Source organism: Motacilla alba, chromosome 7, assembly GCF_015832195.1.
Source record: "Motacilla alba alba isolate MOTALB_02 chromosome 7, Motacilla_alba_V1.0_pri, whole genome shotgun sequence".
In the NCBI taxonomy this organism is placed as follows: Eukaryota; Metazoa; Chordata; class Aves; order Passeriformes; family Motacillidae; genus Motacilla; species Motacilla alba.
The window spans coordinates 36,144,177-36,282,171 of NC_052022.1; the positions used below are offsets into that span (position 1 = coordinate 36,144,177).

The 137,995-nt window shown below is 55.4% G+C and overlaps 5 protein-coding genes and 2 long non-coding RNA genes across 9 annotated transcripts; 4 read left to right on the forward strand and 3 right to left on the reverse strand.

Annotated features, from left to right (window-relative positions):
* Positions 1-21,183: 21,183 nt before the first annotated feature.
* LOC119702962 lies at positions 21,184-105,411 on the reverse strand. Its single transcript, XM_038141774.1, has 6 exons — positions 105,307-105,411; positions 105,019-105,174; positions 104,758-104,859; positions 104,294-104,681; positions 21,980-22,045; positions 21,184-21,704 (listed from the first exon to the last, which is right to left on the reverse strand). Exons 1-6 carry the CDS (start codon positions 105,409-105,411, stop codon positions 21,562-21,564), a joined length of 960 nt encoding a protein of 319 aa, XP_037997702.1. The 3' UTR covers positions 21,184-21,561.
* Positions 38,109-39,595, forward strand: LOC119703441. Its single transcript, XM_038143361.1, has 3 exons — positions 38,109-38,688; positions 38,941-39,006; positions 39,282-39,595. Exons 1-3 carry the CDS (start codon positions 38,241-38,243, stop codon positions 39,422-39,424), a joined length of 657 nt encoding a protein of 218 aa, XP_037999289.1. The 5' UTR covers positions 38,109-38,240; the 3' UTR covers positions 39,425-39,595.
* Positions 48,091-50,605, forward strand: LOC119703443. Its single transcript, XR_005257633.1, has 3 exons — positions 48,091-48,222; positions 48,474-48,530; positions 49,971-50,605. It is a non-coding gene; the product is annotated as an uncharacterized LOC119703443 (long non-coding RNA).
* On the reverse strand, positions 56,551-67,320 carry LOC119703438. Of its 2 annotated transcripts, none has more exons than XM_038143357.1 (3): positions 66,864-67,320; positions 57,111-57,167; positions 56,551-56,800 (listed from the first exon to the last, which is right to left on the reverse strand). In XM_038143357.1, the coding sequence occupies exons 1-3, from the start codon at positions 67,309-67,311 to the stop codon at positions 56,598-56,600; spliced, it is 708 nt and encodes a 235-aa protein (XP_037999285.1). In that variant the 5' UTR covers positions 67,312-67,320; the 3' UTR covers positions 56,551-56,597. The 2 variants fall into 2 exon arrangements, with proteins under 2 accessions (XP_037999285.1, XP_037999286.1); XM_038143358.1 differs by lacking the exons at positions 56,551-56,800; positions 57,111-57,167 and adding exons at positions 65,925-66,283; positions 66,558-66,611.
* Positions 94,435-97,484, forward strand: LOC119703440. 2 transcript variants are annotated; one of them, XM_038143360.1, is made up of 3 exons: positions 94,435-94,909; positions 95,161-95,217; positions 96,651-97,484. In XM_038143360.1, exons 1-3 carry the CDS (start codon positions 94,462-94,464, stop codon positions 96,656-96,658), a joined length of 513 nt encoding a protein of 170 aa, XP_037999288.1. In that variant the 5' UTR covers positions 94,435-94,461; the 3' UTR covers positions 96,659-97,484. The 2 variants fall into 2 exon arrangements, 1 of the variants encoding a protein (XP_037999288.1); XR_005257631.1 differs by having other exon boundaries at positions 94,435-95,217.
* A 7,319-nt stretch (positions 105,412-112,730) lies between the features above and the next one.
* On the reverse strand, positions 112,731-113,903 carry LOC119703442. The gene is made up of 3 exons (XR_005257632.1): positions 113,777-113,903; positions 113,470-113,523; positions 112,731-113,195 (listed from the first exon to the last, which is right to left on the reverse strand). It is a non-coding gene; the product is annotated as an uncharacterized LOC119703442 (long non-coding RNA).
* Positions 113,904-130,949: 17,046 nt separating this feature from the next.
* LOC119703439 lies at positions 130,950-132,423 on the forward strand. The gene is made up of 3 exons (XM_038143359.1): positions 130,950-131,458; positions 131,711-131,767; positions 132,078-132,423. Exons 1-3 carry the CDS (start codon positions 131,011-131,013, stop codon positions 132,278-132,280), a joined length of 708 nt encoding a protein of 235 aa, XP_037999287.1. The 5' UTR covers positions 130,950-131,010; the 3' UTR covers positions 132,281-132,423.
* Positions 132,424-137,995: the final 5,572 nt, after the last annotated feature.

Below are 137,995 nucleotides of genomic sequence, written 5' to 3' on the forward strand. Positions count from 1 at the left end.
TGGCAGGGGGTGGATTGAGATGAGCTTTAAGGCCCCTTCCAACCCAGATGATTCTGGGATTCTGCGATGTTGCTGTCCTTACGCAGAGTAAATCCATGGATACTGCCTGGCCATACACCCACCGTGGTGTCACCTGAGGTGGCAGAACCAGGCCCAGATGCAAGGGGAACCCACAGACCTTCTGTGCTGCCCTGACTTCGAAATGTTTGAGGGACATCAGTCACACCAACAGCTGCGAGAGGCTCGAGCACACCTCAGGCTGCCACAGAGAGTGTTCAGAAAGCAGGGGCAGAGAGCAGATCTGGAAGCAAACCAGCAGAGTAGCAGCCCACAAGGAAAGAAACCAGAGAGGACTATCAGGAAGGCTCTCAGGAAGCCCCGTTTTACAGGCAGGACCACAAGCACCCAACAGAGGAAAGCTTTTGAAAGAAATGTTGCGTGGGCTTAGACCAGAAACTGTAAAGCACAGCTGCCCTGATCATCTTACACTGTTAAGAGAGATGTTTGTTGGGAATCCTGCTCCTTCCCACTGCCCAGAGGATGCAGGCTGTATGGATGATCCTCCCCTCCTACTCAGCCCACAAGGCAGCAATCCCTCCAGTTAAGCCAAGAGAGTCTTCCCAAGAGCAAGCAACCAGGAAACCATTCCCAAACATTACTCAGGTTATGTCAGCTACTCACAGATCTCTCTGTGCACATCTTGCTCTGTGTCAAACCCCTGGTACACCTGTCCCCTGCTCCCTGTGCCAGTCAAAAGCTTCATGAGGGGAAGATCACAATGTCATGTCAAATCCTCATGGCTGCTTCTTGGCAAGGAGGCCAGTGTTAAAGGATTTGGATCCTTATCCCTCTTCAGCTTGGATGCTCGCACTCTTTTCTAAGTAGCTTTGAATCTCCTTTGTTTTCTCTGCGGTCCTTTTTGTGAGCACAAGTTAACAGATTAACTAAGTTTAAGCAGCAGATTCTAGTTAAACCTGAAATTGATTTCTAGTCTGAGTTAAATTTCTAACCCCTTGTCTCACTGCCTCCCAGCTCCTCTGGGTGCAGGAGTTATAACAGCATGGAAAGTTCTACTTCTGAGGTGAGGCAGCTCCTGAGCAGGAGGACTTGATGGAGATCTCAGTTTTGTATTCAGTCACTGCTGGCTGCTCTCTGGGGAACACTGTGCTCCTGTGAATGCCAACTCCTCCACGCCTGGAGGTGTATTTTCCAGGGATTTGTGGGAGCTGCACCTCTCAGGTGTCACAGGACACTCTGAAGTGCTGAGAGGACTGTGCGTTGTCACGGGTTCCAGAGATGGCAGGAAGAGAGTGGGGAGCACTAACAGAGAGCAAATCCCATTTATTCCCTTTCCCAGGCTCCCACTGAGCTGTCCAGTGCCACACGTGAGATAGGTGCTTCATTCAGCAGAGCAGAGCTCAGCTCCTTGACTTCCTCAAGCCAGAGGATTTTAACTGCAGCTGGATTGCAAAGGCTGAGGGCAAGGAGCATGTGGCCCTCGGGGACAATCTGCATGAGATGCAAGCAAGAGAGACACCAGCAAGGCCTCTGCCTCCCAAACCTCAGAAAAGATGCACTTGCATCATGTAAAATCCCTTTAAAGACATTCCCAATTTTCCTTCACAGTGACAGCAAGGAGGGAGGAACTGGCAGAGCCCCCTCTCCCAGCTGCACACAACTAATCCAGCTGAAGTTTTTTTTCCATCCTGATTCACGGAAACATTTGCTGTGGAAGAAGCCAAACCTTTTACTGCTTCCAGCTCCAAAGATGCTTCCTCTGCATCATCCATTTTCTACCAGCTGTCTGAGCTCACGGCCCAAGTCAGACCAGAGCCGCAGGAGCAAGCCTGGTCCCTTCCAGAGATGGAGCACAGGCTGCCTCCTCCATCCCAGGCACTGTGGCCTTGCCCTCCCTCTTCCCCACACTGATCGATCCCTGCCTTTCTCTTGTGGGCACCTCCATCCACAAACATCTGCCAAACTGCTCTGAGCTCCCCAGGAAAGCCCTGGTTTCCCTAAAAAGCCTGTATCCAGCTTAGATATGCAGTCCCCTCACACAGCATTATGAGGAGCATCATCTCATACCAGCTCATCTCACCCCCTGCCATGGGCAAGGACACCTTCCACCAGAGCTGGTTGCTCCAAGCCCCGTCCAACCTGGCTTTGGACACTTCCAGGGATGGGGCAACCACAGCTTCTCAGGGCACCCTGTTCCAGGGCTTTACAGGGAAGAATTTCTTCCATGTATCAACTTACATCAGGCTAAACAGCACCAACTTCCTCAGCCTGTCTCCGTAGGGAAGGTGCTCCAGTTCTCTTATCAACTCTGTGGTCTCCTCTGGACTCCTACTGCGACAGTTCCATGTCCTTCAGGCGTTGGAGGCACCAGAACTGGTCACTGTATTCCAGGTGGGGTCTCAGGAGAGAAGAGCAGAGCAGGAGATTCTGCTCCCTGTGCCTGCTGCCTACCCTGCTGGGGATGCAGACATCCAGTGACTTGAGGGAGCTGTCCTCCCACCTCTTTCCAAGGAAAGGTGGCACAGGAGAGAGAACTGCTCCTCAGGCACTGATATATCCAGTCTAGCCTATGGAGAGCCCGCTCTGGCATAGCCCAGGTGTTCCCAACCTGCTGACGTTCCCCTCACCAGGAAACAGCACTACTTACTTTGGAGTAGGAGCTGGAGCTGCTGGGAGGGACACAATGCCAGGAATCAGTGACCTCCCAGCAGCAAAGCAAAGCAAAGCCAAGCAAGTAACCTCTGCTGTCACCTTGTCGGGTCAGTGCCCGGTACAGCAACACCTTCACACCTCCCAGGACATGACAGGCAAACCCCTACCTACATGATCCAAAACCCAGGAAAACACAGCAGCTCCCCTGAATCTCAGCTCTTCACCCCATTTGCCACAGGAAACCTTAAGTGCCAAGTCATATTTTCCAGCTCCACAACCATTTCCCCCTAACTACCAAAACCAAGTAATAACAGTATGAATTATTTTTCTCCTCCCTCCTTCTCCCCCCTCCTGAATTCCCACTCACAGCCCCTCATTAAGCCTGGTGTTAATTAGAACAGGCTGCGAGGTTCACTACATCTGTGCAAAAGAGCAGGGGTGGACAGACACATGACATGAGCTCTTGCGAAACCAGGTCCAAACAAAAATTACCCATATGATGGTGACAGCTTCTTCAATCACTTCTTTTGGTATTCAGCTTCCCAAAAAGCTTAGTAAAAAGAAAAATAAAGAGGAGGCTGCAAAAAAAATAACCTCAGGCATTTGGAGGGAGAAGGAGTTATTTTGCTCGAAGGCCTTTCATTAATAATCCCCTTAATAACAAATTTTATTAGTTTGTAAATGTTCCCTTTCACTTAGCCATTTGATGGCATCCTTGGCAGCGACAGCCCATAATTCTTCATTGCATGTGTGTCTGTCTGCTGTTTAAAATTTAAATTAAAGCAAGGCTTGTGGTTGAGGCTCCGGAGCACAAAAAGGACAGGAAGGCATCAGCCTTTAAAGCAACAGTGTTGCTATAAGCATGTCAGCCCAAGATACAGAAAAACCCTGCAAAATTGTATCACCCTTCTGAGAACGGCATTCAAACTCTGGCCCAAACCAACCCGGCCCGGAGCACTTGCAGGGACGGGGCAGGCACAGCTTCTCTGGGCAACCTGTGCCAGGGTCTCACCACCCTCACAAGGAAGGATTTCCACCCCCCAATCTCTGATCGAAAGCCACTCTTTTTCAGTTTGATGCACTGAAACTCATGAGCCGTGTCTTACACACTGCTCAGTTTGGTGGTGTGACTCTCTCTGGTCTTCCAAAGCCACTTCATGGTGCAAACAAGGGTGGAAGCTGTAGGGCTTTGGCTCATCTCCTGCTGTCCTTCCTACTCTCTCCTGGTTTGCTTATGTGGAGGCTTCTGGAGAGGAAGCCTGGATTAATATTCTCAGGATAAAAATGAGTAGGAGGCCTGGCAAGCAAGTTTTCCCTCTCCCCATGATTCATGAGGAAGTCAGACAAGGAATGTCTCCATCAGGAGACAAATGGGCTAGGTTTAATGGCATCTTTCATGGTGACATATTTCTTTAGGAACTGCCAGTTAGTTACTGGAACAGCCTCAGTACGGAACAAGAGTGACTTCTAGCGCAGTCCAGGGATATGGCAAGAGTTACTGCTTGGCATTGTCTCCCTGCATGTGCTTGAGCTCATCAGCCCATGCTGCCTGATGCAAATTAGACTTGGTCTGAGCTGCAAAGTGCCTGTAAAAGTGATGGGGATGTGGCTGCCCTGGTGGGAGCAAAAGCCTTGTCACGCTCCATCCGACAGACGCACAAAGCCAGGGCATCCAAGGTGAATCCTTGAGGAGACAGCACACACATGGCTGCTCGTGGCAGCAAACTGGGCTTCCTAACTCAAGAGCTCGTTCAGCCTCTGCAGAATTTCCAATTCCAGTCACAGATAGACACAGTTACCTCAGAGAGCAGTGTAAGAGCTGGGAGAAGTCAGACAGCTGACAGCAGCCTGGTTGGTCTAAAACTCCAAGAACCACAATCCCACTGTTTCTATCACTCCCTTTCAGAGTCTCTTTCTGCCTGCATTTTTATAGCTTTACACTATCCTCAACCTATGGCAAGTAAAAACAAGCCTCCTCCCCACTTCTACCCCAAGTGTTTTAGACAAAATAGTAGACAGGAACAGAAAAGGATAAAATAGGAGTATCAGAGGGGGGTAAAAAACTAAATTGTTAATGCAGTTAATACTTGGTGCAGCCTTCGTGCAAACATGTCAGCTGGAAAGTGCTGGCAAGCAAAACCAAGAGGGATGCATGTCAGCTGAGCAGCATATATATTCCCTGGGAAAGGGGAAGGGAACAGGGAATTGCCTGTGACTGCACGTGGCTGTCCTGTTTGTACAGGATCAAATTCTTCCCTGTGCACGTAGCAGCCGTCCAGGAATCGCAGCCCACGGCGTCACGCAGCAGGCACAGTGCCAAGCGTGCTCCCCGTGGCTGTGCTTCCAACAGACAGAGACACCAGAACGACCTCATGGACTCAACAGGTCATGTGCAGCCTCTGCAGGTGAAGCCCTGCGTGCACGGGGGTCACAGAATCCCAGAGTGGTGTGGGTTGGAAGTGACTTCAAAGCCCATCTCGTTCCACCCCTGTCACGGGCAGGGGCACTTTTCACTATCCCAGCCAAGCCCCATCCAGCCTGACCTTGGGCACTTCCAGGGATCCAGGGGCAGCCACAGCTTCTCTGGGCAACCTGTGCCAGGGCCTGCCCACCCTCACAGAGAAGAATTCCCTTCCAATATCTGATCTAAACATTCTCTCTTTGAGTTTTGAACCATTCCCTCTTTTTCTATCACTCTGTGCCTTTCAAAAATTCTCTCTCCATCTTCCAGCACCACCCAGCTGGTCAGAATGACTGAAGGTATCTTTGTACTTCAGGCTCTCCCTATTGCAAACACACCTTGACACATCTCCTCCCTTCGTTGAAAAGGTTTTTTGAACAACAGTGGGTTTGAATGCAGGGAAGAGACACTTTTTTTACGGGCATACATTATTTAGGAATATTTCACTAGAGCACTGGAGCAAAGAGAGACCTCGTTGAAAATTAAAATATTCATAGGAAAGAGTGACTCCATATGAGTTTTAAGTTTCAAATTTCACAAAATGTTTCGCTGTAACATTTTTCAAGGGAAAAGTTCCAAGTTTAGAACTTGAAGTGGTTTTATTTAAAACAATGTTTCTTTCTTCTACTAATCTGCTTTTCCAAGCTCAGCTGTTGAAGCCGAAGTGAAATATAAGACATTTTTGTGTCCTCAACAGGTCAAATAAAATTCTTCTCACTTTTTTTTTTTAGAGGTGTGATTTTTTTTTTTACCCCCTCAGATTCCAAACAGAAAAAGTTACAGCTCATCTTCTTTTCATTCTTGTTAAAAAAAACTCTTCCCCACCCTAACACAGTGAAGAAGAAAAAAAATAAAATTTGCGGCTCCTTCTCCCATACATAAAAAAACCAAAGAACAACAGAGTGCCTCAGGCTTTCTAATTCAAGAGCATGGCTTTTCCTGGAGCAGTGGAGCACGTTCAGCTTGGGAAGAAGAGCTTTAAGGCTAATAAGCAGCTGGTTTGGTTTACAGAAATGCTGCAGCATTCCCCCATGGCACCCATTCCCCATTTCCCAGGAAAACTCCAAGAACCACTGGAAGACAGTCTCAAAGATTTCCCTGCAATGGCCATAAGAAGAGGCTTTAACCCCACACCCAACATAAGAACTTGGTGTACGTTCCAGGCTGCTGCCAAGGCCCTGGCTCTTTTTCCTGCATCTTTAGTTCCTGGGCAAAGCTACGTTTCTAATCTGTACATAATGTTCAGCTTCATCTCTTGCAGTTTATGGGCTTGAACACAAAGGCAGTTCTCACTGCCACTGGAAGGAATCCCTTCCCCTCATTCCCTGGAAAAGGAAAAGCAGTGCCTGCCAAGGCAGACACTCCAGCCTAACCTTCTTTTCATATAACACAAGGGAAAAGCACCTCCAACTCCCTGGTAGTGATGAGATCAAGTCTTTGGAGACATGGGGTTTATTTCTAGCTCTGACACAGATACCTGGTGTGAACCTGAAGATGCTTGAAGACCCACCTCTGGCTGAGCCAGCTCTCTGAAATCTTATCACATTAGACAAAGCTGTGAGGAAAGCAAAATGCTTAAGAAAAAGTCAGAACCACATCCTGAAATTCTCGGCAGCTCAGCTGTGAATGAAATAAGCATCTTGACTCTTTGTTGCCTAAGGCCAAATTTCTTTCCAAAGCGAATGGTCCCAACCCTCAGTGCCAGCCTGAGTGGAGAGTGGTTCATCACTGAGCTGGGGAGAACCTGCTTCCCACCACAGCCAAGACTCAGCCCAGCTGATGGAAGGCACTGAGCTCCACTCCCCGTCTGCCCAAGGTGGTTAATGAAGACAGACAACGTTGTAAGGCAGCTCAGATGTTGATAGAGCTGAGTCACCCCCTCTCTGTAACCTGAACACCCCAGACATGACTATAAAGACAGTAATAATCACCATTTTGGGGGACAAGGCAAACTTTTCATCCATCAGTCACTACCCAGACTGTGACCTCACTGGGGGTTACTCCCTGCTGTGTTTTTTTAAAGACCTGAACAGCACAAATGAAAGCCTGCCTCAACGCCTGGAGCCTCAACCAGAGCCAATGGTAGCTAAATTTTCCATGGAAAGCTTTAGCTGGAGGACGGGGAGCAGGGTGGAGCTAAGAATATCAGTTACACAGTGACAAACTCCTGCCTGGCATTTCCTCCTCAAACCATGAGCCAGCTGCAGCCACTCCTGCCAACCTTCAGCATCCTCAACCAGCTCAAGGGGCTCTGTTCATTTTGAAATTCTTATTTTATGAAGCAGACTCAGCTCTGGGGATCTCTTTGAGGACAAGATAAGCCTAATGGGATTTGGCTTCTTCATGCCTATCCGTTTCACTGGGTATCCAAACACCAACTCAAAGAGTATGGGATTAATATCCTTGCGTTACATCTAGGAGGTAAACAGGCAAGAGACCATCCTTATTTCATGGATATGGGAAAAGAAAGAGGAGGAGAAGAACACAACTACCAGCCCAACATATGGTAGAATAGATGCCTGTACCTTCAAGATTAATGTTCCAGCAACAGGGTGGTTTGCTTTCACCACTCCTCACCAGCAAGAAAATCCCTATGTTTTCCCTTCCAGGCACTGCTAATATCCCAAAAGCACAAAAGCTTTGGGTGTTGCCTGATACCCATCCAGGTCCTCCAAACCAAGCCATTTTAGAGTGTCCTACACCACTCAGCACATGTTTTTAGGTGCTTCAAACAGTCCACACTGCAGGAAATCCCTGCCACTAGCTAAAGACCCAGAAGACCCATATCCTCCGTGGCCTACTATCAAATACACATCCCATGAAAAATGAGCAGAGTCCCTCTGGAAGCTCTCAGAGCTGAGAAAGCTTCTCAAGGCACCCACTTCAAAATTGAGAGTGCTTCTTGTCCAGCTGCAAGATATTCCTACAGCATGGACTGGGAAATCCATCCTCTCCCTGCTGTCACCTGTGTTGGAGATGGCAGTGGCAGCAGGAATAGGGGATATCGGGGGACACTGGATGCTGGCACACACATTTATTGCTTCAAGTCAGCTCCCCGTCTTTTCAGAGAAGCCCTGGATTCTCTCATCTCCCTTTTGCACGGCAGACTGCAGGACAGATGGAAAAGATTCTGGAGTAAAGGTGGGATCTGGTGTGAATAAGGGTGGAAGTATTTTGGCTGGGAAGTCGTGGGTATGCAAAGGCGTGGGAGCTGTGATTCATGAAATGCTTCCCTCCCGCAGCAGTTCCCCACCTTGCAAGGAGCCAGGTCTTGGTGCTGGGAAGCAGGGACTCAGTGGCCAGGCATTTGGCAGAAACGGCTCTGGAGCAGGCTCCAAGGCTGGAGCTGAGTGTCAGCCAGAGTATCTCCACAGAGCAGCTCTGATGGAGCATCACCAGGAACAAAACAACATTTCCTGAAACTACTGCAGGGGAAGATAGAAAATGCATCCAGCCCTTGAGCCAAGAGGGCGTAGAATGCACTAGGAGTGTTTTCTCTCCAGTTCCAAATAAAATCCCCAATATGGATGTGTTGAATGATCCCAAGGAGCAAATTCAGCAGTAGCTGTGCCTGGAGAGATCAGAACCAAAAAGACTGGAGTGCAAACTGAGCTGCAGCAGCGCAGGATTTCTCCCTCCCTGACATCAGGGACTCTTGTCTCTGTGTATGGCCTCAGTCCAACACTGAGAATGATCTTTCCCAACCACACTGGTGCTTGTTCTGACCTCAGTTCCTCTGTTAGGGAATGCATAAGCAAGAAAGATGCTCCGTGTGCTCCACAGAGAGCCTAGTTTTTAATCCATCTGCCTCAAATCCAGCCCAGGTACTTCCCTCTTGCACAGACAACCTGAGGATGAGCACATCAAAATTTTAATCAGAGTCTCAGCAATATCCAACACCACTGAAATGTTTAAAATCAGCACAGGGAACAAGCCAATAACACTCTGCACAATCAATGCTGTCAACTCTCAGATTACCCAATATCTTGTTCAAAATGCTGCCCTGGGAGTAATTTTGTGAGAAAAAGCACTTCAGCAGCTACAGCTCAGCAAGGCCTGGGGAATAGGAACTAATAAGCCTTAAAAGATTTAGGAACAGAAGATGTGGAAAAAAGTAATTTTGATTTCATTTTTCAGTCTTTGAGGTTCTGATTTACTGTTTCTAAACCACTAGGGACCAACAATACTTACTTAAGACCTTGTTAGGAAAGTATCAAAGGCCATCAAAAGTATGAGGGAGTCAGCCTGAATTGTTCCTAAGGGGAAACTTCAGGACCAGGAAGAAAAAAAATCAGTTTCCTTATTAACTGAGGGAGTTAACCCATTAAGCATCAACAACTTTGCAGAGCAGAACATGAAGCAGTGAAACCAAACAGTTTGGATTGTGCAGATGAACTACTGAGCATGATCTGAGAGGCAATCAGATCTCAAAGTCTACAAAAACACAGGCAAATCCTGAGTGAAAAGGTCTTGCATGCCTTCGGAAGGAAATGTGTGTCTGCTGCCTTATAAAGAAACAAGATCCCTGCAAAACCAGACTTCACATCCATGCACAAAAACCAGTTCTCCATTCTCCTGAGCAAAGGGATGAACCTTCCATGCTCAAATTAATATTTCCACTCTCCCAGTCCAGCACATAAGTGGGAAGGCCATGGACTCTTGGTCCAAAACCAGAACCAACCACCGTGGAAATTACAGCTCCAGCCACCATGAAATTATCTGGGAACCAACTGATCCTTGGCATTCCATTCTCCACTCTCTCCTGAGCTAGGGAGGCAATCTTCCTTCCTAGTACTCTGGGAAAGCAAGTGCAAGAGCAATCCCAGCTGTCCTGAGCACAGGGCACTGCTCTCAGCCAAAATATTATTAATGCAAGTGTGCTGAGCAACCACAGGCCTTTGTGGGGATGGGTTCAAGGGAGGGCAGATGCTGAAGGAAACATTCATCTCTGTGGAGTGGAAAGAGCAACAAAAATGTCCTAAGAGCAGGGAAGATCAAACAGGAGGAAAAGTACTCATTCACTGCTTCTCTTTTCTTTGCCTCCATTTGTAGCTGAGCTGCTGAAGAAAAAAGGATCTCAGAAAAAGAACCTTTTCTTTCCTCCCAACCACTAGCAAAAGGGTTTGCTGAATAATGAAGTATTATGTATAAAATGGAGTTAAAATACCATTATATCATTGGTGGCACAAATGCAGCAGATGGAACTTGAGGCCAGTTGAGAGACAAGAGAGGGGATGGAAGTGGAGCCCTCTCTTCCCCTAGTGATGAGCAAGTCTGTGTGCCATGGGAGATCTCCAGAAAGCAAACTCCTCCTCAACCTGACATAAAAGTAAACCTCAGGCTGGATCTTGTGTGCCCTAGAAGGGCTGCTCACACATCTGAGATGCTGTTCTGGCCTCTTTCTACAGATTTGGAAGCTCCCTGGATTATATTTTAAAAATAGGATAAAGAAAGCAGTGCTTTACTGAATCATGGGCTTTGTGTTTTTAGCTGAATATGCTCCCAAAATGGCTAAGTGATCCATTTGAGCTGTTATGGGAAGAATTTAGTTCAGTTCAGTCAACACACAAAACTCCACTAGTCACCACTACCTGCTCCTCATGACTGTGAGCAAACCTGCTGGTCAAAAGCCAGTTCACAGTTTATTGGTCCAGAACAGGAACAGAAATAGAAGCATTAAATAAATGTCTTTGCCCTGCCCTGTTCCCTCTGCTGTTGTTGCAGCACAGAAAGGCTCCAAGAAGCTTGTCGGTGAATTCATCATAGTGTCCATGAAATTGCTAGGACACGGCAGCACTCCTTGGCAATCAGCCTGGGGGGGGGGTAGAAGGTTTTATTCCTCTCTCCTCTGAAGCCACTGACTACATGACTCACAGCAGATTGGTGTTGCAAGGTTCCCAGGTTCTCTTCAAATGGAGAGGTGGAGCTTCCCACTGCTCCAGAAGCAAAGCCAAACACCACACATTAATGGATTTTTTCCACATGCTGAGACCCGAGAGCTTGAAGGAGCTCCTAGAAATGGAAAGCTTCCTTACCTGCCTTGGAAAACTTTGCTCGGTACTCTACAGCACAGTCCTGCCCGTGTTTGTGAGGACACCTGAGGTCGTGAGTAAAAAACATCCCTGCCCGTTTCTGTTCCATTCTGTGAGGAAGGAAACAGTGTTCAAAGCAGATTTGTAACCGGATTTGTAACCAGAATGTCCCACAACCCCTGTGACCACGCAGGGCAGCATCCCTTCCCAAGGAGTGAAGGTGGGCAGAACACATTCAGGATATGAAGAGCCTCAGCAAAGGATCGCCACACTCAGGGGCTGCAGAATCTCCCTCTCCAAATTAGTGCCTCATGCTGTAAGTTTTAAGTGGTAGCAGATGTTGGCAGTGAGCTCCAGACCTTTGTTTCCCAGATTCCCAGATAACTGCTGCTTTTGTGCAAGCCCTTCTCTAGCAATAACAATAATTAAGTGTCATTTATACAAGGTCTTTCATTCAGCAGTCCCAAAGGGCTCAATAAATTTAACTAACCATTAATACTCAACAGATTTACTGGTTTGCAATTCTAAAAAGGCTGCATTCTTCTCCAGGATCCTCCACATTCCCACAAATGGCAGGTACCCTGATTACCATAATTACCATAATCACCATCATCATCTATCAGTTTGCAGAGAAGCAGAATTAGGGGATGCCAAAGGCCACAGTACGTTCTGCTAATAACAAAAGGATTTAAGCAGAGTTCCTGGCCTTTAACTTTGTTCCCACTGCGAGCAGGAAACCACCCTGCCTCCAGAAATTCACATGCACTGATAACTTCATCTAGCCAGAGCACTGAGCTGAAAGGCAAGGATGCATTCCCAGGCCACATGAAAAACCCACTGGTCAAAGAAAAGCCAGGAAAAATCCAAGTCCAATCCAAGCAACAAGAATTTCTTTACTAGGATGTGTTAAGCTCACAAAAATTGAATTTAGAGGCCCAAGCAGGACATTGAGAGAGATGCAGTAGTCACCAAGAAACTGTAATCTTTCTCACATGTCCCTCTGGATTCCCCCCAAAAAATAAATCACGGAAGGTGGTGCTTGAGAGGACAAGTCTTGCCACAACAACAGTGCCATCTCTTTGCACCACCTAGATCAGACACACGACTGTGGCCTTACAGTTCCTGAAGGAACCTGCAGGAAAGATGGAGAGAGACTATTTCCAAGGGCCTGGGGTGACAGAACAAAGGAGAACGGATTCAACCTGACAGAAGGCAGGTTACACTCTCCCAACAACTCACCTCCCCACCTAGCAAAACCACAGGAGCTGAGCATCCAAGCCTGGGCTGCACAAAAAATGAGGAATAGGTTTTGGCTAAGGCACAACTCACACAGTTATCAGCTGTGAGGGTGTGGGCAAGCAGCAGTGGTTCCTTGAGCTGTGTCTGAGGTTCAACCTCAGTGCAAAGCAAAAGACTTTTTTCTTTCTTAATAATAGAATATTTTGAGTTGGAAGGGACCCACAAGGATCATTGATCCAACTCCAGACTTGACACAGTCTGCTTAACTTCTACATTTATTACGCTGCTGCTACCAAAGGCAGTTCAAGACCTGTCACAACATTTGAATTATGTTGCATTTGTTCCTATTTTAGGCAACATAAAGAGGCATTTGCAGAAATCTCAGGTAGTTTGAGACCATGGCTCAACAGTCACAGCAATATAAACTGCAATTTAGCTGTGTATCTCAGTTCATCGTTGCAATAATTAGAGGTTCAAGGGGTTTTTTTTGCCTAAACTTTATCTACTTATAATGAAGACTGTACAAGGTCTAACAGCACTTCACAATCATTTTGTAACACATCATGCAATAAAATCCAGTGTTCACTTGCTGTACCTCGTCCTGGATACAGTGAGAATACTCTCACCCTCTTCAAAGCTTCCTTGCCTCTGATTATCTGATCTACTTCTCCTGCTGGTCTCACGCTGCGTGCTTGGAACAGGAATCAGAAGTGGGAACCATGGCCATGGGAAGGGCTTATTTCTCTATTTTCTACCAAGCATACCTTGGGTAACTGATCAGCAACCAGCTGACAGCACAACCCAAGGGAGACACGGCCAAACTCTTCTCAGCTGAATTAAAATAACAGCAAATAAATAATCTGGATTGTGTTTAGAAAGTCACAAGACCAGTGCTTGGCCCTGGCTAGGGGTGAGGAGAAAGCCCATCCAAGGTGACACCCAATTCTTTTCAGCTGAAATAAATTTAATTCCTACCAAGGGAAGCCAGGTTTCACAAGCTCTAACAGGGAAAGCGTTCACTGGACAGAGACTGTGTGAATGCAGGAGAGGGGCTAGACTAGGGCCCGTTTTTTTCATCACGCAGAAATGTAACAGCTCTTTATTCCGTTTTATGAGTCAGTGCTCCCGATGGAAAGAGCACACACATCATGGCTCTGGCACTGCACACTGCTGCATTTCCTACCAGCCCCAGCCCGCCATGGATCCCATCCATTTGGTTAACCTCTTCAAGGAGGGCTTTGTGCCAGCTGTGCTCTCCAGGAGCAGGAGGGGGCAAGGCAAGGATGTATCAGAGGAGGGATGAATGCCCTCTCCTTGCAGTCCCTGCAGCACAAACCACCCCTGCAAGAAAAACAAATGAGCACAGAAAGCAGCCGGGAAATTGCTGAGAGAAAGGTCCCCTCCTGGCATGAGTCAAGCTCCAAAACAGTTCAAGGAACTGCTCTGGCTTGCCATGGGGACAAATTGTCCAGCAGAACCTCTGACAGCTTTTCTCCCCACCAAATCACTCCTCAGTATGCCACTGGGCTGACAGACACAAGGATGCCCAGGTGATCACGCAGGACACAGGGGTTTTGACAGGCCTGCCATGGTCCTTCGGCATCACAAACACTGCAAAGTGTTTGAGAGAACCCTTGAGAGTGTTTGAGAGATCCCTGAGCTGCCAGGCTCTAGAGGGTTTCTGTTTCGGCCACAGAGTATGTCTGCGAGAGCTGCAAAACTGCCAAGGTGCTCAAGAGCTAACTAAAAAATAAAAAAAAAAAAAAACCAGAATCAAAGAATCCAGCTCTAAACCCAGCCTCAAACCAAGGACAAGCCTTTGGTGAGTTAATGAACTTGCCAAGAGGTCTCTGAGTCCACAGTGCCTTATCTTCCTTCTAATTCTAAGCTCCTTCCCCAGGATCTTGGGGCTAAATCCATCTCCCCAGTCATCTCAGAGGGTCCAGAGTGCTTAGGCACACAAAAACATCACATACCACATGTGGGGGAAATGCTCCAAATTATGGTAATTCTTATAATTTCCTTTTCTGACTCTGTCCCCCAGTCACACTCATGTTGTGAATACACTACTAAATATCACAGATCATCCTCAAAGTCCCTTTGTCTGCAACAATTATTACATTTCAAGAGTTTTAGCTAATTTGGACTGTCTGAATAAGCAATTAGCCAGGCCAAAACATTAAAATGAACATGCTTTCAGTGCAGTAACTTGAATTTCCCCAAATTATTCCTCCTGCTGACTGGTTTTGCTGCTGTAGAGCTGACCACTCACACGTGACAACACACACACTGTGGAGGCAAGGGCTGATACCAGCTCCACCAACAAACACAGAACACAAACAGCTAAAAACCCAATAGGTTTCAAACATGAATGTTGAAGGATGCCAAAATCTGTAACAAATTCTACAGGGACAAGAAGCTAAGAAGGGTTGTTTCGAGTTTTCCAGCTGCACCTGTGACATACAAGAAAAGTCCTCCAGTAATTCTGATTAAGACCTCTTTTGGAGTCAAAACTTTGGTTTTTGAGTCTACCCTCCCATTGCATGACTTGTGTCCAAGGCAACTGTTACAGGGAAAAGCATCATTTGCCATTGTGTGGGATACAACACAACCTGAAGAAAGTGCTCCTGTGGGGTGCTGTTAAGGTGATCAGAGCAGATATGCTGGTATTTCTGGAGTTCAGCCTCCCCCACTCAATAATTTTGGCGCCATAAGTGGTAAATTTACTGCTTTACTAGAATCTAAGGTCTGTACTGTGTGCCTAGAGACAGCATCAAGCTTAGAGGTAGAGGGAAAAGCAGAGCTGCCTTCTCCCTCACCTAAAAGACACTGAAAAGCAGAAATAAACTTGAATTTAGGTCCGTATTTGTTTATTATTCCTTCTCCCTCTGCCGTTTCCTATGCTTTAGGCAGTCTTGTTTTCAGCAGCTTCCTAACAGAGCCTACAAAATTCCTTATCACAGTTGTCCTCTTCCCACTGGCCAGGTGTGTTCTCTAGAGGTGGTGCTAGATGTGAGATGGGATCCTCGTCCTCTCTGAACTCACTGGAAGGTTTTCCATGGGCTTCTGTGGGAGCAGCACTGCAGCAATCTGACTTAAACTCTGCCTACAAGGAACAGGATTTGGTTTATATCCATACATAAACCAGCACATGGCCTTGACTGACTAACCTTGACTGTTTAAATTTTATTTGTTTTAAAAGGCTTTCAGCTTAGGATTCCTGACTTTTATTTATGATAGCTTAGATCCTTGTAAAAAATTCTGGAGTAAATCCATGCTTTCAACAGGACGTATCCTACAAAAGTCTGGGAACTCTTAACCACAGGAAAAATGACCAGGCTTCAGGATGACTCATCGTTGCTGTTTTGCAAAGATGTTGGAAGAAACTGGGAAGCAAAGACTAATTAACGTACTTCCCACTCCTTTTGTAGATTCCCATCTGCTCTGCCTCACTTTCAGAAGGCCCCAACACACACAGAAGCCTTGCTCTGCCTGCAGACACACGGCAAGGACCGGGGCCACTCTCAGACTGTTGACAAAGCGTGGGGTGACAGGACACAGGGAATGGCTTCCCACTGACAGAGGGCAGGGTTAGATAAGAAATTGGGAAGAAATCCTTCCCTGTGAGGGTGGTGAGGCCCAGTGTGCCCAGAGAAGCTGTGGCTGCCCCTGGATCCCTGGAAATGTCCAAGGCTGGGCTGAACATGGCTTGGAGCACGAGGTGTCCCTGCCTATGGCAGGGGATGGAACAAGATGGGCTTTCAGGCCCATTCCAACCCAAAGCACTCCAGGATTCCTGTGAAATTCTTCCTAAATGGCTTTTTGTTGAGACTCCAGGAACATTTTTGCAAATGCCAGAAAGAGTCATGTTCTGGTGAAGAATACTTCATGAAAAGCTCTTCAGATACCACGAAAGACCCGAAAATTGGATATGTACAAGTTACAGTAAGAATTTTCTAAAAGGGGAAAGAACGTCTCTCTCAACTGGACCAGAGCCCCACATCCTTCCCAGCAGTGTCTCACAGGGAGGACATCCCACTCACACTGGAATGTTATTTTTACTAATGAAAGTTAAGCAGTGAAGTTGCTTATGAAAAAAGAAAAAGAAAAATAAAAACAAAACCAAAAAACAATGCAACAAACCGTGCCCTTCTATGGAAAAAAACAAAACAAAACAACCAAACCCTCTTCTGTCACTTCTCATGATAAAAAAATGCCAGCATTGAAACTTATCATTTCACAGTTAATATTCCTGCTCATCTTTGGAGGAGATAAAGGAAAAAATCCAAGTCATTTGCAGCAGGGCCTTGTTTGGAGGTGTTACCCAGTTCTCCTAAATTCCTCCACTGTTAAAATCATGTGTCTTGACCCAAATCAATTTGCTGTTAAGTTAGAAGACTTGTAACTGACTAGAGTGGGAATTGGATGGAACTCAGAAGAGATAAACTGAATGGGAAACGGGTTTTAAAGAGAGACCTCTCGCCCCCAAGGAGAGACAACACTAGGAAACTACAGAAACATATTGTTCTTGTTCAGCTTTTTGCTAAGGCCAAAAGATTTAAAACAAACATGGCTCTAAAACAGCAAAGGCAAAGACTTCCAATCCTCCCCCAGACAGTCACAATATCCTACTGACATTTTGCTATCACTGCAGAGTATTTTCAGCTTCAGCAAATAGCACAGAAGAAATGAAAACTTGCATTTTGCAGCTTGTCTGGAAATTAAATCCCTGATGCTTTATGTGAATTAGTTATTCACAAGAAAAAAAGGTTCAGACCTCTCAAACATCCTCTTGGCTTCTTGCAGTGCATTGAATTATCTTCAGAAAAAATGGAAAGACTTCTAAGTTCTTCATGACAACAAAAAAGGGAGGGTTTCTACCAACATAGAGACAATAAAATCTCCAAGTAAATATTAAAGGTTCTCTGAAAACAGACGTGAAAGCCATGCCGATTTGACAGCACAAATATTTCCCATGTCTCAAGAAAAACAAGTGTTCAACACACTAACTGTGGACAAGACAAGCTGTGAAGGTGCTCTCCAAAGAAGTCTGGAAATAGCGAATATTCATTCTCCTAGCATGAATCTCACAAAGCATAATAAAAAATTCTCACGGGACCCTGCCTTCCTATCCACACAGGAACAGGGAGAATGTGAGCAAATGACATTTCCCTATGCTAGGGAATCAAGTCTAGGTCTTGTTTCTAAAAATTAACAGCATTCCCAGAGCCACACTTTAATATCCTGATTAGCTGTTCAGTCTTTTTCTACTCCACAGCATATTTTCATTTCTCATTCAAGCCCAGATCTCTCTCTGCTCCCCCAAGTTGGGCCTGGTTTTCTTTTAAATCAACATATCTTCTTGTGGTGGGAGTGCCCAGGCTGAAGGACAGATGAGGACTCAAAGATCTCCCTGGCCTTTAGACTTTTCGCAGGAAAAAAGAGAGGAAGTCAGGTCCTTGTTGCAAACTCATCCCCAGACAAATACCTGTTCTTCACTGAGCTAGCATAAGTGCTGCAAAAAAAAAAAAAGGCTGCTTGAGGGAACAGGCAAGACAGCTGAAATTCTCTCCTTCCCTAGAAGCACACACTCTCCTGTTTTCCCTTTTTAGGTTCACAAGCTGCATCACGACTTTTTTCCTTCAGCAACATCCAGATGGGAACTATTAACTATCTATCAGCATTAAATTTCTTCTTCTGATTCTAATCTTGCTATCTTGGCTTTTTTACACGACCACTCAGCATGTTCACAGGAAAGGAGGAGTCCAAGAAAGAAGAGCAATACTTCCTGACAGCTTGTCTACAGAGATATTTAGCAAGAGAGACTGCTAACAAGCCTCTCAGTCCACACAAAAATCACTGCATTTGGGACAAAAAGCCACCACAAAACCTTCTCCTGCTTGTATATTAAACATACCAAAACCAGAACCTTAACTATAAATCTACTGACTGCAACAATCAAAAAAACTTTTAATCATCACCAGGGGGGGAAATTGAGTATGGAATGTACATTCTCACTTCCACGAGGACATGGATAAACATATGCTGAAACTACACTTGGAAGCATCCAGTATAAGCGAGTACCTGAGGAAATCAAAGTTAGAGTGGATCTTATGAACAGTAATTTTAGAGATACAGGGGTGTGTTCACATTATCACCCAAAGATACTTTTCTTGATACTGGAACACTCAGTTACATTAAATCTCTAGCCTGCTTCCACCGATGAGGTCTGTTTGTTCCCTTGGCTACTCAGCAAAGCCAAACAAGAATTTCCTGATCTCCTCTCCAGGTAAACACTCAAACCCCATAGTCTGGGGTTTTGTTTAAAAAGCCAACTTAGTAATCAATCACTGAACTACACCAAACATAGCGAGGGCGTAGATCCCACATCTTACAAGCAGCCCTCCAACAGAAATTGAGCTGCTCCCCAAGCTTCCCTTCCTTTATTCTGTTGCTTGCAAGGAAGAACATATAATAGCAATCTCTGTGATGCTCAGATCTCTGCCCCATCATGAGGATCTACAGTTCAACAGTTTCCAGAGAAAGTAAACGTACTCCACTTCTCCTCCTGCCAACCTTCACCACCATTTTGAAAACAAAAGAGGTGGTAATAAATAACCTTGACAAGAGCAAAATTTTTCCTTTCCTCATATTTTGCAGTTACAGGCATCACCCATCTAACAAGACAATTTGAAGGATATCATTGAGTGAAACCCTACCAGGTTTGCGGGTCAAGCAAGGAAAACTTCATCTTCTCCAGTCTTTTGCAAAAAGTTCTGAAGATCTCCATCTTTCAGATTCACAAATTCAAACTCAAGTTTAAATTTATATATTGAGCATATATTGACAGAACCAGGGGGAATGGTTTTATACGAAAGGAGTAGGCTTATCTTGGATATTAGGAAGAAATTTTTTCCGGTGAGGGCAATGGGGGCCCTAAAATATGTTGAACAAAAAACCTGTCTGCACCATTCCTGGAAGTGTTCAAGACCAGGTTGGAAGCAACGTTATCTAGTGGAAGGCATCCCTGACCATGGCAGGTAGCGGAAGCAGATGGTACTTAAGGTCCATTGGAACATAAACTATTCCTAGATTCTATAATGATTCAATCTCCGCAGGTCTAGGTGGGTGCCAAACCTGCTCTTCACTGCCTTCTCCCATCGCCTGCCCCTTTGCCAAGTGCAGAGAGCCTCAAGGACTGAAAGGAGCACAGAGAGCCAAAGGGGGACACTTGCACCTGCCTCCCTGGGAGCTCCCTGGGAAGCACTTTCCTTGAGCAGCAAGCCCTTTCCTCCAAAGGTGCTTCCCCAAACGTGTGGCTTTCCTGGGGAACACCAACTCAGCCTTAAGGAATGCTGGCAAGGCTGAATTACTTCAGGCCCTTTCAGCACAGGCACTCCAGCTCTAGCTCGCATTCAAACAAGTGTGTTTCCAGGGGGAGGTTCAGACGTGCAGCCCCAGGCCCTGTACAAACACAAGCTGCCCGCTGCCTCTTCACCTGCCTCAACTCCTGCCTGCGCTGACGGCACCAAAACCAGGCTGCTCCCGGCCAGGGACCAGAGCCCTGTTCCCGCAGGACGCTCTTGCCAGCACCTTCCAGGACTCTCTGCTGTGCACACAGCGCTTCCCATGCCCGCTCCCAACAGGCTTTGGGACGCAGAGCACAGCCTGGCTGGCTCTGCCAGCAGCACAGCCCAAACACGGGCGGAGGAAGAAGCAGCAGGGGCTGTTTTGCGGCCATGCCCAAGAGAGACTGGAAGGGTGCCCTCCCTCTGCTCTCCCTTGCTTGCCTTTCTGACTGCCTCTGAGCCTGGCGCTGCCATTCCTCACTTGTGGGCACCAGAACCACACCCGGGATCCCGGCACTGCCTGACAGCGCTCCGGGCACCGGCACGGTCGCGTGTCCGAGTCTCGGGCACCGTGCTGCTGCTCCTTCTGCCCTTAGGCACACCCAAAGCTGCCTGTTAAGCCCGGATGTTCTCTGGTTCTGCCCTCTTCCTCATCCTGTGCAGGGATGGAGCACTGCTGTGCTTTCAGGAAGCTATTCTTGAAAATTTCAGCATTCCAAGCTCCTTTGCCCTCCGTGGATGCTTGTAGGAAAGCCATCCTGTGCTGTTCTTGTGAGCCAGCCAAGGCTTCCTAAAGATAAGGAAAGCCCCATATCTCTCCTGAGGAAGACACCGAGGTTGTCACCCTGGCGACGTGATGAAGGAGAGAAAGTTAAGAGATACGGACTCCAGCTGGCTCACAGAATGTCGTGTCTCCTTGTCCACCTACTGAGAACTTTGCTTCTCACTTACGACTAATGGGCAACGTATGTATTTGTTGAGTAAATGTAAATATCTTGGAGAACTATAAAAGCAATATGTTACTCTAATAAGCTCTCTCATACACCCTTCTGATGGAGTCGTGGTGCTTTTTGCCAGGTCGCCCTGTATAGCGACAGGTGCTTGCCATGGAATCCCTCACAGCTGGGCTCAGAGCATCCTCAGCTTGACTCTTCCAAAACCCAGGGGCTCCACGGTGCTCTGCAAGGCCTGGAACTGCACAGTGCTGTGGAACTGCACCTTCAGCACAGGGACCTTTCCAGCCTGAGCTGCCCTCCTTCCTCTGTGCCTGTGCACAAAGCACGGCGTGCGAGGGAACGGCAGCAGGGGCCTGTGTGTCCCAGGGCCCTGGATTTGCGCCGCTTCCGCTCCACAGAGATGCAGGCAAAGTGAAAAAGCCAAACTGTTTATTAATGGAAGGCAAAGCAAAGGGATGATCTGGGAGGGAAAAAAGGGGATGGGCAGGATCTGAGGGCTGGATGGAGGGAGTGTGGAGGGAAAAAAGGTGATGGACAGGCTGAGGGCTGGTGGGGCAGAGCTATCAAAAGGGAGGAATAGTGAAGAGGAAAAAAGGGGATGGGCAGTGGATGAGGTTTGGAGGAGGGGAGCATGGAGGGGAAAAAAGGTGATGAACAGTCTGGGGTCTGGTGGGGCAGAGCTATCTATCAAAAGGGAGGAATAGTGAAGAGGAAAAAAGGGGATGGGCAGTATATGAGGGCTGGAGGGAGGGAGCTATCTACAGGACAGGCAGGGAGAGGGCTGAAGCCATGAGAATTGTGCCCAGCGTCAGCTGTGCCTGGAGCACCAGCAGCGCTGGGAGATGGGGTCCTCTTCAGTATCTCCTGCTGTGTTCTTGGGACACTGGTTCACTGGATTCAGAAGATGTCCCTAATTCTTTAGCTCCTGGGGGAAACGCGGCTTGATTTTCCAGGTTGGAGCATGATGGGCTGGCATCTTGCCTCCGGGCTTGAAGGGCTGAAAGAGAGAGGAACAGAGCCATGGCAACAGCCCACATCTGTGGGAATCCAAGAAGACTTTCTGAACTAGGCAATCCCACCCAGAAGGGAGTAGGAGACATTGGAATCAGCTGGGAGGTACTTGCCATGACTCCCCCACGTGCCCCTGAAACCTCTGTGTGCTTGGCTCACACCACCCCTCGTCCGCACACGGAGCGAAGCCCTCCAAAGCCACAGCAGGGCTCGCAGCTCTCCCTCGCCAGCCCCCACTGTCAGTCCGCTGCCCTCACTCACCATTCCAGATCAGCTGGAGCTGCGGCTGCTGCTGCTGCTGTCCCTTCAGGTGCCGCCCGGCCATCTCTGCGAACACAGAGCCTGTCACGGCGCCAGCGGCACAGCTCCCTGCCGGCGGCGCTGCCGGCGCTGTGGCCACACGCCCTGCTGGCCCGGCAGGGCTCAGCCCGGGCCCTTGCCGCACGCTGCCGCCCCAGGGCACGGCTGCCAGAGGGCGGCAGCAGCGCCGAGCCCGGGCGGGGCTCCACGGCGCCGGGCCCGGCCGGCGCTGCCGGGGCTGCAGGCGGGGCCGGGGCCGCGCTGCGGCCCGGCGGGGAGGGAGCCCGGGCTCGGGGCTCACCGATGATCCTGATGGTCGCCTCTCGCAGGGGCTCCCGTGGGCTCTGCAGGTAGCGCAGGGCCCGGCGCAGGTGCTCGGCCGCTCGGCTCCTGTCCTCTGCCAGCTGCAGAGAGCGGCAGCAGGGGAGGCTTGGCGCGGGCTCAGCCCCCGGGCCGGGCGCTCGCTGCGCGCAGCCCCGGCCTCCCCTGCCCGCGCAGCCCTGAGGCGCGGCCAGCAGCCGCTGGCGCCGGGCTCCGGAGGGGGCAGAGCGCCGGCTGCTGCCCGGGGAGCCGCGGGGCCGCCCCGCAGCGCCGCCGGGCCGGGGCTCCGTGGGCAGCCGGCTCGGGCCCGCAGGAGCCTGGAGAAGAGCCCGCGCGGCCTCTGGGTGCAGCAGCGGGCAGCGGCACAGCTGCCAGCCCCGCACGCTGAGCACCGCGCTCAGGGCCTTCTCCAGGCTGAGCCTGGGCATTCCCGGCCGTCCTTACCAGTCCCTCATCGATCTTCAGTGGCTGCTGCTTCTTCAGCAGCTGTTCGAGATCCCTCCTCTTCAGGAACTTAGCCACGCAAAGCAGCGTTTCCCGAGAGGCCTGGAGAGCAGCAGAGAGCCAGAGATAGCCCCACAGCCCTGGGCACAGGACCCACATCCCTGTGCCAAGGCCTGGAGGAGGCAGCTGAGCCCACAAGGTGCCAGGGCAGGAGGCGGCCGAGCCCCCTCGCAGAGATCCTGCAGCATCACACAGAACCTCACCTCTGCCACGTGCTCGTTCTCATCGTGGCAGTAAATTAAAAGTGCATACAGGCTCTTGTCCACAATTGTCTTCAGGGGCTTTTTCCCCTCATCCACTACCAGTTCCATCACCTTGTGGAAGAGCTGAATGGAGAGCAATTGTACGTGGCTGTTTTCCTAGAGGAAAGGAAAAGCCCTACATCAACGACTCCAGGCCCACCTGGGCAAAGGCCTAAAAATCCCCAGGGCACAAAGTTTCTGGGAAGCACCCGATGCCTGTAGCTCAGGATGCAGAAATTTACATGGTCAAAGAGCAGCAGGAGTGCCTCAGCCAGCTTCGGAGCAGTGGTGCTGGATATCAGGATATCTTTGTGTTGGAGCACATTTGTGAGCACAGAGAGGCTCATGCTGACCACCTCTCCATCTGCATCATCCAGCAGCTCCAGGAGGCTTGGAGACAGACGGCACATTCTTCTGGCCTGTGTGCAACACAAGGCTGTGCTGGGAAGCCATGGACGGCTGCAGCGCCAGCAGCGCCCTGGCACTGCAAGCCCAGCCTGCTGCTGCAGGGCCCACAGGCCAAAGGCCTGTCCCAAAGCACGGGGGCAGGTGAGGCAGGAGCGCTGGGAGCAGCTGCCTCAGCTCCTGCAGCCCTGCCAGCCCAAGGGGCTGCTTTGCCCAGCGCAGCTTCAGCCGCTGCCCCCTTCTCACCATCAGGGGATCCTTGCTGAGCACCACGAGGCCTCTGAGCGCCAGGCGACGCTGCTTCCTGCACTTGCTGTGCAGGAACCTCGACAAGACCTCCACAACACTGCCACCGTGTTCACTCAAGTCCAGGCACTCGAGGACCTGAAAGGCACAGGGCAGTGACAGGGGACCTGGCTGGCAGGAGCCCGGAACCGCACAGGGCTGGGCCCAGGCAGCAGCACAGGGCGTGGGCACCGTCCCAGGCAGCTATGGTATGAGAGGGCAGAGAGCTGGGAGGCAGCTGAGTGAGGCAGTACTGGCCACCAGACTCACCTCCACAAGGAATGCCAGGAAGGGCAGATCCCAGTATGGGTCCTCCCTGCTGAGCAGCCGGAGCAAGTGGAGTGCAATACGAGAACAGAAAGGGATCAAGACACGGCGCATCTCCCTGGCAGGAGGAAAAATGCACCAAGACCCTGAGGGGGGGAGGCTAAATCTGTCCCAGGACTGACTCACAGGCATCTGGTCTTTCCCCAGCATGCCTGGAGGGCATGTGAGCGCTTTTTTCAGGCAGCCACTTCTGGGCACCCTCCTCTCCCAGCCTTTCCCAGTCTCCTTGGCCGTCCCTCAGTGACAAGGCCCTCTGGCCCATGACCACAGGGACTGTGTGGGGCACAGGGCACAAATGCCGGGGGCAGTGGGGAGAAGGGGTCTCACCTGGCCAGCAGACCCACGGCATAGTGCTGGGTGTGAGCACACAGCAGCGTGTCCCAGCCACGCTTGCGCTCCATAGCCACCACCTCATTGTCACACCACAGTCGGCAGAGCAGAGCCTTCATGGCCTGCACTGCAAACCTGTGTGCAGAGCAAAGCCCAGGTCACACTGGCAGCACTGGCGCTGGCCACAAGGGCTTGGGAAGGACAGGAGGACTGGGACCTGTTGAGCTTGCTGGGAAGGCGGTGTTCCTCCTGGCATGCTTTCCAGAAGTTACTGGCTTCCTCTGGTGGCATCTTGTGTGTGGTGATGACAACTTGGGAGAGCAGAGCCACAAACAGGCGGGAGGAATACAGGATCATGGCCTCATGGCACTCAGGCACCTGGACAATCACCCAGGCCACCAGGGTTGCCTGCAAAAGAAGCAGCCCAAGACAGCGCTCAGTGCCGAGGTGTCCATGGGGCAGGGCCCGAGGGCAGATGCAGGAGGAGCAGCGGGCCTGGTGCCCCCTGAGCCTGGCCCTAGCCAGGTTTCAGCCCAGTGCCTGAAGCAGAGAGAGGAAAGAGAGCAGCTGGCGGGGAAACCGGGGCTCAGCATCAGCCCAGAAACTCACAGCCAGGGCAGAAACGTCCCTGTTGTCCCCATCAGAGGTGCATGCACTGTGCAGAGGCCAATCCTCCATCACGCAGAGCAGTGTTGGCAGCACTTTCTCCACTGCTGATCCCACTGATCCTATGGTTCTCCACATCATTGCAGCAGCTCTGTGGGATCAGAGCTCTGTGTCAGGGGCGTCTTAGTCACAGTACCATGCCCTGTGCAGCTGTGGGGGCCCAGGTGCCAGAGCCCCAGTGCCTTGAGGGGCAGGGAGGGAGCATTGGCAGCAGGCTCAGGAAACACAGGGGCCCGAGGCTCCTGGACCTCTCTGCCTGTCTGGCAGACCCCACAGCACAGGCTGTGCAGGGCCACGGGCCCTAAAGGCCGGTGAGCCCTGAGCTCTCCAGACACGTGGGCCCCGTACCTGTCACATGTTGGGGCACAGCGCAGGAGGGTCAGCACCACGTCAGCTGGGTGTTCTTCAGCCAGCCTCACAATGTCAATTTGCAGCCTGGCATCCAGAGTGGCTTGGGACACCAGCCTCTGGTGGATGTTCTTTACAATGGCTGGCACCTGGAGGAGGCATGGGGGAGACTTGGAGCACTGTCCAGCGGGTGCAAATTCACCAGCTTCCCCCCAGAAGTGCTTCCCTTCTCACCACACTGTGCTGGCCTCAAAGGCTGAGGCAGCCAAGTGGCCATGGCTTGAGGGCACACACGATCCTGGGAGGCCTCCAGGCCTAGCCTGAGGCTGCTTACCTGCTGCTGAGAAGACATAGCACTCTCCTCGAAAGAATCCAGAGAGGGAGCACAAATCACAGTGGGAGTGGGCGTGCTGCCAGTATTTGTGTTGGCCTGAGTCATTCGGGTGTCAGTGTTTGTGATCGCCATGCTCTCAGTCATTGCCATGTGGACAGCCTTCACCCTTTCATAATTCGTTGCATTGCTTCCTGAGTGTGCTGTTGATTCGGGGCTGACAGGAGGCTTTGCCTGGAACTTGGTTGGCCTGGAGTCAGGCTGGGCTGGGCCCTCAGCTGCTGCAATTCCGGTCTTTCTATGCTGAATGGGCAGGAATTTTGTGAACATCAGCAGGAGAACAAAGGACAGGGAAGCAGGGACGCTCCATGGCATGCTGCAGGCATGGTGCTCGGCTGAGCAGGGGCAGCAGGCCCAGCCCAGGGGGGGATGGCTGCAGGTACCTTCAGGGTTTTGCGGAAGCGGCCACGGCCGGGTTCCTGCTCCTGTGTGCGCTGCAGGGCTGCATCTGGCAAAGAGCGAGCGCAGCCAGAGCTGAGGGGCTGCGGGAGAGGCCGGAGAACACAGCCCAGCCCTGCGCTCCCCAGGCAGGGAGAGCCCCGGCATGCCCCAGGGGGATGGAGCACGGCCACTGCGGGGTGTCTGCCCGGCCCCTCTTCCATCCAGTCCCTGGGCATGTCCCCAGGGGACAGGACAGGACGGGATGGGATGGGGCCAAGCTGGCTGCAGCTATCAGCCCAGTGCCCCAGCTCTGCCACTCACCATCCTGCTGTGGCTGGAACTGCTCCAGTTTTTCAGGCTGTTGTGCTGGGCCAGCTTCAGGGCTTTTCTTTTTTTTCCATCTGAAGACTTTGAAGAGGTTGACGAATCTACCCGCCATTCCAGAGTCTGGCATCAGGGGCACCTTCTAAAGAGATGGCTTGGGAAACCTGCAAGTCAACAAGTCCTCAAGGGCACCTACAAAGGAGAAGCCTCGGGAAGGCCACGGGCCACCAAGTCCTGCAGCCTTGCCACGAGGTCACCTGTAGGAGTAACGCCTCGGAAAAGCTCCGGGTAGGACACGAACGAGCGCGCTGTGCGGGGGCTCCTCACAGCACCGCTCTGTCCCGTCCTGTCCCGTCACTGTGCTCCGAGCACTGTGGCTGCTCTTGTCACCTCCAGCTCCTATGTCACCACGTGTCACAAAGGACACCCTGTGCCATTCCATGTCACAATGACCCGTGCTGCACCGTGTCACAAAGGGCCCTTGCACACTCTGCCACCGGCCCTGGGGCCATCCCCAGCCCACCCAAAGTGTCCCAGGTTGGAAGGAATCCCTGGCCCCAAGTGTCTAAGACAGCCCGACAGGATCTTTAGGAAGGGCTCAGAGCAGCAGCAAACGCTGCCCTGCTCTGCGGGCTCGGGGCAGCAGAAGGAGCCCCCAGGGCTGCCGACGCAGCCGCGCTGGCAAGGGCACGGGGCCTTCCAGGGAAGCTGGCACGGCCTCCTTGGGACACGTCCCGGCTGCTGCCATCCTAAACCCGCGGGTGCCACACGCACAAGGAGCGGGTGGGCCAGGGCACGAATGCTGCTCTGAGCCCTGGGGCCCGGGCAGCGCTGGCATCAGCAGGTGTGGCAGAGTCCCCGCCCAAGCAGAGCTGCCACCCCCCGAGCCCTGGCAGCGCTGGTGCCCCTCTCCTGCCCCAGAGACCTGTGCCCCCGGGGGGCTCCTGTGCCAAAGCCTGCGTGCACTGGGGGCTCTGCTCCTTCCTGCAGGGGCTGATGGCAGCAGCACCTGGAGCAACTGCTGGCAACACTTGGTCTCTCTCAGAAGCTCTTACTCCATGCTGGAATTATTTTCTCACTGAAGTCATTTCCTGCAGCATAAAAACATTACCGTGAAGACACAGAAGAATCAGGCATTAAAGAATCCTCAATTCAGGAAAGCTTTTCTTTCCCATTTCTCAACTCAAGTACTTCCAAAATTTGCAAACTTCTCAATTTAATAACGATGGCCGGAGAATGTGAATGGTTTGGAAGTTTGCTCCTATCTCAAAGCCGCACCTCATTTGCCCTAACATCATCCACTGGAAGTCACTGTACAGAACATACCACTACACAGAGGAACAAAGAAGGCCATTCAATGATTTTCTAACAGTTTCCGATGAAGGGATGATAATCTCCGAATTCTCTTAAGGAATAAAAGCTCTCAAAGAATCACAGTCCACTCAGTGTTAAAAGAGGAACCCAAACAAATGAGTCGATGGCAAAAGGGCTAATCCTCCCCCTGCTACAGATATCTAAATGGCCAATAAAGTTCAGCTCACCCCTCTTGTTCCCAGCAGGAGAATCAGGACCACGAACGGAAATAGTCACAGATATTCCTGCCCTCCATAACCAAAACTGTGCCAAACCTCAGATGCTGCCTCTAAACTGACTCACATTCCAGCCTAGACCTCTCACCTTCCAGACAACTCCTTCTCCAACTCACCCCCCCCCAACATCAACCCCCCAAACACCCCCACAGAAGCCCTCCACACCCGCCAGGACCCCCAGCTGTCCCCGTCCCTCTGCAGAGCTTTCCCAGCCTCCAGCAGCCCCCCTGGTTCCCTGCACGTGCCGTGGGATGGCCCTCAGGAGGATCTGCTCCAAGGCCTTTCCCGGCAGCAAGCTCAGGCGGCCAGGCCTGTGCTTCCTGGATCATCCTTGCCACCGAGCCTTCCTGTGCACGGCTGTTCCACTGGCACATCTGCCCTCAGCTCCGACTTCTCTACTCAACCAGGGCTGCTGCTAAAGGATCAAGAGCAGCCTGGCAAGCTCTTTCTCCAGCTCCCTCTTTACTCTTGGGGGAGGTAGAGCATGGCACAGGAAAGCAGCTGGTGCCACAAGGAGTGGGTGGCATCAGGCAGCTCTGGGGAGGCGCCTCAGGACTGCTGTATCCTGAGTGTTGGAACAGCACTGGCCGTCCCCTGTGCGTATCTGCAAAAGCTTCAAATCAGCTGCCTCAGCTGCCAGGGCCTCTCCTGGCCAGCATCCTGGCGTGGATGCAGGACGGCTGCCAGGCACTGCTGGGACCCAGCGGGACAGGACCGGCTGTCTCGTGTCCACGTAGCACCCCTCACACAGCCAGGGCCATCCCGAAAGCAGACAAAGGCTCACGTGTCAGCAGAGAGGAGCAAGGAGCACTGGGCTCCTCTCAGGGTGTCTCAGCTGGGCTCGCTCCTCAGCACGCCCCCATTTGAAGGCCGGCTGATGCCCAGCTGCCAGAAATGCCGACCTGCTTCTCCCCAAGGTGCACAGGGAGAGCCAGTGAGCAGGACGCCTTGGGAGGCAAACCTTCCAAGCCTTTTCTGAGGCCAGGCACACACCAAGATCAGCCAAGACTCTCCACGCTGCCTGGCCCACCCAGCCCAGCTCTGTGCTGGCCCTGGGCCACAGCAGCTCCCACCAAGCAGGAGGCAAATGCCTATTGCCCAGAGTTGAAACACAGCCCAAGGGGAAGATGTGAAAAGCGTGTGTGTGAAGGCCTTTTAATTCACAGCTCCCACAGAGAGCTTTGGGGCTCACAGCTGGACAGAGGTGGGTCTGCTCACACCTCTGTCCAAAGGGGGTGACATCCTGCTGCAGGTGCTTGGCTTGGTGTCCGCAGGTCCAGGCAGATGCCAAACCCGCTCTTCACTGCCTTCTCCCTTCCTCTGCCCCTCTGCCAAGTGCAGAGGGCCTCAAGGACTGAAAGGAGCACAGAGAGCCAAAGGGGGACACTTGCACCTGCTTCCCTGGGAGCTCCGTGGGAAGCACTTTCCTTGAGAAGCAAGCCCTTTCCTCCAAAGGTGCTTCCCCAAATGTGTGGCTTTCCTGGGGAACACCAACACAGCCTTAAGGAATGCTGGCAAGGCTGAATTACTTCAGGCCCTTTCAGCACAGGCACTCCAGCTCTAGCTCGTATTCAAACAAGTGTGTTTCCAGGTGGAGGTTCAGACGTGCAGCCCCAGGCCCTGTCCAAACACAAGCTGCCCGCTGCCTCTTCACCTGCCTCAACTCCTGCCTGCGCTGACGGCACCAAAACCAGGCTGCTCCCGGCCAGGGACCAGAGTCCTGTTCCCGCAGGACGCTCTTGCCAGCACCTTCCAGGACTCTCTGCTGTGCACACAGCGCTTTCCATGCCCGCTCCCAACAGGCTTTGGGACGCAGAGCACAGCCTGGCTGGCTCTGCCAGCAGCACAGCCCAAACACGGCCGGAGGAAGAAACAGCAGGGGCTGTTTTGCGGCCATGCCCAAGAGAGACTGGAAGGGTGCCCTCCCTCTGCTCTCCCTTGCTTGCCTTTCTGACTGGCTCTGAGCCTGGCGCTGCCATTCCTCACTTGTGGGCACCAGAACCACACCCGGGATCCCGGCACTGCCTGACAGCGCTCCGGGCACTGGCAGGGTTGCAGTGAGGGTGGTTGTATAAAACCTTGGTTCCCCTGACTCTGGGTGAACGTGGTGCAAAACAGGGGAGAAGCAGAGGGAACAATGGAGTGCCTGACAAGGAAATTACTTTTAACGAGAAATAAAAATGGGAACTATGTTCAGGAACAGAACACAATATCGGGACAAGCTCCAAAGACCAGAAACAAGGGAGAGGTAACAATATGTAGTCTTGGAGGTGGAACATTCTAGAAACAATACCATATACGGAATACATGTAACCAATTGGGGCGTAGAACTTGGACTAATTAACATAACTACTCCAAAGGCTCTTGGGAGGAGATGTCAGGTTTGCCGTGGTTTAGGTGAATCTTTCCCAGAGCTTGGAGATCAGGCTTGGTTTGTTAGGTTTGAAGTCCAGCTGACTCTGTCTTAGTTGGGTTAACTCACACATCTTCCTCTTTCCTTTTAAAGGTAGAAATAAAAGTGAGGGAATCTTGTAGAACTCCACAGAGACTGCATTTCTTGCAGTGTTAGGAGAATAAATGCAACTTTATGGTCTCAGTTTTCAATGGAACACTTCTTAGGCAGATCCTTTGTTAATCACACAGTGGGTTTTTCTTCCCTATAGGTCTCCAAAAACAATTTTTACGACCATGGAGATGACAGCTGAAATCATAATTAGAGCCAGAACAAGACTGCTAACTATGGCAGGCCAAGATTTTGTAATTATCTGTTTACCTGTGAAAAAGTTTGATTGGGCTTTGCAAAATTCAGAAGACTTGCAAATTGCATTGTTAAATTATTCAGGTTTGTTCTATTCATTACCCAGGTCACAAATTGCCAAATTTTTAAAGATGCTTAGTGAAGAGCCTTTAAGTGCTATAACTCTCTTCCCTGATGGAGCCGGGAAAACACACAAATCAGTATGGCAAAATCAAACAACCAAAACATGGGAGTCAGATGTTCAGACAATAGAGGGCTCTCCTCAGATTGTTGAACTGGCTGCAGTAGTTAGGGCGTTTCAGCTCTTTCCAGAACTTTTTGATGGATTTACAGATTCCTCTTCTGTTGCTAGTATTGGTAAGAGAATAGAAGTGTTAAAGGGTGTTACAAATGTTATCGTTATCGCTGGCTTTCATGTCTTTATACGGTTTTGCAACTCAGAACTAACCAATATTTTGTCTCTCCTATCAGGGCTCATTCCTCGTTTCCAGGATTCACGGCGGAAGGAAATGCGAGAGCAGACAAACTGACAATGGTTATTTCAAACACTTTGCCAAACATTTTAAAGAAGCAAAACCGAGTCATGCTTTTTTCCATCAAAATTCCTAAGCACAAGCACTTGTGCCAATGTTTCACACAAGCACAATCAGCACAGATCAAAACCGCACCTTTTGGCAGCTGCAAAGGCACGAGAGGCACGGACATCAGCAATTTTCAATCCTCTCATTTACCTTCCAAATTCTCATGGAATAATGGCATTCCAGGTGTCAGGAATTTTAATGCTCCAGCTGCTCTCCCAAATTCCCATCAAATTCCCGTGGAATCGGAAATTCCCAGCAAATTCCCATGGATTTCTCACCCTGGTGTGCTCTTGCTACTATGAATCCAGAAAAGGTATCAATAGAAACATGGACATATTTAAAAGTCCCAAAGCTCGACATGTGTGTTAAATCTGCTTGCCAGATGTCGTTAGGTTTCAACCCTTGTGGGTTTGTACCTGACATTTGTGGCAAACAAAGAGTCTGCTGACACTGTGAGCAAGGATTCACTACACCCCATGCTTGTGGCAAAGTCAGATTGAATTGTTTTCCCAGTGTTTGGGCGTTTTGATGGCAGAAATTATGAGAAAATTTGGCTTGCCCTAACTTTTGTGGTATAGTGACTGTCACGGCGAGGGCATCCACTCCAGGTCCAGGCAGAGTGGTGTGTGCTCTAAAGTGCAGGATTTGTGAGAGCTGTGAAGTAAAAATTTGTAGAGAGTGGTTAGGAACAGAAAAAGAACTGTTAGAGACTTCCTTCAGGAATGAGTGCTGAATTCTCTCAATGGTTCCTGTAACATAAAGACAATCACAAACAATGTTAATAGATTCCTGTGAGAAAAGGCAAAATGCTTCCAGCACAGCCACCAGATTCACTAGCTGGGTAGATTCAGCTGGAAAGGTTATAGAATGTTTCCACTGTCCCTTATCATTTCTCCAAAGGGCCACAGCTTTATGCGTCTTTCCCGATCCGTCAGTGATAACAATTTTTGCATCAGGGATTGGAGTTTTCTTTTATAGTCGCTGTTGTTGAAAGGGGAAATCCTTGAAGGATTGTAGCAGGGCATGCTGAGGCATCGTGTGAAAACATTGTCCAGTATAGTCTGCAAGAGCATTTTGAAATGACAGTGAATCCCTGAACGGATTCTCTAATTCTGCTGCAGTAATGAGGAGATGTATTGCTGCTGGGTCATATCCTGTCAGGCTCTGGCCTTGGAGTCGTCCCATCAACAGCAGCTGAATAAGCATCTCAGGTTGAATGGTTATGGTTTTGAAAAGGTGTGTGGCAGAAAAACCCACTCTACTAACCAGAGAGGATGTTCCTGTACATCACATTGACCCAGAAGAGCACAGAGTTGGAGAGATTGCAGAATCATGAACAGTTGCAAAGGCAAATCTGGGTTTCGACGTGTGCCAAAGAAGTGGCTGATTTTATCACTTACAGTCTCGAAAGCCTTTTGGGCAGTTTTTGTCAACTGCCATGGGAAGGGAGATCTGGGTTTCATTTGAACAGTTGAAAGAAGGGGGATAATTCCTTTGTGGTGATTCCCAATCAAGCGAGGATCTAATTAATAGTGCCTAACAACTTTCCAAACCATTCAATGTGTGCATATTGGTTTTTAGGGTCACCAGCTGTGGGGTGACTGTTGTCTCCAATAATTTGAAACCCAGATATTTCCAGGGAGGTTCAGCCTGGATTTTTTCTGTGGCTATGCACAAGCCTCCGCTGCCAAGCATGACATTTAAAGCAGCAAGAGAGTCGCCCAATAATGGAGAATCGTCAGAAGCAATTAAAATGCTGTCCATGTAGTGATACATGGAAACAGAGAGCTATTTTTGCCTTACTGGTTGTATCGCCAAGTGAACGACGAACTGAACAATAACAAGACTGCTCGTCATAGCCTGGGGTAGCACAACCCAGCGATACCCATGGGGGTCTCAGGAGAGACAGAAGGCAAAGAAAAGGCAAATTTAGGTGCATTATCAAGACACAAAGGAATTGTGAAAAAGCAGACTTTAAAGTGAATTATCACTAATTGCTGGAGCAGGACAGCATTTGCTGATGGTCTGAGCCATTCCTACAGATCCTGTCGGGCTGTCTTAGACACTTGGGGCCCCTTTGCGTGGGCCGGGGGCGGCCCCAGGGCCAGGGGCAGTGTGTGCAAGGGCCCTTTGTGACACGGTGCAGCACGGTCACCTTGGCATGGAAGGGAACTGGCTGTCCAAGGGCCCTTTGTGACACGTGGTGACATGGGAGCTGGCGGTGACAAGAGCATGCCACTGTGCTCGGAGCACGCGACGGGACAGGACGGGACAGAGCGGTGCCGTGAGGAGCCCCCGCACAGCGCGCTCGTTCGTGTCCTACCCGGAGCTTTTCCGAGGCATTGTTACTCCTACAGGTGACCTCGCGGCCAGGCTGTGGGACTTGGTGTCCCCTGGCCTTCCCGAGGCTTCTCTTTTGCAGGTGTCTGCGAGGCCAGACTGCGGGACTTGGTGACTCGGAGCTTTTCCGAGACATCTCCCATCCCTGCAGCCGCTGCCCTCGAGGCAAATCCATGGGATCTGGTAACCACAATTGTTTATGAGGAGTCTCCTGTCCTTGTGACGGGAGCCCCCAAGACCAGAGTGCAGGACCTTGAGTCCTCCACCCTTCCCGAGGCTTCTGTCTCACGTGCCTTCAAGGCACAACTGCATGACTTGTTGACTTGCAGTCGTCCTGACACATCTCTCTTTAAGATGCCCTCAAGGCCAGACTCTGGCATGGCGGGCAGATTTCTCCGCCTGTTCAAAGTGTTCAGGGGGAAAAACAGGAAAGACCATGGAGCCGCCCAAACACAAGAGCCTGAAGAGCCGGAGCAGATCCAGACACTGCACGATGGTGAGTGGCAGAGCTCAGACATAGGGCTGAGGGATGCAACCAGCTTGGCCCCATCCCATCCCATCCCATCCCATCCCATCCCATCCCATCCCATCCCATCCCATCCCATCCCATCCCATCCCATCCCATCCCATCCCATCCCATCCCATCCCATGCCATGCCCTGGGGACATGCCCATGCTCAGGACAGAAGAGGGGCCGGGCAGACACCCCGCAGTGGCCGTGCTCCATCCCCCTGGGGCATGCCGGGGCTCTCCCTGCCTGGGGAGCGCAGGGCTGGGCTGTGTTCTCCGGCCTCTCCCGCAGCCCCTCAGCTCTGGCTGCGCTCGCTCTTTGCCAGATGCAGCCCTGCAGCGCACACAGGAGCAGGAACCCGGCCGTGGCCGCTTCCGCAAAACCCTGAAGGTACCTGCAGCCATCCCCCCCTGGGCTGGGCCTGCTGCCCCTGCTCAGCCGAGCACCATGCCTGCAGCATGCCATGGAGCGTCCCTGCTTCCCTGTCCTTTGTTCTCCTGCAGATGTTCCAGAAGTTTCTGCGCATTCGACGTAGAAAGAGCGGCACTGCAGCAGCTGAGGGCTCAGCCCAGCCTGACTCGGGGCTGACCGAGCTCCAGGCAGAGCCTGATGTCAGCCCAGATTTGACAGCATCTGAGGGCCCATCCCAGTCTGACTCGGATCTAGCCGAGCTCGAGGCAGAGCCTCCTGTCAACCCCGAATCAACAGCACACTCAGGAAGCAATGCAATGAATTATGAAAGGGTGAAGGCTCTCCACATGGCAATGACTGAGAGCATGGCCATCACAAACACTGACACCCGAATGACTCAGGCCAACACAAATACTGGCACCATGCTCACTCCCACTGTGATTTCTGCTCCCACTGTGGATTCTTTCAAAGAGAGTGCTATGTCTTCTCAGCAGCAGTTAGCAGCCTGGGGCCAGGCCCGGAGGCCTCCCAGGACCGTGTGTCCCCTCAAGCCATGGCCATTGGCTGCCTCAGCCTTTGAGGCCAGCACAGTGTGGTGGGAAGGGAAGCACTTCTTGGGGAAGCTGGTGAATTTGCACCTGCTGGACAGTGCTCCAAGTCTCCCCAATGCCTCCTCCAGGTGCCAGCCATTGTAAAGAACATCCACCAGAGGCTGGTGTCCCAAGCCACTCTGGATGCCAGGCTGCAAATTGACATTGTGAGGCTGGCTGAAGAACACCCAGCTGACGTGGTGCTGACCCTCCTGCGCTGTGCCCCAACATGTGACAGGTACGGGGCCCACGTGTCTGGAGAGCTCAGGGCTCACCGGCCTTTAGGGCCCGTGGCCCTGCACAGCCTGTGCTGTGGGGTCTGCCAGACAGGCAGAGAGGTCCAGGAGCCTCGGGCCCCTGTGTTTCCTCAGCCTGCTGCCAATGCTCCCTCCCTGCCCCTCAGGGCACTGGGGCTCTGGCACCTGGGCCCCCACAGCTGCACAGGGCATGGTACTGTGACTGAGACGCCCCTGACACAGAACTCTGATCCCACAGAGCTGCTGCAATGATGTGGAGAACCATAGGATCAGTGGGATCAGCAGTGGAGAAAGTGCTGCCAACACTGCTCTGCGTGATGGAGGATTGGCCTCTGCACAGTGCATGCACCTCTGATGGGGACAACAGGGACGTTTCTGCCCTGGCTGTGAGTTTCTGGGCTGATGCTGAGCCCCGGTTTCCCCGCCAGCTGCTCTCTTTCCTCTCTCTGCTTCAGGCACTGGGCTGAAACCTGGCTAGGGCCAGGCTCAGGGGGCACCAGGCCCGCTGCTCCTCCTGCATCTGCCCTCGGGCCCTGCTCCATGGACACCTCGGCACTGAGCGCTGTCTTGGGCTGCTTCTTTTGCAGGCAACCCTGGTGCTCTGGGTGATTGTCCAGGTGCCTGAGTGCCACGAGGCCATGATCCTGTATTCCTCCCGCCTGTTTGTGGCTCTGCTCTCCCAAGTTGTCATCACTACACACAAGATGCCACCAGAGGAAGCCAGTAACTTCTGGACAGCGTGCCAGGAGGAACACCGCCTTCCCAGCAAGCCCAACAGGTCCCATTCCTCCTGTCCTTCCCAAGCCCTTGTGGCCAGCGCCAGTGCTGCCAGTGTGACCTGGGCTTTGCTCTGCACACAGGTTTGCAGTGCAGGCCATGAAGGCTCTGCTCTGCCGACTGTGGTGTGACAATGAGGTGGTGGCTATGGAGCGCAAGCGTGGCTGGGACACGCTGCTGTGTGCTCACACCCAGCACTATGCCGTGGGTCTGCTGGCCAGGTGAGACCCCTTCTCCCCACTGCCCCCGGCTTTTGTGCCCTGTGCCCCACACAGTCCCTGTGGTCATGGGCCAGAGGGCCTTGTCACTGAGGGATGGCCATGGTGAAAGGCTGGGAAAGGCTGGGAGAGGAGGTTGCCCATACGGAGCTGCCTCCTGAAGCACCTACATCCCCTCCAAGGGTGCTGGGAAAAGACCAGACGACTGCCAGTCATTCGTGGGACAGATTTAGCCTCCCCCCATCAGGGTCTTGGTGCATTTTTCCTCCTGCCAGGGAGATGCGCCGTGTCTTGATCCCTTTGTGTTCTCGCATCGCACTCCACTTGCTCCGGCTGCTCAGCAGGGAGGACCCATACTGGGATCTGCCCTTCCTGGCATTCCTTGTGGAGGTGAGTCTGGTGGCCAGTGCTGCCTCACTCAGCTGCCTCCCAGCTCTCTGCCCTCTCATACCCATAGCTGCCTGGGACGGTGCCCACGCCCTGTGCTGCTGCCTGGGCCCAGCCCTGTGCGGTTCCGGGCTGCTGCTGGCTGGGTCCCCTGTCACTGCCCTGTGCCTTTCAGGTCCTCGAGTGCCTGGACTTGAGTGAACATGGTGGCAGTGTTGTGGAGGTCTTGTCGAGGTTCCTGCACAGCAAGGGCAGGAAGCAGCGTCGCCTGGCGCTCAGAGGCCTCGTGGTGCTCTGCAAGGATCCCTTGATGGTGAGAAGGGGGCAGCGGCTGAAGCTGCGCTGTGCAAAGCGGCCCCTTGGGCTGGCAGGGCTTCAGGAGCTGAGGCAGCTGCTCCCAGCGCTCCTGCCTCACCTGCCCCCGTGCTTTGGGACAGGCCTTTGGCCTGTGGGCCCTGCAGCAGCAGGCTGGGCTTGCAGTGCCAGGGCGCTGCTGGCGCTGCAGCCGTCCATGGCTTCCCAGCACAGCCTCGTGTTGCACACAGGCCAGAAGAATGTGCCGTCTGTCTCCAAGCCTCCTGGAGCTGCTGGATGATGCAGATGGAGAGGTGGTCAGCATGAGCCTCTCTGTGCTCACAAATGTGCTCCAGCACAAAGAGATCCTGGTATCCAGCACCACTGCTCCGAAGCTGGCTGAGGCACTCCTGCTGCTCTTTGACCATGTAAATTTCTGCATCCTGAGCTACAGGCATCGGGTGCTTCCCAGAAACTTTGTGCCCTGGGGATTTTTAGGCCTTTGCCCAGGTGGGCCTGGAGTCATTGATGTAGGGCTTTTCCTTTCCTCTAGGAAAACATCCACGTACAATTGCTCTCCATTCAGCTCTTCCGCAAGATGATGGAACTGGTAGTGGATGAGGGGAAAAAGCCCCTGAAGACAATGGTGGACAAGAGCCTGTATGCACTTTTAATTTACTGCCACGATGAGAACGAGCACGTGGCAGAGGTGAGGTTCTGTGTGATGCTGGTGCATCTCTGCGAAGGGGCTCTGCCGTCGCCTGCCCTGGCGCCTGACGAGCTGCAGCCTCCTCCAGGCCTTGGCACAGGGATGTGGGTCCTGTGCCCTGGGCTCTGGGGCCATCTCTGGCTCTCTGCTGCTCGCCAGGCCTCTCGGGAAACGCTGCTTTGCGTGGCTAAGTTCCTGAAGAGGAGGGATCTCGAACAGCTGCTGAAGAAGCAGCAGCCACTGAAGATCGATGAGGGCCTGGTAAGGACGGCTGGGAATGCCCAGGCTCAGCCTGGAGAAGGCCCTGAGCGCGGTGCTCAGCGTGCGGGGCTGGCAGCTGTGCCGCTGCCCGCTGCTGCACGCAGAGGCCGCGCGGGCTCTTCTCCAGGCTCCTGCGGGCCCGAGCCGGGTGCCCACGGAGCCCCGGCCCGGCGGCGCTGCGGGGCGGCCCCGCGGCTCCCCGGGCAGCAGCCGGCGCTCTGCCCCCTCCGGAGCCCGGCGCCAGCGGCTGCTGGCCGCGCCTCAGGGCTGCGCGGGCAGGGGAGGCCGGGGCTGCGCGCAGCGAGCGCCCGGCCCGGGGGCTGAGCCCGCGCCAAGCCTCCCCTGCTGCCGCTCTCTGCAGCTGGCAGAGGACAGGAGCCGAGCGGCCGAGCACCTGCGCCGGGCCCTGCGCTACCTGCAGAGCCCACGGGAGCCCCTGCGAGAGGCGACCATCAGGATCATCGGTGAGCCCCGAGCCCGGGCTCCCTCCCCGCCCCGCCTGCAGCCCCGGCAGCGCCGGCCGGGCCCCGCGCCGTGGAGCCCCGCCCGGGCTCGGCGCTGCTGCCGCCCTCTGGCAGCCGTGCCCTGGGGCGGCAGCGTGCGGCAAGGGCCCGGGCTGAGCCCTGCCGGGCCAGCAGGGCGTGTGGCCACAGCGCCGGCAGCGCCGCCGGCAGGGAGCTGTGCCGCCGGCGCCGTGACAGGCTCTGTGTTCGCAGAGATGGCCGGGCGGCACCTGAAGGGACAGCAGCAGCAGCAGCCGCAGCTCCAGCTGATCTGGAATGGTGAGTGAGGGCAGCGCGCTGGCAGCAGGGGCTGGCGAGGGAGAGCTGCGAGCCCTGCCGTGGCTTTGGAGGGCTTCGCTCCGTGTGCGGACGAGGGGTGGTGTGAGCCGAGCACACAGAGGTTTCAGGGGCACGTGGGGGAGTCATGACAAGTACCTCCCAGCTGATTCCAATGTCTCCTACTCCTTCCTGGGTGGGATGGCCCAGTTCAGAAGGTCTATTTGGATTCCCACAGATCCGGACAGTTGCCATGGTTCTGTTCCTCTCTCTTTCAGCCCTTCAAGCCCGGAGGCAAGATGCCAGCCCATCATGCTCCAACCTGGAAAAGCAAGCCGCGTTTCCCCCAGGAGCTAAAGAATTAGGGACATCTTCTGGATCCAGTGAACCAGTGTCCCAAGAACACAGCAGGAGACACTGAAGAGGACCCCATCTCCCAGCGCTGCTGGTGCTCCCGGCACAGCTGACGCTGGGCACAATTCTCATGGCTTCAGCCCTCTCCCTGCCTGTCCTGTAGATAGCTCCCTCCCTCCAGCCCTCATACACTGCCCATCCCCTTTTTTCCTCTTCACCATTCCTCCCTTTTGATAGATAGCTCTGCCCCACCAGCCCCCGCCTGTTCATCACCTTTTTTTCCCCTCCACGTTCCCTCCATCCAGCCCTCAGACCCTGCCCTTCCCCATTTCCCCCCCCCCCCCCAGTTCATCCCTTTGTTTCACCTTCCATTAATAAACAGTTTGGCTTTTTCACTTTGCCTGCATCTCTGTGGAGCTGAAGCGGCAAAATCCGGGGCCCTGGGACACACAGGCCCCTGCTGCCGTTCCCTCCCACGCCGTGCTTTGTGCACAGGCACAGAGGAAGGAGGGCAGCTCAGGCTGGAAAGGTCCCTGTGCTGAAAGTGCAGTTCCACAGCACTGTGCAGTTCCAGGCCTTGCAGAGCACCGTGGAGCCCCTGGGCTTTGGAAGAGCCAAGCTGAGGATGCTCTGAGCCCAGCTGGGAGGGATTCCATGGCAAGCACCTGTCGCTATACAGGACGACACGGCAAAAAGCACCACGATTCCACCAGAAGGGTGTATGAGAGAGCTTATTAGAGTAACATATTGCTTTTATAGTTCTCCAAGATATTTACATTTACTCAACAAATACATATGTTGCCCATTAGTCGTAAGTGAGAAGCAAAGTTCTCAATAGGTGGACAAGGAGACACGACATTCTGTGAGCCAGCTGGAGTCCGTATCTTTTAACTTTCTCTCCTTCATCACGTCGCCATGGTGACAACCTCGGTGTCTTCCTCAGGAGAGATATGGGGCTTTACTTATCTTTAGGAAGCCTTTGCTGGCTCACATGAACAGCACAGGATGGCTTTCCTACAAGCATCCACGGAGGGCAAAGGAGCTTGGAATGCTGGAAATTTTCAAGAACAGCTTCCTGAAAGCACAGCAGTGCTCCATCCCTGCACAGGATGAGGAAGATGGCACAACCAGAGACCATCCGGGCTTAACAGGCAGCTTTGGGTGTGCCTAAGGGCAGAAGGAGCAGCAGCACGGTGCCCGAGACTCGGACAGGCGACCGTGCCGGTGCCCGGAGCGCTGTCAGGCAGTGCCGGGATCCCGGGTGTGGTTCTGGTGCCCACAAGTGAGGAATGGCAGCGCCAGGCTCAGAGCCAGTCAGAAAGGCAAGCAAGGGAGAGCAGAGGGAGGGCACCCTTCCAGTCTCTCTTGGGCATGGCCACAAAACAGCCCCTGCTGCTTCTTCCTCCGCCCGTGTTTGGGCTGTGCTGCTGGCAGAGCCAGCCAGGCTGTGCTCTGCGTCCCAAAGCCTGTTGGGAGCGGGCATGGGAAGCGCTGTGTGCACAGCAGAGAGTCCTGGAAGGTGCTGGCAAGAGCGTCCTGCGGGAACAGGGCTCTGGTCCCTGGCCGGGAGCAGCCTGGTTTTGGTGCCGTCAGCGCAGGCAGGAGTTGAGGCAGGTGAAGAGGCAGCGGGCAGCTTGTGTTTGTACAGGGCCTGGGGCTGCACGTCTGAACCTCCCCCTGGAAACACACTTGTTTGAATGCGAGCTAGAGCTGGAGTGCCTGTCCTGAAAGGGCCTGAAGTAATTCAGCCTTGCCAGCGTTCCTTAAGGCTGTGTTGGTGTTCCCCAGGAAAGCCACACGTTTGGGGAGCACCTTTGGAGGAAAGGGCTTGCTTCTCAAGGAAAGTGCTTCCCAGGGAGCTCCCAGGGAGGCAGGTGCAAGTGTCCCCTTTTGGCTCTCTGTGCTCCTTTCAGTCCTTGAGGCCCTCTGCACTTGGCAGAGGGGCAGAGGAAGGGAGAAGGCAGTGAAGAGCGGGTTTGGCATCTGCCTGGACCTGCGGACACCAACCCAAGCACCTGCAGCAGGATGTCACCCCCTTTGGACAGAGATGTGAGCAGACCCACCTCTGTCCAGCTGTGAGCCCCAAAGCTCTCTGTGGGAGCTGTGAATTAAAAGGCCTTCACACACACGCTTTTCACATCTTCCCCTTGGGCTGTGTTTCAACTCTGGGCAATAGGCATTTGCCTCCTGCTTGGTGGGAGCTGCTGTGGCCCAGGGCCAGCACAGAGCTGGGCTGGGTGGGCCAGGCAGCGTGGAGAGTCTTGGCTGATCTTGGTGTGTGCCTGGCCTCAGAAAAGGCTTGGAAGTTTTGCCTCCCAAGGCGTCCTGCTCACTGGCTCTCCCTGTGAACCTTGGGGAGAATCAGGGCAGCATTTCTGGCAGCTGGGCATCAGCCGGCCTTCAAATGGGGGCGTGCTGAGGAGCGAGCCCAGCTGAGACACCCTGAGAGGAGCCCAGTGCTCCTTGCTCCTCTCTGCTGACACGTGAGCCTTTGTCTGCTTTCGGGATGGCCCTGGCTGTGTGAGGGGTGCTACGTGGACACGAGACAGCTGGTCCTGTCCCGCTGGGTCCCAGCAGTGCCTGGCAGCCGTCCTGCATCCACGCCAGGATGCTGGCCAGGAGAGGCCCTGGCAGCTGAGGCAGCTGATTTGAAGCTTTTGCAGATACGCACAGGGGACGGCCAGTGCTGTTCCAACACTCAGGATACAGCAGTCCTGAGGCGCCTCCCCAGAGCTGCCTGATGCCACCCACTCCTTGTGGCACCAGCTGCTTTCCTGTGCAATGCTCTACTTCCCCCAAGAGTAAAGAGGGAGCTGGAGAAAGAGCTTGCCAGGCTGCTCTCGATCCTTCACCAGCAGCCCTGGTTGAGTGGAGAAGTCGGAGCTGAGGGCAGATGTGCCAGTGGAACAGCCGTGCACAGGAAGGCTCGGTGGCAAGGATGATCCAGGAAGCACAGGCCTGGCCGCCTGAGCTTGCTGCCGGGGAAGGCCTTGGAGCAGATCCTCCTGAGGGCCATCCCACGGCACGTGCAGGGAACCAGGGGGGCTGCTGGAGGCTGGGAAAGCTCTGCAGAGGGATGGGGACAGCTGGGGTCCTGGCGAGTGTTGAGGGCTTCTGTGCGAGTGTTTGGCGGGTGGGTGTTGGGGGTGTGTTGGAGAAGGAGTTGTCTGGAAGGTGTGAGGTCTAGGCTGGAATGTGAGTCAGTTTGGAGGCAGCATCTGTGGTTTGACACAGTTTTGGTTATGGAGGGCAGAAGGAATATCTGTGACTATTTCCGTTCGTGGTTCTGATTCTCCTGCTGGGAACAAGAGGGGAGAGCTGCACTTTATTGGCCATTTAGAGATCTGTAGCAGGGGGAGGATTAGCCCTTTTGCCATCGACTCATTTGTTTGGGTTCCTCTTGGAACACTGAGCGGACTGTGATTCTTTGAGAGCTTTTATTCCTTATGAGAATTAGGAGATTATCATCCCTTCATCGAGATCCATTTGCAAACCAAAGAATGGCCTTCTTTTTGCCTCTTTGTAGAGCTATGTCCTGTACAGTGACTTCCAGTGGATGATGTTAAGGCAAATGAGGTGCTGCTTTGAGATGGGAGCAAATTTCCAAACCATTCACATTCTCAAGCCATCCCTATAAATTTGAGAAGTTTGCAATTTTTGGAAGTACTTGAGTTGAGCACTGGGGAAGAAAAGCTTTCCTGAATTGAGGATTCTTAAATGCTCTGAGCCCGCAGAGCAGGGCAGCGTTTGCTGCTGCTCTGAGCCATTCCTACAGATCCTGTCGGGCTGTCTTAGACACTTGGGGCCAGGGATTCCTTCCAACCTGGGCCACTTTGGGTGGGCTGGGGCTGGCCCAGGGCCGGAGGCAGTGTGTGCAAGGGCCCTTGCTGACACGGTGCAGCACAGTCACCATGGAATGGAACGGAACCCGGTGTCCAAGGGCCCTTTGTGACACGTGGTGCCATAGAAGCTGGCGGTGACAAGAGCAGACACAGTGCTCGGAGCACAGTGACGGGACAGGACGGGGCAGAGCGGTGCCGTGAGGAGCCCCTGCACGGCACGCTCCTTCGTGTCCTACCCGGAGCTTTTCTGAGGCATTGCTCCTGCAGCTGACCTCGCGGCCAGGCTGTGGGACTTTGTGACCCAAATCTTTTCCAAGGAGTCTCCTGTCATTGTGGCAGGAGCCTTCAAGACCAGAGTGCAGGACTTGCTGTCCTGCAGCCTTCCTGAGGCTTTCACTGTTGCAGGTGCCTTGAAGGCACAACTGCAATTGTTGACTTGGTGATACCTGAGGCATCTCTCTACAAGGTGCCATCAAAGCTGGCCGGTGGAATGGCGGGCAGATTTCCCCGCCTGTTCAAAGTGTTCAAGAGGAAAAATAAGGAAAGCCCTGAAGCTGCCCCAGCACAACAGCCTGAAGAGCCAGAGCAGATCGAGACACTGCAAGATGGTGAGTGGCAGAGCTGGGCCACAGGGATGATGGCTGCAGTCAGCTTGGCCCCATCCCATCTTATCCCATCCCATCCCATCCCATCCCATGCCATGCCATGCCATGCCATGCCATGCCATGCCATGCCATGCCATGCCATGCCATGCCATGCCATGCCATGCCATGCCATGCCATGCCATGCCATCCCATCCCATCCCATCCCATCCCATCCCATCCCATCCCATCCCATCCCATCCCATCCCATGCCATGCCCTGGGGACATGCCCATGCTCAGGACAGAAGAGGGGCCGGGCAGACACCCCGCAGTGGCCGTGCTCCATCCCCCTGGGGCATGCCGGGGCTCTCCCTGCCTGGGGAGCGCAGGGCTGGGCTGTGTTCTCCGGCCTCTCCCGCAGCCCCTCAGCTCTGGCTGCGCTCGCTCTTTGCCAGATGCAGCCCTGCAGCGCACACAGGAGCAGGAACCCGGCCGTGGCCGCTTCCGCAAAACCCTGAAGGTACCTGCAGCCATCCCCCCCTGGGCTGGGCCTGCTGCCCCTGCTCAGCCGAGCACCATGCCTGCAGCATGCCATGGAGCGTCCCTGCTTCCCTGTCCTTTGTTCTCCTGCAGATGTTCCAGAAGTTTCTGCGCATTCGACGTAGAAAGAGCGGCACTGCAGCAGCTGAGGGCCCAGCCCAGCCTGACTCGGGGCTGACCGAGCTCCAGGCAGAGCCTGATGTCAGCCCAGATTCGGCTGAGCGCTCACAAGACTCTGAGGAAGCAATGAATGAGGACAGGGCAAAGGCAGACCAAGCAGTGACTGAGGACATGGCTATCAAAAACACCAAGACCAGAGAGACTCAGGCCATCACAAATACTGGCACCATGCCCACTCCCACAGTGATTTGTGCTTCCACTATGGATTTTTTTGGGGAGAGTGCTGTTCCCTCTCAGCAGCAGGTTAGCAGCCTGGGGCCAGGCCCGGAGGCCTCCCAGGATCGTGTGTCCCCTCAAGCCATGGCCACTTGGCTGCCTCAGCCTTTGAGCCCAGCACAGTGTGGTGGGAAGGGAAGCACTTCTTGGGGGAAGCTGGTGAATTTGCACCCGCTGGACAGTGCTCCAAGTCTCCCCCATGCCTCCTCCAGGTGCCAGCCATTGTAAAGAACATCCACCAGAGGCTGGTGTCCTGTGTCACTGTGGAGGCCCGTCTGCGCAGTAACATTCTGACATTGGCTGAAGAACACCCAGCTGACGTGGCGCTGACCCTCCTGCGCTGTGCCCCAACGTGTGACAGGTACGGGGCCCACGTGTCTGGAGAGCTCAGGGCTCAGCGGCCTTTAGGGCCCGTGGCCCTGCACAGCCTGTGCTGTGGGGTCTGCCAGACAGGCAGAGAGGTCCAGGAGCCTCGGGCCCCTGTGTTTCCTCAGCCTGCTGCCAATGCTCCCTCCCTGCCCCTCAGGGCACTGGGGCTCTGGCACCTGGGCCCCCACAGCTGCACAGGGCATGGTACTGTGACTGAGACGCCCCTGACACAGAGCTCTGATCCCACAGAGCTGCTGCAATGATGTGGAGAACTATAGGCTCGTCACGACTAACAACAGAGAAAGTGCTGCCAACACTGGTCGATGTCATGGAGGATTGGCCTCGGAGCAGAATGTGCACCTCTGATGGGGACGACAAGGACGTTTTTGCCCTGGCTGTGAGTTTCTGGGCACATGCTCGTCCCTCAGTCACCTCTCCAGTAGTTCTCCGTGCTCTCAGTGCCTCAGGCAATGGGCTGACACCTGGGCTAGGGCCAGGCTCAGGGGGCACCAGGCCCGCTGCTCCTCCTGCATCTGCCCTCAGGCCCTGCCCCATGGACACCTCGGCACTGAGCGCTGTCTTGGGCTGCTTCTTTTGCAGGCAACTCTGGTGGCCTGGGTGATTGTCCAGGTGCCTCAGTACCACGAGACAACGATTCATTCTTTCTACCCTCTGTTTACGGCTCTGCTCTTCCAAGTTGTAATCACCACACAGGAGTTGCCACCAGAGGAAGTTGAAAACTTCTGGACAGCGTGCCGGGAGGAACACCGCCTTCCCAGCAAGCTCAACAGGTCCCAGTCCTCCTGTCCTTCCCAAGCCCTTGTGGCCAGCGCCAGTGCTGCCAGTGTGACCTGGGCTTTGCTCTGCACACAGGTTTGCAGTGCAGGCCATGAAGGCTCTGCTCTACCGACTGCAGTGTTACCATGTGGTGATGTCTATGGAGCGCAAGTGTAGCTGGGACACGCTGCTGTGTGCTCACACCCAGCACTATGCCGTGGGTCTGCTGGCCAGGTGAGACCCCCTCATCCCCACTGCCCCCGGCATTTGTGCCCTGTGTCCGGGTGCCCCACAGAGTCCCTGTGCCTTTGGGCTAGAGGGCCTCGTCACTGAGGGCGGGCCGAGCAGACGAGAAAATGCTGGAGAGGGTAGGGTGCCTCGAAGGGGCCTCCTCCCACAGTGCTCACATCCCTTTCAGGGATGCTGGGGAAAGACCAAACCACTGTGCCTCATTCTTTGGAGATGTTTAACCTCCCCACCTCAGGGTCTTAGCACCTTTTTTCCTCGTGCTAGGGAGATGCGCTGTGACTTGACCCAAATGTGTTCCCATGCCGCATACCGCCTTCTCCTGCTGCTCAGCAGTGAAAAGCCACGGTCGAATCTTCCCTTCCTGGCATTTCTAGTGGAGGTGAGTCTGGTGGCCAGCGCTGCCTGGCTGAGCGGCCTCCCAGCTCTCTGCCCTCTCGTAGCTGCAGCTGCCTGGGACGGTGCCCACGCCCTGTGCTGCTGCCTGGGCCCAGCCCTGTGCGGTTCCGGGCTCCTGCCGGCCAGGTCCCCTGTCACTGCCCTGTGCCTTTCAGGTCCTCAAGTGCCTGGACTTGAGTAAATGTTCTCACACTGTCCTGAAGATCATGTCAAGTTGCCTGCAGAGCAAGCGCAGGGAGCGGCGTCGCCTGGCGCTCAGGGGCCTCATGGTGCTCAGCAAGGATCCCTCGATGGTGAGAAGGGGGCAGCGGCTGAAGCTGCGCTGGGCAAAGCAGCCCCTTGGGCTGGCAGGGCTTCAGGAGCTGAGGCAGCTGCTCCCAGCGCTCCTGCCTCACCTGCCCCCGTGCTTTGGGACAGGCCTTTGGCCTGTGGGCCCTGCAGCAGCAGGCTGGGCTTGCAGTGCCAGGGCGCTGCTGGCGCTGCAGCCGTCCATGGCTTCCCAGCACAGCCTTGTGCTCCACACAGGCCAGACCTATACGCAGCGTGTCTCGAAGCCTTCTGAAGCTGCTGGGTGATGCAGATGAAGAGGTGGTCAGCTTGTCCCTCTCTCTGTTCATGAAGATGCTCCAGAAAAAACACCTTGTGATCTCCAGCACTTCTGCCCCAAAGCTAGCTGTGGCACTCCTGCCGCTCTTTGACAATGTAAGGCTCTGTGGCCCCAGCCATGGGCACTTGCTGCTGACCAGAAATTTTGTGCTCTCTGGATTTTTATGCCTTCTCCCAGGAGTACTGGATATTTGATGCTTAGGTCTTTTCCTCCTCCTTTTCTCCAGGACCACAGCAATCTGCAGCTGCTCTCCATTCAACTTTTTCGTAAGGTGATGGAGTTGGTAGTGGAGGAGGGGAAAAAGCCCCTGAAGAGAATTGTGAGCCAGAGCCTGCTCCCACTCTTCTTGTACTGCCATGAGGAGAACCAGCGCGTGGCAGAGGTGAGGTTCTGTGTGATGCTGGTGCATCTCTGCGAGAGGGCTCGGCTGCCTCCTGCCCTGGTGCCTGACGAGCTGCAGCCTCCTCCAGGCCTTGGCACAGGGATGTGGGTCCTGTACCCTGGGCTGTGGGGCCATCTCTGGCTCTCTGCTGCTCTCCAGGCCTCTCGGGAAACGCTGTATTTTGCGGCCGGCTTCTTGGAGAAGACGGACCTCCAGGAGGCGCTGAAGACGAAGCAGCCATTAAAAATTGATGAGTGCCTGGTAAGGACAGCCGAGAATGCCCAGGCTCAGCCTGGAGAAGGCCCTGAGCGCGGTGCTCAGCGTGCGGGGCTGGCAGCTGTGCCGCTGCCCGCTGCTGCACGCAGAGGCCGCGCGGGCTCTTCTCCAGGCTCCTGCGGGCCCGAGCCGGGTGCCCACGGAGCCCCGGCCCGGCGGCGCTGCGGGGCGGCCCCGCGGCTCCCCGGGCAGCAGCCGGCGCTCTGCCCCCTCCGGAGCCCGGCGCCAGCGGCTGCTGGCCGCGCCTCAGGGCTGCGCGGGCAGGGGAGGCCGGGGCTGCGCGCAGCGAGCGCCCGGCCCGGGGACTGAGCCCGCGCCAAGCCTCCCCTGCTGCCGCTCTCTGCAGCTGGCAGAGGACAGGAGCCGAGCGGCCGACCACATGCACTGGGCCCTGCGGTTCCTGGAGAGCCCACACGAACCCCTGCGAGAGGCGGCCATCAGGATCATGGGTGAGCCCCGAGCCCGGGCTCCCTCCCCGCCCCGCCTGCAGCCCCGGCAGCGCCGGCCGGGCCCGGCGCCGTGGAGCCCCGGCCGGGCTCGGCGCTGCTGCCGCCCTCTGGCAGCCGTGCCCTGGGCCGGCAGCGTGCGGCAAGGGCCCGGGCTGAGCCCTGCCGGGCCAGCAGGGCGTGTGGCCACAGCGCCGGCAGCGCCGCCGGCAGGGAGCTGTGCCGCTGGGCAGTGACAGGCTCTGTGTTCGCAGGGATGGCCGGGCGGCACCTGAGGTGCAAGAGGGAAGAGCCCCAGGACCACAGTCAGGGTGAGTGCGGGCAGCGGGCTGACAGCCGGGGCTGGCGGGTGGAGCTGCAACCCCTTTCCCGTGGCTGTGGCGGACTTCACTCTATGTATGGATGAAGCGAGGCACGAGCAGAGCACAGAGCGATTTCAGGGACACGTGGCGGGGGTGGATTCATTTGCAGCGTCTTGCGGCTAATCCCCTTGGCAATTCCTCTCTTCTGGGCAATGCAAGAGCTGAGTGGGGCACCCTTATGTAGTGGTTTTGGTTCGCCAGTTCATGATTTCCTTGCCAATGTGCCATTTAGTGTGGTAGCTTCAGTGCCATTTAGTGTGGTAGGTTCAGTGCTGGTTAACCAACACTTGACTCACTAGAATATATTTACTCATGTCCTGTTTGAGAGAGAATTAGGAGGAAGGCAAAGCAGTCTCAAATCTTTAAGAGGGTATGAAGGAAAATTCATTAACAATAACTAAAAGAAAGAGTCATAAGAATCAGAAGAAAACCTTCAGAACACTTCTCCTCCCCCTACAACCTTTTCCTTCCCACTGACAATGTAGAGACAAAACCAAATTTTGAGTACGTTTGCTACCTCTAGAATAGTCTTTCTTCTGTTCACTTAAGGAGAGAAGTCCCTCTTGTTAATGGTATGGAGACTTTTCCACAAGAAAACAGTTCTCTCATGGCTCTCAATTTCCATGAATAGCAGCCACCTGGCATAATCTACAATTCGGAAATCACTCCCATTTTCCAGAAGCTTTTCCCAAAGCTGTGTTTATGTGCCATGTCAATTGATGGGGTACTGTTGTAAAGATGAGCTGTTCAAAGGCAAAGTTCTTATGATCTATCTCTAAAATCATCTTCATCTCTAGCAAGAGAGACCTTCTTCTGTTCCTGGGGGCACCGGATCTTCATCACTCTTCTCTCCGTCTCTGTTCAAACTTCTCAGGGAGTCACAGCTACTTAAACATCTGCTGACTTTCGCATGGAGGTCTTTGCTCAATACCTACAATTTAAACACTTTCATCTCCCCATATCTTCATGCGGTATAGGGGGAAAAAAAGTGTCGTTCTCCATATATTTACAAGAGGATTTCAGCCTAAAACTAAAGGCATCTCCCCATGCCTCCCATCTGGGACTTGACTTCTTCTTCACTGACCTCAGCCAGGCCTCAGCCGGGCCAGCCGTGTTACCTCTTTGTCGGCCAGAAAGGAAAAGAGAAAGTTCCCGAGTTTCTTTTGTTTTTGACTTGTGTTTTTCACAGAGGCACGGGCAGATTTCCAGATTATCAATTCCCAAAGCCAACCATTGATTGGTTTCCTATCAGATACGGAGGAACCTGCCAGCAGCCTCTCCCAAAACATCACGTCCGTGATGCACAAACCAGCACACCTTGGTAGGAGCGTCTCCTAGGATTCCTGCAGATGCGGGTGCTGATTGTGGCTCTCTTCCTCTCTGTTCCAGCCATTTAAGTCCCAAGGAAAGACACTAGTCCATCCCACTGCAACCTGAATATTCACGCCCAATTTGCCAGAAGAGCTGAAGAATTAGGTGCATCTTCAGGATCCAGTGCATCAGTGACCTAAGAACAGGACCAGCAGACACTGAAGAAGACGCCATCTCCCAGTGCCACTGGAGCTCCAGGCACAGCTGATGATTGGCACAGCTGAGCCAGAAGGAACCTCCCATAGCTCCTGCCTTCGCCCTGCCTGTAGATAGCTCTTTCCCTCCAGCCCTCAGACCCTGCCCATGCCCGTTTCTTACCTCCCGGCTGATCCCTTTGTTTCACCTTCCATTAATAAACAGTTTGGCTTCTTCACTTTGCCTGCATCTCTGTGGAGCTGAAGCGGCGCAAATCCGGGGCCCTGGGACACACAGGCCCCTGCTGCCGTTCCCTCCCACGCCGTGCTTTGTGCACAGACACAGAGGAAGGAGGGCAGCTCAGGCTGGAAAGGTCCCTGTGCTGAAGGTGCAGTTCCACAGCACTGTGCAGTTCCAGGCCTTGCAGAGCACACTGAAGGCCAGCAGTGGGACAAGGAGCCTGGGTGTCAGGGCTGAAGTCGTGTCTAAGGCCCTGCCAGATTTGCTCCGCTGTTGTGCACAAGATAATGAATTCAACAAGATTATGAATAAAACCAGGTTCAAAAACTCTCCCGGAAAGGGAAGGTCCCGATTTTAGCAGCTTTTTCCACCTCCACATTGCAGGAATTCACAGGTCTGTTAGATTGGGAATGTTCATCCCAAAGTTTCTGCCCGTTTCTGCCCATTCTGCCAGTCTAGGAACACTCTAATGACAGTGCTGATGTGGAGATTCAGTTCTTCTGAGGTTTTTTAGGATATTTTTTGGGGATTTTGGGGGGCTGGGAGAGGGAGAGAGAGCGGGACACAATCCAGATCTGGAAAAATCTCATATAGCACTGGAAATGAGAACACAGTGGAAACAAGCACAAAGGAACTGGGAAAAAAAAGAATTTTTATGAAGGAAAAATGTGGAAAAATAAGGATAAATTTCCAGATGAATCCACTGGTAAAGAATAACCTGGAGGCACAATAGGACACATTCCAGCACAACAGGCTACCAAGGCCTGGGAAGGCCTAATTTTTTTGTTTTATTTAGGAACATTTCAGAGGTGTTTTTCACATGTTACTGGATTTTTTTTTTGAAGAAAATCCTACTTTTCTTTTCTAAATGGACTGGAAGTTGCCTCCTGTTCATGCTGTGCTGGTTTTGCCCATCTTCATTCCTGAATTAAAAATTAAAGAATAAAAAACAGAAAAAGGATTTTTAAAAAGAAGGAATATTAATAACATTTATACTAATAATGATAATATTAACAAAACTAGCAATAATAACTGTAATAAATATGTTGTCAAGATCCTGAATATTTCTTCTTTGTAGATTTTTTGGGGAGTAACAGTTTAGTGTTTTATTTTACTCTTTAAAAGATGTTTTCTTGCCCTGTGTTATCCTGGATATAAAAACTGTTTTGGTTTCTTGGGTTGTTCAGGTTTCTTCCCTTGAGTTGCTGGGAATTTTTCTGGTTGAAAATTAAAAGGTGTTGAAAATTTTTAAAAAAGTTGGGGAAAAGCAAAAAGGGGGGAAAAGCGGGATAAAAGCAAAAAACAAGGGGAAAATCTCTTAAAGTATCAAAAGCAAGCAAAAAAAGAACAGTTACACTTTCTTCCCAATGTGTGCCTGAGGGCCTTGATTTTTCCATGTGTTTTGGTGTTGTCCTGAGTTGTAGAGTTCTCCAGACAGGATGCTGAGCTTGGTGGAGATTCCGGAGCCGCTGGAGCCATCCCCAGTTTTCCTTCCCACCTGTAGTATCCCGATGCCGTCACACAGGTGTCCGTTTTGGAGCACCAAATGTGCCATTTTTATAAATTCCCGACGCCCAGAAGGACATGATTCCATGGGAATTTGTGTGGGGACTGGAGGATTCAAAATTTCCTGATGCCTGGAAATTTCCTGTTATTCCATGGATTGCCCGTGTTGATGGGAAGTTGTGAGGGGAACCAGATGATTCTAAACTCCCAACTCCTAGAATGCCGTTATTCCATGGTATCCCAGTGTTGCCCACCAAGTGCAACCCTGGACCATCAATCCAAATTTTGACCATCAAATCTAACTTTTGACCCATAAATCCCACTGTTCACACCCAAATCCAACCTTGGACCCTCAAGTCCAAACTCTGACTATCAAATTCAACCTTTGACCACCTGGGATAGGAAGGGATGGGATGGGATGGGATGGGATGGGATGGGATGGGATGGGATGGGATGGGATGGGATGGGATGGGATGGGATGGGATGGGATGGGATGGGATGGGGCCAAGCTGGCTGCAGGCTCCAGCCCTGTGGTCCAGCTCTGCCACTCACCCTCCTGTGGTGGATGGAACGGCGCCACGTCTTCCGTCTCCTCTGCTGGGGCAGCTCCAAGCTCTTCTTCCTCCTCCTCCACCCAGGCAAGCTTGAACACTTGTGGAGGTCTCTGCTCCATGTGTTTTCCATATCTCTTTCATTCTGTTCATGGGCACATCCCCAGGGATGGGATGGGAGGGATGGGATGGGATGGGGCCAAGCTGGATGCAGGCACCAGCCCTGTAGCCCAGCTCTGCCACTCACCCTCCTGCAGCAGCTGGATAGACACAACCTCCTCAGTCTCCACTGCTGGGTCAGGTTCAGGCTCTTCTTCCTCCTCCTCCACCCAGGCCAGCTTGGGCACTCTTGGGGGTCTCTGCTCAATGATCTTGCCATCCCTGTTCTGTTCTGTCCATGGGAATGTCCCTAGTGGGATAGGAAGGGATGGGATGGGATGGGATGGGATGGGATGGGATGGGATGGGATGGGATGGGATGGGATGGGATGGGATGGGGCCAAGCTGGATGCAGGCACCAGCCCTGTAGCCCAGATCTGCCACTCACCCTCCTGCAGCAGCTGGATCGGCAACACCTCCTCGGTCTGCAGTTCTAGGTCAGGTTCAGTGTATTCTTCCTCCTCCTCCAGCCACGCCAGATTGGGCACTCTTGGCAGTCTCTGCTCCATATCACTGATCGGAATGATGGCTAATTCCAAGACAAATGCCTCTGGAGGGCTACGGGATGCCAAGTCCCACAGTCTGGCCCTGAGGTCATTCGCTGCAGGAATAACACCTCGGAAAAGCTCCGGGTAGGACACGAACGAGCGCGCTGTGCGGGGGCTCCTCACGGCACCACTCTGTCCCGTCCTGTCCCGTCGCGTGCTCTGAGCACTGTGGCGTGCTCTTGTCACCACCAGCTCCTATGTCACCACGTGTCACAAAGAGCACTTGGACACCATGTCCCATTCCATGCCACGGTGACCGTGCTGCACCGTGTCACAAAGGGCCCTTGCACACACTGCCCCTGGCCCTGGGACTGCCCCCGGCCCACGCAAAGAGGCCCAGGTTGGAAGGAATTCCCGGAATCCTGCACCGTGCAGAATTTCAGCAGGCAGTCGGGCACTCAAGGCCACAGGCTCCTGAACAAAAATGCCGGCATTTTCCCTAGGAAACAAAGCTCACCAGACCATGTTGCTGCTGTCAGTTTGCAGGAGGTGATTGGCACTCTCAAAGCAGCCAGACTTGGCGGTGGTGGCAGCTGGGGTCTGGGAGGCATCTTGATCAATACAGAATTTCAGCAGGCGGCCGGGCACTCCGGGTCTCAGGCCCATGGGCTTCCAGAAAGAGCCCCCAGGGCTGCCGACGCAGCCGCGCTGGCAAGGGCACGGGGCCTTCCAGGAAAGCTGGCACGGCCTCCTTGGGACACGTCCCGGCTGCTGGCCATCCTAAACCCGCGGGTGCCACACGCACAAGGAGCGGGTGGGCCAGGGCACGAATGCTGCTCTGAGCCCTGGGGCCCGGGCAGCGCTGGCATCAGCAGGTGTGGCAGAGTCCCCGCCCAAGCAGAGCTGCCACCCCCCGAGCCCTGGCAGCGCTGGTGCCCCTCTCCTGCCCCAGAGACCTGTGCCCCCGGGGGGCTCCTGTGCCAAAGCCTGCGTGCACTGGGGGCTCTGCTCCTTCCTGCAGGGGCTGATGGCAGCAGCACCTGGAGCAACTGCTGGCAGCACTTGGTCTCTCTCCAAAGCTCTTACTCCATGCTGGAATTATTTTCTCATTGAAGTAATTTCCTGCAGCACAACAACATCTTTCCCATGAAGACACAGAAGAATCAGGCATTAAAGAATCCTCAGTTGAGGAAAGTTTTACCTCCCATTGCTCAACTCAAGTACTTCCAAAAATTGCAAACTTCCCCAATTAATTGGGATGGCCTGAGAATGTGAGAGTTAGAAATTTGCTTCCCATCTCACAGCAGCATCTCATTTGCATTAACATCATTAACTGAGAGTCACTTTACAAAACATAACATTACAGAGAGGCACAAAGAAGGCCATTCGTTGATTTCCAAACAGTTTCCGAGGAAGGGATGATAATCTCTGAATTCTCTTAAGGAATAAAAGCTCTCAAGGAATCACAGTCCGCTCAGTGTTCCAAGAGGAACCCAAACAAATGAGTCGATGGCAAAAGGGCTAATCCTCCCCTGCTACAGATATCTAAATGGCCAATAAAGTGCAGCTCTCCCCTCTTGTTCCCGGCAGGAGAATCAGGACCACGAACAGAAATAGTCACCGATATTCCTGCCCTCCATAACCAAAGCTGTGCCAAACCACAGATGCTGCCTGTGCAACGCTCACGTGTCAGCAGAGAGGAGCAAGGAGCACTGGGCTCCTCTCAGGGTGTCTCAGCTGGGCTCGCTCCTCAGCACGCCCCCATTTGAAGGCCGGCTGATGCCCAGCTGCCAGAAATGCCAACCTGCTTCTCTCCAAGGTGCACAGGGAGAGCCAGGGAGCAGGCCGCCTTGGGAGGCAAACCTTCCAAGCCTTTTCTGAGGCCAGGCACACACCAAGATCAGCCAAGACTCTCCATGCTGCCGGGCCCACCCAGCCCAGCTCTGTGCTGGCCCTGGGCCACAGCAGCTCCCACCAAGCAGGAGGCAAATGCCTATTGCCCAGAGTTGAAACACAGCCCAAGGGGAAGATGTGAAAAGCGTGTGTTTGAAAGCCTTTTAATTCACAGCTCTCAAAGAGAGCTTTGGGCCTCACAGCTGGACAGAGGTGGGTCTGCTCACACCTCTGTCCAAAGGGGGTGACATCCTGCTGCAGGTGCTTGGGTTGGTGTCCGCAGGTCCAGGCAGATGCCAAACCCGCTCTTCACTGCCTTCTCCCTTCCTCTGCCCCTCTGCCAAGTGCAGAGGGCCTCAAGGACTGAAAGGAGCACAGAGAGCCAAAGGGGGACACTTGCACCTGCCCCCCTGGGAGCTCCCTGGGAAGCGCTTTCCTTGAGCAGCAAGCCCTTTCCTCCAAAGGTGCTCCCCAAACGTGTGGCTTTCCTGGGGAACACCAACACAGCCTTAAGGAACGCTGGCAAGGCTGAATTACTTCAGGCCCTTTCAGCACAGGCACTCCAGCTCTAGCTCGTATTCAAACAAGTGTGTTTCCAGGGGGAGGTTGAGACGTGCAGCCCCAGGCCCTGTCCAAACACAAGCTGCCCGCTGCCTCTTCACCTGCCTCAACTCCTGCCTGCGCTGACGGCACCAAAACCAGGCTGCTCCCGGCCAGGGACCAGAGCCCTGTTCCCGCAGGATGCTCTTGCCAGCACCTTCCAGGACTCTCTGCTGTGCACACAGTGCTTCCCATGCCCGCTCCCAACAGGCTTTGGGACGCAGAGCACAGCCTGGCTGGCTCTGCCAGCAGCACAGCCCAAACACGGGCGGAGGAAGAAGCAGCAGGGGCTGTTTTGCGGCCATGCCCAAGAGAGACTGGAAGGGTGCCCTCCCTCTGCTCTCCCTTGCTTGCCTTTCTGACTGGCTCTGAGCCTGGCGCTGCCATTCCTCACTTGTGGGCACCAGAACCACACCCGGGATCCCGGCACTGCCTGACAGCGCTCCGGGCACCGGCACAGTCGCGTGTCCGAGTCTCGGGCACCGTGCTGCTGCTCCTTCTGCCCTTAGGCACACCCAAAGCTGCCTGTTAAGCCCGCATGGTCTCTGGTTGTGCCCTCTTCCTGATCTTCTACAGGGATGGAGCACTGCTGGGCTTTCAGGAAGCTATTCTTGAAAACTTCACGCATTCCAAGCTCCTTTGACCTCCGTGGATGCTTGCCATGGAATCCCTCCCAGCTGGGCTCAGAGCATTCTCAGCTTGGCTCTTCCAAAGCCCAGGGGCTCCACGGTGCTCTGCAAGGCCTGGAACTGCACAGTGCTGTGGAACTGCACCTTCAGCACAGGGACCTTTCCAGCCTGAGCTGCCCTCCTTCCTCTGTGCCTGTGCACAAAGCACGGCGTGGGAGGGAACGGCAGCAGGGGCCTGTGTGTCCCAGGGCCCCGGATTTGCGCCGCTTCAGCTACACAGAGATGCAGGTAAGGGGGAAAAACCAAACTGTTTATTAATGGAAGGGAAAGTGAAGGGTTTAGATGGGGGCAAAAAAAAAAAGGGGTGGGGAGGGTTTGAGGGCTGGAGGGAGGGAACTGTCAACAGGGAAGGACAAGGCAAGAGCTATGGGAGGCTCCCACAGGCTCAGCTGTCGCCAGCATCAGCTGTGCCTGGAGCTACAGAGACATTGAGTGGTGGTCTCTTCACAGTCTCCTGGTACTGTTCTTGGGACCCTGGTTCTCTGAGTCCAGCAGATGACCGTAGTTCTGCAGATCTTTGTCCAAAAATGGCCTGAATTTCTAGGTTAGTGGAGGATGGGCTGTCATCTTTGCTCATGGCTTCAAGGGCTGGAACACAGATGAACTACCAGGGTCAGAGCCCAGACAGACACCCGGAGATAGTTCTGCTAAGCCCATCCCTCCCAGCTCTCACCATGGCCACAAAAGAGGCTGAGCCTTGAGGGATCAGCCGCAAGACACGGCCACGAATCCGCTCCCGCCCGTGTCCCTGAAATCGCTCTGTGTGCTCTGCCCGTGCCACCCTTCATCCACAAAAGGAGCGAAGCCTGCCGCAGCCGGGGCAGAGATTGCAGCTCCCTGCCCGGGCATTGCAGCGCTCCTGGCCAGACCCGGCTGTCAGCCCGCTGCCCGCACTCACCCTCACGGAGAACGTGAAGCTCTGCTGGCTGTCCCTTCAGGTACCGCCCGGCGATCCCTGCGAACACAGAGCCTGTCACTGCCCAGCGGCACAGCTCCCTGCCGGCGGCGCTGCCGGCGCTGTGGCCACACGCCCTGCTGGCCCGGCAGGGCTCAGCCCGGGCCCTTGCCGCACGCTGCCGGCCCAGGGCACGGCTGCCAGAGGGCGGCAGCAGCGCCGAGCCCGGGCGGGGCTCCACGGCGCCGGGCCCGGCCGGCGCTGCCGGGGCTGCAGGCGGGGCGGGGAGGGAGCCTGGGCTCGGGGCTCACCGATGATCCTGATGGCCGCCTCTCGCAGGGGTTCGTGTGGGCTCTCCAGGAACCGCAGGGCCCGGCGCAGGTGCTCGGCCGCTCGGCTCCTGTCCTCTGCCAGCTGCAGAGAGCGGCAGCAGGGGAGGCTTGGCGCGGGCTCAGCCCCCGGGCCGGGCGCTCGCTGCGCGCAGCCCCGGCCTCCCCTGCCCGCGCAGCCCTGAGGCGCGGCCAGCAGCCGCTGGCGCCGGGCTCCGCAGGGGGCAGAGCGCCGGCTGCTGCCCGGGGAGCCGCGGGGCCGCCCCGCAGCGCCGCCGGGCCGGGGCTCCGTGGGCACCCGGCTCGGGCCCGCAGGAGCCTGGAGAAGAGCCCGCGCGGCCTCTGCGTGCAGCAGCGGGCAGCGGCACAGCTGCCAGCCCCGCACGCTGAGCACCGCGCTCAGGGCCTTCTCCACGCTGAGCCTGGGCATTCTCGGCTGTCCTTACCAGGCACTCATCAATTTTTAATGGCTGCTTCGTCTTCAGCGCCTCCTGGAGGTCCGTCTTCCCCAAGAAGCCGGCCGCGCAATGCAGCGTTTCCCGAGAAGCCTGGCGAGCAGCAGAGAGCCAGAGATGGCCCCACAGCCCAGGGCACAGGACCCACATCCCTGTGCCAAGGCCTGGAGGAGGCTGCAGCTCGTCAGGCACCAGGGCAGGAGGCAGCCGAGCCCCCTTGCAGAGATGCACCAGCATCACACAGAACCTCACCTCTGCCACGCGCTGGTTCTCCTCATGGCAGTACAAGAAGAGTGGGTGCAGGCTCTGGCTCACAATTCTCTTCAGGGGCTTTTTACCCTCCTCCACCACCAATTCCATCACCTTACGGAAAAGTTGAATGGAGAGCAACTGCAGATTGCTGTGGTCCTGGAGGAAAGAAGGAGGAAAAGTCCTAAGCATCAAATATCCAGTACTCCTGGGAGAAGGCATAAAAATCCAGAGAGCACAAAATTTCTGGTCAGCAGCAAGTGCCCATGGCTGGGGCCACAGAGCCTTACATTGTCAAAGAGCGGCAGGAATGCCACAGCTAGCTTTGGGGCAGAAGTGCTGGAGATCACAAGGTGTTTTTTCTCGAGCATCTTCATGAACAGAGAGAGGGACAAGCTGACCACCTCTTCATCTGCATCACCCAGCAGCTTCAGAAGGCTTCGAGACACGCTGCGTATAGGTCTGGCCTGTGTGGAGCACAAGGCTGTGCTGGGAAGCCATGGACGGCTGCAGCGCCAGCAGCGCTCTGGCACTGCAAGCCCAGCCTGCTGCTGCAGGGCCCACAGGCCAAAGGCCTGTCCCAAAGCACGGGGGCAGGTGAGGCAGGAGCGCTGGGAGCAGCTGCCTCAGCTCCTGAAGCCCTGCCAGCCCAAGGGGCTGCTTTGCACAGCGCAGCTTCAGCCGCTGCCCCCTTCTCACCATCGAGGGATCCTTGCTGAGCACCACGAGGCCTCTGAGCGCCAGGCGACGCCGCTCCCTGCGCTTGCTCTGCAGGCAACTTGACATGATCTTCAGGACAGTGTGAGAACATTTACTCAAGTCCAGGCACTGGAGGACCTGAAAGGCACAGGGCAGTGACAGGGGACCCGGCTGGCAGGAGCCCGGAACCGCACAGGGCCGGGCCCAGGCAGCAGCACAGGGCGTGGGCACCGTCCCAGGCAGCTGCAGCTACGAGAGGGCAGAGAGCTGGGAGGCAGCTCAGCCAGGCAGCGCTGGCCACCAGACTCACCTCCACAAGGAATGCCAGGAAGGGCAGATCCCAGCGATGCGTTTCCCTGCTGAGCAGGCCAAGCAGGTGGAGTGCAATACGAGAACACAAAGGGATCAAGACACGGCGCATCTCCCTGGCAGGAGGAAAAGTGCACCAACCGCCTGAGCATGAGTGACAATCATCTCCCAGAACTGGCTCACAAAGATTCAATCTTTCCCCACCACCCTGGAGGGGATGTGGGCCCTCTAAAAGGCAGCTCCGTCTGGGCACCCTCCTCTCCCAGCCTTTTCCAGTCTCCTTGGTCCTCCCTCCCCGAGTGACGAGGCCCTCTGGCCCATGACTACAGGGACTGTGTGGGGCACCCAGGCACATGGCACAAAAGCTGGGGGCAGTGGGGAGAAAGGGGTCTCACCTGGCCAGCAGACCCACAGCATAGTGCTGGGTGTCAGCATACAGCAGAGTGTCCCAGCCATTTTTGCGTCCCATTTCCAGGACCACATTGTCACACCGCAGTCGGCAGAGCAGAGCCTTCATGGTCTGCACTGCAAACCTGTGTGCAGAGCAAAGCCCAGGTCATACTGTGATCTCTGGCTCCTGCCATGGGGACATGGGAGGCATGGGAGAAGTGGGATGGAGCACCTGCTGGGGTTTGTGTTAAGGTGGTGTTCGTCCTGGCAGTGCTTCCAAAAGGTGTCAACCTCTTCAGAAGGATGCGCTGTGCTGTCGCAAATTTGAACTACCAGAGCCACGAGCAGGTGGGGGGCATAATTGTGCATTGCCTCTTGGCATTTGGACACCTGGATAATCACCCAGGCCACCAGAGTTGCCTGCAAAAGAAGCAGCCCAAGACAGCGCTCAGTGCCGAGGTGTCCATGGGGCAGGGCCCAAGGGCAGATGCAGGAGGAGCAGCGGGCCTGGTGCCCCCTGAGCCTGGCCCTAGTCCAGGTGTCAGCCCAGCAACTGAGGCACTGAGAGGATGGAGAGCCCTGGAGAGGCAACCAGGAGGCTACAGAGGCCAGTTCCAGAAACTCACAGCCAGGGCAAAGACATCTGTGTCATCCCCATCAGAGGTGAACATGCTGTGCACAGGCCAGTCCTCCATCACGCAGATCAGTGCTGGCAGCACTTTCTCTGTTGTTAGTCGTGACGAGCCTATAGTTCTCCACATCATTGCAGCAGCTCTGTGGGATCAGAGTTCTGTGTCAGGGGCGTCTCAGTCACAGTACCATGCCCTGTGCAGCTGTGGGGGCCCAGGTGCCAGAGCCCCAGTGCCCTGAGGGGCAGGGAGGGAGCATTGGCAGCAGGCTCAGGAAACACAGGGGCCCGAGGCTCCTGGACCTCTCTGCCTGTCTGGCAGACCCCACAGCACAGGCTGTGCAGGGCCACGGGCCCTAAAGGCCGGTGAGCCCTGAGCTCTCCAGACACGTGGGCCCCGTACCTGTCACACGTTGGGGCACAGCGCAGGAGGGTCAGCGCCACGTCAGCTGGGTGTTCTTCAGCTATCCTCAGAATGTTCATGAATAGCCTGACATCGGCAGGCTCAGGGGACGAAAGTCTCTGGTGCATAATCCTCACCATTTCTGGCACCTGGAAGAGGTGTGGAGAAAATTTAGGGTGCTTTCTGAGGGAGGAGATTCCCCAGTTTCCCAAAAGTGCTTTCCCTCCCCCCACATTGTGGTGGCATCAAAGGTTGAGGCAGGCAAGTGGACATGGCCAGAGGGGACACATGATCCTGGTAGGCCTCCAGCCATGGGCACTGGCTGCTTATTATTTCTGATAAAAAGCAGGATTACCCATTAATAATAAATTGTGAGCATAAATGACAGTTAAAGTGGGGGTAATATCAGTGTTTTTTATGACCTCAGTCATTCAGGTATCTGAATTGGCCTCATTTGTTACCTGGTCAGCCTTCACTATGTAATTACTCATTTCTGCGCATTCAATTGATGGGGTGCTAACATCAGTTGGCCTGTAGCCAAATTTGTTTGCATCCTCCTTATCTGTGGTCTTTCCACACATAGTGAAGTTCTGCAGAAGAGCAGGGAAGAGAGGGACGTTCCATGGAGTGTTCCAAACACAGTGATCAGCTGAGCAGGGGCAGCAGGCCCAGCCCAGGTGAGGATGGCTGCAGCTACCTTCAGGGTTTTGCTGAAGCTACCACGAGCAGGGTCCTGCTTCTTCCCTGCATCTGGCAAAGAGCGAGTGCAGCCAGAGCTGAGGGGCTGCGGGAGAGGCCGGAGAACACAGCCCAGCCCTGCGCTGCCCAGGCAGGGAGAGCCCCGGCATGCCCCAGGGGGATGGAGCACGGCCACTGCGGGGTGTCTGCCTGGCCCCTCTGCTGTCCTGAGCATGGGCATGTCCCCAGGGCATGGCATGGGATGGGATGGGATGGGATGGGATGGGATGGGATGGGATGGGATGGGATGGGATGGGATGGGATGGGATGGGATGGGATGGGATGGGATGGGATGGGGCCAGGCTGACTGCAGCCATCATCCCTGTGGCTCAGCTCTGTCACTCACTGTCCGGCAGTGGCTGGAACCGTGGCGCCGCATTACGCTGCTTTGCTGGGGCAGCTGAAGAGCCTTGGTTCTTCTTCCCTCTGAACAGGCCTTGGCGTTTGTCTGCCATTCTCCCAAAATCAGGTGTCGAGGGCACCTGCAAGAGAGAGGCCTTGGAAGAGCTCTGAGTTGACAAGTCCAACGGTCTGGCCTCAAGGGCACTGGTCGCAAAGATGGGAGTTGCCTCGGAAAAGCTCCGAGTCACCAAGTGCCACCGTCTGCCCTTGAGGGGTTCTGCAGAAGAGAAGTCTCGAGAAGGCCACGGGTCACCAAGTCCTGTGGTCTGGACTCGAGGTCACCTGCAGCAGTAAGGTCAAGGAAAAATTCCACGTCAGCAATGAACGAGCGCGCTGTGCAGGGGTTCCTCACGGCACCGCTCTGTCCCGTCCTGTCCCGTCGCTGTGCTCCGAGCACTGTGGCTGCTCTTGTCACCTCCAGCTCCTATGTCACCACGTGTCACAAAGGACACCCTGTGCCATTCCATGCCACAATGACCGTGCTGCACCGTGTCACAAAGGGCCCTTGCACACTCTGCCACCGGCCCTGGGGCCATCCCCGGCCCACCCAAAGTGTCCCAGGTTGGAAGGAATCGCTGGCCCCAAGTGTCTAAGACAGCCCGACAGGATCTTTAGGAAGGGCTCAGAGCAGCAGCAAACGCTGCCCTGCTCTGCCGGCTCGGGGCAGCAGAAGGAGCCCCCAGGGCTGCCGACGCAGCCGCGCTGGCAAGGGCACGGGGCCTTCCAGGGAAGCTGGCACGGCCTCCTTGGGACACGTGCCGGCTGCTGGCCATCCTAAACCCGCGGGTGCCACACGCACAAGGAGCGGGTGGGGCAGGGCGCGAATGCTGCTCTGAGCCCTGGGGCCCGGGCAGCGCTGGCATCAGCAGGTGTGGCAGAGTCCCCGCCCAAGCAGAGCTGCCACCCCCCGAGCCCTGGCAGCGCTGGTGCCCCTCTCCTGCCCCAGAGACCTGTGCCCCCGGGGGGCTCCTGTGCCAAAGCCTGCGTGCACTGGGGGCTCTGCTCCTTCCTGCAGGGGCTGATGGCAGCAGCACCTGGAGCAACTGCTGGCAACACTTGCTCTCTCTCAGAAGCTCTTATTCCATGCTGGAATTATTTTCTCATTGAAGTCATTTCCTGCAGCACAAAAATATAACCATGAAGACACAAAAGAATCAGGCATTAAAGAATCTCCATTTTAGGAAAGCTTTTTTTCCCCATTGCTCAACTCAAGTATTTCCAAACTTTGCAGACTTCTCAAATTAACTGGGATGGCCAGAAAATGCGAATGGTTTGGAAGTTTGCTCCCATCTCAAAGCAGAACCTCATTTGCCCTAACATCATCCACTGGAAGTCACTGTACAGGACGTACCACTACAAAGAGGCAAAAAGAAGGCCATTCTTTGGTTTGCAAATGGATCTCGATGAAGGGATGATAATCTCCTAATTCTCTTAAGGAATAAAAGCTCTCAAGGAATCACAGTCCGCTCAGTGTTCCAAGAGGAACCCAAACAAATGAGTCGATGGCAAAAGGGCTAATCCTCCCCCTGCTACAGATATCTAAATGGCCAATAAAGTGCAGCTCTCCCCTCTTGTGCCCGGCAGGAGAATCAGGACCACGAACGGAAATAGTCACCGATAATCCTGCCCTCCATAACCAAAACTGTGCCAAACCACAGATGCTGCCTCCAAACTGACTCACATTCCAGCTTAGACCTCTCACCTTCCAGACAACTCCTTCTCCAACGTACCCCCCAACACCAACGCCCCAAACACTCGCACAGAAGCCCTCCACACCCGCCAGGACCCCCGGCTGTCCCCGTCCCTCCGCAGAGCTTTCCCAGCCTCCAGCAGCCCCCCTGGTTCCCTGCACGTGCCGTGGGACTGCCCTCAGGAGGATCTGCTCCAAGGCCTTCCCTGGCAGCAAGCTCAGGCGGCCAGGCCTGTGCTTCCTGGATCATCCTTGCCACCGAGCCTTCCTGTGCACGGCTGTTCCACTGGCACATCTGCCCTCAGCTCCGACTTCTGCACTCAACCAGGGCTGCTGGTGAAGGATCGAGAGCAGCCTGGCAAGCTCTTTCTCCAGCTCCCTCTTTACTCTTGGGGGAGGTAGAGCATGGCACAGGAAAGCAGCTGGTGCCACAAGGAGTGGGTGGCATCAGGCAGCTCTGGGGAGGCGCCTCAGGACTGCTGTATCCTGAGTGTTGGAACAGCACTGGCCGTCCCCTGTGCGTATCTGCAAAAGCTTCAAATCAGCTGCCTCAGCTGCCAGGGCCTCTCCTGGCCAGCATCCTGGCATGGATGCAGGACGGCTGCCAGGCACTGCTGGGACCCAGCGGGACAGGACCGGCTGTCTCGTGGCCACGTAGCACCCCTCACACAGCCAGGGCCATCCCGAAAGCAGACAAAGGCTCACATGTCAGCAGAGAGGAGCAAGGAGCACTGGGCTCCTCTCAGGGTGTCTCAGCGGGGCTCGCTCCTCAGCACGCCCCCATTTGAAGGCCGGCTGATGCCCAGCTGCCAGAAATGCCAACCTGCTTCTCTCCAAGGTGCACAGGGAGAGCCAGGGAGCAGGCCACCTTGGGAGGCAAACCTTCCAAGCCTTTTCTGAGGCCAGGCACACACCAAGATCAGCCAAGACTCTCCACGCTGCCTAAGCGAGAGACCAAAGGGGGACACTTGGACCTGCCTCCCTGGGATCTTCCTGGGAAACACTTTCCTTGAGCAGCAAGCCCTTTCCTCCAAAGGTGCTCCCCAAACGTGTGGCTTTCCTGGGGAACACCAACACACCCTTAAGGAATGCTGGCAAGGCTGAATTACTTCAGGCCCTTTCAGGAAAGGCACTCCAGCTCTAGCTCGCATTCAAACAAGTGTGTTTCCAGGGGGAGGTTCAGATGTGCAGCCCCAGGCCCTGTACAAACACAAGCTGCCCGCTGCCTCTTCACCTGCCTCAACTCCTGCCTGCGCTGACGGCACCAAAACCAGGCTGCTCCCGGCCAGGGACTAGAGCCCTGTTCCCGCAGGACGCTCTTGCCAGCACCTTCCAGGACTCTCTGCTGTGCACACAGCGCTTCCCATGCCCGCTCCCAACAGGCTTTGGGACGCAGAGCACAGCCTGGCTGGCTCTGCCAGCAGCACAGCCCAAACACGGGCGGAGGAAGAAGCAGCAGGGGCTGTTTTGCGGCCATGCCCAAGAGAGACTGGAAGGGTGCCCTCCCTCTGCTCTCCCTTGGTTGCCTTTCTGACTGCCTCTGAGCCTGGCGCTGCCATTCCTCACTTGTGGGCACCAGAACCACACCCGGGATCCCGGCACTGCCTGACAGCGCTCCGGGCACCGACACGGTTGCGTGTCCGAGTCTCGGGCACCGTGCTGCTGCTCCTTCTGCCCTTAGGCACACCCAAAGCTGCCTGTTAAGCCCGCATGGTCTCTGGTTGTGCCATCTTCCTCATCCTGTGCAGGGATGGAGCACTGCTGTGCTTTCAGGAAGCTGTTCTTGAAAATTTCCAGCATTCCAAGCTCCTTTGCCCTCCGTGGATGCTTGTAGGAAAGCCATCCTGTGCTGTTCTTGTGAGCCAGCCAAGGCTTCCTAAAGATAAGGAAAGCCCCATATCTCTCCTGAGGAAGACACCGAGGTTGTCACCATGGCAACGTGATGAAGGAGAGAAAGTTAAAAGATACGGACTCCAGCTGGCTCACAGAATGTCGTGTCTCCTTGTCCACCTATTGAGAACTTTGCTTCTCACTTACGACTAATGGGCAACGTATGTATTTGTTGAGTAAATGTAAAGATCTTGGAGAACTATAAAAGCAATATGTTACTCTAATAAGCTCTCTCATACACCCTTCTGGTGGAATCGTGGTGCTTTTTGCCATGTCGCCCTGTATAGCGACAGGTGCTTGCCATGGAATCCCTCCCAGCTGGGCTCAGAGCATTCTCAGCTTGGCTCTTCCAAAACCCAGGGGCTCCACGGTGCTCTGCAAGGCCTGGAACTGCACAGTGCTGTGGAACTGCACCTTCAGCACAGGGACCTTTCCAGCCTGAGCTGCCCTCCTTCCTCTGTGCCTGTGCACAAAGCACGGCGTGGGAGGGAACGGCAGCAGGGGCCTGTGTGTCCCAGGGCCCCGGATTTGCGCCGCTTCCGCTCCACAGAGATGCAGGCAAAGTGAAGAAGCCAAACTGTTTATTAATGGAAGGCAAAGCAAAGGGATGATCTGGGAGGGAAAAAAAAGGATGGGCAGGGTCTGAGGGCTGAAGGGAAAGAGCTGTCAAAAGGAAGGGAGAGTGGAGGGAAAAAGAAGGGATGGGTACAGTCTGAGGGCTGGAGGGAAGGAGCTATCTATAAGCATATCTGAAGCCATGCAAGTTTCCCACAGGCTCAGCTGTGCCCATCATCAGCTGTGCCTGGAGCTCCAGCTGGTCTCTTCTGGTCTCTCCAGGTGGTCTCCTTTTCCATGGTGTTTTTAGGACTTTTAGGAGCAATGGTTTTTCTGAGCCACCAGATAAAGGTAGTTCTGCATATCTCTCAGTGATTCTCCGCTGAACTACTATGTCAATTTGGGAAGGGGGTCTCATCTCTTCTCGGGCCTTGAAGGGCTGAAAGAGATGAACAGAGGCACAGTCAGAGCCTGGATCTCCAGATACCCAAGGAGGCCTTCCTGCCAGGGCAAACTCTCCCACCTCTTGCCATGGGCAGGAGGGAGGAGAAGACAATGGGATAAGCCAGAAGGTGCTGGCCACGGATCCCCCCCGTGCATGTCCCTTAAATCTCTCTGTGCTTGTCCACACAAGGACAAAGCCCACCAGAGCCAGGACAGGGCTCACAGCTCCCCCCGCCAGCCCCCGCTGACAGGGCACTGCCCGCACTCACCCTCATTGAGGACCTCGAGCTCTTGCTGCCCCCTCATGACCATCCCGGCCACCCCTGCGAACACGGAGCCTGTCACGGCGCCAGCGGCACAGCTCCCTGCCGGCGGCGCTGCCGGCGCTGTGGCCACACGCCCTGCTGGCCCGGCAGGGCTCAGCCCGGGCCCTTGCCGCACGCTGCCGGCCCAGGGCACGGCTGCCAGAGGGCGGCAGCAGCGCCGAGCCCGGCCGGGGCTCCACGGCGCCGGGCCCGGCCGGCGCTGCCGGGGCTGCAGGCGGGGCGGGGAGGGAGCCCGGGCTCGGGGCTCACCCATGAACCGGATGGCCGCCTCTCGCAGGGGCTCCCGTGGGCTCTGCAGGTAGCGCAGGGCCCGGCGCAGGTGCTCGGCCGCTCGGCTCCTGTCCTCTGCCAGCTGCAGAGAGCGGCAGCAGGGGAGGCTTGGCGCGGGCTCAGCCCCCGGGCCGGGCGCTCGCTGCGCGCAGCCCCGGCCTCCCCTGCCCGCGCAGCCCTGAGGCGCGGCCAGCAGCCGCTGGCGCCGGGCTCCGGAGGGGGCAGAGCGCCGGCTGCTGCCCGGGGAGCCGCGGGGCCGCCCCGCAGCGCCGCCGGGCCGGGGCTCCGTGGGCACCCGGCTCGGGCCCGCAGGAGCCTGGAGAAGAGCCCGCGCGGCCTCTGCGTGCAGCAGCGGGCAGCGGCACAGCTGCCAGCCCCGCACGCTGAGCACCGCGCTCAGGGCCTTCTCCAGGCTGAGCCTGGGCATTCTCGGCTGTCCTTACCAGGCAGTTGGCAAACTTGGACAGCTGATCCTTCTCCACCAGCTGCTTGAGATTCCTCCGCTTCAGGAACTTGGTCACATGAAGCAGCGTTTCCCGAGAGGCCTGGAGAGGAGCAGAGAGCCAGAGATGGCCCCACAGCCCAGGGCACAGGACCCACATCCCTGTGCCAAGGCCTGGAGGAGGCTGCAGTCCCTGAGGTGCCAGGGCAGGAGGCAGCTGAGCCCACCAGCGTCACACAAAACCTCACCTTCGCCACACGCTGGTTCTCCTCATGGCAGTACAAGAAGAGTGGGAGCAGGCTTTGGCTCAAAATCTTCCCAAGGGGCTTTTTCCACTCATCCACTACCCGTTCCATCACCCTGATGAAGAGCTCAAGGGAGAGCACCTGCACATAGCTGTTGTCCTGGAGGAAGGGAAGAGGATCAGGCCTTAAGAATAAATACTCCAGGCTCACCAGGGCAAAGTTTCTGAGCAGCAGCCAGTGCCTGAAGCTGGGGACACAGAGCCTTACGTGGTCAAAGAGCAGCAGGAGTGCCTCAGCCAGCTTCGGGGCAGTGGTGCTGGATACCAGGATGTCTTTGTGCTGGAGCACATTTGTGAACACATGGAGGGTCATGCTGACCACCTCTCCATCTGCATCACTCAGCACATCCACAAGCTGTTGAGACAGGATGCCTGTTCTTCTGGCCTGTGTGGAACACAAGGCTGTGCTGGGAAGCCATGGACGGCTGCAGCGCCAGCAGCGCCCTGGCACTGCAAGCCCAGCCTGCTGCTGCAGGGCCCACAGGCCAAAGGCCTGTCCCAAAGCACGGGGGCAGGTGAGGCAGGAGCGCTGGGAGCAGCTGCCTCAGCTCCTGAAGCCCTGCCAGCCCAAGGGGCTGCTTTGCACAGCGCAGCTTCAGCCGCTGCCCCCTTCTCACCATCAGGGGATCCTTGCTGAGCACCACGAGGCCTCTGAGCGCCAGGCGCTGCCGCTCCCTTTGCTCGCTCTGCAGGCAACTTGACATGATCTTCAGGATGCTGCCGCTGTATATAGTGAAATCCAAAAACTTGAGGACCTGAAAGGCACAGGGCAGTGACAGGGGACCCAGCCAGCAGCAGCCCGGAACCGCACAGGGCTGGGCCCAGGCAGCAGCACAGGGCGTGGGCACCGTTCCAGGCAGCTATGGGTAGGAGAGGGCAGAGAGCTGGGAGGCAGCTGAGTGAGGCAGCACTGGCCACCAGACTCACCTCCACAAGGAATGCCAGGAAGGGCAGATCCCAGTATGGGTCCTCCCTGCTGAGCAGCCCGAGCAAGTGGAGTGCGATGCGAGAACAGAAAGGGATCAAGACACGGCGCATCTCCCTGGCAGGAGGAAAAAGACACCAAGACCCTGATGGGGGGAGGCTAAATCTGTCCCAGGACTGACTCACAGGGGTCTGGTCTTTCCCCAGCATGCCTGGAGGGGATGTGAGCGCTTTTTTCAGTCAGCCACTTCTGGACACCCTCCTCTCCCAGCCTTTCCCAGTCTCCTTGGCCGTCCCTCAGTGACGAGGCCCTCTGGCCCATGACCACAGGGACTGTGTGGGGCACAGGGCACAGGGCACAAATGCCAGGGGCAGTGGGGAGAAAGGGGTCTCACCTGGCCAGCAGACCCACGGCATAGTGCTGGGTGTGAGCACACAGCAGCGTGTCCCAGCCACGCTTGCGCTCCATAGCCACCACCACATTGTCGCACCGCAGTCGGCAGAGCAGAGCCTTCATGGCCTGCACTGCAAACCTGTGTGCAGAGCAAAGCCCAGGTCACACTGGCAGCACTGGCGCTGGCCACAAGGGCTTGGGAAGGACAGGAGGACTGGGACCTGTTGAGCTTGCTGGGAAGGCGGTGTTCCTCCCGGCACGCTGTCCAGAAGTTACTGGCTTCCTCTGGTGGCATCTTGTGTGTGGTGATGACAACTTGGGAGAGCAGAGCCACAAACAGGCGGGAGGAATACAGGATCATGGCCTCGTGGCACTCAGGCACCTGGACAATCACCCAGATCACCAGGGTTGCCTGCAAAAGAAGCAGCCCAAGACAGCGCTCAGTGCCGAGGTGTCCATGGGGCAGGGCCCAAGGGCAGATGCAGGAGGAGCAGCGGGCCTGGTGCCCCCTGAGCCTGGCCCTAGCCAGGTTTCAGCCCAGTGCCTGAAGCAGAGAGAGGAAAGAGAGCAGCTAGCAGGGAAACCGGGGCTCAGCATCAGCCCAGAAACTCACAGCCAGGGCAGAAACGTCCCTGTTGTCCCCATCAGAGGTGCATGCGCTGTGCAGAGGCCAATCCTCCATCACGCAGAGCAGTGTTGGCAGCACTTTCTCCACTGCTGATCCCACTGATCCTATGGTTCTCCACATCATTGCAGCAGCTCTGTGGGATCAGAGCTCTGTGTCAGGGGCGTCTCAGTCACAGTACCATGCCCTGTGCAGCTGTGGGGGCCCAGGTGCCAGAGCCCCAGTGCCCTGAGGGGCAGGGAGGGAGCATTGGCAGCAGGCTCAGGAAACACAGGGGCCTGAGGCTCCTGGACCTCTCTGCCTGTCTGGCAGACCCCACAGCACAGGCTGTGCAGGGCCACGGGCCCTAAAGGCCGGTGAGCCCTGAGCTCTCCAGACACGTGGGCCCCGTACCTGTAACACGTTGGGGCACAGCGCAGGAGGGTCAGCACCACGTCAGCTGGGTGTTCTTCAGCCAGCCTCACAATGTCAATTTGCAGCCTGGCATCCAGAGTGGCTTGGGACACCAGCCTCTGGTGGATGTTCCTTACAATGGCCGGCACCTGGAGGAGGAATGGGGGACACTTGGAGCACTGTCTAGTGGGTGCAATTTCACCAGTTTTCCCCAAGCAGCGCTTCCCTTGCTGCCACACTCTGCTGGCCTCAAAGGCTGAGGTGGCCCAGGGGCCATGGCTTGAGGGGACACACGAACCTGGGAGGCCTCCAGGCCTGGCCCTAGGCTGCTAACCTGCTGCTGAGAGGAAACACCAGGTTCCTTGAAATAGTCCGGTATGAGTTCCTGGCTGATAGTGGGAGTGGGCGTGGTGTCAGTATTTGAGATGGCCTCAGTCTCTCCACTGTCGGTGTTTGTGATGGCCACGTCCTCAGTCACTGCCTTGTCCTCCTTCGCCCTGTCCTCATTCATTTCAGCCTCAGAGTCTTCTGAGCACTCAGTCAAGTCTGGGCTGACATCAGGCTCTGCCTGGAGCTCGGTCAGCCCCGAGTCAGGCTGGGCTGGGCCCTCAGCTGCTGCAGTGCCGCTCTTTCTACGTGGAATGCGCAGAAACTTCGGGAACATCTGCAGGAGAACAAAGGACAGGGAAGCAGGGACGCTCCATGGCATGCTGCAGGCATGGTGCTCGGCTGAGCAGGGGCAGCAGGCCCAGCCCAGGGGGGGATGGCTGCAGGTACCTTCAGGGTTTTGCGGAAGCGGCCACGGCCGGGTTCCTGCTCCTGTGTGCGCTGCAGGGCTGCATCTGGCAAAGAGCGAGCGCAGCCAGAGCTGAGGGGCTGCGGGAGAGGCCGGAGAACACAGCCCAGCCCTGCGCTCCCCAGGCAGGGAGAGCCCCGGCATGCCCCAGGGGGATGGAGCACGGCCACTGCGGGGTGTCTGCCCGGCCCCTCTTCTGTCCTGAGCATGGGCATGTCCCCAGGGCATGGGATGGGATGGGATGGGATGGGATGGGATGGGATGGGATGGGATGGGATGGGATGGGATGGGATGGGATGGGATGGGATGGGGCCAAGCTGACTGCAGCCATCATCCCTGTGGCCCAGCTCTGCCACTCACCATCTTGCAGTGTCTGGATCTGCTCTGGCTCTTCAGGCTGTTGTGTTTGGGCGGCTCCATGGTCTTTCCTGTTTTTCCCCCTGAACACTTTGAACAGGCGGAGAAATCTGCCCGCCATGCCAGAGTCTGGCCTTGAGGGCATCTTAAAGAGAGATGTGTCAGGACGACTGCAAGTCAACAAGTCATGCAGTTGTGCCTTGAAGGCACGTGAGACAGAGAAGCCTCGGGAAGGGTGGAGGACTCAAGGTCCTGCACTCTGGTCTTGGGGGCTCCCGTCACAAGGACAGGAGACTCCTCATAAACAATTGTGGTTACCAGATCCCATGGATTTGCCTCGAGGGCAGCGGCTGCAGGGATGGGAGATGTCTCGGAAAAGCTCCGAGTCACCAAGTCCCGCAGTCTGGCCTCGCAGACACCTGCAAAAGAGAAGCCTCGGGAAGGCCAGGGGACACCAAGTCCCACAGCCTGGCCGCGAGGTCACCTGTAGGAGTAACAATGCCTCGGAAAAGCTCCGGGTAGGACACGAACGAGCGCGCTGTGCGGGGGCTCCTCACGGCACCGCTCTGTCCCGTCCTGTCCCGTCGCGTGCTCCGAGCACAGTGGCATGCTCTTGTCACCACCAGCTCCTATGTCACCACGTGTCACAAAGGGCCCTTGGACAGCTGATTCCCTTCCATGCCAAGGTGACCGCGCTGCACCGTGTCACAAAGGGCCCTTGCACACACTGCCCCTGGCCCTGGGGCCGCCCCTGGCCCACGCAAAGGGGCCCCAAGTGTCTAAGACAGCCCGACAGGATCTGTAGGAATGGCTCAGACCATCAGCAAATGCTGTCCTGCTCCAGCAATTAGTGATAATTCACTTTAAAGTCTGCTTTTTCACAATTCCTTTGTGTCTTGATAATGCACCTAAATTTGCCTTTTCTTTGCCTTCTGTCTCTCATGAGACCCCCATGGGTATCGCTGGGTTGTGCTACCCCAGGCTATGATGAGCAGTCTTGTTATTGTTCAGTTCGTCGTTCACTTGGCGATACAACCAGTAAGGCAAAAATAGCTCTCTGTTTCCATGTATCACTACATGGACAGCATTTTAATTGCTTCTGACGATTCTCCATTATTGGGCGACTCTCTTGCTGCTTTAAATGTCATGCTTGGCAGCGGAGGCTTGTGCATAGCCACAGAAAAAATCCAGGCTGAACCTCCCTGGAAATATCTGGGTTTCAAATTATTGGAGACAACAGTCACCCCACAGCTGGTGACCCTAAGAACCAATATGCACACATTGAATGGTTTGGAAAGTTGTTAGGCACTATTAATTAGATCCTCGCTTGATTGGGAATCACCACAAAGGAATTATCCCCCTTCTTTCAACTGTTCAAATGAAACCCAGATCTCCCTTCCCATGGCAGTTGACAAAAATTGCCCAAAAGGCTTTAGAGACTGTAAGTGATAAAATCAGCCACTTCTTTGGCACACGTCGAAACCCAGATTTGCCTTTGCAACTGTTCATGATTCTGCAATCTCTCCAACTCTGTGCTCTTCTGGGTCAATGTGATGTACAGGAACATCCTCTCTGGTTAGTAGAGTGGGTTTTTCTGCCACACACCTTTTCAAAACCATAACCATTCAACCTGAGATGCTTTTTCAGCTGCTGTTGATGGGACGACTCCAAGGCCAGAGCCTGACAGGATATGACCCAGCAGCAATACATCTCCTCATTACTGCAGCAGAATTAGGGAATCCGTTCAGGGATTCACTGTCATTTCAAAATGCTCTTGCAGACTATACTGGACAATGTTTTCACACGATGCCTCAGCATGCCCTGCTACAATCCTTCAGGGATTTCCCCTTTCAACAACAGCGACTTTAAAAGAAAACTCCAATCCCTGATGCAAAAATTGTTATCACTGACGGATCAGGAAAGACGCATAAAGCTGTGGCCCTTTGGAGAAATGATAAGGGACAGTGGAAACATTCTATAACCTTTCCAGCAGAATCTACCCAGCTAGTGAATCTGGTGGCTGTGCTGGAAGCATTTTGCCTTTTCTCACAGGAATCTATTAACATTGTTTGTGATTGTCTTTATGTTACAGGAACCATTGAGAGAATTCAGCACTCATTCCTGAAGGAAGTCTCTAACAGTTCTTTTTCTGTTCCTAACCACTCTCTACAAATTTTTACTTCACAGCTCTCACAAATCCTGCACTTTAGAGCACACACCACTCTGCCTGGACCTGGAGTGGATGCCCTCGCCGTGACAGTCACTATACCACAAAAGTTAGGGCAAGCCAAATTTTCTCATAATTTCTACCATCAAAACGCCCAAACACTGGGAAAACAATTCAATCTGACTTTGCCACAAGCATGGGGTGTAGTGAATCCTTGCTCACAGTGTCAGCAGACTCTTTGTTTGCCACAAATGTCAGGTACAAAGCCACAAGGGTTGAAACCTAACGACATCTGGCAAGCAGATTTAACACACATGTCGAGCTTTGGGACTTTTAAATATGTCCATGTTTCTATTGATACCTTTTCTGGATTCATAGTAGCAAGAGCACACCAGGGTGAGAAATCCATGGGAATTTGCTGGACATTTCCCATTCCACGGAATTTGATGGGAATTTGGGAGGGGAGCTGAAGGATTCTAAATTCCCAATGCCCAGAATGCTGTCATTCCCTGGGAATTTGGGAGGGGAAATGCAGGATTCAAAATTCCCAATGTCCAGAATGCCAGTATTCCATGGGAATTCGTTGGGAATTTGGGAAGGGAGCTGAAGCATTCAAAATTGTCGATGCCCAGAATGCAATTATTCCATAGTTTTGGTGGGAATTTGGGAGGAGGACTGGAGCATTCTAAATTCTCGACACCCAGAATGCCCTTATTCATTGGGAATTTGGGAGGGGAACTGAAGGATTCCAAATTCCCTATGCCCTGGAAGCCATTATTCCATGGGAATTTGGGACGAGCTGCAGGAGTCAAAATTCCCAACACCTAGAAGGCAATTATTCTATGGGAATTTGGGAGGGGAGCTGGAAGATTTGAAATTCCTGGTGCCCGGAATGCAGTCATTCCATTTTCCAGTTTTGGTGGGAATATGAGACTGGAGCTGGAGAATTCCAACTTCCTGATGCCCAGAATGCTGTTATTCCATGGGAATTTGGTGGGAATTTGGGAGAGGAGCTGGAAGATTCAAAATTCCCAACACCTGCAATGCCATTATTCTGTGGGCATTTGGGAGGGGAACTGGAGCAGTCAAAATTCCTAACTCCTGGAATGCCATTATTCCATGGGAATTTGGGAGGGAAACTGGAGGATTCAAAATTCCCGAAGCCTGGAATACCATTATTCAATGGGAATATAGTAGAAATTTGCGAGGAGGCCTGAAGGATTCTAAATTCCCAATGCCCAGAATGCTGTTTTTCCATGGAAATTTGTGAGAGGAGCTGGAAGATTTGAAATTCCCAATGCCTGGAATGCTGTTATTCCATGGGAACCCCTTGGGAATTTGTGAGAGGAACTGGAGGATTCTAAATTCCCCATGCCGGGAATTCCATTATTCCTTGGGTATTTGGTAGGAATATGGGTAAGGAATTGGAGGATTCCAAATTCCCCTGGCTGGAATGCCATTATTCCATGGGAATTTATTGGGAATTTAGGAAGGGAACTGGAAGATTCTGAATTCCCAATGGCCTGAATGCCATTAGTCCTTGGGAATTTGAGAGGGGAATGGGAGAATTTGAAATTCCTAACACATGGAATGCCATTATTGCATGAGAATTTGGGAGGGGAGCTGGAGGATTTGAAATCCCCAATGTCCAGAATCCTGTTATTGCATGGAAATTTCGGAGGAGAGCTGGAGGATTCAAAATTCCTCATGGCTGGAAAGCCATTATTCCATGGGAATTTGGGAGAGCAGCTGGAGCATTAAAATTCCTGACGCCTGGAATGCCATTATTCCATGAGAATTTGGAAGGTAAATGGGAGGACTGAAAATTGCTGATGTCCGTGCCTCTCGTGCCTTTGCAGCTGCCAAAAGGTGCGGTTTTGATCTGTGCTGATTGTGCTTGTGTGAAACATTGGCACAAGTGCTTGTGCTTAGGAATTTTGATGGAAAAAAGCATGACTCGGTTTTGCTTCTTTAAAATGTTTGGCAAAGTGTTTGAAATAACCATTGTCAGTTTGTCTGCTCTCGCATTTCCTTCCGCCGTGAATCCTGGAAACGAGGAATGAGCCCTGATAGGAGAGACAAAATATTGGTTAGTTCTGAGTTGCAAAACCGTATAAAGACATGAAAGCCAGCGATAACGATAACATTTGTAACATCCTTTAACACTTCTATTCTCTTACCAATACTAGCAACCTAAGAGGAATCTGTAAATCCACTAAAAAGTTCTGCAAAGAGCTGAAACGCCCTAACTACTGCAGCCAGTTCAACAACCTGAGGAGAGCCCTCTATTGTCTGAACATCTGACTCCCATGTTTTGGTTGTTTGATTTTGCCACACTGATGTGTGTGTTGTCCCTGCTCCATCAGGGAAGGGAGTTATAGCACTTAAAGGCTCTTCACTAAGCATGGATTTCTCTCTAAAAATTTTGCAATTTGTGGCCTGGGTAATAAATAGAACAAACCTGAATAATTTAACAATGCAATTTGCAAGTCTTCTGAATTTTGCAAAGCCAAATCAACCCTTTTCACAGGTAAACAGTTAATTGTAGTGGGAATAGAGTATAAGAAATGTGTAAAAAGCAGCTTTACGCCCAGAGAGTTGCAGCCAGGCCAATTATCCAAGATCAGGAACAGGCTCGACTCACAGCTGTAACCAAAAAGGAAGAACAGTCCTATAAGACAGGGAGAAGTGGGACCTGGAGTCAGTCAGTTGCTGTCTGGGCCTTGAAGAAGAAGGAGCAGTGTTGAGAGGAACTACCCATGAGAAATGACCGAGAAGGTCTGGGACTCTTGCAATAAGATAACAACGCTTTCACATTGGGAACACAGCAGGTAATCACAAAATCTTGGCCTGCCATAGTTAGCAGTCTTGTTCTGGCTCTAATTATGATTTCAGCTGTCATCTCCATGGTTGAAAAAATTGTTTTTGGCGACCTATAGGGAAGAAAAACCCACTGTGTGATTAACAAAGGATCTGCCTAAGAAGTGTTCCAATGAAAACTGAGACCATAAAGTTGCATTTTTTCTCCTAACACTGCAAGAAATGCAGTCTCTGTGGAGTTCTACAAGATTCCCTCACTTTTATTTCTACCTTTAAAAGGAAAGAGGAAGATGTGTGAGTTAACCCAACTAAGACATAGAGTCAGCTGGACTTCAAACCTAATGAACCAAGCCTGATCTCCGAGCTCTGGGAAAGATTCACCTAAACCACGGCAAGCCTGACATCTCCTCCCAAGAGCCTTTGGAGTAGTTATGTTAATTAGTCCAAGTTCTACGCCCCTATTGGTTACATGTGTTCCGTATATGGTATTGTTTCTAGAATGTTCCACCTCCAAGACTACATATTGTTACCTCTCCCTTGTTTCTGGTCTTTGGAGCTTGTCCCGATATTGTGTTCTGTTCCTGAATATAGTTCCCATTTTTATTTCCAGTTAAAAGTAATTTCCTTGTCAGGCACTCCATTGTTCCCTCTGCTTCTCCCCTGTTTTGCACCACGTTCACCCAGAGTCAGGGGACCCAAGGTTTCATACAATCACCCTCACTGCAACCCTGCCGGAGCGCTGTCAGGCAGTGCTGGGATCCCGGGTGTGGTTCTGGTGCCCACAAGTGAGGAATGGCAGCGCCAGGCTCAGAGCCAGTCAGAAAGGCAAGCAAGGGAGAGCAGAGGGAGGGCACCCTTCCAGTCTCTCTTGGGCATGGCCGCAAAACAGCCCCTGCTGCTTCTTCCTCCGCCCGTGTTTGGGCTGTGCTGCTGGCAGAGCCAGCCAGGCTGTGCTCTGCGTCCCAAAGCCTGTTGGGAGCGGGCATGGAAAGCGCTGTGTGCACAGCAGAGAGTCCTGGAAGGTGCTGGCAAGAGCGTCCTGCGGGAACAGGGCTCTGGTCACTGGCCGGGAGCAGCCTGGTTTTGGTGCCGTCAGCGCAGGCAGGAGTTGAGGCAGGTGAAGAGGCAGCGGGCAGCTTGTGTTTGGACAGGGCCTGGGGCTGCACGTCTGAACCTCCCCCTGGAAACACACTTGTTTGAATACGAGCTAGAGCTGGAGTGCCTGTCCTGAAGGGTCTTCAAGTAATTCACCCTTGCCAGGGTTCCTTAAGGCTGTGTTGGTGTTCCCCAGGAAAGCCGCACATTTAGGGAAGCACCTTTGGAGGAAAGGGCTTGCTTCTCAAGGAAAGCGCTTCCCAGGGAGCTCCCAGTGAGGAAGGTGCAAGTGTCCCCCTTTGGTCTCTCTCTCCAGGCAGCGTGGAGAGTCTTGGCTGATCTTGGTGTGTGCCTGGCCTCAGAAAATGCTTGGAAGGTTTGCCTCCCAAGGCGTCCTGCTCCCTGGCTCTCCCTGTGCACCTTGGAGAGAAGCAGGTCGGCATTTCTGGCAGCTGGGCATCAGCCGGCCTTCAAATGGGGGCGTGCTGAGGAGCGAGCCCCGCTGAGACACCCTGAGAGGAGCCCAGTGCTCCTTGCTCCTCTCTGCTGACACGTGAGCCTTTGTCTGCTTTGGGGATGGCCCTGGCTGTGTGAGGGGTGCTACGTGGACACGAGACAGCCGGTCCTGTCCCGCTGGGTCCCAGCAGTGCCTGGCAGCCGTCCTGCATCCACGCCAGGATGCTGGCCAGGAGAGGCCCTGGCAGCTGAGGCAGCTGATTTGAAGCTTTTGCAGATACGCACAGGGGACGGCCAGTGCTGTTCCAACACTCAGGATACAGCAGTCCTGAGGCGCCTCCCCAGAGATGCCTGATGCCACCCATTCTTTGTGGCACCAGCTGCTTTCCTGTGCAATGTTCTACCTCCCCCAAGAGTAAAGAGGGAGCTGGAGAAAGAGCTTGCCAGGCTGCTCTCGATCCTTCACCAGCAGCCCTGGTTGAGTGCAGAAGTCCGAGCTGAGGGCAGATGTGCCAGTGGAACAGCCGTGCACAGGAAGGCTGGGTGGCAAGGATGATCCAGGAAGCACAGGCCTGGCCACCTGAGCTTTCTGCCAGGGAAGGCCTTGGAGCAGATCCTCCTGAGGGCCATCCCACGGCACGTGCAGGGAACCAGGGGGGCTGCTGGAGGCTGGGAAAGCTCTGCGGAGCGACGGGGACAGCCGGGGGACCTGGCGGGTGTGGAGGGCTTCTGTGTGAGTGTTTGGAGGGTTGGTGTTGGGGGTGTGTTGGAGAAGGAGTTGTCTGGAAGGTGAGAGGTCTAGGCTAGAATTTGAGTCAGTTTAGAGGCAGCATCTGTGGTTTGGCACAGTTTTGGTTATGGAGGGCAGAAGGAATATCTGTGATTATTTCCCTTCGTGGTCCTGATTCTCCTGCCGGGAACAAGAGGGGAGAGCTGCACTTTATTGGCCATTTAGATATCTGTAGCAGGGGGAGGATTAGCCCTTTTGCCATCGACTCATTTGTTTGGGTTCCTCTTGTAACACTGAGCGGACTGTGATTCTTTGAGAGCTTTTATTCCTTAAGAGAATTAGGAGATTATCATCCTTTCATCGAGATCCATTTGCAAACCAAGGAATGGCCTTCTTTTTGCCTCTTTGTAGTGGTACGTCCTGTACAGTGACTTCCAGTGGATGATGTTAGGGCAAATGAGGTGCTGCTTTGAGATGGGAGCAAACTTCCAAACCGTTCACATTCTCAAGCCATCCCTATAAATTTGAGAAGTTTGCAAATTTTTGGAAGTACTTGAGTTGAGCACTGGGGAAGAAAAGCTTTCCTGAATTGAGGATTCTTAAATGCTCTGAGCCCGCAGAGCAGGGCAGCATTTGCTGCTGCTCGGAGCCCTTCCTACAGATCCTGTCGGGCTGTCTTAGACACTTGGGGCCAGGGATTCCTTCCAACCGGGGACACTTTGGGTGGGCTGGGGCTGGCCCAGGGCCGGAGGCAGTGTGTGCAAGGGCACTTGCTGACACGGTGCAGCACGGTCACCATGGAATGGAACGGAACCCGGTGTCCAAGGGCCCTTTGTGACACGTGGTGCCATAGAAGCTGGCGGTGACAAGAGCAGACACAGTGCTCGGAGCACAGTGACGGGACAGGACGAGGCAGAGTGGTGCCGTGAGGAGCCCCTGCACGGCACGCTCCTTCGTGTCCTACCCGGAGCTTTTCTGAGGCATTGTTCCTGCAGCTGACCTCGCGGCCAGGCTGTGGGACTTTGTGACCCAAATCTTTTCCAAGGAGTCTCCTGTCATTGTGACAGGAGCCTTCAAGACCAGAGTGCAGGACTTGCTGTCCTGCAGCCTTCCTGAGGCTTTCACTGTTGCAGGTGCCTTGAAGGCACAACTGCAATTGTTGACTTGGTGATACCTGAGGCATCTCTCTACAAGGTGCCTTCAAAGCTGGGTGGTGGAATGGCGGGCAGATTTCCCCGCCTGTTCCAAGTGTTCAAGAGGAAAAATAAGGAAAGCCCTGAAGCTGCCCCAGCACAACAGCCTGAAGAGCCAGAGCAGATCGAGACACTGCAAGATGGTGAGTGGCAGAGCTGGGCCACAGGGATGATGGCTGCAGTCAGCTTGGCGCCATCCCATCTTATCCCATCCCATCTTATCCCATCCCATCCCATCCCATCCCATCCCATCCCATCCCATCCCATCCCATCCCATCCCATCCCATCCCATCCCATCCCATCCCATCCCATCCCATCCCATCCATCTCATCCCATCCCATCCCATCCCATCCCATCCCATCCCATCCCATCCCATCCCATCCCATCCCATCCCATCCCATCCCATCCCATGCCCTGGGGACATGCCCATGCTCAGGACACAAGAGGGGCCGGGCAGACACCCCGCAGTGGCCATGCTCCATCCCCCTGGGGCATGCCGGGGCTCTCCCTGCCTGGGCAGCGCAGGGCTGGGCTGTGTTCTCCGGCCTCTCCCGCAGCCCCTCAGCTCTGGCTGCGCTCGCTCTTTGCCAGATGCAGCCCTGCAGCGCACACAGGAGCAGGAACCCGGCCGTGGCCGCTTCTGCAAAACCCTGAAGGTACCTGCAGCCATCCCCCCCTGGGCTGGGCCTGCTGCCCCTGCTCAGCTGAGCACCATGCCTGCAGCATGCCATGGAGCGTCCCTGCTTCCCTGTCCTTTGTTCTCCTGCAGATGTTCCCGAAGTTTCTGCGCATTCCACGTAGAAAGAGCGGCACTGCAGCAGCTGAGGGCCCAGCCCAGCCTGACTCGGGGCTGACCGAGCTCCAGGCAGAGCCTGATGTCAGCCCAGATTCGGCTGAGCGCTCACAAGACTCTGAGGAAGCAATGAATGAGGACAGGGCAAAGGCAGACCAGGCAGTGACTGAGGACATGGCTATCAAAAACACCAAGACCAGAGAGACTCAGGCCATCACAAAAACTGGCACCATGCCCACTCCCACAGTGATTTGTGCTTCCACTATGGATTTTTTCGGGGAGAGTGCTGTTCCCTCTCAGCAGCAGGTTAGCAGCCTGGGGCCAGGCCCAGAGGCCTCCCAGGATCGTGTGTCCCCTCAAGCCATGGCCACTTGGCTGCATCAGCCTTTGAGCCCAGCACAGTGTGGTGGGAAGGGAAGCACTTCTTGGGGGAAGCTGGTGAATTTTCACCCGCTGGACAGTGCTCCAAGTCTTCCCCATGCCTCCTCCAGGTGCCAGCCATTGTAAAGAACATCCACCAGAGTCTGATGTCCTGTGTCACTGTGGAGGCCCGTCTGCGCAGTAACATTCTGAGATTGGCTGAAGAACACCCAGCTGACGTGGTGCTGACCCTCCTGCGCTGTGCCCCAACGTGTGACAGGTACGGGGCCCACGTGCCTGGAGAGCTCAGGGCTCAGCGGCCTTTAGGGCCCGTGGCCCTGCACAGCCTGTGCTGTGGGGTCTGCCAGACAGGCAGAGAGGTCCAGGAGCCTCGGGCCCCTGTGTTTCCTGAGCCTGCTGCCAATGCTCCCTCCCTGCCCCTCAGGGCACTGGGGCTCTGGCACCTGGGCCCCCACAGCTGCACAGGGCATGGTACTGTGACTGAGACGCCCCTGACACAGAGCTCTGATCCCACAGAGCTGCTGCAATGATGTGGAGAACCATAGGCTCGTCACGACTAACAACAGAGAAAGTGCTGCCAACACTGGTCGATGTCATGGAGGATTGGCCTCGGAGCAGAATGTGCACCTCTGATGGGGACAACAAGGACGTTTTTGCCCTGGCTGTGAGTTTCTGGGCACATGCTCGTCCCTCGGTCACCTCTCCAGTAGTTCCCCGTGCTCTCAGTGCCTCAGGCACTGGACTGACACCTGGGCTAGGGCCAGGCTCAGGGGGCACCAGGCCCGCTGCTCCTCCTGCATCTGCCCTCGGGCCCTGCCCCATGGACACCTCGGCACTGAGCGCTGTCTTGGGCTGCTTCTTTTGCAGGCAACTCTGGTGGCCTGGGTGATTGTCCAGGTGCCTCAGTACCACGAGACAACGATTCATTCTTTCTACCCTCTGTTTACGGCTCTGCTTTTCCAAGTTGTAATCACCACACAGGAGTTGCCACCAGAGGATGTTGAAAACTTCTGGACAGCGTGCCGGGAGGAACACCGCCTTCCCAGCAAGCTCAACAGGTCCCAGTCCTCCTGTCCTTCCCAAGCCCTTGTGGCCAGCGCCAGTGCTGCCAGTGTGACCTGGCCTTTGCTCTGCACACAGGTTTGCAGTGCAGGCCATGAAGGCTCTGCTCTACCGACTGCAGTGTTACCATGTGGTGATGTCTATGGAGCGCAAGTGTAGCTGGGACACGCTGCTGTGTGCTCACACCCAGCACTATGCCGTGGGTCTGCTGGCCAGGTGAGACCCCCTCATCCCCACTGCCCCCGGCATTTGTGCCCTGTGTCCGGGTGCCCCACAGAGTCCCTGTGCCTTTGGGCTAGAGGGCCTCGTCACTGAGGGCGGGCCGAGCAGATGAGAAAATGCTGGAGAGGGTAGGGTGCCTCGAAGGGGCCTCCTCCCACAGTGCTCACATCCCTTTCAGGGATGCTGGGGAAAGACCAAACCACTGTGCCTCATTCTTTGGAGATGTTTAACCTCCCCACCTCAGGGTCTTAGCGCCTTTTTTCCTCGTGCTAGGGAGATGCGCTGTGACTTGACCCAAATGTGTTCCCATGCCGCATACCGCCTTCTCCTGCTGCTCAGCAGTGAAAAGCCACGGTCGAATCTTCCCTTCCTGGCATTCCTTGTGGAGGTGAGTCTGGTGGCCAGCGCTGCCTGGCTGAGCTGCCTCCCAGCTCTCTGCCCTCTCGTAGCTGCAGCTGCCTGGGTCGGTGCCCACGCCCTGTGCTGCTGCCTGGGCCCAGCCCTGTGCGGTTCCGGGCTCCTGCCAGCCAGGTCCCCTGTCACTGCCCTGTACCTTTCAGGTCCTCCAGTGCCTGGACTTGAGTAAATGTTCTCACACTGTCCTGAAGATCATGTCAAGTTGCCTGCAGAGCAAGCGCAGGGAGCGGCGTCGCCTGGCGCTCAGAGGCCTCGTGGTGCTCAGCAAGGATCCCTCGATGGTGAGAAGGGGGCAGCGGCTGAAGCTGCGCTGGGCAAAGCAGCCCCTTGGGCTGGCAGGGCTGCAGGAGCTGAGGCAGCTGCTCCCAGCGCTCCTGCCTCACCTGCCCCCGTGCTTTGGGACAGGCCTTTGGCCTGTGGGCCCTGCAGCAGCAGGCTGGGCTTGCAGTGCCAGGGCGCTGCTGGCGCTGCAGCCGTCCATGGCTTCCCAGCACAGCCTTGTGCTCCACACAGGCCAGACCTATACGCAGCGTGTCTCGAAGCCTTCTGAAGCTGCTGGGTGATGCAGATGAAGAGGTGGTCAGCTTGTCCCTCTCTCTGTTCATGAAGATGCTCGAGAAAAAACACCTTGTGATCTCCAGCACTTCTGCCCCAAAGCTAGCTGTGGCACTCCTGCCGCTCTTTGACAATGTAAGGCTCTGTGGCCCCAGCCATGGGCACTTGCTGCTGACCAGAAATTTTGTGCTCTCTGGATTTTTATGCCTTCTCCCAGGAGTACTGGATATTTGATGCTTAGGTCTTTTCCTCCTTCTTTCCTCCAGGACCACAGCAATCTGCAGCTGCTCTCCATTCAACTTTTCCGTAAGGTGATGGAGTTGGTAGTGGAGGAGGGTAAAAAGCCCCTGAAGAGAATTGTGAGCCAGAGCCTGCTCCCACTCTTCTTGTACTGCCATGAGGAGAACCAGCGCGTGGCAGAGGTGAGGTTCTGTGTGATGCTGGTGCATCTCTGCGAGGGGGCTCGGCTGCCTCCTGCCCTGGTGCCTGACGAGCTGCAGCCTCCTCCAGGCCTTGGCACAGGGATGTGGGTCCTGTGCCCTGGGCATTGGGGCCATCTCTGGGTCTCTGCTGCTCTCCAGGCTTCTCGGGAAACGCTGTATTTTGCGGCCGGCTTCTTGGAGAAGACGGACCTCCAGGAGGCGCTGAAGACGAAGCAGCCATTAAAAATTGATGAGTGCCTGGTAAGGACAGCCGAGAATGCCCAGGCTCAGCGTGGAGAAGGCCCTGAGCGCGGTGCTCAGCGTGCGGGGCTGGCAGCTGTGCCGCTGCCCGCTGCTGCACGCAGAGGCCGCGCGGGCTCTTCTCCAGGCTCCTGCGGGCCCGAGCCGGGTGCCCACGGAGCCCCGGCCCGGCGGCGCTGCGGGGCGGCCCCGCGGCTCCCCGGGCAGCAGCCGGCGCTCTGCCCCCTCCGGAGCCCGGCGCCAGCGGCTGCTGGCCGCGCCTCAGGGCTGCGCGGGCAGGGGAGGCCGGGGCTGCGCGCAGCGAGCGCCCGGCCCGGGGGCTGAGCCCGCGCCAAGCCTCCCCTGCTGCCGCTCTCTGCAGCTGGCAGAGGACAGGAGCCGAGCGAGCGTCCACATGCACTGGGCCCTGCGGTTCCTGGAGAGCCCACACGAACCCCTGCGAGAGGCGGCCATCAGGATCATGGGTGAGCCCCGAGCCCAGGCTCCCTCCCCGCCCCGCCTGCAGCCCCGGCAGCGCCGGCCGGGCCCGGCGCCGTGGAGCCCCGGCCGGGCTCGGCGCTGCTGCCGCCCTCTGGCAGCCGTGCCCTGGGCCGGCAGCGTGCGGCAAGGGCCCGGGCTGAGCCCTGCCGGGCCAGCAGGGCGTGTGGCCACAGCGCCGGCAGCGCCGCCGGCAGGGAGCTGTGCCGCTGGGCAGTGACAGGCTCTGTGTTCGCAGGGATGGCCGGGCGGCACCTGAGGTGGAAGAGGGAAGAGCCCCAGGACCACAGTCAGGGTGAGTGCGGGCAGCGGGCTGACAGCCGGGGCTGGCGGGTGGAGCTGCAACCCCTTTCCCGGCTGTGGCGGACTTCGCTCTATGTATGGATGAAGCGTGGCCCGAGCAGAGCGCAGAGCGGTTTCAGGGACACCTGGCGGGGGTGGATTCATGGCCAGCGTCTTGCGGCTAATCCCCTTGGCAATTCCTCTCTTCTGGGCAATGCAAGAGCTGAGTGGGGCACCCTTATGTAGTGGTTTTGGTTCGCCAGTTCATGATTTCCTTGCCAATGTGCCATTTAGTGTGGTAGCTTCAGTGCCATTTAGTGTGGTAGGTTCAGTGCTGGTTAAGCAACACTTGACTCACTAGAATATATTTACTCATGTCCTGTTTGAGAGAGAATTAGGAGGAAGGCAAAGCAGTCTCAAATCTTTAAGAGGGTATGAAGGAAAATTCATTAACATAACTAAAAGAAAGAGTCATAAGAATCAGAAGAAAACCTTCAGAACACTTCTCCTCCCCCTACAACCTTTTCCTTCCCACTGACAATGTAGAGACAAAACCAAATTTTGAGTCAGTTTGCTACCTCTAGAATAGTCTTTCTTCTGTTCACTTAAGGAGAGAAGTCCCTCTTGTTAATGGTATGGAGACTTTTCCACAAGAAAACAGTTCTCTGATGGCTCTCAATTTCCATGAATAGCAGCCACCTGGCGTAATCTACAATTCGGAAATCGCTCCCATTTTCCACAAGCTTTTCCCAAAGCTGTGTTTATGTGCCATGTCAATTGATGGGGTACTGTTGTAAAGATGAGCTGTTCAAAGGCAAAGTTCTTATGATCTATCTCTAAAATCATCTTCATCTCTAGCAAGAGAGACCTTCTTCTGTTCGTGGGGGCACAGGATCTTCATCACTCTTCTCTCCGTCTCTGTTCAAACTTCTCAGGGAGTCACTTAAACATCTGCTGACTTTAGCATGGAGGTCTTTGCTCAATACCTACAATTTAAACACTTTCATCTCCCCATATCTTCATGCGGTATAGGGGAAAAAAAGTGTCGTTCTCCATATATTTACAAGAGGATTTCAGCCTAAAACTAAAGGCATCTCCCCATGCCTCCCATCTGGGACTTGACTTCTTCTTCACTGACCTCAGCCAGGCCTCAGCCGGGCCAGCCGTGTTACCTCTTTGTCGGCCAGAAAGGAAAAGAGAAAGTTCCCGAGTTTCTTTTGTTTTTGGCTTGTGTTTTTCACAGAGGCACGGGCAGATTTCCAGATTATCAATTCCCAAAGCCAACCATTGATTGGTTTCCTATCAGATAGGGAGGAACCTGCCAGCAGCCTCTCCCAAAACATCACGTCCGTGATGCACAAACCAGCACACCTTGGTAGGAGCGTCTCCTAGGATTCCTGCAGATGCGGGTGCTGATTGTGGCTCTCTTCCTCTCTGTTCCAGCCATTTAAGTCCCAAGGAAAGACACTAGTCCATCCCACTGTAACCTGAATATTCACGCCCAATTTGCCAGAAGAGCTGAAGAATTAGGTGCATCTTCAGGATCCAGTGCATCAGTGACCTAAGAACAGGACCAGCAGACACTGAAGAAGATGCCATCTCCCAGTGCCACTGGAGCTCCAGGCACAGCTGATGATTGGCACAGCTGAGCCAGAAGGAACCTCCCATAGCTCCTGCCTTCGCCCTGCCTGTAGATAGCTCTTTCCCTCCAGCCCTCAGACCCTGCCCATGCCCGTTTCTTACCTCCCGGCTGATCCCTTTGTTTCACCTTCCATTAATAAACAGTTTGGCTTCTTCACTTTGCCTGCATCTCTGTGGAGCTGAAGCGGTGCAAATCCGGGGCCCTGGGACACACAGGCCCCTGCTGCCATTCCCTCCCACGCCGTGCTTTGTGCACAGACACAGAGGAAGGAGGGCAGCTCAGGCTGGAAAGGTCCCTGTGCTGAAGGTGCAGTTCCACAGCACTGTGCAGTTCCAGGCCTTGCAGAGCACACTGAAGGCCAGCAGTGGGACAAGGAGCCTGGGTGTCAGGGCTGAAGTCGTGTCTAAGGCCCTGCCAGATTTGCTCCGCTGTTGTGCACGTCAACCAGATAATGAAGAACAGACAATGCAGGAAAACTTATGGTCCAACTGGTGGGAATTTGACCCTTTAGAGAAACAATGCATTGGTCAATCGATGGGAAGTGAACCTGTGAAAGAGAAAAAATACACAATGGAGCTGTGGTTGGCATGGAGGTGGTATCACAAGACATTGCTGCCTCATCTCATACGCTGGCCCAGCGTGAGATGACGTTATAACTGGAAAAGCTCCACTCCAGAGGAGGAGATGTCAGGCCTGGTACTGGGGTAGAGGGATTGGAAGGACAAAATGCAAGTCCTTTTGATGCAGGGAATGCCCTGAATATGGGTGGCCTGCCTGCCCCTCCCACTGGAACAGCATGCTCCATCTCCTGCTGCTGCTCAGTGGCTTTTCACCACTCCAGGGGTCAGTCCATATTCTTTGCAACAGCAACAGATCAAACAAAACTGGCGTTCCAATCGCAACAGCGTTTCAGAATTGTGCATGGGAATCCTTCAGAACCTGTAACACTTGAATTTAGGAAGAGCCAAGCTGAGTATGCTCAAAACCCAGCTGTGAGATATTCCATGACAAGCATCCACGGAGGGCAAAAGAGCTTGGAATGCTGGAAATTTTCAAGAATAGCTTCCTGAAAGCACAGCAGTGCTCCATCCCTGTAGATCAGGAAGAGGGCAGAACCAGAGACCATCCGGGCTTAACAGGCAGCTTTGGGTGTGCTTAAGGGCAGAAGGAGCAGCAGCACGGTGCCCGAGATTCGGACACGCGACCGTGCCGGTGCCCGGAGCGCTGTCAGGCAGTGCCGGGATCCCGGGTGTGGTTCTGGTGCCCACAAGTGAGGAATGGCAGCGCCAGGCTCAGAGGCAGTCAGAAAGGCAAGCAAGGGAGAGCAGAGGGAGGGCACCCTTCCAGTCTCTCTTGGGCATGGCCGCAAAACAGCCCCTGCTGCTTCTTCCTCCGCCCGTGTTTGGGCTGTGCTGCTGGCAGAGCCAGCTAGGCTGTGCTCTGCGTCCCAAAGCCTGTTGGGAGCGGGCATGGAAAGCACTGTGTGCACAGCAGAGAGTCCTGGAAGGTGCTGGCAAGAGCGTCCTGCAGGAACAGGGCTCTGGTCCGTGGCCAGGAGCAGCCTGGTTTTGGTGCTGTCAGCGCAGGCAGGAGTTGAGGCAGGTGAAGAGGCAGCGGGCAGCTTGTGTTTGGACAGGGCCTGGGGCTGCACGTCTGAACCTCCGCCTGGAAACACACTTGTTTGAATGCGAGCTACAGCTGGAGTGCCTGTTCTTTCTGAAAGGGCCTGAAGTAATTCAGCCTTGCCAGCATTCCTTAAGGGTGTGTTGGTGTTCCCCAGGAAAGCCACACGTTTGGGGAAGCACCTTTGGAGGAAAGGGCTTGCTGCTCAAGGAAAGTGCTTCCCAGGGAGCTCCCAGGGGGGCAGGTGCAGGTGTCCCCCTTTGGCTCTCTGTGCTCCTTTCAGTCCTTGAGGCCCTCTGCACTTGGCAGAGGGGAAGAGGAAGGGAGAAGGCAGTGAAGAGCGGGTTTGGCATCTGCCTGGACCTGCGGACACCAACCCAAGCACCTGCAGCAGGATGTCACCCCCTTGGACAGAGGTGTGAGCAGACCCAGCTCTGTCCAGCTGTGAGCCCCAAAGCTCTCTGTGGGAGCTGTGAATTAAAAGGCTTTCAAACACACGCTTTTCACATCTTCCCCTTTGGCTGTGTTTCAACTCTGGGCAATAGGCATTTGCCTCCTGCTTGGTGGGAGCTGCTGTGGCCCAGGGCCAGCACAGAGCTGGGCTGGGTGGGCCAGGCAGCGTGGAGAGTCTTGGCTGATCTTGCTGTGTGCTTGGCCTCAGAAAAGGCTTGGAAGGTTTGCCTCCCAAGGTGTCCTGCTCACTGGCTCTCCCTGTGCACCTTGGAGAGAAGCAGGTCGGCATTTCTGGCAGCTGGGCATCAGCCGGCCTTCAAATGGGGGCGTGCTGAGGAGCGAGCCCAGCTGAGACACCCTGAGAGGAGCCCAGTGCTCCTTGCTCCTCTCTGCTGACACGTGAGCCTTTGTCTGCTTTCGGGATGGCCCTGGCTGTGTGAGGGGTGCTACGTGGCCACGAGACAGCCGGTCCTGTCCCGCTGGGTCCCAGCAGTGCCTGGCAGCCGTCCTGCATCCACGCCAGGATGCTGGCCAGGAGAGGCCCTGGCAGCTGAGGCAGCTGATTTGAAGCTTTTGCAGATGCACACAGGGGACGGCCAGTGGTGTTCCAACACTCAGGATACAGCAGTCCTGAGGCGCCTCCCCAGAGCTGCCTGATGCCACCCACTCCTTGTGGTACCAGCTGCTTTCCTGTGCCATGCTCTACCTCCCCCAAGAGTAAAGAGGGAGCTGGAGAAAGAGCTTGCCAGGCTGCTCTCGATCCTTCACCAGCAGCCCTGGTTGAGTGCAGAAGTCTGAGCTGAGGGCAGATGTGCCAGTGGAACAGCCGTGCACAGGAAGGCTCGGTGGCAAGGATGATCCAGGAAGCACAGGCCTGGCCGCCTGAGCTTGCTGCCGGGGAAGGCCTTGGAGCAGATCCTCCTGAGGGCCATCCCACGGCATGTACAGGGAACCAGGGGGGCTCCTGGAGGCTGGGAAAGCTCTGCAGAGGGACGGGGACAGCTGGGGGACCTGGCGGGTGATGAGGGCTTCTGTGCGAGTGTTTGGGGGGTTGGTGTTGGGGGGGTGTGTTGGAGAAGGAGTTGTCTGGACGGTGAGAGGTCTAGGCTGGAATGTGAGTCAGTTTGGAGGCAGCATCTGTGGTTTGACACAGTTTTGGTTATGGAGGGCAGAAGGAATATCTGTGACTATTTCCGTTCGTGGTCCTGATTCTCCTGCTGGGAACAAGAGGGGAGAGTTGCACTTTATTGGCCATTTAGATATCTGTAGCAGGGGGAGGATTAGCCCTTTTGCCATTGACTCATTTGTTTGGGTTCCTCTTGTAACACTGAGCGGACTGTGATTCTTTGAGAGCTTTTATTCCTTAAGAGAATTAGGAGATTATCATCCCTTCATCGGAAACTGTTTGGAAATCAACGAATGGCCTTCTTTTTGCCTCTGTGTAATGTTATGTTTTGTAAAGTGACTCTCAGTTAATGACGTTAACGCAAATGAGGTGCTGCTTTGAGATGGGAGCAAACTTCCAAACCATTCACATTCTCAAGCCATCCCTATAAATTTGAGAAGTTTGCAATTTTTGGAAGTACTTGAGTTGAGCACTGGGGAAGAAAAGTTTTCCTGAATTGAGGATTCTTAAATGCTCTGAGCCCGCAGAGCAGGGCAGCGTTTGCTGCTGCTCTGAGCCATTCCTACAGATCCTGTCGGGCTGTCTTAGACACTTGGGGCCAGGGATTCCTTCCAACCTGGGCCACTTTGGGTGGGCTGGGGCTGGCCCAGGGCCGGAGGCAGTGTGTGCAAGGGCCCTTGCTGACACGGTGCAGCACGGTCACCATGGAATGGAACGGAACCCGGTGTCCAAGGGCCCTTGCTGACACGGTGCAGCACGGTCACCATGGAATGGAACGGAACCCGGTGTCCAAGGGCCCTTTGTGACACGTGGTGCCATAGAAGCTGGCGGTGACAAGAGCAGCCACAGTGCTCAGAGCACGCGACGGGACAGGACGGGGCAGAGCGGTGCCGTGAGGAGCCCCTGCATGGCACGCTCCTTCGTGTCCTACCCGGAGCTTTTCTGAGGCATTGTTCCTGCAGCTGACCCCGCAGCCAGGCTGTGGGACTTTGTGACCGAAATCTTTTCCAAGGAGTCTCCTGTCATTGTGGCAGGAGCCTTCAAGACCAGAGTGCAGGACTTGCTGTCCTGCAGCCTTCCTGAGGCTTTCACTGTTGCAGGTGCCTTGAAGGCACAACTGCAGTTGTTGACTTGGTGATACCTGAGGCATCTCTCTACAAGGTGCCTTCAAAGCTGGGTGGTGGAATGGCGGGCAGATTTCCCCGCCTGTTCCAAGTGTTCAAGAGGAAAAATAAGGAAAGCCCTGAAGCTGCCCCAGCACAACAGCCTGAAGAGCCAGAGCAGATCGAGACACTGCAAGATGGTGAGTGGCAGAGCTGGGCCACAGGGATGATGGCTGCAGTCAGCTTGGCCCCATCCCATCTTATCCCATCCCATGTCATCCCATCCCATCCCATCCCATCCCATCCCATCCCATCCCATCCCATCCCATCCCATCCCATCCCATGCCCTGGGGACATGCCCATGCTCAGGACAGAAGAGGGGCCGGGCAGACACCCCGCAGTGGCCGTGCTCCATCCCCCTGGGGCATGCCGGGGCTCTCCCTGCCTGGGCAGCGCAGGGCTGGGCTGTGTTCTCCGGCCTCTCCCGCAGCCCCTCAGCTCTGGCTGCGCTCGCTCTTTGCCAGATGCAGCCCTGCAGCGCACACAGGAGCAGGAACCCGGCCGTGGCCGCTTCCGCAAAACCCTGAAGGTACCTGCAGCCATCCCCCCCTGGGCTGGGCCTGCTGCCCCTGCTCAGCCGAGCACCATGCCTGCAGCATGCCATGGAGCGTCCCTGCTTCCCTGTCCTTTGTTCTCCTGCAGATGTTCCGGAAGTTTCTGCGCATTCGACGTAGAAAGAGCGGCACTGCAGCAGCTGAGGGCCCAGCCCAGCCTGACTCGGGGCTGACCGAGCTCCAGGCAGAGCCTGATGTCAGCCCAGATTCGGCTGAGCGCTCACAAGACTCTGAGGAAGCAATGGATGAGGACAGGGCAAAGGCAGACCAGGCAGTGACTGAGGACGTGGCTATCAAAAACACCAAGACCAGAGAGACTCAGGCCATCACAAAAACTGGCACCATGCCCACTCCCACAGTGATTTGTGCTTCCACTATGGATTTTTTCGGGGAGAGTGCTGTTCCCTCTCAGCAGCAGGTTAGCAGCCTGGGGCCAGGCCCGGAGGCCTCCCAGGATCGTGTGTCCCCTCAAGCCATGGCCACTGGGCTGCCTCAGCCTTTGAGGCCAGCACAGTGTGGTGGGAAGGGAAGCACTTCTTGGGGAAAGCTGGTGAATTTGCACCCGCTGGACAGTGCTCCAAGTCTCCCCCATGCCTCCTCCAGGTGCCAGCCATTGTAAAGAACATCCACCAGAGTCTGATGTCCTGTGTCACTGTGGAGGCCCGTCTGCGCAGTAACATTCTGACATTGGCTGAAGAACACCCAGCTGACGTGGCGCTGACCCTCCTGCGCTGTGCCCCAACGTGTGACAGGTACGGGGCCCACGTGTCTGGAGAGCTCAGGGCTCACCGGCCTTTAGGGCCCGTGGCCCTGCACAGCCTGTGCTGTGGGGTCTGCCAGACAGGCAGAGAGGTCCAGGAGCCTCGGGCCCCTGTGTTTCCTGAGCCTGCTGCCAATGCTCCCTCCCTGCCCCTCAGGGCACTGGGGCTCTGGCACCTGGGCCCCCACAGCTGCACAGGGCATGGTACTGTGACTGAGACGCCCCTGACACAGAGCTCTGATCCCACAGAGCTGCTGCAATGATGTGGAGAACTATAGGCTCGTCACGACTAACAACAGAGAAAGTGCTGCCAACACTGGTCGATGTCATGGAGGATTGGCCTCAGAGCAGAATGTGCACCTCTGATGGGGACGACAAGGACGTTTTTGCCCTGGCTGTGAGTTTCTGGGCACATGCTCGTCCCTCGGTCACCTCTCCAGTAGTTCTCCGTGCTCTCAGTGCCTCAGGCACTGGGCTGACACCTGGGCTAGGGCCAGGCTCAGGGGGCACCAGGCCCGCTGCTCCTCCTGCATCTGCCCTTGGGCCCTGCCCCATGGACACCTCGGCAGTGAGCGCTGTCTTGGGCTGCTTCTTTTGCAGGCAACTCTGGTGGCCTGGGTGATTGTCCAGGTGCCTCAGTACCACGAGACAACGATTCATTCTTTCTACCCTCTGTTTACGGCTCTGCTTTTCCAAGTTGTAATCACCACACAGGAGTTGCCACCAGAGGAAGTTGAAAACTTCTGGACAGCGTGCCGGGAGGAACACCGCCTTCCCAGCAAGCTCAACAGGTCCCAGTCCTCCTGTCCTTCCCAAGCCCTTGTGGCCAGCGCCAGTGCTGCCAGTGTGACCTGGCCTTTGCTCTGCACACAGGTTTGCAGTGCAGGCCATGAAGGCTCTGCTCTACCGACTGCAGTGTTACCATGTGGTGATGTCTATGGAGCGCAAGTGTAGCTGGGACACGCTGCTGTGTGCTCACACCCAGCACTATGCCGTGGGTCTGCTGGCCAGGTGAGACCCCCTCATCCCCACTGCCCCCGGCATTTGTGCCCTGTGTCCGGGTGCCCCACAGAGTCCCTGTGCCTTTGGGCTAGAGGGCCTCGTCACTGAGGGCGGGCCGAGCAGATGAGAAAATGCTGGAGAGAGTAGGGTGCCTCGAAGGGGCCTCCTCCCACAGTGCTCGCATCCCTTTCAGGGATGCTGGGGAAAGACCAAACCACTGTGCCTCATTCTTTGGAGATGTTTAACCTCCCCACCTCAGGGTCTTAGCGCCTTTTTTCCTCGTGCTAGGGAGATGCGCTGTGACTTGACCCAAATGTGTTCCCATGCCGCATACCGCCTTCTCCTGCTGCTCAGCAGTGAAAAGCCACGGTTGAATCTTCCCTTCCTGGCATTTCTTGTGGAGGTGAGTCTGGTGGCCAGCGCTGCCTGGCTGAGCTGCCTCCCAGCTCTCTGCCCTCTCGTAGCTGCAGCTGCCTGGGACGGTGCCCACGCCCTGTGCTGCTGCCTGGGCCCAGCCCTGTGCGGTTCCGGGCTCCTGCCAGCCAGGTCCCCTGTCACTGCCCTGTGCCTTTCAGGTCCTCCAGTGCCTGGACTTGAGTAAATGTTCTCACACTGTCCTGAAGATCATGTCAAGTTGCCTGCAGAGCAAGCGCAGGGAGCGGCGTCGCCTGGCGCTCAGAGGCCTCATGGTGCTCAGCAAGGATCCCTCGCTGGTGAGAAGGGGGCAGCGGCTGAAGCTGCGCTGGGCAAAGCAGCCCCTTGGGCTGGCAGGGCTTCAGGAGCTGAGGCAGCTGCTCCCAGCGCTCCTGCCTCACCTGCCCCCGTGCTTTGGGACAGGCCTTTGGCCTGTGGGCCCTGCAGCAGCAGGCTGGGCTTGCAGTGCCAGGGCGCTGCTGGCGCTGCAGCCGTCCATGGCTTCCCAGCACAGCCTTGTGCTCCACACAGGCCAGACCTATACGCAGCGTGTCTCGAAGCCTTCTGAAGCTGCTGGGTGATGCAGATGAAGAGGTGGTCAGCTTGTCCCTCTCTCTGTTCATGAAGATGCTCGAGAAAAAACACCTTGTGATCTCCAGCACTTCTGCCCCAAAGCTAGCTGTGGCACTCCTGCCGCTCTTTGACAATGTAAGGCTCTGTGGCCCCAGCCATGGGCACTTGCTGCTGACCAGAAATTTTGTGCTCTCTGGATTTTTATGCCTTCTCCCAGGAGTACTGGATATTTGATGCTTAGGTCTTTTCCTCCTTCTTTTCTCCAGGACCACAGCAATCTGCAGCTGCTCTCCATTCAACTTTTTCGTAAGGTGATGGAGTTGGTAGTGGAGGAGGGTAAAAAGCCCCTGAAGAGAATTGTGAGCCAGAGCCTGCTCCCACTCTTCTTGTACTGCCATGAGGAGAACCAGCGCGTGGCAGAGGTGAGGTTCTGTGTGATGCTGGTGCATCTCTGCGAGGGGGCTCGGCTGCCTCCTGCCCTGGTGCCTGACGAGCTGCAGCCTCCTCCAGGCCTTGGCACAGGGATGTGGGTCCTGTGCCCTGGGCTGTGGGGCCATCTCTGGCTCTCTGCTGCTCTCCAGGCCTCTCGGGAAACGCTGTATTTTGCGGCCGGCTTCTTGGAGAAGACGGACCTCCAGGAGGCGCTGAAGACGAAGCAGCCGTTAAAAATTGATGAGTGCCTGGTAAGGACAGCCGAGAATGCCCAGGCTCAGCCTGGAGAAGGCCCTGAGCGCGGTGCTCAGCGTGCGGGGCTGGCAGCTGTGCCGCTGCCCGCTGCTGCACGCAGAGGCCGCGCGGGCTCTTCTCCAGGCTCCTGCGGGCCCGAGCCGGGTGCCCACGGAGCCCCGGCCCGGCGGCGCTGCGGGGCGGCCCCGCGGCTCCCCGGGCAGCAGCCGGCGCTCTGCCCCCTGCGGAGCCCGGCGCCAGCGGCTGCTGGCCGCGCCTCAGGGCTGCGCGGGCAGGGGAGGCCGGGGCTGCGCGCAGCGAGCGCCCGGCCCGGGGGCTGAGCCCGCGCCAAGCCTCCCCTGCTGCCGCTCTCTGCAGCTGGCAGAGGACAGGAGCCGAGCGGCCGACCACATGCACTGGGCCCTGCGGTTCCTGGAGAGCCCACACGAACCCCTGCGAGAGGCGGCCATCAGGATCATGGGTGAGCCCCGAGCCCGGGCTCCCTCCCCGCCCCGCCTGCAGCCCCGGCAGCGCCGGCCGGGCCCGGCGCCGTGGAGCCCCGCCCGGGCTCGGCGCTGCTGCCGCCCTCTGGCAGCCGTGCCCTGGGCCGGCAGCGTGCGGCAAGGGCCCGGGCTGAGCCCTGCCGGGCCAGCAGGGCGTGTGGCCACAGCGCCGGCAGCGCCGCCGGCAGGGAGCTGTGCCGCTGGGCAGTGACAGGCTCTGTGTTCGCAGGGATGGCCGGGCGGCACCTGAGGTGCAAGAGGGAAGAGCCCCAGGACCACAGTCAGGGTGAGTGCGGGCAGCGGGCTGACAGCCGGGGCTGGCGGGTGGAGCTGCAACCCTTTTCCCGTGGCTGTGGCGGACTTCGCTCTATGTATGGATGAAGCGTGGCCCGAGCAGAGCACAGAGCGGTTTCCGGGACACGTGGCGGGGGTGGATTCATGGCCAGCGTCTTGCGGCTAATCCCCTTGGCAATTCCTCTCTTCTGGGCAATGCAAGAGCTGAGTGGGGCACCCTTATGTAGTGGTTTTGGTTCGCCAGTTCATGATTTCCTTGCCAATGTGCCATTTAGTGTGGTAGCTTCAGTGCCATTTAGTGTGGTAGGTTCAGTGCTGGTTAAGCAACACTTGACTCACTAGAATATATTTACTCATGTCCTGTTTGAGAGAGAATTAGGAGGAAGGCAAAGCAGTCTCAAAACTTTAAGAGGGTATGAAGGAAAATTCATTAACAGTAACTAAAAGAAAGAGTCATAAGAATCAGAAGAAAACCTTCAGAACACTTCTCCTCCCCCTACAACCTTTTCCTTCCCACTGACAATGTAGAGACAAAACCAAATTTTGAGTCAGTTTGCTACCTCTAGAATAGTCTTTCTTCTGTTCACTTAAGGAGAGAAGTCCCTCTTGTTAATGGTATGGAGACTTTTCCACAAGAAAACAGTTCTCTGATGGCTCTCAATTTCCATGAATAGCAGCCACCTGGCGTAATCTACAATTCGGAAATCACTCCCATTTTCCACAAGCTTTTCCCAAAGCTGTGTTTATGTGCCATGTCAATTGATGGGGTACTGTTGTAAAGATGAGCTGTTCAAAGGCAAAGTTCTTATGATCTATCTCTAAAATCATCTTCATCTCTAGCAAGAGAGACCTTCTTCTGTTCCTGGGGGCACCAGATCTTCATCACTCTTCTCTCCGTCTCTGTTCAAACTTCTCAGGGAGTCACTTAAACATCTGCTGACTTTCGCATGGAGGTCTTTGCTCAATACCTACAATTTAAACACTTTCATCTCCCCATATCTTCATGCGGTATAGGGGGAAAAAAGTGTCGTTCTCCATATATTTACAAGAGGATTTCAGCCTAAAACTAAAGGCATCTCCCCATGCCTCCCATCTGGGACTTGACTTCTTCTTCACTGACCTCAGCCAGGCCTCAGCCGGGCCAGCCGTGTTACCTCTTTGTCGGCCAGAAAGGAAAAGAGAAAGTTCCCGAGTTTCTTTTGGTTTTGACTTGTGTTTTTCACAGAGGCACGGGCAGATTTCCAGATTATCAATTCCCAAAGCCAACCATTGATTGGTTTCCTATCAGATACGGAGGAACCTGCCAGCAGCCTCTCCCAAAACATCACGTCCGTGATGCTCAAACCAGCACACCTTGGTAGGAGCGTCTCCTAGGATTCCTGCAGATGCAGGTGCTGATTGTGGCTCTCTTCCTCTCTGTTCCAGCCATTTAAGTCCCAAGGAAAGACACTAGTCCATCCCTCTGTAACCTGAATATTCACGCCCAATTTGCCAGAAGAGCTGAAGAATTAGGTGCATCTTCAGGATCCAGTGCATCAGTGACCTAAGAACAGGACCAGCAGACACTGAAGAAGACGCCATCTCCCAGTGCCACTGGAGCTCCAGGCACAGCTGATGATTGGCACAGCTGAGCCAGAAGGAACCTCCCATAGCTCCTGCCTTCGCCCTGCCTGTAGATAGCTCTTTCCCTCCAGCCCTCAGACCCTGCCCATGCCCGTTTCTTACCTCCCGGCTGATCCCTTTGTTTCACCTTCCATTAATAAACAGTTTGGCTTCTTCACTTTGCCTGCATCTCTGTGGAGCGGAAGCGGCGCAAATCCGGGGCCCTGGGACACACAGGCCCCTGCTGCCGTTCCCTCGCACGCCGTGCTTTGTGCACAGGCACAGAGGAAGGAGGGCAGCTCAGGCTGGAAAGGTCCCTGTGCTGAAGGTGCAGTTCCACAGCACTGTGCAGTTCCAGGCCTTGCAGAGCACACTGAAGGCCAGCAGTGGGACAAGGAGCCTGGGTGTCAGGGCTGAAGTCGTGTCTAAGGCCCTGCCATATTTGCTCCGCTGTTGTGCACAAGATAATGAATTCAACAAGATTATGAATAAAACCAGGTTCAAAAACTCTCCCGGAAAGGGAAGGTCCCGATTTTAGCAGCTTTTTCCACCTCCACATTGCAGGAATTCACAGGTCTGTTTGATTGGGAATGTTCATCCCAAAGTTTCTGCCCATTTCTGCCCATTCTGCCAGTCTAGGAACACTCGAATGACAGTGCTGATGTGGAGATTCAGTTCTTCTGAGGTTTTTTAGGATATTTTTTGGGGATTTTGGGGGGCTGGGACACTGAGAGAGAGCGGGACACAATCCAGATCTGGAAAAATCTCATATAGCACTGGAAATGAGAACACAGTGGAAACAAGCACAAAGGAACTGGGAAAAAAAAGAATTTTTATGAAGGAAAAATGTGGAAAAATAAGGATAAATTTCCAGATGAATCCACTGGTAAAGAATAACCTGGAGGCACAATAGGACACATTCCAGCACAACAGGCTACCAAGGCCTGGGAAGGCCTAAATTTTTTGTTTTATTTAGGAACATTTCAGAGGTGTTTTTCACATGTTACTGGATTTTTTTTTTGAAGAAAATCCTGCTTTTCTTTTCTAAATGGACTGGAAGTTGCCTCCTGTTCATGCTGTGCTGGTTTTGCCCATCTTCATTCCTGAATTAAAAACTAAAGAATAAAAAACAGAAAACGGATTTTTAAAAAGAAGGAATATTAATAACATTTATACTAATAATGATAATATTAACAAAACTAGCAATAATAACTGTAATAAATATGTTGTCAAGATCCTGAATATTTCTTCTTTGTAGATTTTTTGGGGAGTAACAGTTTAGTGTTTTATTTTACTCTTTAAAAGATGTTTTCTTGCCCTGTGTTATCCTGGATATAAAAACTGTTTTGGTTTCTTGGGTTGTTCAGGTTTCTTCCCTTGAGTTGCTGGGAATTTTTCTGGTTGAAAATTAAAAGGTGTTGAAAATTTTTTAAAAAGTTGGGGAAAAGCAAAAAGGGGGAAAAGCGGGATAAAAGCAAAAAACAAGGGGAAAATCTCTTAAAATATCAAAAGCAAGCAAAAAAAAGAACAGTTACACTTTCTTCCCAATGTGCGCCTGAGGGCCTTGATTTTTCCATGTGTTTTGGTGTTGTCCTGAGTTGTAGAGTTCTCCAGACAGGATGCTGAGCTTGGTGGAGATTCCGGAGCCGCTGGAGCCATCCCCAGTTTTCCTTCCCACCTGTAGTATCCCGATGCCGTCACAAACGTGTCTGTTTTGGAGCACCAAATGTGCCATTTTTATAAATTCCCGACGCCCAGAAGGACATGATTCCATGGGAATTTGTGTGGGGACTGGAGGATTCAAAATTTCCTGATGCCTGGAAATTTCCTGTTATTCCATGGATTGCCCGTGTTGATGGGAAGTTGTGAGGGGAACCAGATGATTCTAAACTCCCAACTCCTAGAATGCCGTTATTCCATGGTATCCCAGTGTTGCCCACCAAATGCAACCCTGGACCATCAATCCAAATTTTGACCATCAAATCTAACTTTTGACCCATAAATCCCACTGTTCACACCCAAATCCAACCTTGGACCTTCAAGTCCAAACTCTGACTATCAAATTCAACCTTTGACCACCTGGGATAGGAAGGGATGGGATGGGATGGGATGGGATGGGATGGGATGGGATGGGATGGGATGGGATGGGATGGCATGGGATGGGATGGGATGGGATGGGATGGGATGGGATGGCATGGGATGGCATGGGATGGGATGGGATGGGATGGGATGGGATGGGATGGGATGGGATGGGATGGGATGGGATGGGATGGGATGGCATGGGATGGCATGGGATGGCATGGGATGGCATGGGATGGCATGGGATGGCATGGGATGGCATGGGATGGGATGGCATGGGATGGGATGGGATGGGGCCAAGCTGGCTGCAGGCTCCAGCTCTGTGGTCCAGCTCTGCCACTCACCCTCCTGTGGTGGATGGAACGGCGCCACGTTTTCCATCTCCTCTGCTGGGGCAGCTCCAAGCTCTTCTTCCTCCTCCTCCACCCAGGCAAGCCTGAACACTCTTGGGGGTTTCTGGTCCGTGTCTTTTCCATCTCTCTTCCATTCTGTCCATGGGAACATCCCCAGGGATGGGATGGGAGGGATGAGAGGGAACGGATGGGATGGGATGGGATGGGGCCAAGCTGGATGCAGGCACCAGCCCTGTAGCCCAGCTCTGCCACTCACCCTCCTGCAGCAGCTGGATAGACACAACCTCCTCAGTCTCCACTGCTGGGTCCGGTTCAGGCTCTTCTTCCTCCTCCTCCTCCACCCAGGCCAGCTTGGGCAGTCTTGGGGGTCTCTGCTCAATGATCTTGCCATCCCTGTTCTGTTCTGTCCATGGGAATGTCCCTAGTGGATGGGATGGGATGGGATGGGATGGGATGGGATGGGATGGGATGGGATGGGATGGGATGGGATGGGGCCAAGCTGGATGCAGGCACCAGCCCTGTAGCCCAGATCTGCCACTCACCCTCCTGCAGCAGCTGGATCGGCAACACCTCCTCAGTCTGCAGTTCTAGGTCAGGTTCAGTGTGTTCTTCCTCCTCCTCCAGCCACTGTGCCAGATTGGGCACTCTTGGCAGTCTCTGCTCCATATCACTGATCGGAATGATGGCTAATTCCAAGACAAATGCCTCTGGAGGGCTACGGGATGCCAAGTCCCACAGTCTGGCCCTGAGGTCATTCGCTGCAGGAATAACACCTCGGAAAAGCTCCGGGTAGGACACGAACGAGCGCGCTGTGCGGGGGCTCCTCACGGCACCGCTCTGTCCCGTCCTGTCCCGTCGCGTGCTCCGAGCACTGTGGCGTGCTCTTGTCACCACCAGCTCCTATGTCACCACGTGTCACAAAGAGCACTTGGACACCATGTCCCATTCCATGCCACGGTGACCGTGCTGCACCGTGTCACAAAGGGCCCTTGCACACACTGCCCCTGGCCCTGGGACTGCCCCCGGCCCACGCAAAGAGGCCCAGGTTGGAAGGAATTCCCGGAATCCTGCACCATGCAGAATTTCAGCAGGCAGTCGGGCACTCAAGGCCACAGGCTCCTGAACAAAAATGCCAGCATTTTCCCTAGGAAACAAAGCTCACCAGACCAGGTTGCTGCTGTCAGTTTGCAGGAGGTGATTGGCACTGTCAAAGCAGCCAGACGTGGCGGTGGTGGCAGCTGGGGTCTGGGAGGCATCTTGATCAGTACAGAATTTCAGCAGGCGGCCGGGCACTCCGGGTCTCAGGCCCATGGGCTTCCAGAAAGAGCCCCCAGGGCTGCCGACGCAGCCGCGCTGGCAAGGGCACGGGGCCTTCCCGGGAAGCTGGCACGGCCTCCTTGGGACACGTCCCGGCTGCTGGCCATCCTAAACCCGCGGGTGCCACACGCACAAGGAGCGGGTGGGCCAGGGCACGAATGCTGCTCTTAGCCCTGGGGCCCGGGCAGCGCTGGCATCAGCAGGTGTGGCAGAGTCCCCGCCCAAGCAGAGCTGCCACCCCCCGAGCCCTGGCAGCGCTGGTGCCCCTCTCCTGCCCCAGAGACCTGTGCCCCCGGGGGGCTCCTGTGCCAAAGCCTGCGTGCACTGGGGGCTCTGCTCCTTCCTGCAGGGGCTGATGGCAGCAGCACCTGGAGTAACTGCTGGCAGCACTTGGTCTCTCTCCAAAGCTCTTACTCCATGCTGGAATTATTTTCTCATTGAAGTAATTTCCTGCAGCACAACAACATCTTTCCCATGAAGACACAGAAGAATCAGGCATTAAAGAATCCTCAGTTGAGGAAAGTTTTACCTCCCATTGCTCAACTCAAGTACTTCCAAAAATTGCAAACTTCCCCAATTAATTGGGATGGCCTGAGAATGTGAGAGTTAGAAATTTGCTTCCCATCTCACAGCAGCATCTCATTTGCATTAACATCATTAACTGAGAGTCACTTTACAAAACATAACATTACACAGAGGCACAAAGAAGGCCATTCGTTGATTTCCAAACAGTTTCCGAGGAAGGGATGATAATCTCTGAATTCTCTTAAGGAATAAAAGCTCTCAAGGAATCACAGTCCGCTCAGTGTTCCAAGAGGAACCCAAACAAATGAGTCGATGGCAAAAGGGCTAATCCTCCCCTGCTACAGATATCTAAATGGCAAATAAAGTGCAGCTCTCCCCTCTTGTTCCCGGCAGGAGAATCAGGACCACGAACAGAAATAGTCACCGATATTCCTGCCCTCCATAACCAAAGCTGTGCCAAACCACAGATGCTGCCTGTGCAACGCTCACGTGTCAGCAGAGAGGAGCAAGGAGCACTGGGCTCCTCTCAGGGTGTCTCAGCTGGGCTCGCTCCTCAGCACGCCCCCATTTGAAGGCCGGCTGATGCCCAGCTGCCAGAAATGCCAACCTGCTTCTCTCCAAGGTGCACAGGGAGAGCCAGGGAGCAGGATGCCTTGGGATGCAAACCTTCCAAGCCTTTTCTGAGGCCAGGCACACACCAAGATCAGCCAAGACTCTCCATGCTGCCTGGCCCACCCAGCCCAGCTCTGTGCTGGCCCTGGGCCACAGCAGCTCCCACCAAGCAGGAGGCAAATGCCTATTGCCCAGAGTTGAAACACAGCCCAAGGGGAAGATGTGAAAAGCGTGTGTTTGAAAGCCTTTTAATTCACAGCTCTCAAAGAGAGCTTTGGGCCTCACAGCTGGACAGAGGTGGGTCTGCTCACATCTCTGTCCAAAGGGGGTGACACCCTGCTGCAGGTGCTTGGGTTGGTGTCCGCAGGTCCAGGCAGATGCCAAACCCGCTCTTCACTGCCTTCTCCCTTCCTCTGCCCCTCTGCCAAGTGCAGAGGGCCTCAAGGACTGAAAGGAGCACAGAGAGCCAAAGGGGGACACTTGCACCTGCCCCCCTGGGAGCTCCCTGGGAAGCGCTTTCCTTGAGCAGCAAGCCCTTTCCTCCAAAGGTGCTTCCCCAAACGTGTGGCTTTCCTGGGGAACACCAACACACCCTTAAGGAACGCTGGCAAGGCTGAATTACTTCAGGCCCTTTCAGGACAGGCACTCCAGCTCTAGCTCGTATTCAAACAAGTGTGTTTCCAGGGGGAGGTTCAGACGTGCAGCCCCAGGCCCTGTCCAAACACAAGCTGCCCGCTGCCTCTTCACCTGCCTCAACTCCTGCCTGCGCTGACGGCACCAAAACCAGGCTGCTCCCGGCCAGGGACCAGAGCCCTGTTCCCGCAGGACGCTCTTGCCAGCACCTTCCAGGACTCTCTGCTGTGCACACAGCGCTTTCCATGCCCGCTCCCAACAGGCTTTGGGACGCAGAGCACAGCCTGGCTGGCTCTGCCAGCAGCACAGCCCAAACACGGGCGGAGGAAGAAGCAGCAGGGGCTGTTTTGCGGCCATGCCCAAGAGAGACTGGAAGGGTGCCCTCCCTCTGCTCTCCCTTGCTTGCCTTTCTGACTGCCTCTGAGCCTGGCGCTGCCATTCCTCACTTGTGGGCACCAGAACCACACCCGGGATCCCGGCACTGCCTGACAGCGCTCCGGGCACCGGCACGGTCCCGTGTCCGAGTCTCGGGCACCGTGCTGCTGCTTCACTTGCCCTTAGGCACACCCAAAGCTGCCTGTTAAGCCCGGATGGTCTCTGGTTCTGCCCTCTTCCTCATCCTGTGCAGGGATGGAGCACTGCTGTGCTTTCAGGAAGCTATTCTTGAAAACTTCACGCATTCCAAGCTCCTTTGTTCTCCGTGGATGCTTGCCATGGAATCCCTCACAGCTGGGTTCAGAGCATTCTCAGCTTGGCTCTTCCAAAACCCAGGGGCTCCACGGTGCTCTGCAAGGCCTGGAACTGCACAGTGCTGTGGAACTGCACCTTCAGCACAGGGACCTTTCCAGCCTGAGCTGCCCTCCTTCCTCTGTGCCTGTGCACAAAGCACGGCGTGCGAGGGAACGGCAGCAGGGGCCTGTGTGTCCCAGGGCCCCGGATTTGCGCCGCTTCAGCTCCACAGAGATACAGGTAAGGGGGAAAAACCAAACTGTTTATTAATGGAAGGGAAAGTGAAGGGTTCAGATGGGGGCAAAAAAAAAAAGGGGTGGGGAGGGTTTGAGGGCTGAAGGGAGGGAACTGTCAACAGGGAAGGACAAGGCAAGAGCTATGGGAGGCTCCCACAGGCTCAGCTGTGGCCAGCATCAGCTGTGCCTGGAGCTACAGAGACATTGACTGGTGGTCTCTTCACAGTCTCCTGGTACTGATCTTGGGACCCTGGTTCTCTGAGTCCAGCAGATGACCGTAGTTCTGCAGATCTTTGTCCAAAAATTGCCTGAATTTCTAGGTTAGTGGAGGATGGGCTGTCATCTTTGCTCATGGCTTCAAGGGCTGGAACACAGATGAACTACCAGGGTCAGAGCCCAGACAGACACCCGGAGATAGTTCTGCTAAGCCCATCCCTCCCAGCTCTCGCCATGGCCACAAAAGAGGCTGAGCCTTGCGGGATCAGCCGCAAGACACGGCCACGAATCGGCCCCCGCCCGTGTCCCTGAAATCGCTCTGTGTGCTCTCTCCGCGGCACCCTTCATCCACACAAGGAGCGAAGCCTGCCGCAGCCGGGGCAGAGATTGCAGCTCCCTGCCCGGGCATTGCAGCTCTCCTGGCCAGACCCGGCTGTCAGCGCGCTGCCCGCACTCACCCTCACGGAGAACGTGAAGCTCTGCTGGCTGTCCCTTCAGGTACCGCCCGGCGATCCCTGCGAACACAGAGCCTGTCACTGCCCAGCGGCACAGCTCCCTGCCGGCGGCGCTGCCGGCGCTGTGGCCACACGCCCTGCTGGCCCGGCAGGGCTCAGCCCGGGCCCTTGCCGCACGCTGCCGCCCCAGGGCACGGCTGCCAGAGGGCGGCAGCAGCGCCGAGCCCGGGCGGGGCTCCACGGCGCCGGGCCCGGCCGGCGCTGCCGGGGCTGCAGGCGGGGCGGGGAGGGAGCCCGGGCTCGGGGCTCACCGATGATCCTGATGGCCGCCTCTCGCAGGGGCTCCTGTGGGCTCTGCAGGTAGCGCAGGGCCCGGCGCAGGTGCTCGGCCGCTCGGCTCCTGTCCTCTGCCAGCTGCAGAGAGCGGCAGCAGGGGAGGCTTGGCGCGGGCTCAGCCCCCGGGCCGGGCGCTCGCTGCGCGCAGCCCCGGCCTCCCCTGCCCGCGCAGCCCTGAGGCGCGGCCAGCAGCCGCTGGCGCCGGGCTCCGGAGGGGGCAGAGCGCCGGCTGCTGCCCGGGGAGCCGCGGGGCCGCCCCGCAGCGCCGCCGGGCCGGGGCTCCGTGGGCACCCGGCTCGGGCCCGCAGGAGCCTGGAGAAGAGCCAGCGCGGCCTCTGCGTGCAGCAGCGGGCAGCGGCACAGCTGCCAGCCCCGCACGCTGAGCACCGCGCTCAGGGCCTTCTCCAGGCTGAGCCTGGAGATTCCCGGCCGTCCTTACCAGGCACTTGCCAAACTTTGACAGCTTCTCCTTCTTTACCAGCTGCTTCAGACCCCTCTTCTTCAGGAACCCGGCCGCGCAACGCAGCGTTTCCATAGAGGCCTGGAGAGCAGCAGAGAGCCAGAGATGGCCCCACAGCCCAGGGCACAGGACCCACATCCCTGTGCCAAGGCCTGGAGGAGGCTGCAGCTCGTCAGGCACCAGGGCAGGAGGCAGCTGAGCCCCCTCCAAGAGATCCTCCAGCATCACACAAAACCTCACATTCGCCACTTGCTGGTTCTCCTCATGGCAGTGCAAGTAGAGTGGGAGCAGGCTCTGGTACACAGTTCTCTTCAGAGACTTTTTCCCCTCATCCACTACTAAGTCCATCACCTTTTCAAAAAGTTGAATGGAGAGCAGCTGCACATGGCTGTTGTCCTGTAGGAAAGGAAGCAGAATAGATCTCAGAAACAATTCCTCAAGGCCTACCTGAAGAAAAGACTAAAAATCCCCAGGATACCAAGTTTCTGGGCAGCAGCCAGTCCCATGGCTGTGGCCACAGAGTCTTACATGGTCAAAGAGTGGTAGGAGTGCATCAGCTAGCTTTAGGGCTGTGGTGCTGGATACCAGGATATCCTTGTACTGGAGAACATTCATGAAGACTGAGAGGGACATCCTGACCACCTCTCCATCTGCATCACTCAGCACATCAACAAGCCGTTGAGACAGGATGCCTGTTCTTCTGGCCTGTGTGCAACACAAGGCTGTGCTGGGAAGCCATGGTCGGGCTGCAGCGCCCTGGCACTGCAAGCCCAGCCTGCTGCTGCAGGGCCCACAGGCCAAAGGCCTGTCCCAAAGCACGGGGGCAGGTGAGGCAGGAGCGCTGGGAGCAGCTGCCTCAGCTCCTGAAGCCCTGCCAGCCCAAGGGGCTGCTTTGCCCAGCGCAGCTTCAGCCGCTGCCCCCTTCTCACCAGCGAGGGATCCTTGATGAGCACCACGAGGCCTCTGAGCGCCAGGCGACGCCGCTCACTGCACTCGCTCTGCAGGTACCTTGACATGATCTCCAGAACACTGTCACTGCAGTCACTCAAGTCCAGGCACTCAAGGACCTGAAAGGCACAGGGCAGTGACAGGGGACCCGGCCAGCAGCAGCCCGGAACCGCACAGGGCTGGGCCCAGGCAGCAGCACAGGGCGTGGGCACCGTCCCAGGCAGCTATGGGTATGAGAGTGCAGAGAGCTGGGAGACAGCTCAGCCAGGCAGCGCTGGCCACCAGACTCACCTCCACAAGGAATGCCAGGAAGGGAAGATCCCAGCGATGCGTTTCCCTGCTGAGCAGGCCAAGCAGGTGGAGTGCAATACGAGAACACAAAGGGATCAAGACACGGCGCATCTCCCTGGCAGGAGGAAAAGTGCACCAACCGCCTGAGCATGAGTGACAATCATCTCCCAGAACTGGCTCACAAAGATTCAATCTTTCCCCACCACCCTGGAGGGGATGTGGGCCCTCTAAAAGGCAGCTCCGTCTGGGCACCCTCCTCTCCCAGCCTTTTCCAGTCTCCTTGGTCCTCCCTCCCCGAGTGACGAGGCCCTCTGGCCCATGACTACAGGGACTGTGTGGGGCACCCAGGCACATGGCACAAAAGCTGGGGGCAGTGGGGAGAAAGGGGTCTCACCTGGCCAGCAGACCCACAGCATAGTGCTGGGTGTCAGCATACAGCAGAGTGTCCCAGCCATGTTTGCGTCCCATTTCCAGGACCACATTGTCACACCGCAGTCGGCAGAGCAGAGCCTTCATGGTCTGCACTGCAAACCTGTGTGCAGAGCAAAGCCCAGGTCATACTGTGATCTCTGGCTCCTGCCATGGGGACATGGGAGGCATGGGAGAAGTGGGATGGAGCACCTGCTGGGGTTTGTGTTAAGGTGGTGTTCTTCCTGGCAGTGCTTCCAAAAGGTGTCAACCTCTTCAGAAGGATGCGCTGTGCTGTCGCAAATTTGAACTACCAGAGCCACGAGCAGGTGGGGGGCATAATTGTGCATTGCCTCTTGGCATTTGGGCACCTGGATAATCACCCAGAGCACCAGGGTTGCCTGCAAAAGAAGCAGCCCAAGACAGCGCTCAGTGCCGAGGTGTCCATGGGGCAGGGCCCAAGGGCAGATGCAGGAGGAGCAGCGGGCCTGGTGCCCCCTGAGCCTGGCCCTACCCAGGTGTCAGCCCAGCAACTGAGGCACTGAGAGGATGGAGAGCCCTGGAGAGGCAACCAGGGGGCTACAGAGGCCAGTTCCAGAAACTCACAGCCAGGGCAAAGACATCTGTGTCATCCCCATCAGAGGTGAACATGCTGTGCACAGGCCAGTCCTCCATCACGCAGATCAGTGTTGGCAGCACCTTCTCCACTGTGGGACTCGACGAGCCTATAGTTCTCCACATCATTGCAGCAGCTCTGTGGGATCAGAGCTCTGTGTCAGGGGCGTCTCAGTCACAGTACCATGCCCTGTGCAGCTGTGGGGGCCCAGGTGCCAGAGCCCCAGTGCCCTGAGGGGCAGGGAGGGAGCATTGGCAGCAGGCTCAGGAAACACGGGGGCCCGAGGCTCCTGGACCTCTCTGCCTGTCTGGCAGACCCCACAGCACAGGCTGTGCAGGGCCACGGGCCCTAAAGGCCGGTGAGCCCTGAGCTCTCCAGACACGTGGGCCCCGTACTTGTCGCATGTTGGGGCACAGCGCAGGAGGGTCAGCACCACACCAGCTGGGTGTTCTTCAGCTATCCTCAGAATGTTCATGAATAGCCTGACATCGGCAGGCTCAGGGGACGAAAGTCTCTGGTGCATAATCCTCACCATTTCTGGCACCTGGAAGAGGTGTGGAGAAAATTTAGGGTGCTTTCTGAGGGAGGAGATTCCCCAGTTTCTCAAAAGTGCTTTCCCTCCCCCCACACTGTGGTGGCATCAAAGGTTGAGGCAGTCAAGTGGACATGGCCTGAGGGGACACATGATCCTGGGAGGCCTCCAGCCATGGGCACTGGCTGCTTATTATTTCTGATAAAAAGCAGGATTATCCCTTAATAATAAATTGTGAGCATAAATGACAGTTAAAGTGGGGGTAGTATCAGTGTTTTTTATGACCTCAGTCATTCAGGTATCTGAATTGGCCTCATTTGTTACCTGGTCAGCCTTCACTATGTAATTACTCATTTCTGCGCATTCAATTGATGGGGTGCTAACATCAGTTGGCCTGTAGCCAAATTTGTTTGCATCCTCCTTATCTGTGGTCTTTCCACACATAATGAAGTTCTGCAGAAGAGCAGGGAAGAGAGGGACGTTCCATGGAGTGTTCCAAACACAGTGATCAGCTGAGCAGGGGCAGCAGGCCCAGCCCAGGTGAGGATGGCTGCAGCTACCTTCAGGGTTTTGCTGAAGCTACCACGAGCAGGGTCCTGCTTCTTCCCTGCATCTGGCAAAGAGCGAGCGCAGCCAGAGCTGAGGGGCTGCGGGAGAGGCCGGAGAACACAGCCCAGCCCTGCGCTGCCCAGGCAGGGAGAGCCCCGGCATGCCCCAGGGGGATGGAGCACGGCCACTGTGGGGTGTCTGCCCGGCCCCTCTTGTGTCCTGAGCATGGGCATGTCCCCAGGGCATGGCATGGGATGGGATGGGATGGGATGAGATGGGATGGGATGGCATGGCATGGCATGGCATGGCATGGCATGGCATGGCATGGCATGGCATGGCATGGCATGGCATGGCATGGCATGGCATGGCATGGCATGGCATGGCATGGGATGGGGCCAGGCTGACTGCTGCCATCATCCCTGTGGCTCAGCTCTGTCACTCACTGTCCTGCAGTGGCTGGAACCGTGGCGCCGCATTACGCTGCTTTGCTGGGGCAGCTGAAGAGCCTTGGTTCTTCTTCCCTCTGAACAGGCCTTGGCGTTTGTCTGCCATTCTCCCAAAATCAGGTGTCGAGGGCACCTGCAAGAGAGAGGCCTTGGAAGAGCTCTGAGTTGACAAGTCCAACGGTCTGGCCTCAAGGGCACTGGTCGCAAAGATGGGAGTTGCCTCGGAAAAGCTCCGAGTCACCAAGTGCCACCGTCTGCCCTTGAGGGGTTCTGCAGAAGAGAAGTCTCGAGAAGGCCACGGGTCACCAAGTCCTGTGGTCTGGACTCGAGGTCACCTGCAGCAGTAAGGTCAAGGAAAAATTCCACGTCAGCAATGAACGAGCGCGCTGTGCAGGGGTTCCTCACGGCACCGCTCTGTCCCGTCCTGTCCCGTCGCTGTGCTCCGAGCACTGTGGCTGCTCTTGTCACCTCCAGCTCCTATGTCACCACGTGTCACAAAGGACACCCTGTGCCATTCCATGCCACAATGACCGTGCTGCACCGTGTCACAAAGGGCCCTTGCACACTCTGCCACCGGCCCTGGGGCCATCCCCGGCCCACCCAAAGTGTCCCAGGTTGGAAGGAATCCCTGGCCCCAAGTGTCTAAGACAGCCTGTCAGGATCTTTAGGAAGGGCTCAGAGCAGCAGCAAACGCTGCCCTGCTCTGCGGGCTCGGGGCAGCAGAAGGAGCCCCCAGGGCTGCCGACGCAGCCACGCTGGCAAGGGCACGGGGCCTTCCCGGGAAGCTGGCACGGCCTCCTTGGGACACGTGCCGGCTGCTGGCCATCCTAAACCCGCGGGTGCCACACGCACAAGGAGCGGGTGGGCCAGGGCACGAATGCTGCTCTGAGCCCTGGGGCCCGGGCAGCGCTGGCATCAGCAGGTGTGGCAGAGTCCCCGCCCAAGCAGAGCTGCCACCCCCTGAGCCCTGGCAGCGCTGGTGCCCCTCTCCTGCCCCAGAGACCTGTGCCCCCGGGGGGGCTCCTGTGCCAAAGCCTGCGTGCACTGGGGGCTCTGCTCCTTCCCGCAGGGGCAGATGGCAGAAGTTCCTGGAGCAACTGCTGGCAACACTTGCTCTCTCTCAGAAGCTCTTATTCCATGCTGGAATTATTTTCTCATTGAAGTCATTTCCTGCAGCACAAAAATATAACCATGAAGACACAAAAGAATCAGGCATTAAAGAATCTCCATTTTAGGAAAGCTTTTTTTCCCCATTGCTCAAGTCAAGTATTTCCAAACTTTGCAGACTTCTCAAATTAACTGGGATGGCCAGAAAATGCGAATGGTTTGGAAGTTTGCTCCCATCTCAAAGCAGAACCTCATTTGCCCTAACATCATCCACTGGAAGTCACTGTACAGGACGTACCACTACAAAGAGGCAAAAAGAAGGCCATTCTTTGGTTTGCAAATGGATCTCGATGAAGGGATGATAATCTCCTAATTCTCTTAAGGAATAAAAGCTCTCAAGGAATCACAGTCCACTCAGTGTTACAAGAGGAACCCAAACAAATGAGTCGATGGCAAAAGGGCTAATCCTCCCCCTGCTACAGATATCTAAATGGCAAATAAAGTGCAGCTCTCCCCTCTTGTGCCCGGCAGGAGAATCAGGACCACGAACGGAAATAGTCACCGATAATCCTGCCCTCCATAACCAAAACTGTGCCAAACCACAGATGCTGCCTCCAAACTGACTCACATTCCAGCCTAGACCTCTCACCTTCCAGACAACTCCTTCTCCAACACACCCCCAACACCAACCCCCCAAACACTCGCACAGAAGCCCTCCACACCCGCCAGGACCCCCGGCTGTCCCCGTCCCTCCGCAGAGCTTTCCCAGCCTCCAGCAGCCCCCCTGGTTCCCTGCACGTGCCGTGGGATGGCCCTCAGGAGGATCTGCTCCAAGGCCTTCCCCGGCAGCAAGCTCAGGCGGCCAGGCCTGTGCTTCCTGGATCATCCTTGCCACCGAGCCTTCCTGTGCACGGCTGTTCCACTGGCACATCTGCCCTCAGCTCCGACTTCTGCACTCAACCAGGGCTGCTGGTGAAGGATCGAGAGCAGCCTGGCAAGCTCTTTCTCCAGCTCCCTCTTTACTCTTGGGGGAGGTAGAGCATGGCACAGGAAAGCAGCTGGTGCCACAAGGAGTGGGTGGCATCAGGCAGCTCTGGGGAGGCGCCTCAGGACTGCTGTATCCTGAGTGTTGGAACAGCACTGGCCGTCCCCTGTGCGTATCTGCAAAAGCTTCAAATCAGCTGCCTCAGCTGCCAGGGCCTCTCCTGGCCAGCATCCTGGCATGGATGCAGGACGGCTGCCAGGCACTGCTGGGACCCAGCGGGACAGGACCGGCTGTCTCGTGTCCACGTAGCACCCCTCACACAGCCAGGGCCATCCCGAAAGCAGACAAAGGCTCACGTGTCAGCAGAGAGGAGCAAGGAGCACTGGGCTCCTCTCAGGGTGTCGCAGCTGGGCTCGCTCCTCAGCACGCCCCCATTTGAAGGCCGGCTGATGCCCAGCTGCCAGAAATGCCAACCTGCTTCTCTCCAAGGTGCACAGGGAGAGCCAGTGAGCAGGACGCCTTGGGAGGCAAACCTTCCAAGCCTTTCCTGAGGCCAGGCACACACCAAGATCAGCCAAGACTCTCCACGCTGCCTAAGCGAGAGACCAAAGGGGGACACTTGGACCTGCCTCCCTGGGATCTTCCTGGGAAGCACTTTCCTTGAGCAGCAAGCCCTTTCCTCCAAACGTGCTCCCCAAACGTGTGGCTTTCCTGGGGAACACCAACACACCCTTAAGGAATGCTGGCAAGGGTGAATTACTTGAAGAACCTTCAGGACAGGCACTGCAGCTCTAGCTCGCATTCAAACAAGTGTGTTTCCAGGGGGAGGTTCAGATGTGCAGCCCCAGGCCCTGTACAAACACAAGCTGCCCGCTGCCTCTTCACCTGCCTCAACTCCTGCCTGCGCTGACGGCACCAAAACCAGGCTGCTCCCGGCCAGGGACCAGAGCCCTGTTCCCGCAGGACGCTCTTGCCAGCACCTTCCAGGACTCTCTGCTGTGCACACAGCGCTTTCCATGCCCGCTCCCAACAGGCTTTGGGACGCAGAGCACAGCCTGGCTGGCTCTGCCAGCAGCACAGCCCAAACACGGGCGGAGGAAGAAGCAGCAGGGGCTGTTTTGCGGCCATGCCCAAGAGAGACTGGAAGGGTGCCCTCCCTCTGCTCTCCCTTGCTTGCCTTTCTGACTGGCTCTGAGCCTGGCGCTGCCATTCCTCACTTGTGGGCACCAGAACCACACCCGGGATCCCGGCACTGCCTGACAGCGCTCCGGGCACCGGCACGGTCCCGTGTCCGAGTCTCAGGCACCGTGCTGCTGCTCCTTCTGCCCTTAGGCACACCCAAAGCTGCCTGTTAAGCCCGCATGGTCTCTGGTTGTGCCCTCTTCCTCATCCTGTGCAGGGATGGAGCACTGCTGTGCTTTCAGGAAGCTGTTCTTGAAAATTTCCAGCATTCCAAGCTCATTTGCCCTCCGTGGATGCTTGTAGGAAAGCCATCCTGTGCTGTTCTTGTGAGCCAGCCAAGGCTTCCTAACGATAAGGAAAGCCCCATATCTCTCCTGAGGAAGACACCGAGGTTGTCACCATGGCGACGTGATGAAGGAGAGAAAGTTAAAAGATAGGGACTCCAACTGGCTCACAGAATGTCGTGTCTCCTTGTCCACCTATTGAGAACTTTGCTTCTCACTTACGACTAATGGGCAACGTATGTATTTGTTGAGTAAATGTAAATATCTTGGAGAACTATAAAAGCAATATGTTACTCTAATAAGCTCTCTCATACACCCTTCTGATGGAGTCGTGGTGCTTTTTGCCGTGTCACCCTGTATAGCGACAGGTGCTTGCCATGGAATCCCTCCCAGCTGGGCTCAGAGCATCCTCAGCTTGGCTCTTCCAAAACCCAGGGGCTCCACGGTGCTCTGCAAGGCCTGGAACTGCACAGTGCTGTGGAACTGCACCTTCAGCACAGGGACCTTTCCAGCCTGAGCTGCCCTCCTTGCTCTGTGTCTGTGCACAAAGCACGGCGTGGGAGGGAACGGCAGCAGGGGCCTGTGTGTCCCAGGGCCCCGGATTTGCGCCGCTTCAGCTCCACAGAGATGCAGGCAAAGTGAAGAAGCCAAACTGTTTATTAATGGAAGGCAAAGCAAAGGGATGATCTGGGAGGGAAAAAAGGGGATGGGCAGGGTCTGAGGGCTGAAGGGAAAGAGCTGTGAAAAGGAAGGGAGAGTGGAGGGAAAAAGAAGGGATGGGTACAGTCTGAGGGCTGGAGGGAAGGAGCTATCTATAAGCATATCTGAAGCCATGCAAGTTTCCCACAGGCTCAGCTGTGCCCATCATCAGCTGTGCCTGGAGCTCCAGCTGGTCTCTTCTGGTCTCTCCAGGTGGTCTCCTTTTCCATGGTGTTTTTAGAACTTTTAGGAGCAATGGTTTTTCTGAGCCACCAGATAAAGGAAGTTCTGCATATCTCTCAGTGATTTTCCGCTGAACTACTATGTTAATTTGGGAAGGGGGTCTCATCTCTTCTCGGGCCTTGAAGGGCTGAAAAAGATGAACAGAGGCACAGTCAGAGCCTGGATCTCCAGATACCCAAGGAGGCCTTCCTGCCAGGGCAAACTCTCCCACCTCTTGCCATGGGCAGGAGGGAGGAGAAGACAATGGGATAAGCCAGAAGGTGCTGGCCACGGATCCCCCCCGTGCATGTCCCTTAAATCTCTCTGTGCTTGTCCACACAAGGACAAAGCCCACCAGAGCCAGGACAGGGCTCACAGCTCCCCCCGCCAGCCCCCGCTGACAGGGCACTGCCCGCACTCACCCTCATTGAGGACCTCGAGCTCTTGCTGCCCCCTCATGACCATCCCGGCCACCCCTGCGAACACAGAGCCTGTCACGGCGCCGGCGGCACAGCTCCCTGCCGGCGGCGCTGCCGGCGCTGTGGCCACACGCCCTGCTGGCCCGGCAGGGCTCAGCCCGGGCCCTTGCCGCACGCTGCCGGCCCAGGGCACGGCTGCCAGAGGGCGGCAGCAGCGCCGAGCCCGGGCGGGGCTCCACGGCGCCGGGCCCGGCCGGCGCTGCCGGGGCTGCAGGCGGGGGCGGGGAGGGAGCCCGGGCTCGGGGCTCACCCATGAACCGGATGGCCGCCTCTCGCAGGGGCTCCCGTGGGCTCTGCAGGTAGCGCAGGGCCCGGCGCAGGTGCTCGGCCGCTCGGCTCCTGTCCTCTGCCAGCTGCAGAGAGCGGCAGCAGGGGAGGCTCGGCGCGGGCTCAGCCCCCGGGCCGGGCGCTCGCTGCGCGCAGCCCCGGCCTCCCCTGCCCGCGCAGCCCTGAGGCGCGGCCAGCAGCCGCTGGCGCCGGGCTCCGGAGGGGGGCAGAGCGCCGGCTGCTGCCCGGGGAGCCGCGGGGGCCGCCCCGCAGCGCCGCCGGGCCGGGGCTCCGCGGGCACCCGGCTCGGGCCCGCAGGAGCCTGGAGAAGAGCCGCGCCGGCCTCTGCGTGCAGCAGCGGGCAGCGGCACAGCTGCCAGCCCCGCACGCTGAGCAGCGCGCTCAGGGCCTTCTCCAGGCTGAGCCTGGGCATTCCCGGCCGTCTTTACCAGGCAGTTTGCAAACTCGGACAGCTGATCCTTCTCCACCAGCTGCTTGAGATTCCTCCGCTTCAGGAACTTGGTCACATGAAGCAGCGTTTCCCGAGAAGCCTGGAGAGGAGCAGAGAGCCAGAGATGGCCCCACAGCCCAGGGCACAGGACCCACATCCCTGTGCCAAGGCCTGGAGGAGGCTGCAGTCCCTGAGGTGCCAGGGCAGGAGGCAGCTGAGCCCACCAGCGTCACACAAAACCTCACCTTCGCCACGCGCTGGTTCTCCTCATGGCAGTACAAGAAGAGTGGGAGCAGGCTTTGGCTCAAAATCTTCCCAAGGAGCTTTTTCCACTCATCCACTACCCGTTCCATCACCCTGATGAAGAGCTCAAGGGAGAGCACCTGCACATAGCTGTTGTCCTGGAGGAAGGGAAGAGGATCAGGCCTTAAGAATAAATACTCCAGGCTCACCAGGGCAAAGTTTCTGAGAAGCAGCCGATGCCTGTAGCTCAGGATGCAGAAATTTACATGGTCAAAGAGCAGCAGGAGTGCCTCAGCCAGCTTCGGAGCAGTGGTGCTGGATACCAGGATCTCTTTGTGCTGGAGCATATTTGTGAACACATGGAGGGTCATGCTGACCACGTCTCCATCTGCATCATCCAGCAGCTCCAGGAGGCTTTGAGACAGACGGCACTTTCTTCTGGCCTGTGTGGAACACCAGGCTGTGCTGGGAAGCCATGGACGGCTGCAGCGCCAGCAGCGCCCTGGCACTGCAAGCCCAGCCTGCTGCTGCAGGGCCCACAGGCCAAAGGCCTGTCCCAAAGCACGGGGGCAGGTGAGGCAGGAGCGCTGGGAGCAGCTGCCTCAGCTCCTGCAGCCCTGCCAGCCCAAGGGGCTGCTTTGCACAGCACAGCTTCAGCCGCAGCCCCCTTCTCACCATCGAGGGATCCTTGCAGAGCACCACGAGGCCTCTGAGCGCCAGGCGACGCTGCTTCCTGCTCGCTGTGCAGGCAACCTTGACAAGATCTCCACAATGCTGCCACTGTATGTAGTGAAGTCCAAAAACTTGAGGACCTGAAAGGCACAGGGCAGTGACAGGGGACCCGGCCAGCAGCAGCCTGGAACCGCACAGGGCTGGGCCCAGGCAGCAGCACAGGGCGTGGGCACCGTCCCAGGCAGCTATGGGTATGAGAGGGCAGAGAGCTGGGAGGCAGCTGAGTGAGGCAGCACTGGCCACCAGGCTCACCTCCACAAGGAATGCCAGGAAGGGCAAATCCCAGTATGGGTCCTCCCTGCTCAGCTGTCGGAGCAAGTGGAGTGCGATGCGAGAACAGAAAGGGATCAAGACACGACGCATCTCCCTGGCAGGAGGAAAAAGGCACCAAGACCCTGAGGGGGGGAGGCTAAATCTGTCCCAGGACTGACTCACAGTCGTCTGGTCTTTCCCCAGCATGCCTGGAGGGGATGTAGGTGCTTCAGGAGCCAGCTCCGTCTGGGCACCCTCGTCTCCCAGCCTTTCCCAGCCTTTTACCATGGCCATCCCTCAGTGACGAGGCCCTCTGGCCCATGACCACAGGGACTGTGTGGGGCACAGGGCACAAGGCACAAAAGCCGGGGGCAGTGGGAGAAGGGGTCTCACCTGGCCAGCAGACCCACGGCATAGTGCTGGGTGTGAGCACACAGCAGTGTGTCCCAGCCATGCTTGCGCTCCATAGCCACCACCACATTGTCGCACCACAGTCGGCAGAGCAGAGCCTTCATGGCCTGCACTGCAAACCTGTGTGCAGAGCAAAGGCCAGGTCACACTGGCAGCACTGGCGCTGGCCACAAGGGCTTGGGAAGGACAGGAGGACTGGGACCTGTTGGTCTTGCTGGGAAGGCGGTGTTCCTCCCGGCACTCTGTCCAGAAGTTACTGGCTTCCTCTGGTGGCATCTTCTGTGTGGTCATGACAACTTGGAATAGCAGAGCCACAAACAGGCGGGAGGAATACAGGATCATGGCCTCGTGGCACTCAGGCACCTGGACAATCACCCAGATCACCAGGGTTGCCTGCAAAAGAAGCAGCCCAAGACAGCGCTCAGTGCCGAGGTGTCCATGGGGCAGGGCCCAAGGGCAGATGCAGGAGGAGCAGCGGGCCTGGTGCCCCCTGAGCCTGGCCCTAGCCCAGGTGTCAGCCCAGCAACTGAAGCACAGAGTGGAAGGAGAGCACTGGAGAGGTGACCGAGGAACGAGCATGTGCCCAGAAACTCACAGCCAGGGCAGAAACGTCCCTGTTGTCCCCATCAGAGGTGCATGCGCTGTGCAGAGGCCAATCCTCCATCACGCAGAGCAGTGTTGGCAGCACTTTCTCCACTGCTGATCCCACTGATCCTATGGTTCTCCACATCATTGCAGCAGCTCTGTGGGATCAGAGCTCTGTGTCAGGGGCGTCTCAGTCACAGTACCATGCCCTGTGCAGCTGTGGGGGCCCAGGTGCCAGAGCTCCAGTGCCCTGAGGGGCAGGGAGGGAGCATTGGCAGCAGGCTCAGGAAACACAGGGGCCCGAGGCTCCTGGACCTCTCTGCCTGTCTGGCAGACCCCACAGCACAGGCTGTGCAGGGCCACGGGCCCTAAAGGCCGGTGAGCCCTGAGCTCTCCAGACACGTGGGCCCCGTACCTGTTACATGTTGGGGCACAGCGCAGGAGGGTCAGCACCACGTCAGCTGGGTGTTCTTCAGCCAGCCTCACAATGTCAATTTGCAGCCTGGCATCCAGAGTGACATCGGACATAAGACTCTGGAGGATGTTCTTCACCTTAGCTGGCACCTGGAGGAGGCATGGGGGAGACTTGGAGCACTGTCTAGTGGGTGCAAATTCAGCAGCTTTCCCCAAGAAGTGCTTCCCTTCCCACCACACTGTGCTGGGCTCAAAGGCTGAGGCAGCCCATGGCCATGGCTTGAGGGGACACACGATCCTGGGAGGCCTCCAGGCCTGGCCCCAGGATGCTAACCTGCTGCTGAGAAGACATAGCACTCTCTTTGAAAGAATCTGAGTATTAGTTCCTGGCTGATAGTGGGAGTGAGGGTGGTGTCAGTATTTGTGTTGGCCTGAGTCTCTCCACTGTCAGTGTTTGTGATGGCCACGTCTCTCAGTCACTGCCATGTGTCTGCCTTCACCCTTTCATAATTCATTGCATTGCTTTGAGTGTGCTGTTGATTCGGGGCTGACAGGATCTCTGCTCGAGCTCGGCTAGCTCAGTCAATGCTGTCTCTGGGCTGACATCAGGCTCTGCCTGGAGCTCGGTCAGCCCCGAGTCAGGCTGGGCTGGGCCCTCAGCTGCTGCAGTGCCGCTCTTTCTACGTCGAATGCGCAGAAACTTCCGGAACATCTGCAGGAGAACAAAGGACAGGGAAGCAGGGACGCTCCATGGCATGCTGCAGGCATGGTGCTCGGCTGAGCAGGGGCAGCAGGCCCAGCCCAGGGGGGGATGGCTGCAGGTACCTTCAGGGTTTTGCGGAAGCGGCCACGGCCGGGTTCCTGCTCCTGTGTGCGCTGCAGGGCTGCATCTGGCAAAGAGCGAGCGCAGCCAGAGCTGAGGGGCTGCGGGAGAGGCCGGAGAACACAGCCCAGCCCTGCGCTGCCCAGGCAGGGAGAGCCCCAGCATGCCCCAGGGGGATGGAGCACGGCCACTGCGGGGTGTCTGCCCGGCCCCTCTGCTGTCCTGAGCATGGGCATGTCCCCAGGGCATGGGATGGGATGGGATGGGATGGGATGGGATGGGATGGGATGGGATGGGATGGGATGGGATGGGATGGGATGGGATGGGATGGGATGGGATGGGATGGGGCCAAGCTGGTTGAATCCCTCAGCCCTATGTCTGAGCTCTGCCACTCACCATCTTGCAGTGTCTGGATCTGCTCCGGCTCTTCAGGCTCTTGTGTTTGGGCGGCTCCATGGTCTTTCCTGTTTTTCCCCCTGAACACTTTGAACAGGCGGAGAAATCTGCCCGCCATGCCTGAGTCTGGCCTTGCGGGCATCTTAAAGAGAGATGTGTCAGGACGACTGCAAGTCAACAAGTCATGCAGTTGTGCCTTGAAGGCACGTGAGACAGAAGCCTCGGGAAGGGTGGAGGACTCAAGGTCCTGCACTCTGGTCTTGGGGGCTCCCGTCACAAGGACAGGAGACTCCTCATAAACAATTGTGGTTACCAGATCCCATGGATTTGCCTCGAGGGCAGCGGCTGCAGGGATGGGAGATGTCTCGGAAAAGCTCCGAGTCACCAAGTCCCGCAGTCTGGCATCGCAGACACCTGCAAAAGAGAAGCCTCGGGAAGGCCAGGGGACACCAAGTCCCACAGCCTGGCCGCGAGGTCACCTGTAGGAGTAACAATGCCTCGGAAAAGCTCCGGGTAGGACACGAACGAGCGCGCTGTGCGGGGGCTCCTCACGGCACCGCTCTGTCCCGTCCTGTCCCGTCGCGTGCTCTGAGCACTGTGGCTGCTCTTGTCACTGCCAGCTCCTATGTCACCACGTGTCACAAAGGGCCCTTGGACAGCCAGTTCCCTTCCATGCCAAGGTGACCGTGCTGCACCGTGTCACAAAGGGCCCTTGCACACACTGCCCCTGGCCCTGGGGCCGCCCCCGGCCCACGCAAAGGGGCCCCAAGTGTCTAAGACAGCCCGACAGGATCTGTAGGAATGGCTCAGACCATCAGCAAATGCTGTCCTGCTCCAGCAATTAGTGATAATTCACGTTAAAGTCTGCTTTTTCACAATTCCTTTGTGTCTTGATAATGCACCTAAATTTGCCTTTTCTTTGCCTTCTGTCTCTCCTGAGACCCCCATGGGTATCGCTGGGTTGTGCTACCCCAGGCTATGACGAGCAGTCTTGTTATTGTTCAGTTCGTCGTTCACTTGGCGATAGAACCAGTAAGGCAAAAATAGCTCTCTGTTTCCATGTATCACTACATGGACAGCATTTTAATTGCTTCTGACGATTCTCCATTATTGGGCGACTCTCTTGCTGCTTTAAATGTCATGCTTGGCAGCGGAGGCTTGTGCATAGCCACAGAAAAAATCCAGACTGAACCTCCCTGGAAATATCTGGGTTTCAAATTATTGGAGACAACAGTCACCCCACAGCTGGTGACCCTAAAAACCAATATGCACACATTGAATGGTTTGGAAAGTTGTTAGGCACTATTAATTAGATCCTCGCTTGATTGGGAATCACCACAAAGGAATTATCCCCCTTCTTTCAACTGTTCAATTGAAACCCAGATCTCCCTTCCCATGGCAGTTGACAAAAACTGCCCAAAAGGCTTTAGAGACTGTAAGTGATAAAATCAGCCACTTCTTTGGCACACGTCGAAACCCAGATTTGCCTTTGCAACTGTTCATGATTCTGCAATCTCTCCAACTCTGTGCTCTTCTGGGTCAATGTGATGTACAGGAACATCCTCTCTGGTTAGTAGAGTGGGTTTTTCTGCCACACACTTTTTCCAAAACCATAACCATTCAACCTGAGATGCTTTTTCAGCTGCTGGTGATGGGACGACTCCAAGGCCAGAGCCTGACAGGATATGACCCAGCAGCAATACATCTCCTCATTACTGCAGCAGAATTAGAGAATCCGTTCAGGGATTCACTGTCATTTCAAAATGCTCTTGCAGACTATACTGGACAATGTTTTCACACGATGCCTCAGCACGCCCTGCTGCAATCCTTCAAGGATTTCCCCTTTCAACAACAGCGACTTTAAAAGAAAACTCCAATCCCTGATGCAAAAATTGTTCTCACTGATGGATCGGGAAAGGCGCATAAAGCTGTGGCCCTTTGGAGAAATGATAAGGGACAGTGGAAACATTCTATAACCTTTCCAGCTGAATCTACCCAGCTAGTGAATCTGGTGGCTGTGCTGGAAGCATTTTGCCTTTTCTCACAGGAATCTATTAACATTGTTTGTGATTGTCTTTATGTTACAGGAACCATTGAGAGAATTCAGCACTCATTCCTGAAGGAAGTCTCTAACAGTTCTTTTTCTGTTCCTAACCACTCTCTACAAATTTTTACTTCACAGCTCTCACAAATCCTGCACTTTAGAGCACACACCACTCTGCCTGGACCTGGAGTGGATGGTAACGTGAAGGCGGATGCCCTCGCCGTGACAGTCACTATACCACAAAAGTTAGGGCAAGCCAAATTTTCTCATAATTTCTGCCATCAAAACGCCCAGTCACTGGGAAAACAATTCAATCTGACTTTGCCACAAGCATGGGGTGTAGTGAATCCTTGCTCACAGTGTCAGCAGACTCTTTGTTTGCCACAAATGTCAGGTACAAAGCCCACAAGGGTTGAAACCTAACGACATCTGGCAAGCAGATTTAACACACATGTCGAGCTTTGGGACTTTTAAATATGTCCATGTTTCTATTGATACCTTTTCTGGATTCATAGCAGCAAGAGCACACTAGGGTGAGAAATCCATGGGAATTTGCTGGACATTTCCCATTTCACGGGAATTTGATGGGAATTTGGGAGGGGAGCTGAAGGATTCTAAATTCCCAATGCCCAGAATGCTGTCATTCCCTGGGAATTTGGGAGGGGAAATGCAGGATTCAAAATTCCCAATGTCCAGAATGCCAGTATTCCATGGGAATTCGTTGGGAATTTGGGAAGGGAGCTGAAGCATTCAAAATTGCCGATGCCCAGAATGCAATTATTCCATAGTTTTGGTGGGAATTTGGGAGGAGGACTGGAGCATTCTAAATTCTCGACACCCAGAATGCCCTTATTCTGTGGGCATTTGGGAGGGGAACTGAAGGATTCCAAATTCCCTATGCCCAGGAAGCCATTATTCCATGGGAATTTGGGACGAGCTGCAGGAGTCAAAATTCCCAACACCTTGAAGGCAATTATTCTATGGGAATTTGGGAGGGGAGCTGGAAGATTTGAAATTCCTGGTGCCCGGAATGCAGTCATTCCATTTTCCAGTTTTGGTGGGAATATGAGACTGGAGCTGGAGAATTCCAACTTCCTGATGCCCAGAATGCTGTTATTCCATGGGAATTTGGTGGGAATTTGGGAGAGGAGCTGGAAGATTCAAAATTCCCAACACCTGCAATGCCATTATTCTGTGGGCATTTGGGAGGGGAACTGGAGCAGTCAAAATTCCTAACTCCTGGAATGCCATTATTCCATGGGAATTTGGGAGGGAAACTGGAGGATTCAAAATTCCCGAAGCCTGGAATACCATTATTCAATGGGAATATAGTAGAAATTTGCGAGGAGGCCTGAAGGATTCTAAATTCCCAATGCCCAGAATGCTGTTTTTCCATGGAAATTTGTGAGAGGAGCTGGAAGATTTGAAATTCCCAATGCCTGGAATGCTGTTATTCCATGGGAACCCCTTGGGAATTTGTGAGAGGAACTGGAGGATTCTAAATTCCCCATGCCGGGAATTCCATTATTCCTTGGGTATTTGGTAGGAATATGGGTAAGGAATTGGAGGATTCCAAATTTCCCTGGCTGGAATGCCATTATTCCATGGGAATTTATTGGGAATTTAGGAAGGGAACTGGAAGATTCTGAATTCCCAATGGCCTGAATGCCATTAGTCCTTGGGAATTTGAGAGGGGAATGGGAGAATTTGAAATTCCTAACACATGGAATGCCATTATTGCATGAGAATTTGGGAGGGGAGCTGGAGGATTTGAAATCCCCAATGTCCAGAATCCTGTTATTGCATGGAAATTTCGGAGGAGAGCTGGAGGATTCAAAATTCCTCATGGCTGGAAAGCCATTATTCCATGGGAATTTGGGAGAGCAGCTGGAGCATTAAAATTCCCGAGCCCTGGAATGCCATTATTCCATGAGAATTTGGAAGGTAAATGGGAGGACTGAAAATTGCTGATGTCCGTGCCTCTCGTGCCTTTGCAGCTGCCAAAAGGTGCGGTTTTGATCTGTGCTGATTGTGCTTGTGTGAAACATTGGCACAAGTGCTTGTGCTTAGGAATTTTGATGGAAAAAAGCATGACTCGGTTTTGCTTCTTTAAAATGTTTGGCAAAGTGTTTGAAATAACCATTGTCAGTTTGTCTGCTCTCGCATTTCCTTCCGCCGTGAATCCTGGAAACGAGGAATGAGCCCTGATAGGAGAGACAAAATATTGGTTAGTTCTGAGTTGCAAAACCGTATAAAGACATGAAAGCCAGCGATAACGATAACATTTGTAACATCCTTTAACACTTCTATTCTCTTACCAATACTAGCAACAGAAGAGGAATCTGTAAATCCACTAAAAAGTTCTGGAAAGAGCTGAAACGCCCTAACTACTGCAGCCAGTTCAACAATCTGAGGAGAGCCCTCTATTGTCTGAACATCTGACTCCCATGTTTTGGTTGTTTGATTTTGCCACACTGATGTGTGTGTTGTCCCTGCTCCATCAGTGAAGAGAGTTATAGCACTTAAAGGCTCTTCACTAAGCATGGATTTCTCTCTAAAAATTTTGCAATTTGTGGCCTGGGTAATGAATAGAACAAACCTGAATAATTTAACAATGCAATTTGCAAGTCTTCTGAATTTTGCAAAGCCCAATCAACCCTTTTCACAGGTAAACAGATATTTACAAAATCTTGGCCTGCCATAGTTAGCAGTATTGTTCTGGCTCTAATTATGATTTCAGCTGTCATCTCCATGGTCATAAAAATTGTTTTTGGAGACCTATAGGGAAGAAAAACCCACTGTGTGATTAACAAAGGATCTTCTTAAGAAGTGTTCCATTGAAAACTGAGACCATAGAGTTGCATTTATTCTCCTAACACTGCAAGAAATGCAGTCTCTATGGAGTTTTACAAGATTCCCTCACTTTTATTTCTACCTTTAAAAGGAAAGAGGAAGATGTGTGAGTTAACCCAACTAAGACAGAGTCAGCTGGTCTTCAAACCTAACAAACCAAGCCTGATCTCCGAGCTCTGGGAAAGATTCACCTAAACCACGGCAAGCCTGACATCTCCTCCCAAGAGCCTTTGGAGTAGTTATGTTAATTAGTCCAAGTTCTACGCCCCTATTAGTTACATGTGTTCTGTATATGGTATTCTTTCTAGAATGTTCCACCTCCAAGACTACATATTGTTACCTCTCCCTTGTTTCTGGTCTTTGGAGTTTGTCCCGATATTGTGTTCTGTTCCTGAACATAGTTCCCATTTTTATTTCTCGTTAAAAGTAATTCCCATGTCAGGCACTCCATTGTTCCCTCTGCTTCTCCCCTGTTTTGCACCACGTTCACCCAGAGTCAGGGGACCCAAGGTTTTATACAACCACCCTCACTGCAACCCTGCCAGTGCCCGGAGCGCTGTCAGGCAGTGCCGGGATCCCGGGTGTGGTTCTGGTGCCCACAAGTGAGGAATGGCAGCGCTGGGCTCAGAGGCAGTCAGAAAGGCAAGCAAGGGAGAGCAGAGGGCGGGCACCCTTCCAGTCTCTCTTGGGCATGGCCGCAAAACAGCCCCTGCTGCTTCTTCCTCCGCCCGTGTTTGGGCTGTGCTGCTGGCAGAGCCAGCCAGGCTGTGCTCTGCGTCCCAAAGCCTGTTGGGAGCGGGCATGGGAAGCGCTGTGTGCACAGCAGAGAGTCCTGGAAGGTGCTGGCAAGAGCGTCCTGCGGGAACAGGGCTCTGGTCCCTGGCCGGGAGCAGCCTGGTTTTGGTGCCGTCAGCGCAGGCAGGAGTTGAGGCAGGTGAAGAGGCAGCGGGCAGCTTGTGTTTGTACAGGGCCTGGGGCTGCACGTCTGAACCTCCGCCTGGAAACACACTTGTTTGAATACGAGCTAGAGCTGGAGTGCCTGTCCTGAAAGGGCCTGAAGTAATTCAGCCTTGCCAGCGTTCCTTAAGGCTGTGTTGGTGTTCCCCAGGAAAGCCACACATTTGGGGAAGCACCTTTGGAGGAAAGGGCTTGCTGCTCAAGGAAAGTGCTTCCCAGGGAGCTCCCAGGGAGGCAGGTGCGTGTCCCCCTTTGGCTCTCTGTGCTCCTTTCAGTCCTTGAGGCCCTCTGCACTTGGCAGAGGGGCAGAGGAAGGGAGAAGGCAGTGAAGAGCGGGTTTGGCATCTGCCTGGACCTGCGGACACCAAGCCAAGCACCTGCAGCAGGATGTCACCCCCTTTGGACAGAGGTGTGAGCAGACCCACCTCTGTCTAGCTGTGAGCCCCAAAGCTCTCTCTGAGACCTGTGAATTAAAAGGCCTTCACACACACGCTTTTCACATCTTCCCCTTGGGCTGTGTTTCACCTCTGGGCAATAGGCATTTGCCTCCTGCTTGGTGGGAGCTGCTGTGGCCCAGGGCCAGCACAGAGCTGGGCTGGGTGGGCCAGGCAGTGTGGAGAGTCTTGGCTGATCTTGGTGTGTGCCTGGCCTCAGAAAAGGCTTGGAAGGTTTGCCTCCCAAGGCGTCCTGCTCCCTGGCTCTCCCTGTGCACCTTGGAGAGAAGCAGGTCGGCATTTCTGGCAGCTGGGCATCAGCCGGCCTTAAATTTGGGGACGTGCTGTGGAGCAAGCCCAGCTGAGACACCCTGAGAGGAGCCCAGTGCTCCTTGCTCCTCTCTGCTGACATGTGAGCCTTTGCTTTCGGGATGGCCCTGGCTGTGTGAGGGGTGCTACGTGGCCACGAGACAGCCGGTCCTGTCCCGCTGGGTCCCAGCAGTGCCTGGCAGCCGTCCTGCATCCACACCAGGATGCTGGCCAGGAGAGGCCCTGGCAGCTGAGGCAGCTGATTTGAAGCTTTTGCAGATACGCACAGGGGACGGCCAGTGCTGTTCCAACACTCAGGATACAGCAGCCCTGAGGCGCCTCCCCAGAGCTGCCTGATGCCACCCACTCCTTGTGGCACCAGCTGCTTTCCTGTGCCATGCTCTACCTCCCCCAAGAGTAAAGAGGGAGCTGGAGAAAGAGCTTGCCAGGCTGCTCTCGATCCTTCACCAGCAGCCCTGGTTGAGTGCAGAAGTCGGAGCTGAGGGCAGATGTGCCAGTGGAACAGCCGTGCACAGGAAGGCTGGGTGGCAAGGATGATCCAGGAAGCACAGGCCTGGCCGCCTGAGCTTGCTGCCGGGGAAGGCCTTGGAGCAGATCCTCCTGAGGGCCATCCCACGGCACGTGCAGGGAACCAGGGGGGCTGCTGGAGGCTGGGAAAGCTCTGCAGAGGGACGGGGACAGCCAGGGGACCTGGCGGGTGTTGAGGGCTTCTGTGCGAGTGTTTGGGGGGTTGGTGTTGGGGGGGTGCGTTGGAGAAGGAGTTGTCTGGAAGGTGAGAGGTCTAGGCTGGAATGTGAGTCTGTTTGGAGGCAGCATCAATGGTTTGGCACAGCTTTGGTTATGGAGGGCAGAAGGAATATCTGTGACTATTTCCGTTCGTGGTCCTGATTCTCCTGCTGGGAACAAGAGGGGAGAGTTGCACTTTATTGGCCATTTAGATATCTGTAGCAGGGGGAGGATTAGCCCTTTTGCCATCGACTCATTTGTTTGGGTTCCTCTTGTAACACTGAGCGGACTGTGATTCCTTGAGAGCTTTTATTCCTTAAGAGAATTAGGAGATTATCATCCCTTCATCGGAAACTGTTTGGAAATCAACGAATGGCCTTCTTTGTTCCTCTGTGTAGTGCTATGTTCTGTACAGTGACTTCCAGTGGATGATGTTAAGGCAAATGAAGTGCTGCTTTGAGATGGGAGCAAACTTCCAAACCATTCACGTTCTCTGGCCATCCCAGTTAATTTGAGAAGTTTGCAATTTTTGGAAGTACTTGAGTTGAGCACTGGGGAAGAAAAGCTTGCCTGAAATGAAGATTCTTTAATGCCTGATTCTTTTGTGTCTTCATGGTAATGTTTTTGTGCTGCAGGAAATTACTTCAATGAGAAAGTAATTCCAGCATGGAATAAGAGCTTCTGAGAGAGAGCAAGTGTTGCCAGCAGTTGCTCCAGGTGCTGCTGCCATCAGCCCCTGCAGGAAGGAGCAGAGCCCCCAGTGCACGCAGGCTTTGGCACAGGAGCCCCCCGGGGGCACAGGTCTCTGGGGCAGGAGAGGGGCACCAGCGCTGCCAGGGCTCGGGGGGTGGCAGCTCTGCTTGGGCGGGGACTCTGCCACACCTGCTGATGCCAGCGCTGCCCGGGCCCCAGGGCTCAGAGCAGCATTCGTGCCCTGGCCCACCCGCTCCTTGTGCGTGTGGCACCCGCGGGTTTAGGATGGCCAGCAGCCGGGACGTGTCCCAAGGAGGCCGTGCCAGCTTCCCGGGAAGGCCCCGTGCCCTTGCCAGCGCGGCTGCGCCGGCAGCCCTGGGGGCTCCTTCTGCTGCCCCGAGCCCGCAGAGCAGGGCAGCGTTTGCTGCTGCTCTGAGCCCTTCCTAAAGATCCTGACAGGCTGTCTTAGACACTTGGGGCCAGGGATTCCTTCCAACCTGGGACACTTTGGGTGGGCCGGGGATGGCCCCAGGGCCGGTGGCAGAGTGTGCAAGGGCCCTTTGTGACACGGTGCAGCACGGTCACCGTGGCATGGAATGGCACAGGGTGTCCTTTGTGACACGTGGTGACATAGGAGCTGGAGGTGACAAGAGCAGCCACAGTGCTCAGAGCACAGCGACGGGACAGGACGGGACAGAGCGGTGCCGTGAGGAGCCCCCGCACAGCGCGCTCGTTCATTGCTGACGTGGAATTTTTCCTTGACCTTACTGCTGCAGGTGACCTCAAGTCCAGACCACAGGACTTGGTGACCCGTGGCCTTCTCGAGACTTCTCTTCTGCAGAACCCCTCAAGGGCAGACGGTGGCACTTGGTGACTCGGAGCTTTTCCGAGGCAACTCCCATCTTTGCGACCAGTACCCTTGAGGCCAGACCGTTGGACTTGTCAACTCAGAGCTCTTCCAAGGCCTCTCTCTTGCAGGTGCCCTCGACACCTGATTTTGGGAGAATGGCAGACAAACGCCAAGGCCTGTTCAGAGGGAAGAAGAACCAAGGCTCTTCAGCTGCCCCAGCAAAGCAGCGTAATGCGGCGCCACGGTTCCAGCCACTGCAGGACAGTGAGTGACAGAGCTGAGCCACAGGGATGATGGCTGCAGTCAGCCTGGCCCCATCCCACCCCATCCCATCCCATCCCATCCCATCCCATCCCATCCCATCCCATCCCATCCCATCCCATCCCATCCCATGCCATGCCCTGGGGACATGCCCATGCTCAGGACACAAGAGGGGCCGGGCAGACACCCCGCAGTGGCCGTGCTCCATCCCCCTGGGGCATGCCAGGGCTCTCCCTGCCTGGGCAGCGCAGGGCTGGGCTGTGTTCTCCGGCCTCTCCCGCAGCCCCTCAGCTCTGGCTGCGCTCGCTCTTTGCCAGATGCAGGGAAGAATCAGGACCCTGCTCGTGGTAGCTTCAGCAAAACCCTGAAGGTAGCTGCAGCCATCCTCACCTGGGCTGGGCCTGCTGCCCCTGCTCAGCTGATCACTGTGTTTGGAACACTCCATGGAACGTCCCTCTCTTCCCTGCTCTTCTGCAGAACTTCATTATGTGTGGAAAGACCACAGATAAGGAGGATGCAAACAAATTTGGCTACAGGCCAACTGATGTTAGCACCCCATCAATTGAATGCGCAGAAATGAGTAATTACATAGTGAAGGCTGACCAGGTAACAAATGAGGCCAATTCAGATACCTGAATGACTGAGGTCATAAAAAACACTGATACTACCCCCACTTTAACTGTCATTTATGCTCACAATTTATTATTAAGGGATAATCCTGCTTTTTATCAGAAATAATAAGCAGCCAGTGCCCATGGCTGGAGGCCTCCCAGGATCATGTGTCCCCTCAGGCCATGTCCACTTGCCTGCCTCAACCTTTGAGGCCACCGCAGTGTGGGGGGAGGGAAAGCACTTTGGGGAAACTGGGGAATCTCCTCCCTCAGAAAGCACCCTAAATTTTCTCCACACCTCTTCCAGGTGCCAGAAATGGTGAGGATTATGCACCAGAGACTTTCGTCCCCTGAGCCTGCCGATGTCAGGCTATTCATGAACATTCTGAGGATAGCTGAAGAACACCCAGCTGGCGTGGTGCTGACCCTCCTGCGCTGTGCCCCAACGTGTGACAGGTACGGGGCCCACGTGTCTGGAGAGCTCAGGGCTCACCGGCCTTTAGGGCCCGTGGCCCTGCACAGCCTGTGCTGTGGGGTCTGCCAGACAGGCAGAGAGGTCCAGGAGCCTCGGGCCCCTGTGTTTCCTGAGCCTGCTGCCAATGCTCCCTCCCTGCCCCTCAGGGCACTGGGGCTCTGGCACCTGGGCCCCCACAGCTGCACAGGGCATGGTACTGTGACTGAGACGCCCCTGACACAGAGCTCTGATCCCACAGAGCTGCTGCAATGATGTGGAGAACTATAGGCTCGTCGAGTCCCACAGTGGAGAAGGTGCTGCCAACACTGATCTGCGTGATGGAGGACTGGCCTGTGCACAGCATGTTCACCTCTGATGGGGATGACACAGATGTCTTTGCCCTGGCTGTGAGTTTCTGGAACTGGCCTCTGTAGCCCCCTGGTTGCCTCTCCAGGGCTCTCCATCCTCTCAGTGCCTCAGTTGCTGGGCTGACACCTGGGTAGGGCCAGGCTCAGGGGGCACCAGGCCCGCTGCTCCTCCTGCATCTGCCCTCAGGCCCTGCCCCATGGACACCTCGGCACTGAGCGCTGTCTTGGGCTGCTTCTTTTGCAGGCAACCCTGGTGCTCTGGGTGATTATCCAGGTGCCCAAATGCCAAGAGGCAATGCACAATTATGCCCCCCACCTGCTCGTGGCTCTGGTAGTTCAAATTTGCGACAGCACAGCGCATCCTTCTGAAGAGGTTGACACCTTTTGGAAGCAATGCCAGGACGAACACCACCTTAACACAAACCCCAGCAGGTGCTCCATCCCACTTCTCCCATGCCTCCCATGTCCCCATGGCAGGAGCCAGAGATCACAGTATGACCTGGGCTTTGCTCTGCACACAGGTTTGCACTGCAGACCATGAAGGCTCTGCTCTGCCGACTGCGGTGTGACAATGTGGTCATGGAAATGGGACGCAAACATGGCTGGGACACTCTGCTGTATGCTGACACCCAGCACTATGCCGTGGGTCTGCTGGCCAGGTGAGACCCCTTTCTCCCCACTGCCCCCAGCTTTTGTGCCATGTGCCTGGGTGCCCCATACAGTCCCTGTAGTCATGGGCCAGAGGGCCTCATCACTCGGGGAGGGAGGACCAATGAGACTGGAAAAGGCTGGGGGAGGAGGGTGCCCACAAGGAGCTGCCTTTTAGAGGGCCCACATCCCCTCCAGGGTGGTGGGGAAAGATTGAATCTTTGTGAGCCAGTTCTGGGAGATGATTGTCACTCATGCTCAGGCGGTTGGTGCACTTTTCCTCCTGCCAGGGAGATGCGCCGTGTCTTGATCCCTTCGTGTTCTCGTATTGCACTCCACCTGCTTGGCCTGCTCAGCAGGGAAACGCATCGCTGGGATCTGCCCTTCCTGGCATTCCTTGTGGAGGTGAGTCTGGTGGCCAGCGCTGCCTGGCTGAGCTGTCTCCCAGCTCACTGCCCTCTCATACCCATAGCTGCCTGGAATGGTGCCCACGCCCTGTGCTGCTGCCTGGGCCCAGCCCTGTGCGGTTCCGGGCTCCTGCCAGCCGGGTCCCCTGTCACTGCCCTGTGCCTTTCAGGTCCTTGAGTGCCTGGACTTGAGTGAATGCAGTGACAGTGTTCTGGAGATCATGTCAAGGTACCTGCAGAGCGAGTGCAGTGAGCGGCGTCGCCTGGCGCTCAGAGGCCTCGTGGTGCTCATCAAGGATCCCTCGCTGGTGAGAAGGGGGCAGCGGCTGAAGCTGCGCTGGGCAAAGCAGCCCCTTGGGCTGGCAGGGCTTCAGGAGCTGAGGCAGCTGCTCCCAGCGCTCCTGCCTCACCTGCCCCCGTGCTTTGGGACAGGCCTTTGGCCTGTGGGCCCTGCAGCAGCAGGCTGGGCTTGCAGTGCCAGGGCGCTGCAGCCCGACCATGGCTTCCCAGCACAGCCTTGTGTTGCACACAGGCCAGAAGAACAGGCATCCTGTCTCAACGGCTTGTGGATGTGCTGAGTGATGCAGATGGAGAGGTGGTCAGGATGTCCCTCTCAGTCTTCATGAATGTTCTCCAGTACAAGGATATCCTGGTATCCAGCACCACAGCCCTAAAGCTAGCTGATGCACTCCTACTACTCTTTGACCATGTAAGACTCTGTGGCCACAGCCATGGGACTGGCTGCTGCCCAGAAACTTGGTGTCCTGGGGATTTTTAGTCTTTTCTTCAGGTAGGCCTTGAGGAATTGTTGCTGAGGTCTTTTCTGCTTCCTTTCCTACAGGACAACAGCCATGTGCAGCTGCGCTCCATTCAACTTTTTGAAAAGGTGATGGACTTAGTAGTGGATGAGGGGAAAAAGTCTCTGAAGAGAACTGTGTACCAGAGCCTGCTCCCACTCTACTTGCACTGCCATGAGGAGAACCAGCACGTGGCGAATGTGAGGTTTTGTGTGATGCTGGTGCATCTCTGCGAGGGGGCTCAGCTGCCTCCTGCCCTGGTGCCTGACGAGCTGCAGCCTCCTCCAGGCCTTGGCACAGGGATGTGGGTCCTGTGCCCTGGGCTGTGGGGCCATCTCTGGCTCTCTGCTGCTCTCCAGGCCTCTATGGAAACGCTGCGTTGCGCGGCCGGGTTCCTGAAGAAGAGGGGTCTGAAGCAGCTGGTAAAGAAGGAGAAGCTGTCAAAGTTTGGCAAGTGCCTGGTAAGGACGGCCGGGAATGCCCAGGCTCAGCCTGGAGAAGGCCCTGAGCGCGGTGCTCAGCGTGCGGGGCTGGCAGCTGTGCCGCTGCCCGCTGCTGCACGCAGAGGCCGCGCGGGCTCTTCTCCAGGCTCCTGCGGGCCCGAGCCGGGTGCCCACGGAGCCCCGGCCCGGCGGCGCTGCGGGGCGGCCCCGCGGCTCCCCGGGCAGCAGCCGGCGCTCTGCCCCCTCCGGAGCCCGGCGCCAGCGGCTGCTGGCCGCGCCTCAGGGCTGCGCGGGCAGGGGAGGCCGGGGCTGCGCGCAGCGAGCGCCCGGCCCGGGGGCTGAGCCCGCGCCAAGCCTCCCCTGCTGCCGCTCTCTGCAGCTGGCAGAGGACAGGAGCCGAGCGGCCGAGCACCTGCGCCGGGCCCTGCGCTACCTGGAGAGCCCACACGAACCCCTGCGAGAGGCGGCCATCAGGATCATGGGTGAGCCCCGAGCCCAGGCTCCCTCCCCGCCCCGCCTGCAGCCCCGGCAGCGCCGGCCGGGCCCGGCGCCGTGGAGCCCCGCCCGGGCTCGGCGCTGCTGCCGCCCTCTGGCAGCCGTGCCCTGGGCCGGCAGCGTGCGGCAAGGGCCCGGGCTGAGCCCTGCCGGGCCAGCAGGGCGTGTGGCCACAGCGCCGGCAGCGCCGCCGGCAGGGAGCTGTGCCGCTGGCGCCGTGACAGGCTCTGTGTTCGCAGGGATCGCCGGGCGGCACCTGAAGGGACAGCCAGCAGAGCTTCACGTTCTCCGTGAGGGTGAGTGCGGGCAGCGGGCTGACAGCCGGGTCTGGCCAGGAGCGCTGCAATGCCCGGGCAGGGAGCTGCAATCTCTGCCCCGGCTGCGGCAGGCTTCGCTCCTTGTGTGGATGAAGGGTGCCGCGGGCAGAGCACACAGAGCGATTTCAGGGACACGGGCGGGGGCCGATTCGTGGCTGTGTCTTGCGGCTGATCCCGCAAGGCTCAGCCTCTTTTGTGGCCATGGCGAGAGCTGGGAGGGATGGGCTTAGCAGAACTATCTCCGGGTGTCTGTCTGGGCTCTGACCCTGGTAGTTCATCTGTGTTCCAGCCCTTGAAGCCATGAGCAAAGATGACAGCCCATCCTCCACTAACCTAGAAATTCAGGCAATTTTTGGACAAAGATCTGCAGAACTACGGTCATCTGCTGGACTCAGAGAACCAGGGTCCCAAGATCAGTACCAGGAGACTGTGAAGAGACCACCACTCAATGTCTCTGTAGCTCCAGGCACAGCTGATGCTGGCCACAGCTGAGCCTGTGGGAGCCTCCCATAGCTCTTGCCTTGTCCTTCCCTGTTGACAGTTCCCTCCCTCCAGCCCTCAAACCCTCCCCACCCCTTTTTTTTTTTGCCCCCATCTGAACCCTTCACTTTCCCTTCCATTAATAAACAGTTTGGTTTTTCCCCCTTACCTGTATCTCTGTGGAGCTGAAGCGGCGCAAATCCGGGGCCCTGGGACACACAGGCCCCTGCTGCCGTTCCCTCCCACGCCGTGCTTTGTGCACAGGCACAGAGGAAGGAGGGCAGCTCAGGCTGGAAAGGTCCCTGTGCTGAAGGTGCAGTTCCACAGCACTGTGCAGTTCCAGGCCTTGCAGAGCACCGTGGAGCCCCTGGGTTTTGGAAGAGCCAAGCTGAGAATGCTCTGAACCCAGCTGTGAGGGATTCCATGGCAAGCATCCACGGAGAACAAAGGAGCTTGGAATGCGTGAAGTTTTCAAGAATAGCTTCCTGAAAGCACAGCAGTGCTCCATCCCTGCACAGGATGAGGAAGAGGGCACAACCAGAGACCATCCGGGCTTAACAGGCAGCTTTGGGTGTGCCTAAGGGCAGAAGGAGCAGCAGCACGGTGCCCGAGACTCGGACACGGGACCGTGCCGGTGCCCGGAGCGCTGTCAGGCAGTGCCGGGATCCCGGGTGTGGTTCTGGTGCCCACAAGGGAGGAATGGCAGCGCCAGGCTCAGAGCCAGTCAGAAAGGCAAGCAAGGGAGAGCAGAGGGAGGGCACCCTTCCAGTCTCTCTTGGGCATGGCCGCAAAACAGCCCCTGCTGCTTCTTCCTCCGCCCGTGTTTGGGCTGTGCTGCTGGCAGAGCCAGCCAGGCTGTGCTCTGCGTCCCAAAGCCTGTTGGGAGCGGGCATGGAAAGCGCTGTGTGCACAGCAGAGAGTCCTGGAAGGTGCTGGCAAGAGCGTCCTGCGGGAACAGGGCTCTGGTCCCTGGCCGGGAGCAGCCTGGTTTTGGTGCCGTCATCGCAGGCAGGAGTTGAGGCAGGTGAAGAGGCAGCGGGCAGCTTGTGTTTGTACAGGGCCTGGGGCTGCACGTCTGAACCTCCCCCTGGAAACACACTTGTTTGAATACGAGCTACAGCTGGAGTGCCTGTGCTGAAAGGGCCTGAAGTAATTCACCCTTGCCAGCATTCCTTAAGGCTGTGTTGGTGTTCCCCAGGAAAGCCACACGTTTGGGGAGCACCTTTGGAGGAAAGGGCTTGCTGCTCAAGGAAAGCGCTTCCCAGGGAGCTCCCAGGGGGGCAGGTGCAAGTGTCCCCCTTTGGCTCTCTGTGCTCCTTTCAGTCCTTGAGGCCCTCTGCACTTGGCAGAGGGGCAGAGGAAGGGAGAAGGCAGTGAAGAGCAGGTTTGGCATCTGCCTGGACCTGCGGACACCAAGCCAAGCACCTGCAGCAGGGTGTCACCCCCTTTGGACAGAGATGTGAGCAGACCCACCTCTGTCCAGCTGTGAGCCCCAAAGCTCTCTGTGAGAGCTGTGAATTAAAAGGCCTTCACACACACGCTTTTCACATCTTCCCCTTCGGCTGTGTTTCAACTCTGGGCAATAGGCATTTGCCTCCTGCTTGGTGGGAGCTGCTGTGGCCCAGGGCCAGCACAGAGCTGGGCTGGGTGGGCCAGGCAGCATGGAGAGTCTTGGCTGATCTTGGTGTGTGCCTGGCCTCAGAAAAGGCTTGGAAGGTTTGCCTCCCAAGGCGTCCTGCTCCCTGGCTCTCCCTGTGCACCTTGGAGAGAAGCAGGTTGGCATTTCTGGCAGCTGGGCATCAGCCGGCCTTCAAATGGGGGCGTGCTGAGGAGCGAGCCCAGCTGAGACACCCTGAGAGGAGCCCAGTGCTCCTTGCTCCTCTCTGCTGACACGTGAGCGTTGCACAGGCAGCATCTGTGGTTTGGCACAGCTTTGGTTATGGAGGGCAGGAATATCTGTGACTATTTCTGTTCGTGGTCCTGATTCTCCTGCCGGGAACAAGAGGGGAGAGCTGCACTTTATTGGCCATTTAGATATCTGTAGCAGGGGGAGGATTAGCCCTTTTGCCATCGACTCATTTGTTTGGGTTCCTCTTGGAACACTGAGCGGACTGTGATTCCTTGAGAGCTTTTATTCCTTAAGAGAATTCAGAGATTATCATCCCTTCCTCGGAAACTGTTTGGAAATCAACGAATGGCCTTCTTTGTGCCTCTGTGTAATGTTATGTTTTGTAAAGTGACTCTCAGTTAATGATGTTAATGCAAATGAGATGCTGCTGTGAGATGGGAAGCAAATTTCTAACTCTCACATTCTCAGGCCATCCCAATGAATTGGGGAAGTTTGCAATTTTTGGAAGTACTTGAGTTGAGCAATGGGAGGTAAAACTTTCCTCAACTGAGGATTCTTTAATGCCTGATTCTTCTGTGTCTTCATGGGAAAGATGTTGTTGTGCTGCAGGAAATGACTTCAATGAGAAAATAATTCCAGCATGGAATAAGAGCTTCTGAGAGAGAGCAAGTGTTGCCAGCAGTTGCTCCAGGTGCTGCTGCCATCAGCCCCTGCAGGAAGGAGCAGAGCCCCCAGTGCACGCAGGCTTTGGCACAGGAGCCCCCCGGGGGCACAGGTCTCTGGGGCAGGAGAGGGGCACCAGCGCTGCCAGGGCTCGGGGGGTGGCAGCTCTGCTTGGGCGGGGACTCTGCCACACCTGCTGATGCCAGCGCTGCCCGGGCCCCAGGGCTCAGAGCAGCATTCGTGCCCTGGCCCACCCGCTCCTTGTGCGTGTGGCACCCGCGGGTTTAGGATGGCCAGCAGCCGGGACGTGTCCCAAGGAGGCCGTGCCAGCTTCCCTGGAAGGCCCCGTGCCCTTGCCAGCGCGGCTGCGTCGGCAGCCCTGGGGGCTCTTTCTGGAAGCCCAGGGGCCTGAGACCCGTAGTGCCCGGCCGCCTGCTGAAATTCTGTACTGATCAAGATGCCTCCCAGACCCCAGCTGCCACCACCGCCACGTCTGGCTGCTTTGAGAGTGCCAATCACCTCCTGCAAACTGACAGCAGCAACCTGGTCTGGTGAGCTTTGTTTCCTAGGGAAAATGCCGGCATTTTTGTTCAGGAGCCTGTGGCCTTGAGTGCCCGACTGCACGGTGCAGGATTCCGGGAATTCCTTCCAACCTGGGCCTCTTTGCGTGGGCCGGGGGCAGTCCCAGGGCCAGGGGCAGTGTGTGCAAGGGCCCTTTGTGACACGGTGCAGCACGGTCACCGTGGCATGGAATGGGACATGGTGTCCAAGTGCTCTTTGTGACACGTGGTGACATAGGAGCTGGTGGTGACAAGAGCACGCCACAGTGCTCGGAGCACGCGACGGGACAGGACGGGACAGAGTGGTGCCGTGAGGAGCCCCCGCACAGCGCGCTCGTTCGTGTCCTACCCGGAGCTTTTCCGAGGTGTTATTCCTGCAGGGAATGACCTCAGGGCCAGACTGTGGGACTTGGCATCCCGTAGCCCTCCAGAGGCATTTGTCTTGGAATTAGCCATCATTCCGATCAGTGATATGGAGCAGAGACTGCCAAGAGTGCCCAATCTGGCGTGGCTGGAGGAGGAGGAAGAATACACTGAACCTGACCTAGAACTGCAGACCGAGGAGGTGTTGCCGATCCAGCTGCTGCAGGAGGGTGAGTGGCAGATCTGGGCTACAGGGCTGGTGCCTGCATCCAGCTTGGCCCCATCCCATCCCATCCCATCCCATCCCATCCCATCCCATCCCATCCCATCCCATCCCATCCCATCCCATCCCATCCCATCCCATCCCATCCCATCCACTAGGGACATTCCCATGGACAGAACAGAACAGGGATGGCAAGATCATTGAGCAGAGACCCCCAAGAGTGCCCAAGCTGGCCTGGGTGGAGGAGGAGGAAGAAGAGCCTGAACCGGACCCAGCAGTGGAGACTGAGGAGGTTGTGTCTATCCAGCTGCTGCAGGAGGGTGAGTGGCAGAGCTGGGCTACAGGGCTGCTGCCTGCATCCAGCTTGGCCCCATCCCATCCCATCCCATCCCATCCGTTCCCTCTCATCCCTCCCATCCCATCCCTGGGGATGTTCCCATGGACAGAATGGAAGAGAGATGGAAAAGACACGGACCAGAAACCCCCAAGAGTGTTCAGGCTTGCCTGGGTGGAGGAGGAGGAAGAAGAGCTTGGAGCTGCCCCAGCAGAGGAGATGGAAAACGTGGCGCCGTTCCATCCACCACAGGAGGGTGAGTGGCAGAGCTGGACCACAGAGCTGGAGCCTGCAGCCAGCTTGGCCCCATCCCATCCCATGCCATCCCATGCCATCCCATGCCATGCCATGCCATGCCATGCCATGCCATGCCATGCCATGCCATGCCATGCCATGCCATGCCATGCCATGCCATGCCATGCCATGCCATGCCATCCCATCCCATCCCATCCCATCCCATCCCTTCCTATCCCAGGTGGTCAAAGGTTGAATTTGATAGTCAGAGTTTGGACTTGAAGGTCCAAGGTTGGATTTGGGTGTGAACAGTGGGATTTATGGGTCAAAAGCTAGATTTGATGGTCAAAATTTGGATTGATGGTCCAGGGTTGCATTTGGTGGGCAACACTGGGATACCATGGAATAACGGCATTCTAGGAGTTGGGAGTTTAGAATCATCTGGTTCCCCTCACAACTTCCCATCAACACTGGCAATCCATGGAATAACAGGAAATTTCCAGGCATCGGGAAATTTTGAATCCTCCAGTCCCCACACAAATTCCCATGGAATCATGTCCTTCTGGGCGTCGGGAATTTATAAAAATGGTACATTTGGTGCTCCAAAACAGACACGTTTGTGACGGCATCGGGATACTACAGGTGGGAAGGAAAACTGTGGATGGCTCCAGCGGCTCCGGAATCTCCACCAAGCTCAGCATCCTGTCTGGAGAACTCTACAACTCAGGACAACACCAAAACACATGGAAAAATCAAGGCCCTCAGGCACACATTGGGAAGAAAGTGTAACTGTTCTTTTTTTGCTTGCTTTTGATACTTTACGAGATTTTCCCCTTGTTTTTTGCTTTTATCCCGCTTTTCCCCCCTTTTTGCTTTTCCCCAACTTTTTTAAAAATTTTCAACACCTTTTAATTTTCAACCAGAAAAATTCCCAGCAACTCAAGGGAAGAAACCTGAACAACCCAAGAAACCAAAACAGTTTTTATATCCAGGATAACACAGGGCAAAATAACATCTTTTAAAGAGTAAAATAAAACACTAAACTGTTACTCCCCAAAAAATCTACAAAGAAGAAATATTCAGGATCTTGACAACATATTTATTACAGTTATTATTGCTAGTTTTGTTAATATTATCATTATTAGTATAAATGTTATTAATATTCCTTCTTTTTAAAAATCCTTTTTCTGTTTTTTATTCTTTAATTTTTAATTCAGGAATGAAGATGGGCAAAACCAGCACAGCATGAACAGGAGGCAACTTCCAGTCCATTTAGAAAAGAAAAGCAGGATTTTCTTCAAAAAAAAAAATCCAGTAACATGTGAAAAACACCTCTGAAATGTTCCTAAATAAAACAAAAAATTTAGGCCTTCCCAGGCCTTGGTAGCCTGTTGTGCTGGAATGTGTCCTATTGTGCCTCCAGGTTATTCTTTACCAGTGGATTCATCTGGAAATTTATCCTTATTTTTCCACATTTTTCCTTCATAAAAATTCTTTTTTT

Excerpts from the sequence above, each read along its gene's own strand:
- LOC119703441 (XM_038143361.1), top strand. The coding sequence starts at position 38,241 with ATGCCCAGGCTCAGCCTGGAGAAGGCCCTGAGCGCGGTGCTCAGCGTG. Across the intron at positions 38,689-38,940 it reads GGCGACCATCAGGATCATCG|AGATGGCCGGGCGGCACCTG; the intron begins GTGAGCCCCGAG and ends CTGTGTTCGCAG. Across the intron at positions 39,007-39,281 it reads GCTCCAGCTGATCTGGAATG|CCCTTCAAGCCCGGAGGCAA; the intron begins GTGAGTGAGGGC and ends TCTCTCTTTCAG.
- LOC119703438 (XM_038143357.1), bottom strand. The coding sequence starts at position 67,311 with ATGCCCAGGCTCAGCCTGGAGAAGGCCCTGAGCGCGGTGCTCAGCGTG. Across the intron at positions 57,168-66,863 it reads GGCGGCCATCCGGTTCATGG|GGATCGCCGGGCGGTACCTG; the intron begins GTGAGCCCCGAG and ends CTGTGTTCGCAG. Across the intron at positions 56,801-57,110 it reads GCTTCACGTTCTCCGTGAGG|CCCTTGAAGCCATGAGCAAA; the intron begins GTGAGTGCGGGC and ends TCTGTGTTCCAG.
- LOC119703440 (XM_038143360.1), top strand. The coding sequence starts at position 94,462 with ATGCCCAGGCTCAGCCTGGAGAAGGCCCTGAGCGCGGTGCTCAGCGTG. Across the intron at positions 94,910-95,160 it reads GGCGGCCATCAGGATCATGG|GGATGGCCGGGCGGCACCTG; the intron begins GTGAGCCCCGAG and ends CTGTGTTCGCAG.
- LOC119702962 (XM_038141774.1), bottom strand. The coding sequence starts at position 105,411 with ATGTCCCTCTCAGTCTTCATGAATGTTCTCCAGTACAAGGATATCCTG. Across the intron at positions 105,175-105,306 it reads TCCTACCACTCTTTGACCAT|GACAACAGCCATGTGCAGCT; the intron begins GTAAGACTCTGT and ends CCTTTCCTACAG. Across the intron at positions 104,682-104,757 it reads CAAAGTTTGGCAAGTGCCTG|CTGTGCCGCTGCCCGCTGCT; the intron begins GTAAGGACGGCC and ends CGGGGCTGGCAG.
- LOC119703439 (XM_038143359.1), top strand. The coding sequence starts at position 131,011 with ATGCCCAGGCTCAGCCTGGAGAAGGCCCTGAGCGCGGTGCTCAGCGTG. Across the intron at positions 131,459-131,710 it reads GGCGGCCATCAGGATCATGG|GGATCGCCGGGCGGCACCTG; the intron begins GTGAGCCCCGAG and ends CTGTGTTCGCAG. Across the intron at positions 131,768-132,077 it reads GCTTCACGTTCTCCGTGAGG|CCCTTGAAGCCATGAGCAAA; the intron begins GTGAGTGCGGGC and ends TCTGTGTTCCAG.